This window comes from Barbus barbus, assembly GCF_936440315.1.
Source record: "Barbus barbus genome assembly, chromosome: 29".
In the NCBI taxonomy this organism is placed as follows: Eukaryota; Metazoa; Chordata; class Actinopteri; order Cypriniformes; family Cyprinidae; genus Barbus; species Barbus barbus.
The window spans coordinates 14046294-14162729 of record NC_136757.1 but is presented as its reverse complement, the minus strand read 5'-3'; the positions used below and the strand labels follow the sequence as shown (position 1 = coordinate 14162729).

The following is a 116436-nucleotide window of genomic DNA, read 5'->3' as shown; positions in this document are numbered from 1 at the left end:
TTTGCTTATTTACTAAACACTAAATCTGAATGAACTGATACACTAGAGTGAATCTGACTTCGAGGCTGCATCTGAAATCAAATACTTCTTTATTTAGTAGTTCACCTGCATATGTGGATGAGCTCATAGTGGAGAATTTCCCCAAATGAATCGGAGAGGAAAACAGGACGCCCAGAAAGTCAAAACTTGCATCCCATTACTTCTCCTGATCAAAATCTAACCACATGTTACTGCAAAACCATTATTTTATTTTTTTACAATGTATAGGCTGAAAACAGTAAGTTTGTCCGAATTCATAGTATTCATTAAACATACCCTTACCAAAAAAGTAGTATACTTCAAGTTTATTTTATTAAGTATACTTAAGTAAAGTTCAAGTATATTTTTAAGTATACTTTATTTAGTAAGTATACAAATATTAGTGTAGTATACATGGAAGTGTACTATTTCAGTACTCCTTGAGACTAAATTGGCCCACTCTAGTATATAAAAGTATACTTTTAAGCATACTTTAAGTATAACAGTAGTAAACTTTGAGTACACAACTAGGTTTACATCGATTTTTTTAACTTGTACTATAGTTATACTAAAAGTGAACTTATAGGTATACTGACAGTATACTAATTAAATACTTGTAGTAGCATTTTTAGTACACTTTGTAGTATAATCTCAGTAAACTACTAGTTTAGTAGTTTTATACTGCATGTATACTCGTAAGTTTTCTTTAAGTGAACTTTAGTTTACATCATACTTTAAGTATACTACTATGTCATTTAAGTATTAATTTGTATATATTTTGTTATATGAATATCTGAACATACAAAGCATCAAAAGAAAGAACAGGGTATCTGCTTGTAAACAAAAATATTTTATTCTAGCTTCATGCATTTTTTTTTAAAGACTTCAAATCTTTATCAATCTAGCTATATTTACAGGTACATCTCAAAAAATTTGAATATCCTGAAAAAGGTCAATATTTTTTGTCACTCATTTCAGAAAGTGAAACCCATATTTTATATAGATTCATTACACATAGAGTGAAATATTTCAAGCCTTTATTTCTTGAAATTTTGATGATTATGGCTTACAGATAAATAAAACCCAAAATTCAGTCTCTCAGAAAATTAGAATATTACATAAAATCAATAAAAAAATGTATATTTTAAACAGAAATGTCAGGCTTCTGAAAAGTATGTTCATTTCTATGCACTCAATACTTGGTAAGGGCTCCTTTTGCATGAATTACTGAATTAATGGGGCTATGGCACTGCTCAGGTGTAATGGAAGCCCAGGTTGCTTTGATAGCAGCCTTCAGGTCATCTGCATTGTTGGGTCTGGTGTATCTCATCTTCCTCTTGACAATACCCCATAGATTCTCAATGGTGTTCAGGTCAGGCGAGTTTGCTGGCCAATCAAGCACAGTAACACCATGGTCATTGAACCAGCTTTTGGTACCTTTGGCAGTGTGGGCAGGTGCCAAGTCCTGCTGGAAAATGAAATCAGTATCTCCATAAAGCTTGTCAGCAGAAGGAAGCATGAAGGGCTCTAAAATTTCCTGGTAGATGCTGCGTTGACTGTGGACTTCAGAAAACACAGTGGACCAACAGCAGCAGATGACATGGCAGCCCAAATCATCACCGACTGTGGAAACTTCACACTGGACTTCAAGCAACATGGATTCTGTGCCTCTCCACTCTTCCTCCAGACTCTGGGACCTTGATTTCCAAATGAAATGCAAAATTTACTTTCATCTGAAAAGAGGACTTTGGACCACTGAGCAACAGTCCAGTTCTTTTTATCCACAGCCCAGGTAAGACGCTTCTGACATTGTCTCTGGTTCAGAAGTGGCTTGGTAGCCCTTTTCCTGAAGACGTCTGAGCGTGGTGACTCTTGATGCACTGACTCCAGCTTCAGTCCACTCCTTGTGAAGCTCTCCCAAGTGTTTGAATTAGCTTTGCTTAACAGTATTCTCAAGCTTGCGGTCATCCCTGTTGCTTGTGCACCTTTTCCTACCCAAATTCTTCCTTCCAGGCAACTTTGCATTTAATATGCTTTGATACAGCACTCTGTAAACAGCCACACGTTTCAGTAATGACCCTCTGTGACTTACCCTCTTTGTGGAGGGCGTCAATGTTCGTCTTCTGGATCATTGCCAAGTCAGCAGTCTTCTCCATTATTGTGGTTTCAAAGAACAAGAGATACCCAGAATTTATACTGTAGGGATGGTCATTAATTGAAACTCAAATGTAAATATTCTAATATTTTGAGATACTGATTTTTGACTTTCATGAGCTGTAAGCTCTAATCATCAAAATTAAAACAAAAAAACTTTTGAAATGTTTTACTTTACATGTAATGAATCTAAAATATATGAAAGTTTCACTTTTTGAAATAAGTTACAAGAAAAAATTAACTTTTTCATGATATTAATTCGTTTTTGTTTTTTTTATTATAATTTTTTTTAGATGTAGCCTACCTGTAGGCTACATATTTGGCATTATCTAAAATGTCAAACATTTATAGAATATGCAAATTTCTGAATTAATAAGACCAGGTGGAAATTACATTTGGAAGTTATCCAAATCTCACAGAATTAAATCGTTTTCTACAATCTATTTGAGTGTCCCAGAGCTTAGTTGATTCGCTCTTTACAGAAGCAAAAGAGTTAAAAGTCACGTGGTGAGACCGGGCAATATTGTCACTCCGGCCCATAAGAAAAAAAACACGGTGTATTGAGGAAAGAGAACAAAGAAATCATTGCATATAAATAAGTGCAGCCTCCGCAGCAGCAGTCGTCCACAGGCATCGCGCGAGCTTGCGCTACAACCTTCTCAGGCACTTCCACTTCCAGCAGCGGAGCTCCAGGATACAGGAGGAGGATGCGGGTCTCCGGGCTTCTGTCAGGCGCTTTTGCTCTGCATGTGCTCCTGACCGCGACATGCATGCCTTTGCATGAGGGACGAGGATTCATGAAGCACAGAGAGCCTCCGGTGAGTTTATTAATGCACACATTTGATGCATCGATGCATGGAAACAAGATTCTAGCTCTTGTAAACCAACCGGTGGGCTGCTGTTTAGTATAAGTGGTTATTTTACATTTAGCTGCTCTAATGTTGTAAAGAAAAGTTTAAAGTTTGAGTTTTACTTTAAAATGTTTAATAAAATGCCTTTTATTTTATTTTCATGCTACATGGCAAATACAAGTAGATCAGCATGAACAAAGTACAATTTGTTGAGTTTTGTCTTGCTACGATTATTGGCACCAGACACAGTTACTGGATCATCATCATCATCATAATTAATTAAAAATTGTAAAAAAGCGTCTGAAGCTTCTACAATTAGATGCCATAACCTGTCAGTTTCATCTGGGTTTCATCACTTTTTATGATTCAAGTTTAATGATGCTTACCAGAGCATCTCATTTAACTGTTTAACTACCACTAAATGCTCGTGATAAATGTATTTTTCATTAAAAATATACTTACAGGCTTACTGTTTTCTTTAAGGTTTTCTGTTTATGCCCTATATTTGAAGTGTTTGTTTGCTTATTAAAATGACCTAACCAACCTGTCATCACATTTTTGTGATCTGAAGAATGGATTAATTTGTGTTTATGATGACTCAAGTGTAAAACTTATATATAATGTTGTCAGTTTGTTCTCTCAGCGATGACAAAAGAGCGAGGGATTGTGCAGGCATGGGCAAGTTTGTCTTTTCTGTGCCATCTGGAGGGACACACACTCCCTCTCTCCCTCTCACACACAGATGCATAGCCTACTGTAGAGAGAATTTAGGGAATGTGATACTCTGCTCACAGAAACCACACTGTAACATTGGCAAAGGAGGAGGCTGTAGGGCACTCAGTTCATTCATACCATTTATGTGAGGTTAATATATGCAGCTTAATATTTACACCACTTGAGTCATGTCATTTTCAATTAACTTTAGTTAAGGTTGAATGCCTGAAAATGGGAAGCATAAAAAATGCATAAAAGTTGTCAATACAGTGATTAAGCATTATTTGCTAGTTTATTGTATTAGTGGAGCCACAAGAAAACATCAAAATGATTGGGAAATATTGTGAATTAAAAAAGAAAAGACTGTGGTTAATACACTCCTGTACTGGGACTGTGCTTTATAAGGCTCTGTAGGTGCTTATGTAATATTGTTATGTAACGTTTTTTTGTGAAAATAAATTTGTCAGCTGTAATTTGGTGTAATGTTTATAATATTGAGTTTAATAAAACTTCTGTAAAAAATACAAGTAGGCTATATATGATCAAATTAAGCAAATGTAAGCGCTTAAGATATTGTGTATAACAGAAACATAACAGATGCTTATCTGTTTAGGCTAATCATGAGATTGTCTCTTTCAAGTCATTGCACGTATCATACCTTATCTTAAGACTTCATAGGAAATTGTTTACTTTCACCATATGTGTTTACATCATGCCCATAAATAAAGAAAAGGTTTGTCTGGTCTGGCTTATATGCTTCTTTTTAATGACTTTTGCTAGGTACACAGGTACACTGAATAGCATAGCGGAAGCCAAACTTACATAATTACACTAAAAAACTGCTAGAGGTTTCATATTAGCTTTAAAACTTGAAGTTTCTGTAACACGACCTCTGAAGTATGAGTGAATTCACCTGCAACCCAAACAGCGTTTCCATCCAAACAACAGTCTAGCAACAGTCTAGTTTTAGAGTCTAGCAGTTCAAGGTTATTGGGTCGGGTGATTCACTCACCTTAACTGGTTGGGAAATGCCCCTGCTAAGATTTTGACAGGGTCATTCAAGGAAAGCGTGATCAATTTCATGACTTCCTGGATGTGTCAGTGCAGGAATGTATGTGTGTGGGAGAGGGAAGAAATGGGTTTATGTGAATAAGCCAAGTGCCAAAGTCCTTCAAGCATTGATCCAAACTTGAAACATTTACTATTGCTGGTAGACAGAGGACTTGAGCTGCTGGGGATAACGTTTAACATGAGCACTGGTGCATACACTGTATCTGGGAGCTTATCACTGAAAGCTTACATGAAAGTCTCCTTCAGTCCTGCACTGGACCACTCATCACTCCCAAGTCAGCTGCAGATTCTAGGGGATTTACCTGTGAATATTTGTTCAAATGGTAATCCTTTAAAGCTTCCTTTATCTTGTCATGAAGAGTTGTGATATGTTGGTGTAAGGATTAGCTTTAGTTTTTTCTCTCCCTGTCTGATGTCTGTAAACCAGATTGGACAGTGACCCAGATCTTTGATCCTGCTCTCTACCCATCCATGTTTTTTTAGGGTCAGAAGACTCATTTAAACACTTGATAAATGTTGAAAGAGGAGGGGTCGACAACTATCATGGTAAATCAAACAATATTCTAACATGTCCTTTTACTTTAAGTACTAAGCCTAGTTTATCATTTAATGGAGACCTTTACTCAGTTGGTCATGAAATAATCTTGCTTTATGAGTTATGATTTAGTTGTGTGTTTCTTAATATTGATATGTGTAATTTTTGGGGTACTCGTCACCAGACTGAGAAAAGTAATGATTGTTAAACTCAAAATAACAGCATTTGTGACAAAGGTGATTACCTGAAAAAAAAAAAACTTTATGAAAATGCGTACAAATAGCACGCCAAAATAAAAATGAAAACTTGTGGTACTGATACGCAAAAATTGACGTGTTTGTCATATAATACGCAGTTTTCGCGTGCATATGATACGCAGTTTTCGCATACATATGATATGCATCTACCCCACAACCCTAACCCTACCCATCGATATACCAAAGAAAATCCATTTTTTGCGTATCAATACCACGAGTTTTCATTTTTATTTGGCATACTATTTATACGCACATTCATGAGATCAGGTAGCAGTAGTGTATACTTATAAAAAGCATAAATCAAGGTTACAGTTAAGGACTTAAAAAGTTGTTAAAAGCAGAAATGTGAAGTTTAAAATTTTATAATTACATTATTTTTTCTTTTAAAAACTGTGTATTTTTTGCACAGTGTATTTCTCTTAATTTTAAGGTCATATTAGGGTTTACACCATTACATTTGTCATGAACTAAATTTGAAAAAATAGTTATAAACTTACATAATAAAGGTTAGTGATTTTATTGAATGAAAACACATATGTAGTGTGCATTTTGTGACTATACTGTTAAAACAGTAGCTGCATCTGAATATGCGTACTTCCTTATTATATAGTATATAAAACAGAATGTGAAAAGAGTAGTATGTCCAGATTTATAGTTTTCATGAAACAGTTGGTGAAAAAAGTACCCAGTTGACCTACTATGTCAGCGAGAATGTGATTTTGGATGCAGCCAGTGAGTATTTTGATGTATTATGTATTGGCCTCAATCACATCCAGTGTAAGTGCTTCACTGTAACCCATATATATATATATATATATATTTTAAATGTAGAAATGAATTTTTATTGTAATCAACATTATGCCACAATTGCTGCCAATTGAGCATAACTCATACTGAGCCCAGAATATTCCTTGATGTAATAATAAAAATGTTTGGATAGCTCAACAGAACTACAGTTTACATGTTTTTAAAAATCAACCCGCAAACTGGTTTGTTGGTTGTTACACATCTGTACTGGCGTATGGATATAGGTGAAAGTATTCTACAAAGTTAAGCCTTAAATCACTGTTTTGTTACTGAAAATGGCTTGTACTCTCAGTTGAGTTTGTTGAAAGCGAGGATAAAAATCTTAACAATTCATCCGTTATGCAACACGAGTACCTGACATTTTTTACAACATAATGGTCCCATATTCACACAATATCACTCTTTCTTGTCAATCTTGCCAAACAAAGGCCACTGTTTCTCAACAGTTCAGATATCATTAGCCTGAACTCAGTGAATCTGGATCTCTGCTGGTGTTTTTACTGTTGGACAGAGTTCTGGAGAACAGCACATAGGGGCAAACACAGCTCTTAGATGCACCATGCCAGGACCTCTTATCAGGATTTCCTCTGTGGGAGCTGAAAGCATGTGTTAACACGAGAGAGAGGCGGGGGGACGTGGGAGCTCTAGGCTGGGACAGGCAGTGTTGTATGAGAGTGAGGATCAAGTACAGACCCAACTGGTGAATTTAACCACACATGAAAGGAGACAGCAGCATTTATAACTTGGCTTTGTCTGGGGAACTTATCTGAAACATAAATTATGTCAAACAACAGGCAAAACTCTGACTCAGAATATTTCCAGCATTAAAAAAAATGAATCAGAAAGCATTGTTGGCTAGCTTTCAAACTCACAGAGACAAGTTTTTCTCTCCCTGTCTGATGTCAGTGAACCTATTAAGCACTGACCCAGAATTTTGATAGCACTTCAGGTTTGATAGGGTCAGACGGTTCATTTAAACAGCACTGATAAAAGTGGACAGCTACATTCTCACACTTATTTCAAAATTCACTCTGATCTTGCGTCCAGTATCAGCAGAAAAACCCATAGCATTCCTTTCCACATCATGCCACTACCTCTAGGCTTTTTATCAGTGCCTTGATTTCTATTTTGTGTATTGCAATTTTGTTGCTTTAATCTCCTCAGACGTTTAATGAAATAAACTGCTTAAACTTTGGGGATTGCGTTTTGGCAGAACATCAAGACACGTTGGGCAATGCTTTCTCTATAGATTATTACACACACAAGTAAGAAATAGCAACCTATTGTGTTGACTTCATTCCCCCCTGCATTGTATCGCCAAATGTGTCCTAACTTGCCCTCCATTTTTTAGAAGTGGGTCAAATATATGCTTTGAACTGGAGTTCTTGAAACTTGCATTGTATGAACAATGCAGAAAGCACCTCATCTTTGTGTGTGCCAGAAGTGGAATGTGTGTGTTATTCCAGGGTATGGCAGATCTCGCCCACTCATGGGTCAGGAGTCACGGTGCAGTTGGATGTTATGATGATATAAACACCTCAGAAAAGAAATTTAATCAAGCATCCGGTTTGAATTTCATTAAAATTTATATCCAGATTGGTTAATGAAATTAGATTTAGTTGTACAGTGTAAGTGCTCATATTGATGTTTCATGAGCTGTACGAGGAGCATGATTTTAATTTCTGCATTGAAATAGTTTTATGGCATAAAATACTAAAATATCAGGTTGATACAGCTGTCCTGATATTGTAATGAAAAAAAAAACATTTTAATTCCTGAAAAAAATCTTAGTTGCAGTTTGGCAAAAATCTTTTATTTTTAATTATAAATAATTTAATATTTTATTAATATTTTAAGAACCTACATTGACTGTGTCATTGCTTATTCATATTTAAAACACTAAATCAAAATAATGTGGTGCACCAACAAGCAGAAACATGATGTGGGAAGAAAAAAAAAACATGATGTTGAAAGAAATTATGCCTTCTAGGTCAATATGTCTGTTAAAGGGATAGTTCGCCCAAAAATGAAGACTCTGTCATTAATTACTCACCCTCATGTCGTTCCAAAATATAAGCACTTTGATCATATTCGGAACACAAATTAAGATATTTTTGATGAAATCCGAGAACTTCCTGTGCACAAATAGTATTCGCGTAGCTTCATAAAATTAACGTTGAACCGCTGATGTCAGATGGACTGTTTTAACGATGTCCTTACTACCTTTCTGGGCCTTGAATGTGTCAGTTGCGTTGCTTTCTATGCAGGGTCAGAAAGCTCTCGGATTTCATCAAAAATATATTTCAATTTGTATATTAATATTAAATGTATTTATTTATTTATTGATATCAATTTGTGTTTCAAAGATGAACAAAGGTCCTATGGGTTTGAAATGACATGAGGGCGAGTAATTAATGGCAGAATTTTCATTTTTGGGTGAACTATCCCTTTAAAATTTTAGATAATTAGAGGATTCAAGACTAAAATGTCATGTGGTGCAACTCCCCCCAAAAAACGTAATGATTTGTAAATTAATTATTTATCATATTTGTAAAAACAAAAATTTTACCTTGAAAAAATAATTCAAACTTAATGCGTTAATAATGATTAAGGTGTGTTCACTGACATTCAAAATGTTATCAAAATGTTTTTTGCTTTATGATACAATAATATATTGTAACTGTAAACATAAATTTTGTTGAAAAAGCTATAAATGTTTTGCAAAACCACATGACACCAACATAAATACAAAGAGTACAATTCTAATAACTTGGCTTATGTGTTTTGAACTAAATGTTTTCTTTTGTTTATCTATGAACTTGAACTGTCTAAGTACACATGTTGGAAATCAGCAATGCATGCTGGTAGAAAGTTTTACTCAGAGACCAGGGCACATTCCACAGTTCCTGCTGGGCATTGTCTCCAATATAGCAGCTCTGCCTCACGCATGAGAAGTCACCGCTGTGCTGCCATCCCTGGGAGAGAGACACGGGGTCACTGAGGGGAAAATGTTTAGCCTGTTTGCTGTTTCTTTGCAAAAGTCCTAAACATTTTATAGTATGTTGTAAACCAGTCAAAAAAATAAAAACAAGGGCACCTTGTCAGAACTGTGAATACATTAAGATAACTTTCAAATATGCATATCACTATATAACAGCTCATTGTAATTCTTCAAATCCTAACATATTTAGCTTTTTGAACTAAATGTTGATTTCATGTAAATGAAGTATTTAGACATTTTTCTGTTATAGTGGGTAAAAGGTGAGCACTGTAAATGAAAGACGAAACATTCTGAAGTTTAAAGCATCTATAAATGCTCATAATTCTGCCTGAAAACGCCACAACGTTGCCCACGGCATTTTTCTCTGTCTTTAACGCCCATGTTAATGAACAGCCATTTCCTCCAAAGAATGTTTAGGGACACTAAGCAGTCCATCCGCAATCATATCCCACAGTAAGTAAACAGCATCAACTAGGGAAGAGCATGATTTTGCTTCTTGTATCAGATTAGGGCGGTTTGACTTGTTTGTTTTTATTTAATGTTCATTAACGTGCAAGATGTTTATTATCATAAACCGTGACCTTTCCAAACGGGTACATTATGTTTTTTTAATCTAATGTCAGTTTATGATGTTTGAGACAAATAGACTTTCATTAAATAAATGTCATTAACAATTTCTGGCAATTTATTTTAATATACAGTACACTATATTGTTAAAATTTTTGGGGTCATTTAGGATTGTCTTTGAAAGATGTCTCTCATGCTCACCAAGGCAGCATTTATTTGATCAAAAATATATCGTAAAAACAATAATATTTTGTAATATTATTACAATTTAAAACAACTGTTTTCTATTTTAAAGTATTTTAAAATGTGATTTATTTCTGTGATGGCAAAGCTGAATTTTCATCAGTCATAATGGTGTAGTTATGCTAACTAGCTAACCAATATTAGCATGAGTATTTCTTTAGGAAATTAGCGTCGATTGTTGCAATTTATTTCATGTGTGTCTTCTGTCTTTCCATCGCAGGGTTTGTCACAGATTCCTCATTCCCTCTCTGAAAAGAGGAGAGACAGGGTCCCTTACCCTCAGGACACATTCAAACCTCAATCACTGCCAAAAGATGAGCCACAGCTCAACACCCAACTCAGGAACAGCTCCGGGGGTGCAGGTCCACCGCGCTGTGGCGTCCCAGACTACCCCGACCAGAGAGAGGTGCATCTCAGCAGGCACCCCCGACAGAAACGCTTTGTGATTTTTGGAGGACGCTGGCCAAAAACTGACCTCACTTACAAGTAAGGTGTACAAGGAGAACAAGATCATCCATTTTAATTCTAAGTAATATATCCACCATTTTCCTAACGAGCCTATTGCATTTTAAATTATGGGAGGCGCTTCCAGTTTGGGGAAGTTTCACTCAAAAAGACTTAAAGAAGTTATTTCAAATCATTAAATTGTGCAACAAATAATCCGTATTTGTCAGTTTGACTGAATGAGTTTAGAAATTTTCCCCATGTTCAATTTTATGCTTGGTATTTTAATATGACATAATACAGTATTGTTTGTTGTCTGTTCTCGTGATTACATTTTCAAGAATAATTAATTAGAATCTAATTTTTCTCTCCAAATACACATCTCTTTCCAGGTTTGATATAATAATATAATACATTATAGTTATATTAGCTAATAAATAAATATGTAACCAAGCAAAATAAAAATAAGTAACTGAAGGTGTCTAATTAAAATGGTTTATTTCCACTTGAAATTATTATATAGTATAGGCTATAATTAATTAATAATAACAAAAATAACAATATATAATATAATCATATAATATAAAAAATAAAGCATATAATAACAATAAAATCATTTAGCTTTTAATAATCCTGGATTTGTATGCTATGAAAATTGCTGGCAAATTGTTTTAATTCCTTTATGAATAAAAGGGTCTGGTAAATGCTTAAATGTACATGTGTAATAATAATAATAATAATAATAATTGTTATTATTTAAATAATAAAAATTATTATTGTTATCTGTTATATTATACAGCGGGTAAAATAAGTATTGAACGCGTCACCATTGACTTGAAAGTTTCACCAGATGTCGGTAACAACCCAAGTAATGCATACATACAAAGAAAACAAAACAAATAAGTTCAGAAATTAAGTGTAATATGTGTAATAAGTGTGTAATAAAATGTGTAATAAAATGCAATGACACAGGGATAAAGTACTGAACACATGAAGAAAGGGAGGTGCAAAAAGGCATGGAAAGCCAAGACACCAGCTGAAATCTATCAGTAATTAGAAAGCAATCCTGCCCCTAGTCACTGGAATTAATATTAGCTGGTTCAGTCCCAACACCTACAGTACCAGGATTATGAAGATGAAACAAGGTGGAATTAGAAAAATAAATTAAAGCTGCTAGAATGGCCCAGCCAAACACCTGACTTGATTCCAATAGAAAATAAGAACTAAAGATCAGAGTTCATAGAAGAGGCCCACAGAAATTTCAAGATTTGAAGACTCTGTGGAAGAATTTATTTTATTTGTATGTATGCATTACTTGGGTTATTACCGACATCTGGTGAAAATTCCATATCAACAGCACCTTTAGAAATATATATACTGAGAAAAATGGTGATGTGTTCAATACTTATTTTACCCGCTGTATATCGATTATTATAATCACAGCTATTACACTGAGTTGGCTAACAAATAAGTTCTTTAACAGCATTTTTCATTTGCTGCCATTTTGTTTTTTTTAATTAAAACAAGCTCAAGAGCTTTTCAGCGGCACAGAGCCTGTTTGTTTTCATCGTAACAAAAGGGTCATTTTTGTCCTTATTCAATATCTGAATAAACGATAATGTTTGTGTGCTGATAGCACTTTCTATCTCTGTTCTGATCGTGCTTATAGCAGGCAGTTTATGTGGAGGAATGCGGGGGCTTTATAGTCAGACCTATGAGGGAGAAAAGGGCCGTCCCTGAGAGAGTAGTAATCAGCCACATTTGTACAGGAATCTATTCACAGGCAGCACAGTGTGAATGCATCCGGTTGAAGATTTTCTTTCTGTGGTCTTGTTGCACTCGATTGTTCTTTGTGTAACATTATCATGGCTGAATAGTACAAAGGCATGCGTTGTAGATTAGAATGGGGGAATTATAAAATAAACGAGATGTTTACATTTTTTGGCAGAAAGTTTGTGTGTGTGTGTGTGTGTGTATATATGTATATATATTAATTAATATTAAACAAATCATGTACTTAACACTGTACTTTGTGAAGTATTACCTTGGCATTCATTTACAGAAAACTAGTTTACGCTGATGTGAAGGTGTTTCTACACAACGACTGAGGGATTTACAGCAAATCTGACATCTTTCTCTCTTGTCAGCATCATAATCAATCTCACTATATTTTGTTTTTCTTTTGGAAAGTCATTGAAACATTATTTTGTTTTTTCCCAATGCAATTAAAGCAAATGGGAAAGCGAAAAGTATATTTATTGTAGTTTCCATTCACTACTAAAGAAGTGTAGTCAACTATGACAAGTTCTGAGTTTGACTTCTGAGAACCTCGGAAATGTGAAAAGGATCCATTTCACAAGCATTAGAAATAGTATCAAAAATCCTAAGCTTGAGAGGCTGAATCGAGACACATTCCTTAACACAGACAGGTGTGTGAGCCCTCTGATAAAGCTTGGCTTCCTTTATTAAAATGTGCATTTCTAAATAATTTCTGATGCAAGTAGAAACAGCTTCTTAAGTTCCTCTTAACTTGAGCTATGTGGATTATTACTGCTGTTAAACCTAAATATTTGAAGAATGCTTCATTGGGTGCTCACCTTTGTGCAAATGAATATAATAAAAGGTTAATCATGCCCAAACTGTGAGTGAAGATCCAGAACAGTCTGATACTTGTCTGAGGTTATATGATCCCTGCGGGGTGAGTTCTGCTCCTGTCAGAGAACTGGGTCATGAAGCTACACACATAATACCACTGAAATAACAGTTTAGTTATGCTCATAAGACAACAATTCAGAGCACATTATGAGATCATGTGACATGCTCACCAGACAGATGCCTATGGTGATGAATAATAAAGATGAATGACTGGTGGTCTCTGATGTGGGTTTGTGTCGGTTGGTGGTCCAGCAGTGAAAGGCCAGTGGTCTGTAACACAATGTGTGTATGCAAACGTGATCATGTGTGTTTTGTTGATAAACTTTGAGTATGACTGGCCATGTGTGTTCAGAATCCAGCGCTTCCCGTGGCAGATGAATGAGGATAAAGTGAGGCGGGTTTTACGGGAAGCTCTCACGATTTGGAGTGACGTCACGCCCCTCAACTTTACTGAGGTCATCAACCAAGATGTCGACATAGTCATTGACTTCGCAAGGTAACAAAACAAATCATGTTTCAATATGCCTAGGTGTAGCAGAGTGAAGCAGTTTAAAAGTGCATTAAGTCATTTTTGCTTTTGGTCAACTGATATGACAGTAGTTTGGTGAATTTCGTAATGACACCTGAGTGCCATGCAAAATCATATTCTCAGTAATAGTTGTTTCTGAAATACCCTCTTCACAGGTATATTTGTCATCTTTGATTAATTTATCCTGCAAACAACTGTCCAATAATGCAAGCGTTACAAGATAAAGTGAGTACTAGTATAGTATGATTGTATAGTACAGTCCAGTATAGTAAAGTACAATGCAGCATAGTAAAGAATGGTACAATATAGTATAATACAGTAGAGTGCAATACAATATAATATACTACTGTATAATATATACTACAGTATGTTGGTATGATTTTTCTATGTTTTTGAAAAATGGCTCTTATGCTTACCAAGGCTGCATTTATTTGAAATACAAATACAGTGATATTTGAAAAATTATTAGTAACTGTTTTCTATTTGAATATATTTTAAAATGTAATTTATTCCTGTGATGGCAAAGCTGAAATTTGATCAGCCATTATTCCAGTCTTCAGTGTCAAATGATCCTTCAGAAATCATTCGAAAAATCTGATTTGGTGCTCAAGATGCATTTATTATATTATAAATGTTGAAAACAGTTGAGCTGCTTAATATTTTTGTGGAAACTCTGATACATTTTTTTCAGGTTTCTTTGTGAATAGAAAGAACAGCACTTTTTTTTAAATAGACCTTTTGTAAAATTACAAATAGTATCACTTTTGATCAGTGCATCCTTGTTTAATAAAAGGATTAATTAAAAAAAATCTTGCTGACTCTTTTGAGTGGTAGTCCAGTACAGTAAAGTAAAATATAGCAGCCACCATGTCCATGAGGGGTGACCACTTTTATCTAGAATTTTTTTTTTCTTGACCACTGATATAAAAAAAATGCTCTGTATCTCACATGAGTCTACATAATTTAACACAGAAATATTTTTATATTAATTTCATATTTTCATAATTATGTCTTTAGGTAAAAGACTAAACATAACATAAGTGAATAAATTAAAAATATATCACATATCAAATCATATCACATCTCATCCAATAGTTCTTAAGTCAGACTGTTTTCTGCTATATTAATACTGACAGAAAACAATTAACGCTGTATATTTAGTTTCAGTCATACATATAAATGGGGAATCTAGTGCTTTAACATAATTTCTTTTTTTTTATGCAATTGTCCTACTGTAATTCAAATATCCCAGATAGCACACGTACAGCATGCATGTCTGTGTTTCCCACATTAGTTACTGGCATGGTGATAATTTGCCTTTCGATGGCCCTGGTGGGATCCTGGCTCATGCTTTTTTCCCAAGAACACACCGGGAGGGAGACATTCATTTTGACTATGATGAGTCCTGGACAGTGGGCAATGACCTTGGTAAGTTGTAAAGATACAACTTACTGCTTCACTGCCTGCCACTCACTTGGAAAGCTGTAAATCTCTGGTACAGATATCATGCATTGTTGAGAACGAATCAGTGAATGTGTTATAAATTCTGTTTTCAAAAAATTATCTGGAAGATTTGGATACGGAAAGGTTTTTTTTCGGGTTTTTTTTTTTTTGTATCTCAATCTCAAACCCAGTTCACATCCATATAAGATTTGACAGATTAAACTGATTAGAGCGAGTCATATCTGTTTTTTATCAGATAAATGCATAACATCATACACACAAGTGTGTGTTATTTTGTAAGGCTGCTTAATGCACCTTTTGAGTTCACGGTGAGATGTCATCAAAGACATGAGCAGAGGCAAGATGTCTGGTTTTCCATCCTCTCAGTCTCATTCCACAGTGACAGCTACTCAGCTGTTGAATGAGAAAGCCTCCTGGCATTGCACTGACGCTTACATCATTACTACAGTAACCGATGTAGATGCACCAGATGTTGACCCCGTCTGAACAAACAGATCAGAACAAACCAACTGACAGGCATTCCTTAAGAGCAGACATAAAAGTCAACTCATATTTGTCTGAAAAAGGCTAATTTTAAATGTCATCCTACAGGAACTGATCTTCTTCAGGTGGCAGCACATGAGTTTGGTCATGTCCTGGGTCTACAGCATTCTCTGGAGCCTGGAGCCATAATGTCCCCATTTTACAGCTTCTCTTATCCTCTCCAGCTCAGTGAAGATGACAAGAAAGGGATTCAATACCTCTACGGCCCCCGGCCGCAAGCCCCGATCCAAATCTCTACAGAAACCAATGAGATTATCACCAGTGCAGTGAGTCCCTGAACATGTAAACACTGACAAAATGACACACAATGTTTATTACCACAAAAAAATTACAATTAAATGTTTAATTTTGTAATTTTTCAATTTAAGCAGTTTTTTCCCTCTTTTTTTTTTTAAGAAAACCAGAGGCAATTCATAATTTTTTTTTTGTGGTAATCATTATTAATGTTACAATTATATTACAATTGTATTGTGTTATAAATATTATTGTATTAAACACAAAATATTCCTAAAACATCACATATTAGTTTCTCTATGAATTCCCTTCATTCTCACTCTCGTTATCCCATCTCCTCTTGCTATCACTGTTTGTAGCCTGAGGCTTGTCACACAGACTTCGATGCTGTTTCTGTAATCCGTGGGGAATTGTTCTTCTTCAAGGCCAGCTATGCCTGGCGCATCAGGGAGGGCCGTCTGCAGGCAGGATACCCTGCCCTGGCCTCTCGACACTGGAGGGGCATTCCAGAGAAAATAGGCTCCGCCTATGAAGACAAAAAGGGCAATATCTGGTTCTTTGAAGGTGGGTGAGTTCAGCACCGGTGGCTGACTCCTGTGATTTGTGGTTGCAGGACAGGATCAGACAGGCCTGGTTATATACATATCTATGGTGATGGGTGGTGCGGTACTTCCCCTTGACCCATATCTAAAGCATCCTTCTTTGTGCCTTTAATGCAGGGCATGATTAAACACGAACATGCAGAACACATGCTACTAACAACAGATAAATACATGTGTTGTGCAGTGCAGTACCTAAACTACTGTACACTTATATATGGTTATTGTAGCTATGATGGTACTTGTGAATTTCAAAGAATGAAATGTACAATTTCAACATTGAAAATTTGGGTTAAACTTTACTCTGTGCATTTAGAACAGAAATAGCATCAGTTCAACTTCAGTGAGTTAAATATGTGGTATGTTGATTTAAATGTACTTTATCTTTTTACCACTAGAGGGAGCACATGTAGTGATAATAACTCAATACAATTTTAAAGACTTAAAAGGTGTTTGTGGATCCTTAAAAAGCATTACAACAGCTTAAATGAACTTTTCCATCATTTAAGTCCATAAATAGTCTTAACGTTGTGATCTGTGTACCAGTTTGGATTATTTACTGTCTTTCAGTGCTCTTTATACTGATTTATATGCAAAAACAATCTTTTTAAGCCATCTTAGAATACTGTATATCATTCAAAAGGCTGAAAAATATGTGAATTTCTATTTCATGCTGACTTTGAACATGCAGATAGACTAATATATACCATAAATTAATACAATGAACAAATGTTTAATATGGTGTAGTATTAAATTGTAAAATTTAAAATTACCATTATTTGCCTTTGTTTTGCCAGCGTGCAGTGAATTTGCAGATCGATAACAAATAATAGGCAAACGATGCTAAAAAATGGAATAAAGTGACAGTTATATTGAATTAAAATACTACATTAACACAGTCATATTTACTCTTTATGCAAATGTGCTTTTTCCTGTACTTACGTTCTCTGTTAGGTTCCAACTACTGGGTGTTTGATGCAGAACACAAGATAAAAGGACCAGACCCTCTGCAGACTATAGGCCTTCCTGTCAAGGACATTCAGGCTGCACTGCACTTAAAGGAGCACCACGGCCATCATACATACTTCTTCAAATCAGGAAACTACTGGCGTTTGGACTCTCAAGAGAACAGAGTGGACACGGCTTTCCCACGCAGCATCCAGCAGGACTGGTGGGGCATCCCTGACGAGATTGATGCCGCCTTCCAGGATACGCACGGTACTTCCAGCTCAGTATTTCTAATCGATTTTAGTGAATGTTAATATTAACATGAAAGAAATTAGGTTACATAAGTTAAGAAAGTTTGTTGAATCTGCGTTTTTTAATGAATTATTTGAGAGGCTGATTCAATGGACCATTCAAAAGTCACTTGCTTCTTTTCTGAATGTGACTAAGTGACTAATATTAAGAGATTTAAATTGATTTCCATTATAAGGTTCTTTTTTCAAACCTTATTAGATGTATGCATCACCTTTTATGCCAAATTCTTATATTTCATCAACAAATTCAATCAGAAGAATAAGACAAATCAGTGGTTATGAATCAAATGAAATCAGTATCAACAAAATCCTAAATCCAGGGGTGGCACTAATATTAAGAGACTTGTCTCCACCTACTGGCCGTTTTAGTTTATATTGAAATATTTTAGTTAATATTTAAAGTCAACTTTCAATAAAATGTTATATTTAAATATTTAAAAAGTTATTTAAAATAATTAATCTTATTATAATTATTGATGCAGTTGTAATTACAGTGTAAATGCATTTTTGACCTGCATTAAGCATTCTGCGTGAATACATCTAATTGCTACTTCAGATGCAAATATTGTGCCACCCCTGCAGTGCAACGATGGATTTTGTTGATACTGATTAAATTTGATTCATTTGTGTCTTATTTTTCTTATTGAGTTTATTGATCAAATATACAAATTTGACATAAAATGTAATTCATACATCTAATAAGGTTTGAAAAAATAACCTTACAGTAGAAATCAGTTTAAGGTGCTAAATATCCATTTAATGGAAAAGTCACTGCTGTGAACTGACCACCACACAGAATATAAAAAATAAGAAAAACTTTGTTAGTCAACAGGCCTAGTCCAGCCACGATACCAGCACAAAATACACTTGCCTTACTTATAATTATTGACAAAATCCCCCCCCAAATATTATTTTTGTCAGCATGTACATCTCAGAACAGTGTGTTTTTGGAATGTATATCTATTTCTATCTGAAGCTTAACATGAACATGTGTCCTGCTGCATCATTTTAAGTCACTCTGACCTAGAAAACAGTTTCTACAACATAGTAGGCCTAAATAGCTGACACTTTTTTTTTAGTGGATAAACACAGAATGTGTTTATGGGTCAAAGTGACTGAAAAAGATGGAGTAGGTCATGTTCACAAAGTCACTCAAGAATAGCATCCTAATAGCTTCCTTGAAAATCATATGATCTGTCACCGCTCTGCCAATTTTAATTGGTGAGTGTGACAGACCTCTGACAGAAGAGGGCGATATTTCAGCAGCAATAGTCAGTGACATTTGTTTTGAGTGAAGTGTGAGTTGTTTTGTTACACTAATTTTTCTGATTTATAATTATGTAGTTGTGCAGTATTCTGCAATATTAATACAGTGGTTTATTAATGCAAAGGGTTTCCCATTAATTCATTTTCTCGTGAATTGTTGTATACTTCACAGGCTTTGCCGTCTTCATCAGTCGTCGACAGTACTGGAAGTTTGACCCAGTTCAGCGTAAGGTTTTGGAAGGTTACCCACGCTACGTTGGTGCAGACTTCTTTGGATGTAGCATGCCATAAACCCTCAGGAAACTTTTCTGTCTCTTACAACAACTTTTCACACTCTGGTCTAAAGCACACAGTGTAAATTTCCCTACTTTTTCATGACGAGGAACTGTACTATGTAACCTAAATTCTTGTTCCCCAGTCATTTCTCTCCCTTTCACCTCAAAAATGTCTAATTAATCTAATTTCTTCTCAGGAAATCTTGCACATCTGAGCTTTATGAACCACGAGCAGCTATGTCTGTTGTTGTATTATCAAGCAACCAGTGTGTAAGGAGACACAAACACCCTGTTGTTAAGGTGCTAAACAAGGTGCTAAAACATTTGTCAGGGATCTTTGCACCAGTTGCAATGTCCGTAACTCTCAAAGTTTTTATGATTCGCTGCAAGTTGTACTGTAACTGTGCAGTTTGTATTGATTAATAACACAAGAAAAACTTATTTAGAGATTAGGTCTCTCGTTCAAAAAGTTTTTTCCTTTTGCATAGGGGAAGGATGTTTTTTTAAGATCACACAAACTCTTGACACATGAGCATTTGTTTATGATATTGAGACTGTATGAACAGACAAACTGGCACTCTTCAGTGCAGGACACTGACTATGTTTTAAATCTATTTTGTTTTGTTTTGTTTTGAATATATTACAATAGATTAGCTTGGCATATTTTTTCTTCACATGATCTGTGTATATTTTTTTCAAAATTTTCTCTAGTTTTTGTAGTTATACTACTTTCTTTGGCTTTTCATATTTACTGTGTAAATACTTTTTTAGAATGTGTGTTGTATTTTGGTACAATTAAAATATTCCCTAAATTCCTACATTTTCTGTGATCCACTCATTTATTCGTTCATTTGCAGTAAGAACTGCATTAAAAAAAAAAGAAAGAAAAAAAGTCATGGCCAACGATTTTTATAATATCTAATAATTCTTCTAATATCACCTATCAGATAACAGAAGATTAAAGAATATGCAATTAATTCAAAACTGAAAACGCAATTTAAATATTTATGATTTATACCATTTATAAAATAATTTAATCTGTTACTTTTACGCCAATATGACTTTCATGACGTCAGTGGAACCGTGCGATCTCATTGGTCCACGGAACAACAAGAGAATTTTGTTTATATCCACGTGGAGGTGCTGAAGCGCCACGCTCCGCCCCCAGTAAAACTCTTATATCCAAACGCAAACATTAAGAACCATTAAAAATAAACAGTCTAACTAAACAGTCTAACAGAAGCTAACACAAAGCGTGGACATGGACCTACTGAGGCTTAAAGCCCATCCACAGTGAACCGATCGATCGTTGGTCAGCGTCAATGTACTGAAATGTGTTGTGGGATAAGTGACCATACGGATACACAGTGAAAGTGTGCAGAAGAGTTTATTAATCCGCCGGAGAAAAATCATGGCAAACAGCGTCACTCAAGAGTACATGCAGATCCCAGCCGTCACGCGAGCATATACTACTGCGTGCGTCCTGACAACTGCAGCTGTGGTGAGTAAACCGGGCTACAGACAGTACACCTGATACTGCACTTACATTGCAAGATAAATATAGAATCGTCACATACTGAAGACTGTAAGTCAACCTGTCTTCACAATTGTTATTATCTTCCCCACATTCGACATTCAGTGTCAGTGTAAATGCTTAAAGAACCAACATAATTATGAAAAAATAATTTTGTTTATAAGTATATTTCAAATTGTAGAATTGACTTTAGTATATAATGTAAATAAATATTTATCTTTTGTTTATATTTTATATAATATTTTTTGTGCTGTATCTTTAACTGCAGTGTGACAAATAAATTTTTAAAACTGCAAATATTATAAACCGCTTCTTAGTTAATGAGGTCATAAAATGTTTTTACAAAATATTTGTATATGAAGGATAGCTTGTCACAGTCAACTACCCAGTAATCACACTTATTAAGAGTAATGAAACGTACAGGAACAGTCTAAAATAGGTTACATTTTCATGGTCATCAGAAAACATTCTTGTGACCTGCTTGATTTTTGTTTGTTTATTACAGCAATTGGAGTTCATCACACCGTTTCAACTCTATTTTAACCCTGACTTGATATTAAAGAAATACCAGGTTAGTACCCTATTATCATTGAAACGTTGTATTTATCACAACCACTTTATCAACCCTATTTATTCTTTTATTTTGATGTACATTTATGTCTTTGCAGGTATGGCGACTGATCACAAACTTCTTGTTTTTTGGACCTCTTGGATTCAGCTTCTTGTTCAATATGATTTTTCTGTATCCTTTTCTCTCTGTTGGCCGTCTGTGAAATGTTGAGGAAGTGTGCACACAAAAACACATTCACAGAGTTTCACAGTGTGTTTGCTTTGCATACGTATGCAGCTGTGCTGTTGGTCATCTGAGTTTATGCCCTTTACTGAGCAGATATCGTTACTGTCGAATGCTGGAGGAAGGCTCTTTCCGCGGTCGAACGGCAGATTTTGTCTATATGTTCCTGTTCGGTGGTGTTCTTATGACTGTATCCTTCAGCATCCACCACATTAACAACAACCATGAATGCATCTCTTCACCAAGCCATGTATCATAGTTTGAAGTGTCAATGTTTATTCAAAAGGAACATTTCATCCTTTCATGTTGTTTATTCAGTTTTTAGTTCTATTTCAGTCTTTTGTCTTTTTAATTTCTTTAACTGTAATGTCTATAGCTCTTTGGTCTATTTGCCAACCTGTTCTTTTTAGGACAGGCTTTTACTATAATGCTGGTTTATGTCTGGAGTAGAAGGAACCCTTATGTCCACATGAACTTCTTTGGCTTGCTCAACTTCCAGGCCCCATTCCTTCCCTGGGTGCTCATGGGATTTTCACTGTTACTGGGCAACTCCATTGTTATTGATCTCTTGGGTATGTTAACTTTTGTCCTGAAATGCTCATGACAAAAGAACTGACTTTTGCTATGATTTTGCATAAACATTACATAATGCAGTATTTGACAAATTGTGAAATGTTATTACAGTTTAAAATAACTGTATTCTCTTTGGATATATTTTTAAAATGTAATTTATTTCTGAGTTACAAAGCTGAATTTTTAACAGCCATTGCTCCAGTCTTTTAGTGTCACGTGATATTTCAGAAATCATTTGAATATGCTGATTTGGTGAATCAAGAAACATTTCTTATGATAAGAGTTTAAAAGTTCTACTGCTTAATATTTTTGTGGAAAGCATGATGTATTTATTTGCTTGATTATATTTTTTCAGAATTCTTTGATGATAAAAAAATCTGCATTTATTTAAAATAACTTACTGTCCCTTTTGATCCATTGATCAGTGTGTCCTTGCTGAATACATTTTTTTTCTTAAAAAAAAAGCAAGAAAGGTCATTAGTGTATGTATGTTTATGTGTATATATAGGGATCGGTGTAGGACACATCTATTACTTCCTGGAGGATGTATTTCCTAACCAGCCTGGAGGCAGAAAGCTTCTTGCCACTCCTGGAATTTTGTGAGTATGACTATAAATATTGAAATATTTTTATAATTTGCCTTCAACACAGAAAACTAAATCAGAAATAATTATTAATGTCTTGCAGTCGAATTTTGTTCGACACACCTCAAGAAGATCCGAATTACGCCCCTCTTCCGGAAGATCAGGGTGGGATATCCTGGAATGGACAAGGTGTAGAAGATGCTGACCAAGGTCAAAATGATGAGGATCTTCAAGGAGAAGAAAACTGAAAGTTTCAACACCACAAAGACAACAATAAATCTTGTCATGCTTTTAAAGTCCTCCTTGTTTTAGTTGGGGAAGTTTATGTCTGCATGTCAAGTTCTGACTGTAATGGAAGATACACCTTGATAAAGGGGTTTAGTATACAGTCCACTGTGGATCCAGGAAAGTTGGAGACTATGGCCACCTTAGTGCCTTTGTGTACAAAATAAATAGATCCAAATTTTGCATTCAGTGCCATGCACATCTCAAACAGTTTTCCTTTGTTATTTTGTTCTGAAGGAACAATGCCTTTCTGTTTTACTTCACACCACATGGTTTGAAACAATTGCTGTTTTCTCGAAAACTTCTATTTAATGAATATTACAAAGCAGTGGTGGCTGGCAGGATTGGAGTTGAAAGAGCCATTCAATCTCCCATACTATAGTCCATCATTTTAGAGGGGGTGTGAACTCCACAAGAGGGTATTTTCTTGGGTACAATACCGTGGCATATCTCTTTTTCCCACAACACAGTCAACGGCGAGGCAGGTGGACACATTCATAAATGTGCCGACTATCTGAAATGCCAAATTGAACTGCAGACTATGCATTTTCAAGCCGTTGGCCTTTTGTTAGCACCATTGCAAAAACCAAAAAGCTTTTAAGCAGCGAAACTGAAAGATGGATTGTCTGGAAGAATTTGTGCTCCACAAAAAGATAAAATTTCCTAAAAACCACATGAACACTTTTGTTTTTCTCTAGATATGAATACAAATACATTTGTTTGTCTGAAGGCTGATGAATGAAGTTTTCCTTTGTATTGTATTTGCCACTGGATTGTTTGTTGTATATTTCTGCTTTGCAAATAATAATATGTCTCATTTTTATACCCATATCTATAACACTCAAGTGACTAGTTTGCTAGTTCAGAACACAATACTGAGACTCTTATTTCTTAAGACACTTGGCCCATTGGGAATGTCCTTGCAAGTGCATTGCAAGTTTTGGGAACAAAAAGCATTCTAACAGATTTTCTTAATCTTAATTTTATTTAAAAGCACATTATGTTTACAAAATGGCATCTATACACAAACACAAAACAAGACAAATAAGGATACCATAAAATATTCTCAACATTTCAAGACAGAGACTGTCTGTCTCCAAGATGACAGATACTGGGTACAGGGGCAGGTCACGACACTGGAGACTGGAACAGATGCTGCTTTAGTTTATAGTATGTTACTCTGATCTGGAGGGACTGGATCTGGACTGGCCAGTGGAATGTCTCTATGTTTTTACGTCAGTAACGCTGGGTTGTAGCTCTATTGGTATTTGAATCTTCAGATTTTCATGGTTGTGGGAGGGGGCTGATATTTTCACCATGCTGGGGCCGTGTTTGCAAGTCGTCTCATTCGCCTGAAACAGAAAAAGTTTGATACGATGACTGAAATAGTCACAACACCTCCAACATCTCCAAATAAAAATCTGTACAAAGTATTAATATAATTGGTCTTATAGAAATAATAGTTTGTCACTGACATATGGCTTATCGCTCTAGTTGGTACACATCTGCTATTGGGCAGAATGGTATCTTAAGTAAGACAGTTAATTCTCTTACCTTGTGTTTCTGTCCTGGTCCCTGATCTTCTTCTCCATCTCAGCATCTGTCAGTGTTTCCAGTAGTGGACACCACTGGTCAGCATCACCTGTGTTCCGGATGGCAATCTCCACCGTGGGAAGAGGGTTCTCACTACAAAAAGACAAATTGTTTATTTGAGCCAGATTTTTTCTAGTAGTTACACAAAACTCAGCTAATTTTACATCTTCCTCCCAGAGGAAGGCCATGCCCATGTTGTGAACACTTTTCTATGGTCTTTAGCATATAAAAGTCAAACTCTAAAAATATATTTGTAACCATATGGGGACTATAAACATACAGCAATTTAATAATGCACTAACACTTCACTTTTTACCACATTTTATCTCTGAAAAAGCTTTAAAAGGATTTATATTCAGCCTGGACTGTGATAAAGTGTTCTTTAATAAAGGATTTGAGTGTGTGTGTGTGTGTGTGCGCACACAAGTCTGAACCTGAAGGCGTAGGTCCTCTGATGCCAGCTGAGCTGGCCGCGTATGCTGTATGCGATAGTGGTGACAAACTCTCCTCCCAAGCCCAGTTCAGAGCACAGCTTCAGAGCAAACTTTTCAGGAGAGTTCTCCTTCTCAGACATGTCCCATTCAAACTGGTCTACCAGCGATATGTTCCCAACATGGATGTTTAACTACAGAGATAAAAACAAGAGCAATCAAAAATCATGATAATCTATTTTTATTCAGCTGAAAAATAACAAAATGATACTACTATTTTCATGCATACCACCAGATGGTCAAATTAATTGAATAATAAGCTCTGATGTTTCAAGATAGGATTATTGATATCAAGGACAGAATGACGCATGTACCTTGATGATGACTCTCTGGTCCATCTGCTCATCCAGTATGCTGTCTGTGGGGTAGGACTCTATCTGCTGTCTGATGGCCGAGGCAATGGCTGGAACAAAGGTCAGTGGGCTCAAATCCAGATCGTCACAAAGGATTTCAGCAAACATCTCCGGAGTCATTAGCTTCTCTATCAGGTCAAGCAAAAAAAAGAGAGCTCAGGCTATTATGTAATGCGGAACAAAAAACATTTAAAAATAACTTCAATGGGTGCTGCTCAGGAAGTGTGTAGGGGAGTCTACCATTCATGTTCCATGTGAAAGCATCACGCAGCTTCTGCCCGTCAATCTCCATGTCCAGTCGGATGGGCACCAGGATCTCAGGCTGAGTGGCATTCTCATGGATGACCGCAGGGTCATGATCATCAAAGCTGTAATAGCACACATCCAGGGTGTAAAAAAAAACAAAATGAAACCAGTTAAATTATATACAGGGGTAGGACAAAACAATGTGATGCATAACTTGTGTAGACTACAGTATAAAAAAATTAATCTTTTTTTTTGTCTATATTCTGTAGGTTTAATATCAGTGTAGTATAAGTTCTCTTCAGCAGTGTTTAGTTCAAGCGCATAAGGCAAAATCATGTAAGTTCATTTAGCAGGAATGTCTTTAACCTTTATGTCCCAACTGTTTAATGTCTTAAAAACAATAGTCTTTACAATTATGACTGTGTACACAAAACATGGCAAGACTTCAGCAGTGAAAAAGAATAGTGGGCAAAAACCGAAAGTAAATGATAGGGACTGTCAAACATTAAGAAGAAGGATTGTGTACAAACACAGAACTATTGCAGTAAAAGTGACAGCAAACCTCAACATTCACCCTAAAGACCCTGTTTCCACAAAAAACTGAACACAAAGAGCTTCACAAAGTCAACATCCATGAAACAGCTACAATTGCTACAACTTTAATCACAGACAAACCAATGCAAAAAAAATATGGTGTCATGATTATCATGAAACCTGGACAGTTGGAGCACCAAGATAAACTGCTCTTGCCAGATAACTCACTGTGTGCGGTTTTTGGAGAGAAAAGTGAGAAGCAGATTCCCTCCTCCAAAATCTCTCAAGCAAATGGCAGATGTATTGATAGGCAACATTCAACTGGAGGCTATTCAAAAGTTGAATGAATCTATTCAAAAAAAGTTGGAAGCTCTATTAAAGAAATGTTGCCTATTTCCTCAGCTCTTCACACTATGTCAAACACTGTATATATGTGTGTGTGTGTGTGTGGGTGGACTGTCCCTTTAAGCAGACATTAAAACAAAATCATTACAGGAGTGAGTCTTTACATGTTTTCACATATGCTGTCAAAAACTGATGAATTTTACTCACTTTATAAACTGTGATGCTCAGCTCAATGTGAAATTGAAAGATTATAAAAATAAAAAAAAAAAAGAGAAAAATTTCACCAGAGCGGGAAAGTCCTTTTTTTGTCACGTCCCATTCGGTTGCGGTTAATGGTGGTGGAGCAAGGCACAGCGTCCAAGTGATGGGAACTGTTGGGAAGAGTGGGCACCCACTGACTGTTTCTCTTGGCTTTCTGCTCCCTGTAAAAAAAAAAAGTTAAATTAAAATGACCTGATAATAAACAGAAGGTTATCAATGGTGTGGATGCTAATGTAGTTATGGTTACTAGTGCTGACAACCGATTAATCGCATACAAAATAAACATTTTTGTTTGCATAAGATGTGTGTGTGTTCTGTGTATATTTATTATGTATATACAAATACACACACATACAGTATATATTTGGAAAATATTTACATGTATTTACATGAATATATTTATATTCATATAATTTATATTATAAATAAATATAATATATAAATATATATATATTTTAAATATATAAATGTAATATAATTCACTAGTGCCATCACAAAAATATTCACACTTCTTCGTGTGGCATCTTCCTATTAAAATATTTTAGTGAAAAACATATGTAGATGAATATTCAGGTTTATGTATCGATAAACTTGTCCAAAAATGGTTAAATATGATTCTTTATTTTGGACTGCTTGATGAAATTGAAAAAAAAAAAATAATAAATTAAAAAAATCACCCATAAATAGAGATATTTATATAAATATAATTTCTTGCAACAACAGAGGAAAGGAGAACCCCATCGAAAGAAGTTTACTTTCCCTAAATGTATTATTTAAATGACCTATATAATGCAACGAGACTATAATATTAATCAGTTATGAGAAATGCAATTGTTGTCATTTTTATTATGAATAACAATCCTCTTAATGAGCATGTTCAAACACAAAGCAAGTGTGAATGCATTTTCTTTATTAAAGGTGAGAAATGGTTTACCTGAGATAGGCTGGAGGTTCAGTGCTGATGGACACGGCCTTGTACTTCTCATCATGTCCCTCAAATATCTCCTCTACTTCCGAGGCCTTCAGCAGCGTCACACTGGTGGCTAAAGTGGTGTAACCGTGATCTAACACAAAACATTGCTTATACTGTAAGATAGAAAGTGCCACTTCCAGTTTACTTTAACCCTTTCAGGTCCTTAGACCTAGTATCAAATGTTTACAGTGAATCCCACACTTACCGTGAGATGATGCTACTATCTTCTTTCTCTCTTCTACTGTCGCTAGTCTTCGTGAGAGTGATGGGTAGCGCTTATATAAGGACCCTCTGAACATACGCAAGTAATTCCCCACCTAAAAACAGACATATCATGGAAAATGATATAGGACTGACTAAACAATTAGCCGTAGTTCTGCCAGTAACTGCACTCTTTATCTCTGGTAAACTCACATCGTGTAATAACACAGCTAACGTTACACCGCGAAAGATAGCCCTATACTTGATGTGCAAATCGCCGCCAGGATTGATTCTTTTCAATGAATCATAAATCAGTTAGAGATCTTATCCCAAATGACAACAATCTTAGCTAGCTAACTAATGTATTACCATTAACAGCAAAACAATATGCGGTTTATACAAACATAAATCCTCGTAAAAAAAAAAAGATTAGCGCGATAAATTGCACACCTCTGATCCAATCATGTAAAATTCTCCATCCTCTTCCAGTTGGAATTTAATAGGTTTCTGTCCGTATGTTTTGCTTAACGCCATGTTGAACGTTAGCGCGACCCGTTCCGTTGAACAAACATGCGTATTAGCGAAGCGCCGGAAGTGGCTAGAAGGGATACCGCTACAGGCGGAAGTGACGCAAGTCTTGCAAAATCTCGCGGCGAAATGCCAAACGGTTGTTGTCAAAGATTCCCCTCAAAGGGGTGTTTTGATCGTAAACTTAGGGGGTTCGAGGAGGACACGGTGACAAAGTTCATCGTTTGGACGAAAGACAAGGCTTTTGGAGTGGACGGTGAGTTTTTGTAGCGCTGAAATGACAAGATTTAAATCAGGATTTATTTGGTGTAACTTATTTCCCAAAGCTAGATATTGCGCTGAGAAAACCTATTTAAGTTACTACCGTAGTTAACTTACTTTTACAGACCCTAAACCCGTATCCAAAAAAATTAAGTGGAGACTCCAATATGTTCCATTTGACGGGATACCCTTCATGGTGGTGGGGAGGAGGGTCTACTCCTGTCACCAAGGGGTAGACAAGCACAAACACGAAAAACTGACAAGACAACTACAACTGGTATGTCAATAAACAGTTACCTTGCATGCACTTTGCCTCACACATGTGACCCTGGACCACAAAACCAGCCATAAGGGTCTTTTTTTTTTTAACTGAGATGTATAAATGACATAAAAGCTGAATAAATAAGCTTTCCATTGATGTATGGATTGTTAGGATAGGACCATATTTGGCCGAGATACAACTATTTGAAAATCTGGAATCTGAGGGTGCAAAAAAAAAAATCTAAATATTGAGAAAATCGCATTTAATTAAATGATCTTTACTTAATAACCTAATGGTTTTTGGCATAAAAGAAAAATCGATCATTTTGACCCATACAATGTATTGTTGGCTATTGCTACAAATATCCCGTGCTACTTTGTGGTCCAGGGTCATATCTCATATTATGTGGCGAGTCAGAAGTAGCTTATTGAAAAGCCTTGGTGCTAGGTTAATTCATATGCTAGTCTCTTTGACAAGTATGGGCACTAAATATCGACACAGATGAACTGTATATTGTGTATTGTCTTTAGCTTGATGACCACTCAGACCATTGTTATGAAGAAAGGCGACGTCTTCAAGACTCTAAGAAACTGGACTGCCCAGCCAGAATATATGTGGTTCATCTAATCAGATTCCCTGATTACAAGGTGTATATTTATATTTATTCAATGACTGAGCTAAGTATTTGACTATAAATGTTGTTACAACCGGCTCATTCTACTCCGTAACATAATTGAGGGAACCAGCAACAAAAAATTTTTACATTTCTTAAATTAAGTTTTAAAGCAAAATATAACTTTATATAAATATAACATAGTATGTAATGCAGTGTGTGTTGCGTGTGTAATGAATATATCAGTATGTTATATAGGTGAAGAAAAGTCACAGAGTGAGGGAGAAAGAAAGAAATGTGTCAGTATAAAGGGGAAATCAAAATAGGTATAGGTGCCTACAAGTAAGAAATTGAATTGGTATTATATGTTTTTTCAGATACCTGATGACATTCATAAACAGCGGAAGAAGACCGCTGGGCGTCTAAGATGTGCCTTAACAAAAAACCCATCAGCAGTGAAGCTTGAGGAGCAATATGTTGCCTGCTTCCCAAGGATCGAGGAGCACAAAAACCATCCTGTGTTAGGAGAGGTCAGCAATCATTTATTTTCAAGAGATCTTTTTACATGATGAATTACATTGTCAAAGAGTAGGGATGTCACGATTCACTCAACGCATGATTCAATTCATGATTTTGATTTCACGATTCGATTTTCTAACGATTTTGTTTTTTTTACAAAATGAGATTGAAGACATTATACAGTAAATGAAAAGTTGTCGTTTTATTAGGCTATTGCTGTTCTTTGTGAAACTGAAATATAACAAAACTAAATTGAAATTTTAAAACAAACCACCAAATCAAATAAGTTACACAAATAAATTTTCTCTTTCCATTTAAAATTAGAGGCAAGTTTGCAACCATTGCATTTTAATCATGATCCAAACAAAGATGCAGCATACATGCAGCATGAGCAGTTTTTAATCTAAATTAGACTGTATAATTTCGAAATTTGAAGCAAAAACAGAATGATCTGAATTTAGTATTGTGAAACTATACATAAAACATATCTGAACGAAACAGCAGACGAGCGGAATGAGATGCAAATTCACTCTCTGCCAGCAGGTGACGCTTATGAACAGCAATGAGCTAGTGTTTCTAGCTAGTGAGCTAGAGCTGCCTTATGAAATCTACTTTAACATGCATCGTTCAGAGGCAAGATGAAAAGAAAATGCAACTTAAACATTTTTTAAAGATAGTCAGTTCCCCTCAGAGATACAGTCATATAAACTCCTACTCCAATTGACCGTTTGCAAAGAGCTTGATTGACAGGTGATCTGACCAATCAGAACGCAGATATTTCTATCCACCATCTTGCCCGACAAACAAAACACAACAGGCACAGTAAACTAACGTTGGTTGTTAACATGAAAAATGTTGAAAAGGTGCTCGTATGGGACTTGCAACGCAGACAGCAGGTACCCAGACAGGCTGGGCAATGTACAGTTTCACCCATTCCCTAAACCTGCCAGAAATCTGGAGAAGTGTATGAAATGGATACGTTTGTGTGGACGGCCTTACCAGCAACTCCGTGTGGACAATCTGAGAAGTCATTCCACAGGCAAACACATCTATGTGTGTTCAAAGGTAACACAATTATACATACTGCACCTTTTTAACTGTGTAGCACAATCCTTGTTTTATTTTGTATGTTTTACAAGTTTATAACTGGAGAAATGCATTGTTAAAAGCCTTGGTTCCCCTTCAATTCCATCACTCTACATTGCTATGGGAAATACCCTTTCCTCGAATGCTACTGAAGTCTTATTGAATCACGCCAGTGAAATTGGCCAATGGCGTTCAAGCGTGCAAAATATGAACGGGAATCCACTCTGTATAAGGCAGTGCTTGTACATCATCCATTCAGAATCTTTTCCTTCAGCCAACCTTCTACGAGAAGCAAGAAGCCTATCAACAAGACTACTCACCGTGATCTACACGCTGCAGTGGACACGCTTTCCCTTCCCCTGCTGTGTTCCGGTGAGCTTCGGAAACAAGGATGACTCGCGATTGCCTCTCCTGTGCGGAGCCAATCGAGTCTTCTGATGGCCACGAATTGTGCGTCTTTTGCCTGGGTTGCACTCACGCAGAGGCGCCGCTTGGAGGGTCGGACTGCCCCCACTGCGGGGATATGAGTCTCCGGTAGAGGTCGACCGATTGATCGGCCGATTTTTGGCCTTTTTTATTTAATCGGCATCGGCCGATTGTGCTGCAAATTAGGCCGATTAATATACAGGCGCGTCTGCAAGCAATACGTGTTGCTGCCTCGTGTGGCAAGCAGATTGCCATTCCACTGGCACAACGGATAACCCTGTGATGTCCCCCTCTGCTTGCTAACTTTTTGAAGAGGGAACTACCTGGTAGGGCTGTGCGATTAATCGAAATCGAATCGCAATCACGATTTGAGACGTTGCAATTTGCTAATCGCAAAGCCTGCGATGTGGCTGCGATATTACTCTGATCCAGAGCATATGCACGACTGCCAGCCTTGAGGGACAGTCTTACTAACCAATAGAGTGAGCACACCTCCGTTCTCCCCAATCAGCACTGCTCTAGCCAACTGCGTATATGCCCACCATTTAAAAAGGGTCAGATCGAAAGTTAGGCAAATTAAAACAAAAGAAAACATATACGTATATATATATACGGGTGGTGATGGCGCAGTGGATAAGACACATGCCTTTGGTGTGAGAGACCCGGGTTCGAATCCACTGTGAGACACCAATGTGTCCCTGAGCAAGACACTTAACCCCTAGTTGCTCCAGAGGCGTGCGACCTCTGACATATATCGCAATTGTAAGTCGCTTTGGATAAAAGCGTCAGCTAAATGAATAAATGTAAATGTAAATGTACACACACACACATATATATATATATATATATATATATATACGTAAATCACGTAACGTAACCTCGGTTACGTAACGTAACCTCGTTTCCCCGAAATGAGGGAACGAGACATTGCTCTTATTGTTTTGTCACCTAGCTCAGGATCCTAGAATGCCAAGTTGCTTCAGTCAAAGATTCTTAATGGATGACGTACAAGCACTGCCTTATATAGAGTGGATTCCCGCTCATATTTCGCGCGCTTGAACGGCTTCAGTAGTATTCGAGGAAAGGGTATTTCCCATAGCAATGTCTCGTTCCCTCATTTCGGGGAACCGAGGTTACGTGAGTAACCGAGAGCGATATCTAACATTAGCAAACATTAACATTAGAAAACCTAAAGCAGTTTTCTTGACATTTCTGCCATCTGTCCTGTCCTGTGCTGTATGAATTTACTTTTAAGATACTTAATGTACTTGTCAGACTGTACGAACATGATGATCATGTCACACTATGGGATTTCAGTTGTCATTAATGTCAGACTGTACGATAGTCAAGACGAGTTGAAAACGGGTGTGCGCAAGAAAACTTGTCCAGAGTTTTACATTATCAACCCATACACGTCCAGTGACTGCGAACTGCATTGCACGCGGGACCGAAATGTTAGCTATCATGAAAAGTATATCACTGCGGCAATACCGGCGTATTTAAGAAGAATAGTGTATGCAGCTCTACACACCCACATGAAAACAGCGGCGCAACCCGTGTTTATATAGAAAAGGCAACATATCAGATGAATTCCGTGAGCGGAGGACGGGATCGCCGGAGTTTATGGCTGATAGAATAATTCTCTAGTATTAATTCGGCTCATAGCTTGTCTTGAAAAACGGAGGCAGTTTGACATTCATCGTAGGGGTAGTCACACTACAGGACTGTGTGCCAAATCTTCTGACATTGCCAGAATTTCATCGGAGGTGAAATTTGATCGCAACAGCCATTAATCGGCTGTCGGTGAACATGTCAAACCAGCGATCAAAGACTACAGATTTTAGCCTAGGATTATAGGAGTCTTTTAGTTTTTTCAAAATTTTTCTCAGATGACCATATCGTGGCCAAAATCGCACAGTGTGAGCCAGGCTTTAGACGTAATTTAGGATGACTAACGTTAAGTCCATTCCTCTGTCATTAAACTACAGCACTCCGTTGACGGCCGGCCGACACCTGCTCACTCTGATCCTCTGCCAGAATTAACATATGACCATAGTAACCTTACACCTGAGAGACGGCCGCCAAAGTTGCGAACAGTGTCAGTGCCGCCAAAGAAAAGACTTCGAGTTGACAGCAAGCCGGACAATGCCGAAAACATCAGGTGTTTCTCTATAAAGAAAAAGCAAATAACAACAACAAAGCAATATTTTTAATTCTATATACATTTGACATTACAAATTACAATTACTTGTCATATAACCTGCTAAGCATATTATTTTGTTAATATTGAATGTATATATTATATTTACAGGTGTGATCTACAAGGTGTTTCCATGGATATTACAGGAGAGATGACAACAGAATCATTCATGGAGTATACCACTACAGAGGAGAGCACTATGGTCACTAAAATGGGTATGTGTTTTGTTTTTTGTTACAATGATCTCTCTAACTGCACAGGGCTGGTGGGAAATACTCAAAAAAGAACCAGTCTAGTTTAGTTTTAATTTTTAATTTCTGCATCAAAGTGAATGCGTTCCAGATGGTTATCATTATCACACTTAACCAAAAAAAAATATCACACCATGGCATCCCAGTTACCCCATCTGTCCTATAACTTGGTAAAAGTACTCATGATTACATTTGAGACTGTAGCAGTCATTACTGTTCTTCCGGAGGTATCGACAACCTGTGTAGCTGTATTGGTCTGGGCACTTTACTTATAAAAGTCCATAGTTTTTGTCGTAGCTGCGCTGAAGGACTTTCCTGTCAGAAGATGTACCTAAATGGGCGGCACTGGGATTGATGACAAAGCCACATCTGTAGACTTGGTTTCCTGTGACTTCTGTGTATTGGGCTGCAACAACTGGCTCAAGCTCCAGGCCTCTCTTCATTGCTTTGGTTTGCAGTGTCTTCTTGCTCAGCATGCTGGTGGCAAGCTGCTCATAGTCTGCTTTCCTGGAGTATACTCTCTTGAAAGAGGATAAAGTAAGACGAGGAGAGCGGACACAGTGCCAGATGTTGTTGATGCTCTGTTGTCTGGTTTCTTTCTTCAGTGCCTCAGATTCAGAATTTGAGACCATCATGGCATTGTAGAATTCCATCTGCTCTTTTGTTAGGACTGTAAAAAAAGTGCTTGGTTATGGTGGCCAAGGGAAAAATGGAAAATCATCAGTAGGGTTTGATAGGGAGGATCTTGGCCAAGTGTTGTCCAATAATGGGAGCTACACCCACACAAGAAAATAAAAAAATATTACAATGTTTTTAAGTTATTTAAATTGTGTTTATGTCCTGTTAATAAAACACTAGTTAATAATTTCATTCTTATGTTTACAGAGTGCACAGATGACCAACTCCAGATAAAAGAAACACAAGAGGAACTGGAAAGACTGAAGACTCTTCTTGCTCAAAAAGAAGAAGAAAATGACTTGCTAAGGGACAAAATACAAACTCATCAGGCTCGTTACCCACTAACACCAGAGACTATAAATAACAGCAGTGTCCCTAACTATTTCAAATACTGCACTGGGTTCACTTACGATGAATTTAACAATTTGTGCAGATTTTTCAGACTACCAGATAATGAAACAGTCCCACAAACACACATCCTCTTGAAATATGATCAATTGAACAGGCACATCCGCCATATGCCTTTCCATGAACAATTTCTACTTGTACTTATGAAACTAAAACAAAACTTCGACCTGAAAGAGCTAGCTTTCAAATTTAAAATTGATGTGCAAACTGTTAATAATTTATTCAGTTCTTGGATTGACTTCATGTATGACAGGCTAGGTAATCTGTCTGTTTGGCCACACAGGGACATCATCACAGAAAACATGCCCGATAACTACAAAGCAGGGTTTCCAACAACTTTTGCAATTCTTGATTGCACAGAGCTAAAGATAGAGAAACCCAGCTCACTGTTAGTACAAAGTCAGACTTATTCTAACTACAAGTCTACTAACACACTTAAGTCTTTGATAGCCTGTGATCCTCGTGGCTCCATTATGTTTGCATCTACACTTTATACAGGATCAATTTCTGACCAAGAGCTATTTAGACAGTGCAAAATCAAAGATTTACTGAAAGGTCTGCTTCAGTGTGGCTATCTTAAGAGAGGTGATGGGCTCATGGTGGATAAGGGATTTCTCATTGAGAAAGATGTGAAGGAGCTTGGCCTTAAACTAAACATTCCTCCGTTTGCAAAGTCAAATCTTCAAATGCCAGTTCCAGATGTTCAGATAACAAAAAAAATAGACAAACACACAGTGCATATAGAAAGAGCAACAGCCAGAGTCAAAAATTTTAAGATAGTATCTGGTAGGATCCCTAATTCCACGTTAGGCAATATAAATCAGATATGGTTTGTGGTGTGTATGTTGTCTAATTTTCAGCAACACATCATTCAGGCATAGGCTGCTGAAGAAAGCACTAAGGGACAGCAAAGTGCTCCAGTTAACTTGTGGCCATGATTTCTCTCTCCCTGTCACACAAGTTATTATAATGAATTTGCATTCTGTATCCAATTTGTAACCTTTCAAATTATTGTTATATTGTGAATGTTTTATTTTGTAATAAACTGTGGCTGGCAGCAAATGATAATAAATCTTAATCTGTATCAAGTTTTCATCTGTATCACTGCTTTACCTGGTAGCTCAAACTACTTCCAAGAGGGTACTTTTCCTGACCTACTGCTACATGTATTGGTGGCCTGTTTGCTATGTATTTCATAGGTGTCCCTGTCAATCCTCTCATTGATTCCAAATCCTCAATTGTCACTTCAGACAAAGCTCTGCAAAATACAAAATTTACGTCTACTGGTTATAAAAATCCAGATTACTGGTACTCCAACGCTACAGTAAATTACATGGTTTATCATATTTGATATTTCTATCCTTATTTATAAAGCATGAAAAACAACTCACCTGCTATTACTGTAGTGACAGAAGATGGGTTTCCATTTCTGGTTTGCCTTCACCACCACAACAGCGGTTACGGGCAGCGGTTTTATTTTTCTCCCTCTTGGTTTATGCCACTGTTGTGGCATGCTTGTGTGGGACTGGGCTGAGATGCTGCTAATATTTTGGGCTTTACAGAGGTCCAGGGTATAGATAAGACCAATGACGTGGGCCCAGAAACCTGTGGAACTAACCAGACATTAGGGGTGCACATAGTTTTTCAGCCTGGTTCTCATAAGAGAACCTGGAGATATGTTTTGGTCCTCACACTGTGACCCACTAAACATTAACTATAAAAATAAATTGATAATAGTGATAATATTATTGCACTTTATTTATTTAGTTTTAAATAAAGTAAACAAAATAAAGTGTGATAATACTATTATATTTTAAAATAATAAGGGAGTATTAAATACAAATACAATTATTTTATAGTAAACTTAAAATAAAATGCTAATATTTACTTTTTTTATATACATATGAAATTTCATCATTTTCAAACTTAATCTTAGCAAGTAATTATATGCGCTGCCTTGTCAGTTTTCAGTGTTCAGTTTGATTAGAAAGCTTGGTTTATTACAGTTTGTCGATCTAAAACGATGATTGTGCATTAACAGCTGTCAACCATGTCCTACGCAAATGCGCGGTCTGAACTTATTTACACAGCGCATTTTTTTTATTTTGGTCACGCATGGGCACCCCTTACAGCACGTTTAGGCTAATAATGTTACCGTAGTTAGCTATTGCTAGCTAGGATGACTGACTGAATGTGACGTTATAAATGCACACTGCTTTTGCTTTTTAATGATTGTAATAGTGAATAAAGATATATGTACCCAACTTTACAGGAACAGTGTTGCTCCTATGTTGTTATACTCAGTCTCAATCGCCAGGTAAAGTAGTTCAGTTTTACCCTGTCATATAGCTTCAATCTTTATTTTGTTTTAGTTCTGTCAAATGATTAATCGCATTCAAAATACAAGTTTTTGTTTACATAGTATGAGTGCCTACTGTGTGTATTTATTATGTATATATAAATACACACATATGCATGGATATATTTAAGAAAAATGTTATAAATATATTTGTACATTTTATGAAATATATGCATTTAAATACATGTCAATATTTTTCAAATGTATACATGCATGTGTGTGTATTTATATATACATAAATATACACAGTACGCACATTATGTAAACAAATTTATTTTGGATGCGATTAATCGTGATTAATTGTTTGACAGCACTAATTTTATTTCATTTAGAGTCACATTCACATCCTATATCCCTCGAATGCATATTGCAGACCTTTCTGTCTGCAATCAACATTTTTCCAGAAGTTATTGATTATTTACATGGAGGGACTTTGTGAACGGTCAATTGTATCGTGATTTGTTTAGGATCTCAACCAATTTGAATCTTCACATATTTGTACAGATTTTCAACCGGCTTGCAGTTAATCGTTACATCCCTATCAAAGAGTTACAACCATTCTCTAAAGGAAATATGATATTATTGGTCACTTTAGGTTCGTGAGCCAGTGGACACTAGCAGCACCCCTCCCAGTGACAGCATCATTCCTCATAAAGACACCACCAATACAAAGAAAAGGCAAAGGTGTGAGAGCTTACTGCGGGAAATTTCAGATCTCACTTACCATCTACAGGATGAGCCATTTCTGGACTCCTTGACTGTTCGACTGAATGACCTTTTGGAGGATGTGAGGTGTCATACCCCTCACGATGACACCCTTCCCCTGTCTTACACACCTCCATCCAAAAAAATTAGATACCTCAAAACCCTCAGCATAATCCCCAAAAAACATCCATCCTCTGGAAAGTTTGGCAATCGTGCTGAAGCAATGAAAGCAAGCTTAAAGCCTTAAATGCAGATGTAATGTAGTTTTTTGCTTGTTGCATTGGGTTAAATATTTGCATGACATTCTTTAGTGTTTATTATTGTTCCTTGTAGTGTTCTTATTGTATTAAATGACCACAAAATAATAATTACAAAATGTGTTTTTCCGATTGTGGACGCTGATTGCCTGAGACCTTCTTCTCCTCAGTTCTCCTCCTAATTTTAAAGCGTTAATTCAACAATATCTAAAAACAGCTTTATGTTTCAAAAATAAGAACTGTGAGAGACAGAATATAAAAACAAATTCCAGAAAATCGCATTGTATGATTTTTGAATAATTAACTTCCATTTTATTGCATGAAATAAGTATTTGATCACCTACCAACCAGCAAGAATTCTGGCTCTCACAGACTTGTTAGTTTGTCTTTAAGAAGCCCTCCTATCCTCCACTCATTACCTGTATTAATTGCACCTGTTTATACTCGTTACCTGTATAAAAGACACCTGTTCACACACTCAATCAATCAGACTCCAACCTCTCCACTATGGGCAAGACCAAAGAGCTGTCTAAGGACACTAGGGACAAAATTGTAGACCTGCACAAGGCTGGGACGGGCTACAGGACAATAGGCAAACAGCTTGGTGAGAAGGCAACAACTGTTGGTGCAATTATTAGAAAATGGAAGAAATTCAAGATGACTGTCAATCTCCCTCGGACTGGGGCTCCATGCAAGATCTCACCTCGTGGAGTATCAATGATCCTGAGAAAGGTGAGGGATCAGCCTATAACTACACGGGAGGACCTGGTCAATGACCTGAAGAGAGCTGGGACCACAGTCTCAACGGTTACCATTAGTAACACACTACACCGTCATGGATTAAAATCCTGAAGCGCGCAAGGTTCCCCTGCTCAAGCCAGCACATGTCCAGGCCCGTCTGAAGTTTGCCAAAGACCATCTGGATGATCCAGAGGAAGCATGGGAGAAGGTCATGTGGTCAGATGAGACCAAAATAGAACTTTTTGGTATAAACTCCACTCGCCGTGTTTGGAGGAAGAAGGATGAGTACAATCCCAAGAACACCATCCCAACCGTGAAGCATGGGGGTGGAAACATCATGCTTTGGGGGTGCTTTTCTGCAAAGGGGACAGGACGACTGCACCGTATTGAGGGGAGGATGGATGGGGCCATGTATCACAAGATTTTGGGCAACAAACTCCTTCCCTCAGTAAGAGCATTGAAGATGGGTCGTGGCTGGGTCTTCCAGCATGACAATGACCCCAAACACACAGCAAGGGCAACTAAGGAGTGGCTCCGTAAGAAGCATTTCAAGGTCCTGGAGTGGCCTAGTCAGTCTCCAGACCTGAACCCAATAGAAAATCTTTGGAGGGAGCTGAAACTCTGTGTTGTCCAGCGACAGCCCCAAAACCTGAAAGATCTGGAGAAGACCTGTATGGAGGAGTGGGCCAAAATCCCTGCTGCAGTGTGTGTGCACCTGGTCAAGAACTACAGGAAGCGTCTGACCTCTGTAATTGTAAACACAGGTTTATGTAATAAATATTAAGTTCTATTTTTCTATTGTATGAAATATTTATTTCATGCAATAAAATGGAAATTATTCAAAAATCATACAGTGCAATTTTTATGGATTATTTTTTATATTCTGTCTCTCACAGTTGAGGTGTACCTACGATGAAAATTACAGATCTCTCCATTCTTTGTAAGTGGGAAATCTTGAAAAATCGGCAGTGTATCAAATACTTATTTGCCCCACTGTATATGTTATTTTATTTTTTTGTTTATGCACATTTTACTTATCCTAATGTTTACCCTGGCTGTATTTGTAATATTAGTAAAATATGAAAAATGGATTTATAAACATTTATCACTTTAACATTTAATTTAAATGAATTAATACCCATGTTTATTTATAAATAATACCTGTTTTAATGTTTATTACTGATGCCATATTTGGTTGTCTGACATTTTCTATAGTTGAGGGATCTAAAGTTCAAAGGGAAAGTGTTTACAGCAACATGTGGCTTGTGTAAGTGAAATAAAAAAACACTTCAGCGTCACGTTCTGGGGTCTCGGCGCCCTCCACATTTATTTGTAAGTTCTTTAAAAATGTAGTGCTTGTCTGTAGATACAAAGGTGCATTTATTAATTTTCACAACAATAAAATTATAAATAAAACAATTACAAACTTATAAATAAAAATGGGGCAATGGCACAAACTGGAATTCAACATTCAAACTTGGACATTAACATTCAGAGTTAGATTCAGACATACAAAAGGGTAAAAAAGGGACAAAAACAAATACAAAATGAAGTCTGGATATGGCACATGTGTTGAATGACAAGCTGCAGGCAGGAGAATTTCACTTCACGGTTGTAGTTTCCTGACAGCATGTTTGTCAAGAAGACATTTTAAACAGTGAAATCACCATTGTTATATAATTTTCTCTATGCATTTTGATCATTTCATAAATCATAAATTACGCACAATCTATATTTTTATTCCAGTTCAGCTGTATAGTTGGCATAGAAGCAGAAAAATTCACAAATGCTTGGTGTATTTCTTTCATTGTATTACAATATAAATTCCTCTATATCATTTCTCTCAAATGAAACCGCACACACACGAACATTCACCTCTGGCTGAGTAAACACATCTGAAATCTCTCCTGATAGGAACATCTCCTCAAATTTTCTTATCATATTAGATCACATGGTAAGAAAGCACTCATGGATTTAATTCACAATGCAAAAAGGCTTAACAGGGTGAAGCCACTCACAGTGTTTGGTACAAAAAAGCCTTTCTGTAGAGTTACAGTGTTATAATGTGAATCACAGAGAGAGGCCAGCTGCAAATAAAAGAGAACGGCTTTGGCATTGATATATTTCTTAGACTTAGATAGCAACATTTGCATTTTATATACACTAATTAGCACAAGTAATATTATTTATGCTTATTTAATAACCATAAATAACAGTGTAAATCCTGCAACCCAGACCGGTCATCTCCTCATGCTCAAATGTGACTTTAACCAAGTCACTTAGCAGTCAAAAGAGAATCTTTCAGTCTCGAGTGATCCGATTATTGCCTGAAAGGTTAGTTTCAATTTGTAATCAGTTACAGGAAAACAGGCAAGCTAAACTGGCGGCGGCAGCAACAATCAAAACAAACATTGTAAAAGAACAAAAAGCAACAAAAGTCTATACAATTGACATTGTTTTACTGTACATGTAATACTGTAGCTATACCGTGAGACTGTGATAGCAAATTTTGCTATTGAGTCCGAAGGGAGAGTCCGTTTGAGGATGAATCAATAGAAAATCCACTTTGAATTTGAAAAGGACCAAGGACTACTCTCACTTCTCTCCTGCTTTCGGGAGCTTTCTAAAGTGCTTGAAATGTCTTTGTTTAGTGTGCTCATGTGTGAACGACTGCATCTGGTAAATGCTTCTCACACACAGTGTGCCTCTAATGTGCAGTCTTAAGGCAAACCTTGTAAGAACCACAGTGGTCCTCCTGTGCCTGTCGCATAGTCCGTAGGGACAGGAAACACAGGAACAGCTTCCTGCAAGAAACGAGCAGCTCAATAATGAAATAAATCCATTAGATAAAAGATCCAGATAACACTGTCAGGGTTAATAAAGTGACTCTTGGTAATGTCCAACAGCTTCAGGCTTGCCGGACTCGGCAGAGCGCTTTCAGAAGAAGCCCTTGGGTATTTTGAACCCTTTCTGCTTCACACGTGGTAGAGTCAGGCTCGGCGAGCTCTTCGAGCGGCAGGTTTTGGGGGTGCCACGCTTTCGCAACATGAAGTCATAGTTGGCAGATGAGTTCATGGCGTAGAAAACGTTTCCGTTATCTGGGATTTTAAGTTCTGTGGAGGAAAAAAATGAAGGTTAGAAATATCAACAAGCCCAACCTTGGAATTTAAAATACTGTCAAACTTAGAACTGGAGTTTTGCAGCTTTTAGTCCACGTGTGTTAGGTTTAAGACTATTTCAATTGTAATGCACTCTAAAAAGGCCACTAAACATTTATCTGATATATATACACATTTGAAATTACAGGCTTTATTTTTCCTGGAAATTGGACAAAAATGGATATCTAAAAAAATGTTTTTTTCCTGACTAATACAAACTAGCAAGATTTTGGCAGACTGTTAAAAGCTATTGGTGATATATATATATATATATATATATAAAAAAAGGTAGGGATGCACTGATAATACAATTTCGGCCGAAACTGAATGACCAATAATTATTTTCATTTACATTCATATGGCCGATAACTGATTAATACTGGATATTAAAATGTCCTGTATTAATTGGATATTAATTGGTCTACACAAGAAAATTTACAGTCTCACAACATTATAATGTACAGTATAAAAAATGGATATTAATTTGTATAGTGTTTATAATAATTGGTTAAAAATTAAATAAAGAGAGCGTTATATGATGGCAATTTAAATATTTCCACTATTGTTACAAACATTAAACATCCAAAAAAAAAAGCATCAGATACTGATAAATTAAAAAAAAAAAAAAAAAATCTCCAGTAACTGATTATGTACCAATATATTCCTAAAAAGAACAAGCTCTTTGATATTTCCAGAAACTTCCTGTTTCAGGGTTTTACCTTTATGCTTAGAGACCCTCTGTAACAGCTCATAGTCTTCTGACTTGTCATTGTCCAGGTTGTGCTTGGCCATGGCTTTCCTAATGACACCTGGGGTTTTGTCCTGACTAGTGACCTGCAAAACACAATCATCAAGATTAATTTTCCTACTACCTCACCATCCTTTCTTTATTATATATCTCTGTCTATCTCCCATAATGTCTCTCACTCACCAGGATGCTCTTATACATGTTGCCGTTGTCCGTGTCAAGGCTGACTCTGATGATGCAGCAGTCGTTCACCTGCTGGTTGTACAGCAGCAGGGAGAGAGACGAGTAGTCAGAGACACCCGAGACTGACCGTTTGTGAAAATGGAAAGACTGCCCTGTGGAGGTGGAGACTGAGGATGAAGAAGAGGAGGTGGAGCTGCTGCAGCCAGACTCCAAACCCAAGCCTGATCCAGACGCCTCCAAAGATGAAGGAGTGGACGACTCCCAAAGCTGGAAAATACAGAAATGAATGAATATGTTTAAAGCTCATAAAAGCAAGCATTATATTTAAATTTAAATGACAAACATGCTCAAGAAAATGCAAATACCTTGGAAGAGGAATCAGAAGCAAGCTCCCCTGTATCAGAAGTTGAAGTAGAATGTTTCACAGTTGGTGTGGATGTCTGGAGAAAGATTCAGTAGTCAGGTTAATACAGAGTCACAATGTATATTAAGGAAAAAAAAAAAAAATATATATATATATATATATGTATATGTATGTGGTTGGTATAAAACGATTATATTTTGTCTAATAAATTAAAAATAAAACATATACATATATATAAAAAACTGTCCCATTCAACCGATTTATGAATAAGAACAGAAAATGACCGCTCCACTTTACTTTATTGTCCAATGAAATTTGAACTTGAGCCAGATCATGATTGGTTAGTGTATTATACGTGACAAACGGGCATTGATGAATTATGTAATATTCTAAAATATATAATATATGGATTTGTAATTAAATCGACACACTAGCTTTGATCATTGATGTTTTTTTTTAAATATTGTTTGATTTATTTTTTCCTTCCGTGACCCACTCACTGAAAGAACCATATTTGAGAGCCTAGGTTTCTGAACAGACTGTGGTATCAGTCAAGCAAAACGCACGCGGCACGCATAGCAACGCCTCAGATTGACAGATAAACTTTTGAGCGATTAGTTACCGTTTTGTACACATTGTCATGTTACTTATAATTCAAATTAATTTAGTTTTATTGACTACAATATGTTTGCTAATTGTCTGAGAGGCGCACTTTTGAATAATTTTGAAAAAGGGCAGGGGTTTGAGCCCCCAAAGCCCCCCCTTCTGCACGTGCCTGGTAAATAAACAACATGGCCTTACTCTTTGAATGCCTGTTTCTGGGGAGTTGAGCAGACTGAGACTCGTCTCCTCTGCGTCTGAGCCGCTGGATCCCGCTGAGGTGAGGCTGAGGGAATCTGCTCCGTCTTTGAAGCTGTCTTTGAACTGGCTTAAGCGCGGCTGCTCAAAGGACTTGGAGTGTGACGTCCCTGCGCTGCTGTAACCCGACTCCTCGCTTATGCGTTTGATGATGCCCCCGTTCTTTTTGCACACTGACTCAGATGGCGGCTCGATATCACAGGACATAGAGTAGCTGAAATAGAAAAGACACAGTAGATAAATACATCAAATATCTTACATTATTATCTCCAGCATATCTCTCTCAAATCATTTGTTTTCATAAACTCTGTATTTAATTTAGTCTTTCTCACCTCTCAGTCTCTGTAAGTCTCTCCACCCTCTTGAACCATTCAATGAAGCGCTGGTTTTTGATGAAGTTGTAATAATTGCATGTCAGTTGCAGCAACTTGATCTGAGCAATCACTTCAAATTCCTAAACAAAAACAATGCACTTCATTTATTTACTTTTATTCATTTTGTTTACTTATGTATTTTTTTTTATTAAAAGTGTTCCTCTTAAGGCCAAGAATGATAATAACTATATGTGACCCTGGATCACAAAACCAGTCATAAGGGCAATTTTTTTTTTAATTAAGATTTATAAATCACCATTTCCATTGATGTATGGTTTGTTAGGATAGGACAATATTTGGCTGAGATATAACTATTTGAAAATCTGGAATTTGAGGGTGGAAAAAAAAATCCAAATATTGATAAAATTACCTTTAAATTTGTCCAAATTAAGTTCTTAGCAATGCATATTACTGATCAAAAATTACTTTTTGATATATTTATGGTAGGAAATGTACAAAATATCTTCACGGAACATGATCTTTACTTAATGTCCTAATGATTTTTGGCATAAAAGAAAAATCGATAATTTTGACCCACACAATGTATTGTTGGCTATTGCTACAAATATACCCGTACTACTTAAGACTGGTTTTGTGGTCTGGAGTCACATATTTGCACCCACACCAACAGGCAATAACATTCTGTTTATTATAAGTGTGCGCAGTGATGTCATGTGCTACGTTTAATCTGTGAGATCATTAAACTGGGGTGGATTCTGATTGGCTGTCAATGTTTTGTTGTTTATTAACTGGATTATTTTTTTTTTAAATACATTCCATTGTTTCTCATGTATTGTTTCTCACCTTCCTTCTCTTCTCAAAGTTGATCAGCCCAACCTGAAAAAATATATATATATATTTTGCGAGAACTAAAATAATATTTCATAATTACTAAAAATATTACATAGCTCCACTGAACTCTCACCTCAAGATGGTCTTTCATAGCAGTATCCAACATGACAAGATCAGTCAGAAAAGTGCCAAGGTATGGAATAGTTCCTTGTACAACACCCTAAACAACAGGAAGAAGAAGAAAGCCACTAAATAAATAAATAAACACAGTTTACAATTCCATTCAGGACGGTTTCTTGCGACACCTGTAAATGGAATATCTGACCTGTTTTGAGCATAAGAGGGCACTATTGTTCGATAAATATCAAGTTCAACTGACATTGTGTGACATTTATTCCTGTGCATACCATGTCTCTTTGCTGCTGGTGTCTTCTCTGTGCTCCTTTGTGGTTAATCTCAACGATGGCAGATTTGGAAGTGCCCTCCTGTGGAGACATCAGTTTCAAATCATCATTTTGGGTCTCAAAAGGGAAAGCATTTACATTGACGCAATATTAGCAGCGGTATAACCTGAAGGCAGATAAGCCTGGCAAAGTGGAATCTTAAGACTGCACTGTCGTGATATACCATGACGCAGAATGAACGTGGAGTTTGACTGTATGGTGTTTAGTGATAGAGCCAGCCAACATCCTGGGGAAGCCCTTAGGTGTTAAGGCGGGCCTTTATCTGGCCGTACATGAGGCCTATGACCTCATCCAAGGAATTCCCTCATAATGAACGGCAGCAAATGTTAAGTTCTCGGCCCCAGCACACATTCCAAGGATGCTTTCCGATGTTCTGCTCTAGTTTGCTCTCTAATGTTGAATGTATGTAAAGGAAAGCTTTAGTCGTGCTTTGTTTCCCTCTATCGCGGGACAGCTATGTTGAAGGCAAGTTTCGGAAGTCACTTCTGCGGTGAAGATTTCTAGATTTCATCAATACAACTGAACCTATTTTTAATTCTCAAACTTTGTAAGTCACATCTGTGTGTCAAGGAATGTCAGGTTACCACAACAAGATTTATCTGAATCAATTTCACTAAACAAAACATTGCAACATTTCAGTGTTTTTGTCTTTTTGCTGTTGTTTCGTTTTGTTAAAACAAGATCAATTTACTAGATTATAAGTGAAGTTGTGCAAGACTGACATGTAGACTACGGTTCAAACGTTTGTAAGATTTTGAAGTCTCTTTTGCTGACCAAGGTTGCATTTATGTGATCAAAAATACAGTAAAAACGGAAATATTGAGAATTGTTATTACAATTTAAAAGAATAATTTCTGTTTTAATTCATTCCTGTGACGGCAAAAACAGCCGTCAGTGTCACATGATCTTTCAGAAATCATTTTAATGTGCTGAAACATTTATTATTATTATCATCATTGCTAAAAATGCTTAATATTTTTGTTGAAAACCTGATACTTTTTTTCAGGGAAACATTTTGTTACATTATATATGTCTTTACTGTCACTTTTGATGAATTTAATGCATCTTTACTAAATAAAAGTATTATTTACTTAAAGTATTACTTATTTTGTTGCATAAACAAAGGTAATATGGTATAAAAAAAAATAGTATATGGTGTAAATATTCTCATATATTCTCTGAAAACGAGTCTTATCTTCCACAACATACATGTATGACTAACTGCAGAGCTGAGGACAAAATGACTGCGCAAAATTCACTCTGTTCAAAGTTGCATAATGCTTTTAACACTAATGGATTCTTTTCAAGACGTCTATCAAATGCAGAAGCATGCCAACTAGTGAAAAGTGCAACAAAGGCACTTGACGCTGTACTCAAGAAAACTCAGCAGGCCATAGAAAGCAAGACGTTGAGCCAGCAGGCTGCACATACTATGCAATTGAATACGGCTTTTCTGTTTACCCTGTGGATGCTATAGAAACATGGTTTTTCAGGCAATGAAAAGACTGGTAAGTCACTAAACTTTCCTGTGGATGACACTGACATAACCACATCCTGTCTTCCCCCAACAACATACAGTGAACGTTGGTGGCTTATAGTGCACTTTTAGAAATTTGAAAAATGCTGGGTGTTTGATCATGTGACTTACACGTGACTAGATTTTTGAAATAGAAACATTTCCTAGTTCAGTCATCAAGATATCACTGAATGTATTGTTATGATCCTTAAAAAACAAAAAAACTACATTCCATATACTATTAATAATTATAATGATGTTTGAGGGTCAAACTGACCCTAATTGGTTTTAATATAATTAACCAAAAATTACACTATGAAAAATAGTAAACAGATCAAAACAGAATTATATTGTAACAAGTGTGACTGTTTAGTTTATTGCTGTTATTATTTATTGCTGATCTATTAATTTCAGGGTGTAATTTCACCCAATTGGTACAGCAGTGTGTGTGAGAACTTTTGGGAACAATTGTGAGCAAAACACACGCAGAACCCTTTTACTCACCTTAATGAGAAGCTCTCTGCTGAGGGAATAATTATTGTCATCTGAGAAAATTTCAGACAACTCCTGGAAAGTGCGGTAGCTTTCCCTGGAAGCAGAAGAAAATTGGTAGAGTCACAAACTGCTACATCTACGTGAAATCCAAATACTGTAATTAACCAGCATTAAAACTTTTCTGCTCCACTATCACCAAAATAAAACAAGAGTTTCATAAAGAATATTGAGCTTTAACTAAAGGTTTGTATGATTGAACATATAAGCAGGTAGCACAAAGAATGCTACTATTAATCAGTGGCTAATGCTAATGCTAAAGTATTATCCTTGACTCTGGCTAATCATTACTGACAAAAATCCATTCAAACTCTTACCGGGACACATCATCCCAGGTCCTCCTCAGTCTGTGGATGGCATTACTCTGCAAGGCGGACAGGATGGCTTTCAGAGAAGAGAAGCTCTTCAGGATACGGCATTTCTGATGTCAAGACAAACAAAAAGATGTTCAAGAACTATAACATTTATGGACTGCTTGAGAATAAAATTATGCCTTATACAAAGTCTTGTGTTCCTATAATAAAGCAAAACTATTGGCCCATGCCAATGCAAAACTTGCTGCCATTATTCTAAGTTGCCTTGGGTGTTTTTAGAGAATTTATATGTGGTAGCTAGGTGCTTTCAGAGTGTTGTAATGTGGTCACTACGGCATTCCTAGGTTTAGAAATTAAAATTGTGTTTCACCATTTGAGTTGCTTCTTCGATATAATTTTGGCATCCCTTTTTGAGATGCACCCCCATGCAGTGGATACCCCATTTTTGTAACCCAAGCTCACTGAAAAAATGTCAGAAAAGCCATCTAGCTGGCTATGTGATGAAAATGTCGAAATGTATTAGTTTACAAATTATGTCCTATGGTAAAATAGTAACATAACATAGTACTGTGCAATGGAACTGAGTGAAAATAAGTCTAAGAAGCTAGTGAAATGTGAAATGAAAGATTTTGGAGTTTTGCAAAAATGTAGGTAAAGGTTTTTCCAAACCTATTGCATTTTGTGCCTCTGACTATATTCCATGACAAAAAAAAAAACAGTTAAAATGGTGCCTCACCCTGGCCACTTCTATCCAGTGTTCAATGCGCTTCGCTCTTTGAAAGGGTCTGAGAGACCTGTTATCCAGGCAGGTGGCAATCACACAGTTGGTCACACTGTTGAACTGAGCAACAGTGGCACGAATGGTGGGTGCTAGATGCTCTTTGCCCTTCTTATCTCGCTGGGACCATATGCCACCTAAACAATGGTATGGAACAACCCTCTTAAACAGCTCCTGTAAAAAAACAATAAGTTCAATTGCATTCACCTGTTTAATTCGATTTGAAACTTTAGAATGTTTTGCAGGACAACTTTATTTACATTTATGGCATGCAATGACTTAAGTAAATCATTTTCTCAGGTTTAATTCTCTCAGCTGACCTTTATTTTTAAATGCTACAAATCTACCAAAACTTGCTGACTAGCATATACTTTGTGCATAAACAGGCCCCATAAAGCAACATGGGATCAAACAGCTTATATAAAGGTTATGGAACAGGAGTGTCTTTATGGTCTCTCCAGTTTGCCTACTCTTTTGCAACCCACTATAACCAGCTAAGATCCTCAACCATTAGATTGCTTAAACTTTTGCCATTAGGAAAGACTGACAATTTCTTGATCTCTTACCGCATCCATCACTGTTAACTGCTCAGCAACTAGGGCAGGACTGAAGGACATGAAGTGTGAGGGAGAAAATTCATCATCCAAGCTGCTCTCCTCTGGTGTGGCAAAGGGGCAGGTGCACAGATCACCTGCAAAGAAGATGCAAGCTGTCAAACAATCACTTTGGAAGACTACTTTTCAGTTGTTTAGCCTTTAATATGAGATTCACTGGGTTACTTCATCATTAGTACCTTCCAGCTCAACCTCGATGTGTTGCCGATGCTGGAAGTGTTCCAGCAGGTTATGGGCTCGTCTCTTGAGGTCTGATCCAGAGAAGTTAATTTGCAAGTAGGATATGAGGCTCTGCAGGCATTCGTGGTCAGGAGGGCTCCAGAAATCCTCAGAATACTGATCCAGCCATGCACCAAGGATAGATGAGACAGTACTGCCATGCACATGAAAATAAGAATGCATCAATATTAAAATTCTGTGCGATACCAATAAGCCAATAATTATTTTAAGTCATGATTAGGTGGTATATCATATACCAATATACAGTATAACCAATATTAACAAAACAAATAATATATCTGCTATGGTAATTACAAACTCTCTTTAACAGCAGCTAAATTAATTGGGTTCAGTTGAACAAAGGAAATATTTACTTTTTAAGCTCTGTGAGGTCCTCTGAGGAGACTTTTGGCTTGCCTGAGACTGGCTGATCATGCAGTTTGGCATACCTTACATAAATAAGAATTAATTTTAAGTAACATTATAGTGAATGAATTTATATTTCCAAAAGTACTCTGGGTTGATGGCCTGTTTACCTGTTAAGCAGCAGGTCCAGCACTTGTTTGGTGGTGGCGAAAGCTCGGTAGGTACAGAGGAAAATAGTGACATATGTATAGTCCTTTCCTCTGAAAGCCGAAACCATGTACTCCACTAGTTTCTCCAGTGTGCCAGCCTTAATGGTCCGACCCTTGCAGGTCTCGTACAAACTGAGGGCAGAGTCTGTCTCTACACCCAGCCATCGCTGCCCCTTACTAGCCGTCTGGTGGAGCTGCACCTTTCGGAGTGTGATGGTATAGATGGCTCCGTCTTCTACCTCCTCTCCGATCTCCTGAACTGAGCTCTACAAATAAAGAAAAGGGTTGAGTATTCTTGGTGTTATATTCATTGCATAACATTTTTAAATATAAAATTTTGTTGTCATTATGCAAAAATATTTCATTGGCGAATGTGACTAACCAATCAGAATCAAGTATTCCAGAGCGTCATGTAAGAATAAGTCAATACAGAAGTACATTCTACCATTCAGTCGCACACAGAGCGTCTTATAATAACTAATGGCAGCAAAGATGACATTATTTTTCAAGTGCTATTTTTCTCACTGCATTTATTTGGTGAATTTACAAGGTCATACAGTTCTAGCACAGCAGGGGCTTTAAGGGTGAGTTGGGGATTACTGCTCATTTCCTTAATCCACACACAGCCTTAACACTAAGCGCACAAAACCAAGATTGTGGCTCTTTATCAGCCACTGTCACATGGCTAACCCAGCCCTTTAAGTCCTCATCTTAAAGGTGCATTTAGCAGCTTTCGCTGGCCAGTACGACAGTGGTTTTAGACACCTATTGAAATGGATGAAGCATGATGCAAACATATGGGTCACCTGTATGACTGATTTATTCTGCAAACAAATGGTCTAAAATGTTCATTTGAGTCTAAATTCACTCTCTGACCAACAAAGTTTGACATAAATGATTATGAAAACTAAAAATATATATGTACGCTTTAATTCAGTATGGATCTCATGTATAATGCTAAGTTGAGAAAGTTTGTAGTCAGTAATTTGCAACTAACTCAAGTACTGTACCTGACGTCATTATGGAAAGTAAGAGGGAACTCCCAGGGAACTGTGGGAAGTGACCGTAAGCTTTGCCTTAGGCAGTGAGCCAATCGTGTGAGGGTGTATCCTGTGTAAGTGTGGGTGTGAGTCAGTGCATGGTCATTAGAACAGCCTTCTCTACAGGAGATGACTGCTTAAACAGATAACCCAACCCCAGGACTCTGTCCAGGAGTAGCTATGGTAACAAACACATAAACACGCATGCCACATAATAGTTCTGTCAAATATCGTTGCTGTGGTATTGTGGAAGTGCATCAATGGGCAAAAAAAGGAACAACGCTCCTTTTGGTTTCAGATACGTTACACAAACCTGTAAAACACACAAGATGTACATGCGAGACAATTTGCCTCTGATGATTACAAACAACGATGGATATCTCAGAGTATTTCGGCAATTTATATTATATTATATTCAAAGATGAAGTAAATGAATAAATAAATCAAAGTGGACATAGATATATTATCAATCCATCCAAGACAGTAGGCAGGGAAACACCCTGGATGGGTGGCCATTATATTATATTTAAAGATGGATTTGGTGTAAATGAAGTGATGAAGTAAATGAAGAAAGACATGAATAAAAGGGGAAGTAAACCATCTCACATCTATATTATATTATATTTAAAGATGGACTTGGTGTAAGTAAATGAAGACATGAATAAAAGGGGTTAGTAAACCACCTCACATCTATATTATATTATATGACAACATTATATTATATGAGATTATCTTGGTGCAAGTAAATACAGAAAAGGGGAAGTAGACCACCTCAGCAAAACAATAAAGCAAAACAAAAAGTGAATTCACACACACTTTGGAAAGCCCCTCTGACTTAGGTTGAAACGTCTGGGCAATAGTAGGATCAACCACACCAGCCTGAAAAAAAGGGAGGCCTGACACAATACCAGAGCACTGTAAAGGTCCGTCTTTGACATTTGATGTTTCAAAACAGAAACAGAACCTACACTCAGCTGTACTTTCTAAGGGAAAATCCACCCTTCAACTACAGACAGAGAGAGAAAGCCTGAGAAATGTTTATATGGTGAAAGAATATTGTTTACCACTAATCGCAGGTTTGCATTTTACCAAAATACATTTGCTTAAAATGCTATTGTATGAGGTGATCACAGTCACAAAAAAGCCTGACAGAATGCATTTACTCTGCTGTGTGAACCCCTCGACTGCCTCTGATCCACTAAAGCCACAGGGTTTCCTGTGAAAAGACAAAGAGTGCTGAAAAGTTACTGCGTAACAGCTTCCTAGACAGCTGCATCCTTCACAAACAATGTTAAGAAAACACAAAAACAATGCAGAATTCCTCCTGTCAAAATCAGTGAGGAGTTAAAAGATGTTAAAGGACAAAGCCCTATTACGTGTTCTCTTTAACTTATTCACATCAAGAAAAACAAGATTACATTAAAAATAGATATCAACAGGCTGTGTTTTTGGCAGCATTGTTTATCATGACATGGCATAACTATATTCACACAATACATTTTATTCAGTTTTAGTTTAAGTTAAAACTAGTTCAATTTTAAAAATGCATCTTTTTGAATGCAAAACTAGCTAGGAAAGTGTTGTGTGAATGTGCTAATCATGGCGTGAAATGCTGAAAAACAGCAAAAGGTGATCAAAGGTGTAAAAATGAAAAAAAAGTGCATAATGCAAGAACATGTCCTGCACGAACTGCTTTGCTGTTGTAAAAATATGAAGTGAGAAAATAAATAGATGAGGTCAGAAGAAAGGAATTTGAAGCAGCAGTGATCACTATGCTTGTCCTCCTGCTGATCATTAATAAGCCTGGCTTCAAAAGGCTAACATTCATTCATATTTTTATTATGTGTCATAACAATGTCTAAATACCTCAGCACGTTTGTTTTTATTGCCTAAGCTGGGCAGGACACATAGCTGTGACAAATATTGTCTCTGGGAATGATCTCGTAATACAATATTTATAAATGCCTTGAACAGATAACAGCTTAAGTCACTGTAAGCTCTGACCAAATCTCCTTTATGTTAGTAATGGTCAGGAGCAAAATAATGCTTATTTGTGCCATGAGGGTTATGGATTGGTATTATGGTTCATATGTTCTCTCAAGATTCACAGTCCTGTACGAGTTATTAACCTAGAGAGAGACTGGATACGCAGAGCGAAGCTGCAGTCTGTGTATTTTGGCACTGCTCAATAGGTTTTTCAGCAGACTCGGTTACACCACATTAAACCTCAGCACAGAGTGATGGCCAGATTCACTGCTGCAAACATCTATGGAAAAAAGGCAAAGAAATGTGAAAAGGTGATTTCTCTTCTTACCCGCCTTATTCTGGAAGTTTTCAACCTTTCCTTTTTTATCACCTGCTGACAACTTCTGACTTCGAACCATGGTTTATTGTGTTTAAAGTATGAGACTGAAACAAATAACGTGACAGATGGCATACAAATGCGATGCAGTTTGGAATATCAAAACTCCATAAAACTCCAAATCACTAAGATTTTTTAAAAGAAATGAATGTTTCTTGGCATAGAATTTACTGTCAAGAGACTGTAAAGATAAGTGAGTGAGTGAAGTGACATACTGCCAAGTATGGTGACCCATACTCGGAATTCTTGCTCTGCATTTAACCCATCCAACGTGCACACACACAGCAGTGAACACACACACACCGTGAACACACACCCGGAGCAGTGGGCAGACATTTATGCTGCGGCGCCCGGGGAGCAGTTGGGGGTTCGGTGCCTTGCTCAAGGGCACCTCAGTCGTAAGATTATTACATTGTTACAAAAAAGTGTATTTCAAATGAATGCTGTTCTTTTTATCAAAGAATTCTGAAAACAAAAAAGTGTCAATTTTCACAATATAATGATTGCTGAAGGATCATGTGACACTAAAGAGTGGATTAATTCAAATTTGCCATCACAAAAATAAGTGACATTTTTAAATATCTTACAAGAGAAAAACATTACTTTATATTGTAAATCGTTCATTTAAAATGTATTTCGCATCAACTTTCACCAAAACAATGGGAAAAAACATCACTGAGCTAATTATAATCATTAACCTCTGATGAGCTTTTATTTATCGATTGCACACTGTTACTATTTTCCATTTGATAAATGGCATTATCAGTATTTTTTCTGGCTTGGATGTTGTTAATAATAACTGGATGCTTTTTTGCCTGTGTTTTGATTGTGCCAAGGTCTTTGTGAAATCTGTTCAAGCACTTCAGAATGAGATTAGCAGAGCTAAGGAAGGAATTCTCCAATATAAGCCTTGGAAAAAGATTTACCCGACTCTGCCGGAGTGCAGCTCAGAACTGCTGAGTGCGGTTGCTGTCTGGCTCCGGTATATCGCAGATGAAGATATAAGGAATGTATGGTATTATTCTGAGAGCAGATCATTTCTGCACATTGCAGAAATGTATTTGTCTACATTCTATATGAAAAACAACATATGTAAACAAAATTTATATTTTTGCTTCTGTTTTTTGTTTGGAACATGAAAGGTGATTTGTTTAAAAAGTCCTGCCACTTTTTTTCATATAACGAATAAAAGAATTTTCATTTTTGGTGAACCAAAATTTGGCAGACCATTTATTTCAAGTGATTTGTATTTATATTTTACGCCTTGTACAATTGTTTAATTACATCAATGCGCACCTACTTATTCCTGCAACTTTCCCCTTTCCTGCCTCTCACATCCTTATTTTCTCTTCATTGTCATCCTACTATTCCTCCCTCTCATCCCTCTCTTTCCATTCAAGAGATCTTTCACGACAAAAGCATCTCTGTATGTGTCAATGTAACCCCTGTCTGTTCTCCTCATTATACAAAGCTCGGCTCTGCTGGCCCCATTATGACGTTCCGAATTCAATCTATCACACAAAGGCCTCTTTAAGAAAAATGCAGAATTTGTAAACACTTAAACAAACACAGGAGAACAATGACAAAATGTATTAAAGTGAAAACCATGTGACAAAAGTGCCAGTCAATTCTATGACCACTGTTCACTGGTAAACAATCAAAGAACCTTTACAATCGTGAAGATTGGATCAGTACATTTTCTGGGGGGTTTTTTTGAAAGAAATTTTAAATTGTAATAATATCTCACAACAATTGTTTTTACTGTATTTTTGATCAAGTAAATGCAGCCTTGGTGTCTTCTTTCAAAAACATAAAAAAAATCTCACTGACCCTTTTGATCAGCAGTATATGTTGTATATTATTTTCTTTAAAGGCTGACAGTATCTTGGACCATATTTAAAAATCTAAAACACATGACGGACATCTTGGATATATGCCTCAGGAGCAATTTTCTATAAGTATCGAAGTCTATATACCTGAATACAGAAAGTCTAAATTTTTCAACCAGTCAAGATTATAACAAAATATGAAAACAATTAGTTTCCCAGAATTGCTCCAAATGGTAATCAAGCCAGTCAAGCTAAATGCAGGCATATTTTAGAGTAAACAAACTATCAATCACTCTTTCAAGTTGATCGTAACAATTTCTCCCACTCATTTTTCGACAAGCGGTCAGTTTTTGACAATAACAGCATTAAAGTGCTCTTACACTGGATCCTTTATGGCAGCGGTTACGTTAAGAGATTAGCTGATCTATGTACTGAGCTTGTAATGATCCATTATACAAGGGTACTTTTACATCTGGCTGATTTGGTTTAGATCTTCAGGGCTGATGTAACCAATTCTGTGCTTTTGCCAAGCTATCGGCTGCCTTGAATCACTATAAAAGCAGAGATAAGTGCTTGCAGTGCCATTTTTTACAACCCATGCCATAATGAAAGAGGTTGAGAGAGACCGAGATAAGAGAGATAGATTTACAGCAAAGTTACTCCATCCATCACTCATGGTTACCCTAGAGCCAGTTTTTTGGATGTCTGTAAGTAGATGAGTCAAACATTTTTACAATAAAAGGGAAAAAAAATTTGATTTCTGTAATGAGGAAGGAAAACAAACAGCACCCACAAAGGAGAAGGACTCTAGTGGATGGAATGGGAGATTTAACCATCACTAATTGTGTAATGAGAGCAGATTAGATTTAGTCCGGTGAAGGTTAGCAGCTGGTGACACACTGGAACCTTCTTTTTGCGCGGAGTAAAGCTTCAGCGTCGTAAACAAGTTTTGGTGTGAATTGCTGTTTAAGTCACAACAATGTGCTGTTGCCATTGAAATGCAAGATAAAGAGAGGACATGTTGTTCACAAACCACAGTCAGATATCACAGGTTTAGCGTAACAGTCTAGAAACCATAGAAAAATGTGTGACTGCCATGGTGATAAAATAACCAAGAAAACCATTTTGTTCAGGAGAGCTTAAGAAGTCACAAATAGGAAATCAATAATGAATGTCTTTCATCAGAACTGACAAGTAAGTGCGTTGTCATGTATTACATAAGAGGTTCTCAAATATAATCATTCATACTAAGCTAACATATCTGCACTGTTGTGTGCAATCTTATCATAAACAAACTATAGAAATAACAGAACATCAGTAACATTGGATTGTATTAACAGATCAGCAAAATTCCTTGATAATGAATACCATATTACAGCATTTCTTTCCAAGTCCTTAACTAAAGGCTGTGTTTTCATTTAATACCTGAAGGGGATGTGATTCTCATTTGACTGTTTTATTTCCATGGCCCTTTCTGAGGTCAATTAGAGAAAGGAAAGTTGGAGACGGAGTGAATAAGAGGAAAACAGTGTGCCAGTACTCTTGCCAAGATCATGGTGGAGTTTTGATTTACTTCATGTAGGCCAACGAGAACAAGAGATTTCTGTGCAATGCATTTATGCTGCCTTGTCGTACTTATCTTGGCAGTCTCAAGACATAAGACATATACAAGACAAAGATCATATAAAACCAGCAGAATTTGTAACTGAGGTGGCAGATGTGCAAACGTATTTGAAATAGTTTATAAACTGCAATTTTCTATAAAAGAGAGAAACACTGGCAAAGAACAACAAAAACACTCATGCCAGCACAACAATCTATAGCTGCAGAGAATATATGCTGAAATGAAAAACAGAGGAAGAAACCCAAAATTTATATATATAAAAAACTTGTATCATAAAAACATGTATTTCAAAGCAGAAATACACACAAAATGTAATTTCTAACTAAATAAAATAATATTTCTAAATAATACTGTCAGTTTTTAAATATATGTATAATACTGTAGTATATTGTATCTATCTACACGCACACACCTTGTATCTCTCTCTCTCTCTCTCTCTCTCGCTCTTTCTATATACATACATACATACACACACACATTAATGGAAATAAGTTTGTTTAAATATATGTATTACTACCTCCAGGACAGGCAGGTCTGGATCCAAATGCGTAAAACTATTTAAGACCACCGGACATCCATCTCCGGGTGCGATCTCCAGCTTCACCCCATCCCAAATGTTTTTAATTTTCCATGTGCTGGACTCAAACAGCTCGTCCAGGGACGTGGGTTTGACACCTAGGGCGTCCGACTGCATCCCCATACTGTAGACCATTACTAAAAGACTGTCACCTCTGTTTACGATGTATTATTTTATAACAGACTCCATGTCCTGTCATCCAGACTTCTGCTGTAGCAACGAGTGATGGTCTGTATGAGTTTGGCTGAAGGGAATACCCTGAGGCGCTAGGCCACGCCCCTTGCGCGAATTCAGCCACCCGCCCTGAGCGCGCATGTGGCCCCGCCCCTCCCATGACTAAAATCGTGATGTCAAGTTCCGGGAAACTCTGTGAGCTACTAAAAATATCACTTTTAATCGCTTGATTATAACTTCATGTGCCAAAAATAAACGAATGCAATTGAAATGATTATGCTAACCTATTGTATGATTCATTAGTTTATGGCTTAAACATTAAAGGTATTTGTGAATAAAAAGGATTTGCTCAAATTAGCCTAATTAAAGTGACTCAATAATGAAACAACAACAACAACAATAATAATCAGTGCATTTAACATTTCTATTGTCTACCGATAGTTAAAAAAATAATACAAAATAGATTTCACATAGGTTAATTTTGACATTGTGAAAAAGCTTTGTGACACTATGAAGAATATCTAAACGAAACAATAAAAATACTTTCATTTTAAATGAAAGTATTTTCATGTAGGCCGGCTCATGTTAATACATTTTCTTCTTGATCCATCCTTTTTTGGGACAGCTGAACTGTATATGAACAGCCTAAATTGTAGGTTATTCATGTTTCAACCTCAAAATATTCGTTGAGCTACAAGCCTAGTTACCACAAAAAAACAAAAACAAAAAAACAGCATGATGCCATGGCCCTGGCATTAATTCATACTAATAGCGCCCTCTGTTGGTAAATACCGGTAACTCTAACTAGTAATTCTTCGAGGATGACTGCAACACTGACGCAAAGCTCCTAAGGATATTTAAAACCTCCAGAGGAATAGTGTTTTGCGAGAAAGAGCAGCAGCTGTCTGAGGCACCTGCTGGGGATGATGGTGTTTTCCCTGAGGTAACCATTATGATTACATCGTGAAATTTGACAAGACAGCTGTCTAAGTGAAGGAAAATGCTAAGTCTCTGTGCTGGAAGCTGTGAGCTGCACTGAAAACTTAAAGGTGCACTGAAATATTTTATTTATTTATTTTTGCAAATAATAAAATAAAATACTCTGATGAAATGATTTATCAGATTAAAGGGTTCGTTCACCAAAAAATTTAAATTATGTCATTAATTAGGCTGCTCACCCTCATGTCGAACCAAACCTTTTAAGACCTTCGTTCATCTTCAGAGCACATATCAAGATATTTTTTATGAAATCTTAAAGCTCTCTGACCCTGCATAGACAGCAACACAACTACCACGTTCAAGGCCCAGAAGGGTTTAAGGACATCATTAAAATAGTCCATATAACATCAGTGGTTCAACCATAATTCTATGAAACTACGAGAATATTTTTTGTGCGGCAAAATCAGAAATAAAGACTTTATTCAACAGTGCCTCATGGTACTCTCGTGAATGGGTGTTGAAGACTGACACGGAAGAGAAGAAATTTTAGAATAAAGTCTTAATTTTTGTTTTACATTGCAAATGCAGGGTCAGAAACCTGTCAGATTTCATAAAAAATACATTAATTTGTGTTCCTAAGATGAACGAAGGTTTTATGGGTGAGTAATTAATGACTGAATTTTCATTTTTGAGTGAACTATCCCTTAAAGAATCCTCAGATCAATCTTCTAGAAAAGCTATTCATTCTCATGGAGGAAGTCACTGTCATGTCATGACCATCCGTGTCATGCAGTTGTTTACTACAGATTATAGTTGCAACAATAATATGTATAGCCAGTGCTTGCGGCTCTTTACAAAGCATAAACATTACACCTCAATGAAACAAAGCAAACTATATAACACACTCAATATCCATAGAGCAACCGGGCCAATAGGTGTCAGTATAAAGTACAAAACTGCCAGTATTATTGGGATGAATAAGAGCCAGCTAAGTGTAAAAATGTTTGCACCTTAAACTCAATTTCTCTGCCATTACTTTTAACTATATTTAGGATTCACATAAGCTTTAAATGATGTACTGATGTTTCCTGTGACTACTTCCAATAATAGATTTGCAGCCATAATTCAAGGCAGCACAAACTGAACTGGATGTGAATAACCCTGGGATCTCTAGTTGAATTGAAACAGTTGTTAGTTATGCTCGGCTGCCATGCAGAGCGATCACACAGAGTTATTATACTGAAAGTTTTCTATGCATCAGATCTCTCGGGTTTGAAACACCATCCAAATAAATCTTGCAACAAGAACACAGAATACACATCAATGCACATCATATACTGTTTATTTATTCATGCGCTCTGTGAACTCTCAAACTGTGAGAGAGCTGGTGTCATATTAAATTGCATTTAAGGCATTTAGTACTTTTCTCAGTAAAAATGTCCTTAGAATTAACCAATAACTACATAACAGCATTTTCAGCTGTACTATTAATGTACAATACCATTCAAAAGTTTGGGGTGAGTAGTTTTTTTTTCTTTTTTTCTGCAAAGGTGCTTTAAATTGATCAAAAATGACAGCAAAACATCTATAACATTACAAAATATTTCTATTCCAAAGAAATGCTGTTCTTTTAAACTTCTATACATCAGATAATCCCAAAAAATGTGCCATGGTTCCTTAAAAATATTACACAGCACAGTGGATTTCAATACTGAAAATAAGAAAAAAATATTGAGCAACAAAACAACATATACAAGTAATTTCTGAAGGATCATGTGAGACTGAAGACTGGGCTGCTGGAAATTCAGCTTTGCCATTTTCAAATATATTGAAATATTAAACATTTATTTTAAATAGAAATATTTCACAAATGACTGTTTTTAACACATTTATATGGACCTAAATGTCCATGCAATATTTTTCTTTAACAGAAATAATGACCCATGCCACCAAAAATTTGGGATTGCTGTAACATGTATACTTAGGCTATCTCTGCCGCAGCTGGAGCTCAATTGCACAACCACTATTTGCGCTGCTCTCTGCTGAGATTGATAGATAACAGCTTGTTGTTCTCTTACAGCACCAGCATGGTTCATAAATCTTTGGAGAAGCTTCATTTGATCTCTTCTGTAATTTTGCCCAGGCATATGCAGTCAAAAACCAGATTATAAGATATTGAAGCCCCTTTCCAATTGACACTTAAACAGGGCTAAATAACTTTTCTATTATCCTTCCTACAATCCGGAATCAAGGCCATCAGAGTTCTCGCATAAGTGTTAGCAAACAATGTTCACCCTGAACCCAGTCTTCTCTCCTAACAAGCCTGTGTGATCCTGACAAAGGACACATGTACTTTGAGAGTACACAACTTCAAATAACAAATGTTATGAGCCTGAAACATTTTTATGCTTTTTCTGCATACTCATAATTTCAACCAGATACACAATTACACAGTGGTACCTTATCAAGGGAAAACAATTGATAATGTTTTATTAATTTTGAGATGCTTGCTTAAATATCAGTTCTGAGTGGTTAATTGGAATGTTTTGAAAATTTGACTACTTCATGTTGTTCTTTCTTTCGTTCTTTTCTTTACCATGTCAAACTAAAGAATGACCTAAGGTATGCACTTCTCAGGCTTTGGAAAGCACCTGAAAGATACTAACCGAGCCCAGATTTGTTTAAAATGAGCAGGAAGCAGCTTGTCACTCATTGGTATCCATTCACACCCACACACAAACACTACCGCCTTAAGGACATTTCAAACTGTAGTCTGTACCGACACATTTCCTTATAATAATAGCCCACTATCTTAAGAAGAAATGACAAAACATTCATTTTATCTACATTAATCTAAATTAAACTAAATCTGGTAAGATGAACTAGACAGACTGTTAGAGGAAATAAATGGTTATTACCTGTTTTCTTTCCTCTAAACCCTCCAAATCACAGTACGAAGCTTCATTCACGTACACACAACCCAAGCCGCACCAGCGTATCAGTTGAACAAGTTGATCAAACCTGTCTTTCCAACACATCACCTTCTCAATTGAGACTTTTTACCGTCAACTGCAAGAGATCCTCAATCTTGTGACAGATATGAAGCACAAAATTCTCCTTCGCCATTCGCTGACCCCAAAACACTGGCCCTGTCCGACACGTGTGGACTCAAACAGCTGTATCAATACGCAGGTAACACAACTCTGACTCTCTCACTGAACACTACAACGCTTGCTGAGGTTTCTGTCATAAGCTCTTCTATTAACACCCTCAAGGTTACTCTGAAATCATTTGTAATGGCTATGATGCACAGGCTGCTCTGGGAATTCAGTAGAATTCCCACACAAAATGAAATTGCAAGTGAATCAAACAAACCTAAAAACCTGTGTGACAACTTCCTGTTCCAACAAGCATTCAAACCATGTGAAAGAGTATTTTCTGGTGTGTCATTGTAAAAAATTATTTTGTTATAATTTTACCTTTCAGTATCCTTTAATACTAGCTCCACCAAAGCATGTTCTTTTACCCAGTTACAAAAACTCCTTAATTTCAATTTATTTTTACTACAAAACTGTTAATTTTTAATGTAGTCTGATTTCACACGGGTATTAAAAACATTTTTTCTTTTTATCAGTTCTTGGAAATAAAGTTAAACAAAGTCAAGGTACCAGACTGATCAGAAATAGTGAAATAATACGAAATAATCACTGGATCTGACACAGTTTGTCAGGTCTTTGAAGGCTATATTTAGAGTTTCTGTTTTTTTAGGTATATCAGGAAAACTAGATTTCCATTTTGTAAATGAAATAGTCTATGTACTTTACTCAGTCATTAACCTCTTATTCAGAGTCTCTCTGTTTTTCTGTTTGTTTTCTGTACAAATCTTTCACAGACACTGCCATGCCATTAGTTAAATGGCCAGTTCTTGGCTAGAATAAGCTGCAGTATGGACTGTCAAAGGTCTAGACGAAACCTGACCCTCAAACACAGACCACACACACAGGTGGATATTGATGTTCAAGAGGCCAGACCTTGTAAATGCATGTCTATGTGGCTTAAAACAATGATGTTGCTATAACAGGCCAGTGTGGAACACTTCTCTGGAGTGCAATCCAAGCAAAAACAACAGTTTTAAGTATATTGCAAGTCACCAAACTTCTTTTCAAAAATAGGTCAAGAACTTAATTCACTCTGACCCAACATAGTATGTAAACCTCAGATTCTTTTTCACACTGAGAGCTCATATACTTTCCTTTCTTGAGTGCCACAGAAACACCATTCTGTGGCTCAATTTATAACCCTGCTGTATTCTCTGGAGCTCCATTACGATTCTAAGACGCTTTGACACGCAGAACTTGGCATTTAAAAGTGCTTTCTCCTCACCACTGAGGCCAAATAAGAAACTATATCAAAAGCTCTGTCCAGTCGCGAATGAGTACAGACAGTTAATGGCTGAGACATGGATACAAGTGAATCTGATACCACTGTCACCAAACATCGCTGCTGAAAAGATTATGATCATTAAAAAAAAAAAAAGTGTTGTGCCATGCCTACTGATGTGAATGAATCTTTAGTGAGTTTATTAAGATCTGAAATCAATGGAGATCAATTTAAGGTGTTCACTGAGACACAAACTATGACTTTGTTAAGAATTGGTCAATGACATACAGTATAAGAGTGTCCATGATAATGAAAAGGAAACAATCTTTTAAAAATCTAGCTCAAAACAAGTAAGTCATGTTAAAAACCTTTAAAAAAGTATACTATTTTATACTGAATTACTTCAATAACAAAAGCAATATTTCCCTTACACTTTGAGTGTACACATCTAAATTATTATTTCTAAAAGTAATAACTCAGTTTTTTTTTTTTTTTTTACAAAAGTCATGGCATATTAATTAAAAAATATCATGATAAAATATATTTTACACATTTAAAAAAATATTTTTTTTTCTAAGAGATTATAATAAAAGATGCCAAACTACTTATTAATGATTTATTTTCAAGAATTAAAGAGGTATTTACAGTCGTATCACCCTGATATACAGTATACACACACACACACATATATATATATATATATATATATGAATATATGAATGAATTAAACATGCTCATCCTACATGGTCACTGCAGTATGAAGTGCATTTTAACACATTTTAATTAAATTAATATATGTGGACAAACATGAGCATCATGTCATTAACCCAGTTTCTTTTTCTGACACTTCATTTATTCAAACAAATCCAAAACAAAACCCACACGGCCAAGAGTGGATCACATACATTTCAAGATGACTCATAAAACTTGAAGCAGTTGCAGTGCAGTACTGAAGTGGACCATATAATATGCGATATAGAAGGGCTCAGTAACCTAGACGCATACACCTGCAGAAGTGCTGACACATAAAAACACCTGCCACTTAGCAAAAGTAACATCATCCTTGAACATCTCTGGCCGAAATGTGCCACAGAAAAAAAAAAAAACAGCCAGGGGCAGCATAGCAACAACATCCTGTTCAGCATGCCAAAAGTAGAGCTCACTATTGAGCGCAAGGCATTCACAACTAACTCCAGACGCCGTAATCGATTAGTTGTAACCCGTTTCATGACCAAGAACAGCAAGAACTGACATCCTTTCACCATGAAAACACCACATCACTTAAAGTCCTCATTGGCTCTAATCCAGCATGCATGAAAACAGCAGAATCCAGCCAAAGGGTGAGCACATACTTGTACTAAATGAAAACACACACACACACACACCAACTCGCACCAGGTGAATCAGAACGAAACAACTGCAGTCTCTCTTACCAGATCATCCAGGATGGAGACAGGGAAATCAAACATGCACATCTTCACAGGCTGAGCCAGGGCTTTATGCAGGCTGAACAGAGATTTGGGCTCCATCTTACTCGATGGAGAGAGTGCAGGCTGCTGTCCAGGCGCCTGCTTCATATTAGGGGAATGCTGCTCCCCCTTGTCTGCTCTCTCATTGATACACAACTCCCTCCCTCCCTCCCTCTCTCTCTCTCTCTCTCCCTTCCAAGAGTGAGTTCACAGGCGCTCTCTCTTTCGCACACAAAAACTACTCGCCTCTCTCTGTGTATTTCTCCTCACTAGTTACACTCAGCACAAACAGGAACTTGCTGCAGCTGTCACTAACACTCAGCTGTCATCTACTTCTCTCGCATCAGGAGACGGTAAGAAATCTGAACGACTCGACCTCCTCCCAGCGCTTCCTTTTGCACATTGTCTCGCTGTCTAACAATCTCCTAACCATGTAAACACCCACACCCATACATGCGACGTAGGTATGCAGGTAGATCTTGCTTTAAAATGCAGCGTCTCTGCAGAACAGTGTCTCTCTCCCTCCCTCTTAAGACATCGCATTCAGTCCACGGCTGTCGCTCACACTCCTCATAAAGATATAGACGAGTTTGGCCAGGTGTTTTCTGCGTTCTGCTGTGCTTTTCCCCTGACGTGCCCCTTAGAGACCCTGTGTTTGTGTATCTGAGAGTGCTTCGGCAGTGGAAAAGTGCTTTCTGGCTCATGTGCTCTGTGCATTTTGTTTGAGCAACAAACAAAGTGCCCAGAGTGTGTTCTCGCTCGTGTGACCAGTCTGCCCAGTGACCTGTGCAGCTGAGAGTCTGGGTCTGGATCCTACAAAACACACACACACACACACACACATATAAATGGCCGACATGCACTCAGATCCATTAAAGAGTTGAAAAAAATTGCAATGCCCTATCATTAAATCTAGATCACGAAGCTTTTCGACCACAAACAGCTGTCCTATGCTAAAACAGCCTTAACCATAACAGTATATGAGATATTTGTCTTGTACTCTGCGCGAGTTAACGGATGCAAACAAATACATACATCCGTCATGCAACAGGATAAAAAAAAAAGCATAAACCCGGATAGCACACAGTTCGATATCGGAGGGTTGCATGTGATGATTATCTAACGGCAGGCATAGTTGAGGACCACGGGGAGGTGGCACTCTATTATGAAAGCACAGACTGTGGGAACTGTTTTGAAATGCAGAGGATATCCTACGCAGCCATAGAGAGATGTGGTTGCCATGGAGACAGCAAACGCTCAACCTTTGAAAAGAGATGCCTAGAGGAACTGCAATAAAGTCCACAGAGACAACTGTATTTGCACAAGAGCACCATATCTCACCACAAAGACGTGTGCACAAAAGCAGTTTCTATATCAAATCGGTCTCAGATTTGTGCACTACAGTTGCATTCATTTAGCACTCACTTAGAATACGCACTAACATGTCTTGACTGCATTCATGTCATTCCATTCACGTCCAGACATGTGCAAGTTTTCTTGTGAACACATGGATTGTTGAAACACTACTTCTCAAGTATGATGGCTTTAACAGTTCAAACTTCAAACACAGACCAAGGAGATGTAAAACGTAATACAACAATTTTATAGAGTATTTGAAAGGATAGTTGAACAATATTAGAATTCTATACTATTTTATCTTAATAAATGCTACAAGTGAATTTAGGCATCACAGCATTATAATTTACAGTATGAAAAATAGATATTCATTTTGAGATTTGATAAAGATTATATTGTTAATACAGAGTATTTGGATTATTAGCATTAAAATTAACTTGTGATAGATGACAGTAAATGTAATCTAAACAAAAAAAGAGCAAGCATAATTAAATATCTGTTTAAATGTGATTTTTAAAGAAATTAATACTTTTATTCAGCAAGGATGCAATAGTGTTTGCTTGAACTGTATAGTCATCAAAGAATCAAAAACCTTATTTAAATTGTAATATTATTATTTTTATTGCGTTTTTGATCATATAAATCATATTGTGCATCTCTAATTTATATCATGCAATGTGATGCTTGCATTGCAAATAATTTAAAATTTACATTTTATTGTAGAAGAGACTTTGAAGCATTTAGCTTCAGTTGAAGTGAACCTAATATTTTATTTTTGTTTAATGCATTATTTCATTTCCGCACAAAAATGATTGAGATCGTAAAACAATTGCTGAACCCCCTGCAGAACAGTTGCGTTCCACCTGTTAAGGAGCCCTGCTTTTATAAACACTCTCTAACTAAGAACTGCGTGTTGTAGAATAAGAGGTAATAGAAAGGCAGGGAAGGAAGCACAGCTTCTGTCTGAACACACACACAGAGATCCAACTCCACACAAAGACAGGACAGGGTGGTGTTGGAGAGGAACTGTTGGAGCCGTTCACTTTAATGTTCCACTCGGCCTCAGGACACTGGCAATGGAATCATGAAGAAACGTTACACGTAGATGGTAAACTTCTCTCTCAAGATAAAATTTTCCATGGGCTGTACCTCAACAACCACATGTTGAAGCAGACTATTTTAACAGCATGAAGACAGCTACTGTACTGTTAAGAATGGTTCTATTAAAATATGTATCTAGACATTCAAAATGTTTTTAGTCATAAGTTATGCAAGATGAATCTGTTATGTGGTATTAAAGTAATATATGCCATTGGCAATAGCTGTTACTATTAGACCTCTAACTGGAAGACCAATGACACATGTGGTGACAGATACAAATCCTATTGCCAAAGAGGATGCCACAAACATTCTGCATCCTCTTTATTGTGCAATGACTCGTCGATTATAACATGCTGTAAACAACTGTCTGCACATTCTTAAACGCTTTTCCTTTGTTTAAAACATCAGTTAAACAATTCTGAGTTCCATTTTCCTGACAGATAATTTTCCTTTTGCCAGTTACCATATCAGTACAGAACACACAAATGTTAAAATTGTTACTAGGCCTCCTGCTGGTGACCCACTGTGAAACGGTTTAGTCCAAAGGGTCAAAGTTTGGCTGGTTAGCTTGGCCCAGTTAGTCCAGACTGTTAGATGCTGTAACTAAATCATCCAGCTTAAGAGCATGCATTGATGTTATATATATCTAATATTTAATTATATTGTTGTAGAGGTTTTCTCTGTGTCCGAATCTGGCTAACAGGGTTCTTAAAATCATGAAATGGATATTTTAACTCTGTTTTCATGTTACAAGATAATTGCTAGTAAACTTAATTATAAATTAATAAAAGGTATTAAAATGTATAAATTAACTTAAACTTAAGGGGGTGAAACAATATACGTTACATATTTAGAGAGTTTTAATCTGGTTTTATGACTTTTTTCCATTTCTTTAAGGATAAAAATGACATTTTCAAATAATTTTAAATGACGCAAAACTTGGAGCAACTTTAACAATTAAATGAAACTAACCTATAATCAAGGGTTTGAAGCAACTGCTTTTAAGATGAATGGGAATGCTAACAGATAGAGACCTCCTTGGCCCAACATGTCCTTGTTTTGTTCTATAAATATTATCCCTAATAATAACATTTAATTTAGTCTGCTATGCAGGTATTTTTGAACAAACAAACAAATAAATAAATAAATCTAGAATAGGGTGTCTTGTCACTCACCAGTTAAGTTCAAAAACAGATGAAAATGTTTATGGTCAATTGATACTACACAGCGAAATTAAAGTAGGTCGGCATAAGATGCCCAGATGTTGCTGACGAGTTCGATGGTAGTACTCGAATATTTCTTTTATCTCCTTATTTTAATAGTAGGACACGTGACCTGTTATTTTTCTCCGCGCTGCTAGGATCACGTGGTAGAGATTATTGAAGCATATTTTTAAATTGTATTTCAAATATTTTAATATGTAAAAGCTATTATATATTATAAAAACTATTATACTAATATACTTTTGTAAAGAAAATATTTTAATGCGGAATTCGGTTTTTGAGCCCCTCGCGCCCCCTGGAGGGAGTAAATTATCTTGTAGTATTTGTTTCATTGCGCTTGCCGTAGACTTGTGGGAGTTATGTAAAATCATGATGGCGGCGGCCTGTGCGAGAACGCTCAGTAAGGTCGCCCGGTTAGTTTTAGACACGCCGACATGCCGTGTAACAAACACCGCAGCATTAGTGCCGAGAATCTCCATGAATCTCCTGCAAGGAAGGTCTTACGGTACCGGCGGAGCGGGATTTAGACCCGGAACGCTGCTCGCTGCGCCGGTGCGTGGCAGTGGGAGAGTGCTGGGATGCGCCTTCTTGCTCGGTGGTGGTTTCGGCTTGTACCAGACCGTCAAACTCACGCTTCAGCGTCACCTTGCAGAGGAAAAATCAAATGTATATATATACAGTTTTGGATGAGAGTGTTGAAATGTGCCCTTAGTTTTGCGGTTGTTTGCTCACCGTGGTTTTATTAACTTGTTTTGAACAGGCACCTGAGCTGGGAACAGATCTGAAGTTGACTCTGTATCAGTATAAGACCTGTCCGTTTTGCAGCAAGGTGCGAACCTTCCTAGATTATCATGGTCTGCCATATGAAATTGTGGAGGTCAATCCCGTTATGCGACAGGAGATCAAGTGGTCCACTTACAGAAAAGTTCCCATCCTGATGGTGAACGGGACAGTGGTATGTCGCTCGTTTCTGATGATGATCGATATCATCTTTCTGATATATGATGCTTCAGCTCATCAAGTCCCTCTCTGTTATATCTCAACAGCAACTCAAAGATTCTTCTGTAATAATTAGTCTTTTGAAGACATATCTGGTCAGCAGGTGAGTATCTTCTACTTGATGATCTTTTATATGAATGTTCACGTTCAAATTTATTTGTGGTTTTAATGACTTTATTTGTAGCATAAACATTTGGTATGTTTGTGTATAGTCATTTAGAAATTACTATACCCCCCCCCCCCCCCCCCCCCCCCAAAAGTATAATTATTCTTCAGAAAGCAGAATGAAAAGTGACAACAAACAATGTTCTGTTCACAGTATTGATTGGAAATTGACAATTTGATGTTTTCCTGAAGTTGGAGGGGGATTGATGGAGAGTGAACTTGAGCACTGTGTTCAGTTTTGTAATAGTTGCTTTGCTTTAGGCAAATAAATGTAAATATAAATGCAAATTTTAATTGATTGTTTGTTCACTGCTTCCTTTAGGGAAAAAACAATATCTGAGATTCTCACTTGTTATCCTGAGATGAAGGCAAAAAATGACAGTGGAAAAGATGTGATAGAGTTTGGCAATAAGTACTGGGTCATGGTGCAAGAGACAGACGCTGATCGTCTATATCCTGGAAAAGACACCAGAAAGTAAAGCAAATCAGTTATGTCTGAAAGTGATTGCTTTATTATCCTTTTTTAAATTGAATTTACATAGTCAAACATAATTATTGTATTAACAATTTTTGCCCAGAGAGGAGATTAAATGGCGGAAATGGGCAGATGAGTGGCTGGTGCACCTAATTTCCCCAAATGTTTACCGAACGCCGACTGAAGCCCTTGCATCCTTTGACTACATAGTGCGAGAAGGCAAATTTGGCACATTTGAGGGATTCTTTGCTAAGTATTTTGGAGCTGCTGCCATGTGGATCATTTCAAAGAGATTGAAAAATAGGTATGTTTTCAAGCATTTTAAATGATACATAATAAAGATATTTGTCAAAAATGTTTTGATGATAAAGTTTAACCTCATCATACTACACAGACACCAGCTGCAAGATGATGTAAGACAGGATCTCTACAAGGCTGTCAATGATTGGGTGGCAGCCATTGGAAAAAAGAAGAAATTTATGGGAGGCGATCAACCCAACCTTGCAGATCTGGTATGTGTTTCTCTCTCAGTCTAAAATTATACATAAATACTGTTGTGAAGTTTGGGTCTGTAAGATTTTAATTTTTTTTATGTTGATGGAAAAAGTCTCTTTTAGTTACAAAAGCTTAATTTATTTGATCTAAAATACTGTAAAAATAGTAATTGTTAAATATTACAATTACATTTTTTTTTCAATTTTAATATATTTTAAAATGTAATTTATACTTTTGACGACAAAGCTGATTTTCAGCAGCCAGTGTTGAAAAAATTGTACTGCCTAATATTTTTATGATCAGTAATATATAAATTAAAGTTAAAGGAACAGCACTTATTTGAAATAGAAATGTTTTGTAACATTAAAAAGTCTTTACTGTCACTTTTGGTCAATTTAATGCACACTTGCTAAATAAAAGTATTTTATTTACACTTTTTTTGGACCCCAAACTTTTGAATGGTAGTGTTTATTTTTGCTTGAGAGATGTGAATTAGATTATTTCTGCTTCTTCATTACTAACATATTTATTTATCTCTGGTCTGATGGTAAAAAACTTCTTACACCGTGTGTTTTCAACACAGGCCGTGTTTGGTGTTCTGAGGGTTATGGAGGGCCTTCAGGCATTTGATGATATGATGGAACATACCAAGGTGAAGAACTGGTATCGACGTATGCAGAAGGCCACACAACGGGAGTCATAAAATCAAAGCTGCTGTCATCTTTCAACTTGAAGCCCTTGATACCACAGCACAACTTCTCAGTATCCGAAAAAACAAGCTTGATGCCATCTAATGGTAGTCTACTGGTTTTGCAAATTTTAAAAGACTAAGTTTTGTCCAGCAATTAATCTGGCTTCCTTCCTTCCTTTGCTCGGACTGTAATCACGGAGCTAAGAATTTAATTTGAACAGATTTGTAAAAAACACTCAGAATGCTGCACCCCCCCCCCCCCCCATAATTTGTTTTGCAACTAAACTGGATTTCTGTGTATCTCTCATAATGCTTCTTTTACTTTAAGCAAAGTGCAATCTAAAGCAAATGCTATTTAAAGTAAAACAACCTCATATGATATATAGACATTGTGAATGGGTTTTAGAGGGATTGTTTTGAAATCATCCGTTTTTTACATCTCTGTGAACTAGATTGAATCTTGAAAGTAGGTTACCCACAAATGTATAATCTGGTAATTTATTCAATTTTTCAGCAAATGACGGTTAATTTATTTTTCCATACGTTACTCTTTCTTGTTTTGTAATACTGAAGTGCTGCCACTCTCATCATGTGGTATTTAGGTTACCTAAGCAGGTGAGCTCAGCCCTGATAGAGCCCTGTAGATGCGTTTGTCTACCTCAGTTTGCATTACTGTTCTCTGGTTCATAAGTGTCCAATCTGAAGTTGCAGTGACTTTAAAATCTGTGGTTTACTGAATGTTCATATTAATGGGTTTCAACCTTGGGTTCTCAAGGGGTTTAATTTAAAATGTGGTTTTACTGAGTAATGGTTATGTGAAAGTTGCTTTGGACATTTGGGGTGTCCATTTAACCAAGAACATTTGCCTATGCATCATATTTTGATTCGACAAAAGTGATACATTTTTGTCAATGAAATAAAGTAAAAATCTCAAGCAGATGGTTATCAGCTAACGTTAGTCATGTTTTTCTCGAAATAATAAAGCGAACGCATGTTAGATAAGACTCTCCTACAAATTAAAATATACACTGATCATTCTAATGTCACCAGAACAGATTGTGAATAAAATGGCAATTTATGTATGAGAAAATTTCATGGACAAAGGTTGGAATAGGAGGCACATAGCAACGCGTCGTTGGTATGGAAACCTAATCAGCTTCAGTTCATTGGGCGTTAAACACACTTCTCAAATCTTTGTCGCTGAAGTTTCGAACCAGCCAATCAGAAGCAAAACAGACTGTAGAAGGCGGGGTTTAGAGCGTCAGACGCGTCTCTGATTGGCGGCTATTGTTGTCCATGCGAAAGTCTACCGGGTGCTGCAAACAACATCACACAGGGGACGCAACGTTGCATACTTGTTTTAAGGTTAGTGGTATTTTTATTCATATCACATTAATCGTTTAAAGTACATAAATAAGTTTTCATCGATCAGGATTATTTAACTGGTCGAATAAATATGCAGTGTATAAACTGAGAAAAGACTAGTAGCACAAACATAGACTTGACTGAGAACTAATAGTCTTTTTGTTTAAAAGATAGATTATTAACACATCTGTTTTATGATACACGTCTGGTGAACTTTTTCATATTCTTAAGACAAATAAAGATCGCCCTACTGAATTGAAAGGATGAAAACACGGTCGTCCTCTCCGCCCGTCCATGTTCATGTCCCAGACTCAACATCTGTGCATGTCCACCTAAAGAAGAGTCCACAGAGAAGCCAGGTCAGAATGGATGCCGTTTACCATTCCAGTTTAAATCGATCTCGTTTGATTTACCGAGACAGTGAAATCATTCATCACAACTCTGATGTTCAGCAGGGGAAAGTGAGCAGTTTACGATCCACTGCCAGTGTAAAGGTCCGAGCTCCCTGGGTTCCTCCTGGAAAGGCTTCAAGACGAAGAGAATACAAATGGGAGGTTTGTTTACGCCTATTCTACCTTACTTGCCAGCACATATCATCTATAATGAGTCATTTTTTTTAATTGAGACTCTGAATGACTGTACTTTTTTTCCATCAGGGGGCTACACGCTGCTTAGAGATCACCCCGGGACGGGCCACTGACCCTTCTTCACCTCCTCTGCAGCTCACTGACCTGTCCAGTGAAGAGGACGATGCGAGAGGAGTAATCGGCAAATATGAGAGAAAAATTGAAAGTCTAATGTCAGAGGTTGACTGTATAAAAAGTGAGGTATGGGTTGTACATAATCATGACTGTAAGATGGATTCACAATTCGTCATACAACATTGTGGATTTGAATGTCTAAATGTTCACAGGTAAAGTTAAGGCAGGCAGAGGACCACTTAAAGCACCAGTCACAGCAGTTGAGCGCCTGTCGGCGTTTGATTGATCAGCATGAGGAAAGACTTGAAGAAGCCAGTAAGGACTTGAGGAGGTCAAAGCGCGAGAATGCTGATCTGCGTAGCACTGAGTCTGGACATATGAGGTATAGTTATTTCTGACACATTAGCTTCTTTTTAGGGTTGCTGTGACCAAATGCTTAAAATGTGGGAATTGTGTGGATAGATCAGAAACAGGACCTCCACACCAGGACATAGAAACTTTGCTGAGGAAACTTGTGGAAGCTGAGATAGACGGCCAGGCTGTAGCCAAACAAGTGACAGCACTGAGGGAAACTGTGGGCAAACTTAAGAAGGTTAGCAAAACTCCAAACTTTTCAGTTACCTCTGAAATCATTTCTCTTGAATAATAAAAAAAAACATCACTTTGTGCATTCAGGACAAAAAACAGTCAAAGACGCACTCTGATAAGTTGGATCATCAACATGAGCTACTAGAGCAAAAGTTGGACACGTTTGTGGAGACAAACCGCACTCTCAGACAGCTTTTGAGGGAACAGCATGGACGGGAGGTACAGAAACTTCCTGACTAAATTTGTCTCATTTAGGTTGGCTGTTGGTTCTGCAGTATTTTTTATATGCACTTTTTTTTTTTAAACAAAAAATGTCTGTTTTGTCTGTCCTTTTCACCACAGACAGATGCACTGAGGTTGTCTGATGAAAGGGACATGCTAATGAGAAAACTCGCTGAATCTGAGGCTGAGAAAAGGGTTTGTAATCTAACTCCAAACTCTCTCTATGTATATTTATGTATATATAACAATGTTGCGAGCTTGATGCACATACATTTTATTCAGTGAAGACTTGTTTTACAAAAACTGTCTATTTGTAAAAATAAATGCTGAACTTTTTTTTTTATTTCAGGGTTTCTAGAAAAACATTATGCAGCATAATATTGATAATAATTAAAAATGTTTCTCAGGGACCAAATCAGCATATTAGAATAATTTATGAAGGATCGTGTGACGCTGAAGATTCAGCTTTACCATCACAGGAAAAAATTAAGTTTTAGAATGCATTAAAAAAAAAAAGAAATTATTTTAACCATTTATTTATTTTAAATGGTTATAATATTTTACTTTTTCTTTTAGAAGCTTGAGACTAAACTCAACAACAGGGAAAGAGAGGCCAATCAGATGACTGAGAATTTGGAAAATGAAAAGGTAATAATGATATCTGACTGATTCCCTTATTTTTTATTCATTTGCATAATATTCTTCTGTGGCATGTTTTAATACCTCTTCTGCATTTCTAAATATTTGCATCAGATTTGCTCTAGTTTTGTAGGAAGTGTTTTTAAGAATGTGTTTTGTGATGGTCATCACAGGATCATCTGAGGACTGCAGGAGAGCTGTCAAAGGTTCTTGAATCCACCCGCAGTCGCTTGCAGAATCAGCTGCACAACAAAGAAGCCGAAAATAACCGGCTGGAGGCTCAGATTCAAGTAAGCCTACTTTTACCTTAGTCATGGTTTTCATTGACACAAAGTGGTACATCATGTAAGTCTGTACTGTACTGTGACACAGAGTCTGGAAGAGACACTGCAGCATCAGCAGGAGGAGGTGCAAGGCCTGCTGGAGCAGATGAGAGAGCTGAAGCAGCATTGTGAAGGAGACAAAGACGTCCACAAACAGGTCTTGGAGGACCAGAGGAAACAGGCTGAACAAAGTGTGAATAAAGCTGCACATCTCTCTGCTCAACTCCTGGACAAGGTATTGTACAGAAGACCAATACATGAACTGTACTACAGGGTTTCATAAAAGACCTTCATGGTTTAGAAAGTGCTAATTAATGAAATAATTCTCCAAATGACCTTTATTTTAATATGGCACTGCTGGCTCATTTATTCACTTGACTGGACACTCTCTCACATTTTACAGTTTGTTTGAAAGAGATTTTTATGCAGTTGGCCAGTATGAGCCATGCAGGGAAAACTCTGACTGATGTGTTTGTGTCATCTCCTCAGGAGGCTCAGTTAGCAGAGGCTCTCTCCACTGCTGAGGAGCTTCGGCAGCGTTACTCCAAACAGAATGGAGAGAAAAGCCAGCTGGAGTTGGAGATCACCACCTTAAATAAGTCAGTGACTCTGTTCACTGAAGCTCAGTCTAGTCTTCACGCCCATAATTTATTATTTTTAGTCTGAGTTATGGATTATGCTCTGAGTAATTTAGGGTGCTTGGGCCTATACATCAGTAAGATCTGAGGTTTTGAAATTCTCTTTCAATTTAATTCCCAATCAATTCTTTTGTAAAAAAGAAAAAACGGTCTGTGCTACTGGGTGAATCTCACAAACCCTGCTAAGGCAATGTCCCGGTTAACGATTTCATTTCAAAATCTCAGATTTTTTTTTTTTTTTTGCGTAAAGTAAATAAAACCGGCATTTCTGACCATTAAGATTTGCATTGTTTTGTGGTAAACATATTTTTCTACCCAGTTCTCTTTACCACCATAAGCATTGTACTTAATCTATATTATCTTTATTATCTTTTTCTTTACTTCATTCATTTTCTTATTAGCATAATAAATTACTTTATACCATATGTACAATGTAATTTTTACCATATTACATTAAAATACATTGAAACAATGATCTTTAAAATGATCATTTTTATTAGAATTTAAAATAACTGTATAATATAATTTATTCCTGTCTATCTATCTATCTATCTATCTATCTATCTATCTATCTATCTATCTATCTATCTATCTATCTATCTATCTATCTATCTATCTATCTATCTATCTATCAAAAGTTTTTGAACAGTAAGATTTTTAATGCTTTTTTTTTTTTTAGGTCGCTGCTTCTGTTCACCAAGACTGCATTTATTTAATCCAAAGTACAACAAAAACAGTTAACTTTTGAAATATTTTTACTATTTAAAATAACTTTTCTATTTGAATATATTTTAAAATCTAATTTATTCCTGGGATTTCAAAGCTGAATTTTTTGCATCATTACTCCAGTCACATGATCACATGAGTAGAATTTTTTCAGCTTTTTTGATGAATAGAAATTTATTATTAAATTTATAGCATTTATCTGAAATAGAAATCTTTTGTAACATTATAAATGTCTTTATCATCACATTTGATCAATTGAAAGCATTCTTGCTAAATAAAAGTATTAATTTCTATAATTTCCTTACAAAAAAATTAAATAAAAAATATATATGTATATATACACTGAGTTTTTTTTTGACAAGGTTCCTGATGTTTACCCAATTGTCATATTTAGCGGAGCTCACAATGGAAGGTGATTGTAGACTTTTCTCTTTGCAGTCGCCTCATTGAGTTGAGTGAACAGCTGTGCAGTTGTGAGGAGAAGTCCTGCGCAGAGAGAGAGGGGCTTCTCGGCCGTCTCAACTTCCTCACCTCAGAGAACACGGCTACCAAACTGGAAAACCAGAGACTCAAGGCAGAAAATCTAATAAAATCTTGTCTAGATTTAGACTTTTCTTATTCATCCAAAACCATTTATGCTCTGATTTAGATGTTTGTGCATTATCTTGCATGTCTCCTCTTTTAGAGCACTCTGTCAGCTGCAGAGGACAGACTGTCTTTGTCTCAGTCGGAGGTGCAGCAGCTGAAGATTTCTTTCAGAGACTTTGAGAGTCTGGTAGAGGGTTACAAGAATCAGGTGCTTTTAACATACCACCCTCACAGCTCTAGTACTAGTACAGAGTACAGAGTCTAGTACACTAACACTTCGTAATTTTTGCAGTTGCAAAAGACACGTTTGGAGTCAGAGGAGTACACTTTGAGGCTGGAGATGGTAGAGAAGGAAGCACAGAGTGACCGCGAGGAGATGGAAAGAGAGGTGGAACAGAGCCGCAAGCAGCTCCATGCTCGGCTGAAGGAAATGGAGCTGCTGCGTGAAGCTCTGAAGCGCTTGGAGAACGAGCTCAGGGAGGCCAGAGAGAACATGCACATCCAGGACAGGAGAAGCACGGAGCAGAACAGCACTCTGTCTGAGCTCAGAATCAAGGTGATCATGCGTGTTTATTCATGTTTATTCATACAATGAAATCAGAAGGCTTTTTAATTTCATGATGTATTTTCTTGTTTGTATGCAGATGGAGCAGCAGAGTTGTAAAATAGAGAATCTCCAGGAGAAGAACTTATTTCTACTTGAAGAAAACATGCAGTTGAAACGCTCCATGGAAGGCACTGAAAGGTCTCCTGCACATCTGCTGTTATAATATAATATAATATTTAAATATGAAATCAGATGATGAATTATTCATATTTTAGTTCCATTCTCCTCTATTAAATATATACCAAAATAAATTAAACAAATGAACTCTTCCTGTAATTTATTTTATATTACATAATATATTTGAAAAATAATCAACATTATAATTTATATTACAATTTTCACCTTCTCTAATAAATACACCAAAATATATTGATATTGTTATCATTATTATTATTATTGTTTTATGCTCTCCTGTCACTGGCTAGAAAGCATCACATTTTAATTGTATTTATTTATGTAATACTTATTTAAATTTGATATATAACTTTCCTTCTAAACAGGAAATGTCCACAGAAAATACTAATAAATTAATAACATTTAATTGGGTCTTTAACATAAACACTCAATTGACACAAAGAGCTGAAGTTAAATGCAGTCAAACCAAAAATTATTCAGACACCAGAAATAATTTTTTTATATTTTTTACTGTGTGTTGCATTACACTATTGCTTATGTGAGTATAGCAAAATAAAGTAAACTGAGACATAACCAAAAATTCTTCATACAGTGGACTACCAGAAAAATTTATAAAAATTTGGGACTAAAAATTATTCAGACACTTTGACCTGATCGTTTTTTGCTTAAGTGTTTTTTCTTTAATTGCGATTGACAAAATTAAGCATTTCTTGGTAATCGGTTGACCTAAATTGTTATCCAAGTGTGTGCTTTCATTTAACATCTGAATCATTATTGGTTGACTAATTCATTACATGTCTTTCTATCAAAGTAATCTGACATTGTCAAGATGAGTTTGTTCTGACTCAGTTTAACTCTTGAGTTCTTGTCATATTTTATTACCATTTTCTAAACTATAGTGAATAAACTGTGATTAATGTGAGACATGTTGAAGGTGTCTGAATAAATTTTGGTTCGACTGTACTTGTTAAATTTCCCAACAGTATTTCAGCCTTGTCACATTTCTGTATCATTCTCTCTTCTTGGTTCACACAGGAAGATGGAGGACATGAGCACTCAGAACAGGGATCTGCTTCAGGTTGTTGCTAAGCGTGAAGAGGCCATCCACAACACACAGCTACGTCTGGAGGAGAGGAGCCGAGAGTGTGACTCTCTCTACAGACAGCTGGAGCAGGCCAGGGAGGAGATGCAGAGACAGGTCACAGTCCACAGCAATTTGTTTTTGATGCTACAGATGTTGCATCTGTGTGAGGTTAGAGTTTACATGAGTCTCTGTTGACAGGTGGAGCAGAGCCTGGAGCGTGTGCTTTCCAAGGAACGCTCAGCTCAGTCTAAAATGCTGGATTTGGAGAGTCAGCTGAGCCTGGCTAAAAATGAGCTGGGTCAGCTGCGCCGCAGCAAAGAGGATGTAAGTGTTCGCTGGCAGACTATGAGCTCTGAAACTTTCCATTGCACAATACTTAAGCTCTACGAAAACAAAAAATCATCAAATGATTATACTGTAAAATTCTGTTAATAGTAAGAGTAAATCAGTTTGAGCTGTGGTTCAGTCTGGCAAAAAAATCCAACATGACCAAAACGTATGGTGTGCCTAAAGGGACATGGCGATGGGTGAAAAAAAGTGGGAGAAAAAAAAAAAGTCATTTGTCATTTCAATGCTTTCTGCGTTTGCCCTAAGAAACTTTGCTGAAAATGTTTCCGTTCTCTAGCAAGAGTTTTGTGTTCCCCTGAGAAACTGTGAGCGAACACAAAGCTGGTGATGGACATAAAATGAAGTGGGAGGAGGAAAAATCACATCAATGCATTTGCGAGTATTTCCCTCTTGAAATTTTGGAAAATCATGGGCAGTTAAATTATCGTCAGCGCCAATAGCCTCATGGTTAGTGCATCGACATAAAGTGCAACTGCGCTCACGGCAACCCGAGTTCGATTCCCGTCTCAAGGTCCTTTGCCGAACCCAACCCCCTATTCTCCCAGTGTCTCTCTCTAGTGTCCTATCTATAAAAAAAGCCCATGCAAAAAAACAATTCTCAAATATTTAAGCAGCTAGATATCAATCTTTGAAGACTGAAACAAGCAAATGCCACTGTGATAACATTGCTTTATTATTGAGAGAAATGTCACCAATGAGTATAATTACAAAAACTTGGTATTTGATATACAGATGGAAATTCAAGCCCATCAATCTCTACAAAATTCTAAAAATCATTATCCAGTAAACATGAACCACTTGAAAGGTCATTAAAAGTCAAAAACTGAGCCGAGTCAGTGATTTATGGGAATCAGCAAAATGCTGCTGTTTTGCTTGTTTTAATCTGCCATTTACCTTGCATGTCAAATAATCATAGCTGCACTTGCATTAAAACCTTTTTTAGAAGCAGTTTGGGTTTAATTTTTCAGATGGAGAAGCGATTTCAGTGCAAACTTCAGGACATGAAGAACCAAGTGGAGCAAGTGAACAGCGCCAACCGCAGCCTGCAGAACTACGTCCACTACCTTAAGGCTTCATACACCAATGTGTTTGGAGACTCTGCTTTAACAAGCTCACTAAATCCCCATATCTAAACCCTGACCATGAATGAGCCATTTCTTTCTTTAATGCAGTTATTCTTAGACTTTAAATGACCCTGATGATTTCTTCTAATGATCTTTTAATAAAAGTGCAACACAATCTCTCCAATGTACATGTTTCTTTATTTAAATCATAATGAATTAAACGGTCACAATATTCCTCAAAAATATATATAAAAACAAACTGCTTTCACATGACAGTATAGCTGTTCATTATAACTAATCTGGAATTAATCACTGTCACTTTCTCCCTCACTGTCTGCTTCCTTAATGTCCATGCTGAACTTGTATTCCTGGTCGCAGCCCATGTAGGCATCACTCATGAAGTACAGTGTGTAGTTGTGCACACCAACAACAGGTGCCACAAAGTCAAGTTTCACCTGAGGGATGAAAACAGAGTCCATGTCATTAACAATTCTCACAAGTCCTCTTTTTTTAATACTAAACAGGAATAACACGCTACTGCCTTGGGCATTAAAGCAGGACTGACCTTGGCCTTCTGTTGAAGAGTTAGTCTCTTGATTGAGATGAGACTGTTCGATTTGGGGTCTCCAATAACAACCCACCAGCCTTCTTCACGTTTCTGCACAAAACAAACAAAATGTCATGAAGTAATGCTGCATTTCTATAAAATAACATCTCTCTGAAACAGTTGATCTTGTTGTAAGATTGGGGTCATGAAGTTTTTTGTTTTACAGAAATTAACTTTGCTAAAGACAGATTAAATTGAGTCATAATGAAGACTTTGATTATTTTTTAATACATCTATTTAAAATAAATGCTTTGAACTTTCTATTCATCAAAGGATTTTGAAAAAAAATGAATCAGTTTCCACAATAATAAGCAGCACAACTGTTGTACATTAATAATGATAATATTGTGTCTTGAGCTGCAAACCAGCATATTAGAATGATTTCTGAAGGATCATGTGACACTGAAAACTGGAGTAATGGCTGCTGAAAATTCATACATTTTAAAATATATTTAAACAGAAAATATTTATTTTAAGTTGCAGTAATATTTCATGATAGGTTTTGTCAATAGAAACTCACCTGAGGGAACAGAGGAGCAATGACAGGACCTGTAACTTCCTCTTCTCGCTCCAACTGCACTTGGACAACCACTGGACTCCCACTGAGAGCACAAGAAGATCAATTAATACATTCAGCAAAGTGATTAATGGTATAAATGATTACTGTGCACCCACACAAGTTTACACATTTTCAACTGAAGCCTTTTGCATTCTGAGTTCAGTTGGTACCTCTTGATGTTGTCTTTGTCAGCCACTTCGTATGACAACTCAATGTTGGGATAGCGGTTACAGAATCGTGCCACATCTGCCATTTGTATATCTGTAAGCTGCAGAAGACCAGTGCGGTCCTCGTCTTCCATCTCCATGATGTCGAAGATGCTCTCCACACCCTATACACATCAACAAAACGGAGATAAGACAGACAGCCAAAAGATGATGTTCAGAGTTTAGATGTTCCCCAACCCATTCAGACCCAGTTCTCACCTTGTCCGTGCAGCGCTTGATGTGTTCAGAAGTGAAGTGGGGTAGCTGTTTGAGGTACGAGTCTTTGGACCACATGGCTTGTGTGACCATCTGAGCCAGCTCCATGGCAGCCAGCGCCGGACTCAACCAGCCGTTACTGGAGAGCACATCCACACACGCCTGGATCAGCCGCACAGCCTGAAAACACGGGGAAGAGAAGAGAAGAAAGACTGAGGAAACATTTAATTTGAAAATTAAGATTTTTAATAAAGAAAATAAAAGCTGTTATATAGTCATTTGATTAAATCTTTTCATTTATACACGTCAAAAGCTGAAGCTTTTTTTTTTTTTTTTAAGAGTCTCTTGTGCTCACAAATGTTTTTCAACAACATATAAACTATTATTTGACAGGTAGTGCATGAAATAAATTTAAATATATAAACGGTGGCCAAAATTATTAGAACACTTGGCATATTGAAGAGGTTTCAGCTGTTTTTGTTAAATTGCCATTACAATACCCATAAAACGAACTACTTCTGGAACGACCTGCGACGGAAGGAATCTGCTGGAACATTGAAAATGATGGACTGGCCCTTTAAAGTCCAGACCCCAACCCCATCAAGAAAATTTGGGGCGAGTTGCAAAATAAACGACAGATCTATTGTACATTCTAAGGAAAGCCTTTGGCTTGAGTTGCAGAAGGCATGAGATAACATAAGTATTGAAGTTCTCAGGAAATATATTAACACTGTGCCAGAGAGATGTGCTGCTGTAATTGCTGCAAAAGGTGGACATACTAAATATTAAAGTTAAAAGTGGATAAACACTTTTAACTTCACACAGACTCACTTCATCTGATATTTGTTGTGCTCAGAGCAACCATCTGCATGTTTCATGAACATTATGAAATGAAATCATGATTGAGGCATAAAAAGGTCAATATTTTCAGATCTGTCAGGTGTTTTTGGCCACCACTGTACATACAAAAAAAAAAAAAAAGTCGCCTTTAATTCTGAATTAAAATTTGTATGCACTGAGGCCACTAAAAATCCTTTTAGTTGAGCTGCAAAAGAGGCTCACCTTGCTGAGGATCTCCTCGGTATCTGACTGGAGCTCAGCGCTCAGCTGCATGCGGGACAGATGAGCCTGGAGCAGCAGGTTGGTCTTCACATGCGGGTCGTTGAACTTGGGGTTGTTCAGTTTGTGAGGAACTTTCTGAGCCAGCTGAAAAAGTCAAGAGTTGTTAAACAGAGAACTCTGATGCAGTCTGTTTGTTCAAGAGATCATATTATACCAAATCAAAAAAGGAAAGTGCGCTTTTACTTACCTGCCGAAGCAGGATGTCTTCATGGTGCCTGATGGGAATGTTTTTATACTCCGCAGCATTAGAGATGATCTCGATGAGGCCACGGATCTTTGTCTTGGCGTTCAGGGACATACTAAACAGCTCTGGAGAGAGGACACAGACAACAGTTGCAACAGATGAGACAGATATGCCAAGACAATCAAGAAGCACGTTTGATGCTTAGTGCACACACACACACACCGTGAACACACACCCGGAGCAGTGGGCAGCTATTTATGCTGCGGCGCCCGGGGAGCAGTTGGGGGTTCGGTGCCTTGCTCAAGGGCACCTCAGTCGTGGTATTGAGGGTGGAGAGAGCGCTGGACATTCACTTCCCTACCTACAATCCCTGCCGGCCCGAGACTCGAACCCGCAACCTTTGGATTATGAGTCCGACTCTCTAACCATTAGGCCATGACTTCCCCAATTGTGTTTGAAGTCGGTATGAAATGGAAATTTACTAATGGATAGTGTCCACCCTACATCCTTTTTCGATAATCCATTACACTTGGATGTATGTCACAATAAAGGAGAAAAGATCTGTCGCTACTTGTTTCATCGTGACTTCAATAAAGTGTGTTAAACAAAGAGAGTCCTCACCAATGGTGGTGTAGTTTATGTAGTAATAGGCTGCGATCATGCCCAGATTCAGAGGTGCCACATCCATCTCATCCTCGATGCTGATGCACTTGGACTGCTCCAGATCTTGCAAGGTATTTTCCACCACCTCAGACAGATGATCTGACAAGTGGCGATGAGACATGCCTGTAAAACAAAGAGATTTTAGTCTCTGATGCATTAAATAAATGCTACAATTGAACTGTTGCTTCATTATTTTTCACATGCATTCCTGTTGCAACAAAATTTTGTAGAATAAGATCTAGATTTTGAATGTTGAGCCATTTGTCCTGCTTTAGTGAACATTGTGGGTATTTGAAGGATTGTGGTTCCTCACCCTGCAGGTTGTAGTAGTTGGGGTTTTGGGTCATGCGGCGATACAGGAACGTCCATGTCATGTAGTCTACAGCATCCTGTTTGTTCTCCACCGTCTTGGTGACGATCTCAGCATTGAAATGGTCGTGAAGACAGTGGTCCAGGTGAGACTCCACAGGCAGAGGCTCGTAGAGGAACTTCTTGAAGAAGTCCTAAAGAACAAGGATGTTCAAAGTTATGAAGAGGGAACCAACAATGGTGATATTAAGTCAAGAAAATGTGTAGATTAGAGTAAGGTTTACCTTTTTTGACCCTTGACACATGATGACACAGCGACCCTCGTCGTCCTGGAGAGGACGGTTAGCCTTTCCAACCATCTGGAGCACATCATAGATTGGGTAGTCCACATATCTAATTGGAGAAAGACATTGAGCAATACACACGCAAAGAGTAAATACTGATGATGACATTAATCATTTGAGCCCACAAAGGATGAGAAAATACTTACGCATGGATTTTCCCGTTATAGTACTGCGTGTCCATGACAATCACCAGGTGGGCAGAAATATTGGTGCCCCAGCAGAGAGAGCGAGATGCCACCATCACCTGAATGGCACCTGGCATAAGAGAGCAGAAGGGGGCAACACTTTTTAGCTCAAACACACCTTAATCAAAAGTTCAATTAACCTCATAATTCATTCAAAAATTACATATGATATTAGCATTCCTGGGTCCATTTGAACCTGGTGGAATGTAAGCTTAGAAACAGTTATAACTTGTGTATTTTTTAACTAAAACCATACTTTATGGGATTAATAACTTCATTAATGAGTGAATGAGCAAATTTTCAATTTTGAATGTTTTATTACTGTATCTACCCAGTTTAAAAAAAAATTAAATGTCAAATTATACATGAACTACAGCAAAACCAGCAAAGTGTTTGCCCTGCCATTATCTTAGGAGGGCGGCCCGACGACTATTTAAATATGACTTCTGCCTGTCTCTGTGTTAATGTATGGTGCAGACACGCGGTTTTGTTTACTAGGCTACTCATACAGAAGCACGCGTTAGGCTTACAGTGATATTAACGTCTGCTGTCTCACTGAATGAGGACATAAATACATGAACAACAACTCCAGAACTGCTCTGAGAATCACTTCATGAGAATTTGACCGTTTCATTTGAGTAAAACTATCCTCATATCATGTACACAGAAATGTAAAGGTATTCACGGCAACCCATCAAAATAAAAGTTCAGGTTTCAATTGTAGACATTGCGGCAGAAATATATTCCTATTGTTCAGTAGAATGTAAGAATTAACCTACTAAAATGATTAAAACCTCATTTTTATGTGTCTTACCAGAGGTGAAGAGATGCTCCACAATCCTGCGCTCTGTAGGTGAAAGGCCCTCGTGAAGGTACCCCACCCCATTAGAGAGGGTCTCTTTCAGTGTACCATCAGAGAGATTCTCCATGAATGGAACCAGGTCCTTCTCTGTTGAGTGCAGGAACCTTCAGGAATAAAAATAAGGATCGCGGTTAGCTGCCTAATGTCACTCAGTATAAAAAGTGTCTAATATATGTGATACAGATCTTCTCCAAGCACCTTTGTGGGACCACATCTGCAGCACAGAAGGTTAGGATATCAATAGCAGTGAGACGAGTCTGTCGTCTTGATGGCACAAACACCAGCACTGGCTTGGATGGGGAATGTTTCATTATGGCGTGATACACTGGTTTAGCCATGGACAGCAGACGAGTCTGTGTGTGACTCACATTGAAGCCCTGAGGAGGGGGAAAAGCAGTGAGGAGGATTAAACAAAACTTCACAAAATGTAACAAGGTCAGGATTATGCCTAAACATGAAATTAAGTTACAGAGAGCTTCAGACCAACCTGGATGTGAAGCTCAAGAGGAACCGGCCTGACATTGGGGTGGAAGTTGAAGGTGGCCGTAGTGCTGCAGCCAAGCCAGTGGGCCACATCTTTAGCATTGGACAGAGAAGAGCTGAGGGCCACGATACGGATGGGCCGCTCGATCTGAGAAGAGATGTACCTCATCCTGGAGCAAATCACCTCCAACACAGGCTACAAGAGACAGAAAATTAGAAATAAACCTAAACAAATGATCTCTGGTGATTTAAAAGCTAATAATTATTGTTTATGAACTGGAATAAACAAACACTTACTCCATTGTCACCTCCAATGAGATGAGTCTCATCTACAATGAAGAGACTAACGTTCTGCACGTTCTTTCTCTGTTTCCAGCGGCGGGACAGGATGTCCCACTTGTCTGGGGTACTGACGATGATGTCACCTTTGCCCAGCAGCTTGAGGTCAGTGCTCGTCTCACCGGTGAGCAGGACAACCTTTTTATTCAAAGTCTCCTGAAACTTCTGGTGCCAGTCAATAAAGACCTGCACCAAAAAAATAGTGTCTCAATCATGACATTTAACTAATTTCACAGAATTTCTTGAAGTTTACATAAACGTTTACATTAAGACATTTTCCATAAAGGCAGATATTTATGGACTTACCTGTTCGGCCAGAGCCTCCATGGGTGTGATGTAGACACAGCGGCCCTCTGAGTTGTGTAAGAGCATCCTAAGAATGGCAAACTCAGCACATATGGTCTTCCCGCTGCCGGTGGGGGCACCAACAAAGACATTATCATCGCTGTTGTACAGCGCATTGAACACTGAGGAAAACAAGAATAGTTTCATTTAAAGTCTAATTAAAGTCTCAGTCCAATATATAGTGTGTTGTGGATAGTCTATAAAGGGAGGTACCTTGGGTCTGGATTGGGTTGAAAAAGGGAAAGTTCTGGTAGAGGCTCTCGAAAGCTGCGTTTCTCAGAGCGGACACGGGCAACGGCTGCAGGTCCAGCAGTTCAGTTGGGGGAGGATATTTCTCAGGCAGGATCAGGTGACGGAATGAAACAGGAAGTTGCGTCTCACATGCTAGAAGAGAGAAAAAAAAAAAATCTTCAGACTTCTCCAATACCTCTAATGCTTCATTATCCTTACAGATTTTGGTTACTACATCAACGCCATACTGAATTAGTATTTTAAATATTCAATATTGTAAACTTACACAGCCAACGGTCTGAAGCTATGCGAATGAAGTACTGTGGTGGCAGCGGCTCAAACACGGGAACAAAGAAAGTCACAAGATGCTCATCCTGAGCGTACTTGGCCTTCAGGAGGAAGTACTCATGATGAAGAACGACCTCACTGTCCACATCCTCCACTAAGATCCAGAAGGCCTCAGATGAGCTGTGTATCTAAAAGAAGCAGACATTTAGTTGCTAGTTCAATGTCAAAATTCTTAAATGAAAAAAATTGCTCTTTTTTTTAAATGTTGTATAAAATAATCATATAAAATGTTAAATAATCATTAATTTGTAATGATTTATTCTTGTAATAATAAAACTCATTATTATTATTATTAGTCATTTACTGATCTTTTATAAGACTGACCTTGTCATCCCACTGGAAATCTGGTGTGATGGTGAGCTCCACTTTCAGAGTGGAGCGTGTGATGGGCTGCAGATGAACTGCCAGGTCCAGCTTTGGGAACTGATGGACGTACTTATGAATGGTCTTCCCCATCTTTGGCATGCGGATCAACTCGCCTGAAAGAGTGATCATGAGACAATTACATAAAATGTCACTTTTATAGACACTGGCACATAAATACAAAACTTGACTAGCTCAATGTTTTCATATCCACTATTCACCAATTTCATTGTGGTTCAGATCATAGAGGCGCTCGAAGGGAAAGTTCTTCTTCTCAATCTTTTTGATGACCTCCTCTGGAAGCTTGCGGAACTGACGCAAGGGAGACATCGACTGCCACCTTGAAGGAAAAAAGCCAACAGCATGAACATCGCATTGGATGATAAATAATACATTGTACAAGTGGCAAAAACCAGCAGCATCATGACAGCTTACATCCTTTTGTCGATCATCTTGCAAAGGTTCAAAGTCTTGTCGGTGAGTTGGGCCCAGCCTCTGCTCAGGACAATCTCAAAGATGGCCCTCATCAGTCTGCCAGCGCTCTGTAGATTCAAACAGAAAATGAATATGGAAAATCTTTGCATATTATATGAGAATATTATTCTCTGATTTGGAAGAGATTCAACTGAAGGTTGTTCAATTAGGCCTTTACATAAGACAGGATAATGTCACTAACCTGCGTCACATAGACCATGTCAGCCATGAGAGCAAAGCCCTCCAGTTTGAGCTGAGAGATATATGCTTGCAGCAGCACATTAATCTGAGAAACAGATATAACACTCAATTTAAGAGAGAGACAATCAGTCAAAGACTGCATATCTGTATGTGACATAATACTCTAAAATGTATTTACCTTTGCACTGGGTTCTTCAATGCTTTCCTTCACTGGAATAGGGACTCTTTCAAGCAGTTTCTGAAGCTCCAGTTTTTCTTCCTGTCAATCAGAACATTACAACCATGTTGATTAGATCCTGACGGTAGAGTTTTGTTCCAATGTTTCAGCTGGTTTAATTAGACTAGGAACATACCTCTCTGACGGTGATGTTTCTGAACTCAGAGGAGAGCGAGAACACCCTGAAGAGCTCGATCTCACTCAGTGTAGGCTTCAGCAGCTGGTTGTAAGTCATTATGGACTCGTGGGTGATGTAGAAATGACTGGCAATGCGGCCCAGGTCTGTCACCTACAACAGGACAAATTAAATATCATTTAAACAACATCGGTTGCTGTCATTTAAAATTTAATCGATGTGTTTAGGTAGCAGTGCTGAAATCCATTATGCTGGGTTGGGTACTTCATGCTGGAACAATCTCAGAATTGATTGTGCATTTAAATAATCTAGACATTCCCAGAGCTGCTTAGAAAAGTAGGTTAATATGACAAATGGTGTGTACCTGAAAGTTGCCAGATCTCTTGTCATATTTGACCAAGTTGTTCTTCTCCAAGACAGTGGCTGCTGTGTGCACTAGGTCCAACCTGCGTCGCTCCAGCAGGGGGTCACTACTGCGGTCGTCATGGGAGACGCCATATAGAGTGGGGTTCCGCAACATCCGAACATAAAGGTATGTGTAACCCAGCCAATTTACAGCATCCTGAAAACAGTAACAAACAGAGCAACAGATGCTTACAGAGGAATACTAATAATAGGCATGTGCAATACTACATATTTACAATGTAATAAAAATAATATTTTTCAATATGCTTAAATGACGATATAAAAGCTACTTTTTTGATTTGTAAACCTATATAATGTGTAAAACTATATATTTTAAATTATATAAAATTCTATTATAAAAGTATTTTGAAATTAAATTGTCTTTATAACATTTAATATTAATTTCACAATATAATAATATATTTTGCATTTTAGAAACATGTCCCTCACATTATTACGTTTTTTAACCTAAATTAACCTAAACTTGCAAAATTTCATAATGGTTTACCAATAAACATATTAAAGCTAAAAAACAAAAAAATAGCCAACTAATGAACTTTCGCAAATACATTTAAACCTCACCTTGGCATTCTGCACATTGCCCAACACTACCTCTGCATTGAGCATGTCGGGTAGTTTGGCCACCATCTGGCTCTCGATGGGCAGCTGCTGATTGAGCAGGGACAGGTAATACTGCAGTTCTCCATGGGAAGTGATTAGAATACCCTCTCCCTTAGAGTCATACTGCGGCCTGCCAGCACGACCCAGCATCTGCGCCACAAAGGTTGAATGGAAGTCAAGTCATTAGTTGTGGTCCATTTAACTCACAGTACAAAATGTGTGTAGAAATACTACTGACCTGTAGGATATCCAGGGCTCCCAACTCTGTCCATCTGCCTTTCTCTGGGCTGTACACCTGTGTGCCTTTGATGATGACAGTGTGCGCTGGCAAGTTCACACCCCAGGCCAGAGTGGCTGTAGACACCAATACCTAGAAAACACATATTCATGGTTCAATGCTCTCAGTTTCAGAACAAGAAATAATCAAAAATGTTCTTGACAATGCTGAATGCTACAAACTAACCTGAATGTGACGGTCAGCAAACAGATCCTCTACCAGCGTTCTGTCCACTCTGGTCATTCCAGCATGATGAATAGCAAAACCATATGGCAATAGATCCTTCAGCTCCAGGTTCTGTCAACAAAGAAAACGAATGGTCAACAAAAACAGTATACAATAAATGTGTGTCCAGACCATGAAGCTGGGACTTTTAATAGTGCTAATTTCAGAGGAAAAAAAAAAAAAAATCTACAAAATAAATTTGGTGAAATGTTGGACATAATCACAGCTCGAACAATGGTGTGACTTTGGTTTGGGATTAAATATTTATCAAACAATAGCAGACAAGGGGAATCTTTGAAACTGGCTTGAAATTACTGCCATTATTTCGGTAATTAATTTATTATTAATTATTTAATAAAACAATTAATGAATTATAGTTAATTAGAATTTATTTTTGCAGTCATAAAAATCACTACAATTTATACATTTATATTACAAGTTAAAATTTATGCAATTATAATTTAGACTATAATAGTTTGTCATTCTATTTAGTAAAACTAAATTAGCCAAAACGAAAAAAAAAACCCAAAAAACTTATGCATATTTCTTTGCAAAATGAAATTTTCTGATTCGATGTACAGTATCTCACAGAAGTGAGTACACCCCTCACATTTTTGTAAATATTATGTTTTCATGTGACAACACTGAAGAAATGACACTTTGCTACAATGTAAAGTAGTGGGTGTACAGCTTGTATAACAGTGTAAATTTGCTGTCCCCTCAAAATAACTCAACACACAGCCATTAATGTCTAAACCGCTGGCCACAAAAGTGAAAATGTCCAAATTGGGCCCAAAGTGTCAATATTTTGTGTGGCCACCATTATTTTCCAGCACTGCCTTAACCAGGGTGCGAACTACGGGGGAGCTAGGGGAAGCTCGGCTCCCCTTAAGACATGGGCCTCTTTTGGGTTGCTCCTTATTTTTATATTGTAGACATCTATCGATTAGTGATGAAAAAAATTGCCGCGCTGGTGGAAACAACACAAGACCGTGCTGCCGCGACTGAGAGCAGCTCGATGGCGTTTAGTGTCCCGTAGCAGCAGCAGCAGGAGCGCAAGTGACTTCAGAGCAGCTGAATAGTTCTGCGTTCAAATGCATGCAATAGGCTAAAGCTTGCTGCAAAACCCCAGCAAACATAACCATGAATGTGTCTGCAGGAAATAGTAAGGAGATATTTGAATTATTTACTAATAAACAATGTTTTCTGAGTCTGTGTAGCAAGGATGAAGTTGCTGATCCTGACTCGCCGTCTCCTCATTAGACGCGCCTTTAGAGAGAAATGCATCTTTATTGATTATGATTAAGATTATAATAAGAGTTTTTGTTTTCAGTGATCATTTAAAGCTTTCTATAGATATATTTATCATGTCTGTGAGGCATGTATTCGCTCAGCTTCGGTTCATTTTTGTGAAGTGCTCCTGTTCAAGACGGCAGAAAGCGCATCATTTTGTTTTCTTTGTTTTATAAAAGAACTACCTTTTGTTGGTATTGTGAGTGCGCACAAATACAAGTAGACCCTTTACAGGTCCGAATGATGTATTACTCTTACCTTTGATCAGGCTATGATCAGCTCATGCAGCTGGCCGCTTGGTCGTTACTTTAAAAAACAAAAACTTATAGGCTATTTAACAAACAAAAATGCTCCAAACGTTTTTCTAAATTAACTTAATAAAAAAACGAAACAACATAATAATTTTGCCATTACACACAAAACGGAACTATTTTAATAGCCAAAACAGTAGTATAAACTGTTTTTGGAGAAGGGGGTTGCCGCCACACATGCTTGACACCATCTGAACCAAATAAGTTTATCTTGGTCTCATCAGACCACAGGACATGGTTCCAGTAATCCATGTCCTTAGTCTGCTTGTCTTCAGCAAACTGTTTGCGGGCTTTCTTGTGCATCATCTTTAGAAGAGGCTTCCTTCTGGGACGACAACCATGCAGACCAATTTGATGCAGTGTGCGGTGTATGATCTGAGCACTGACAGGCTGACCCCACACCCCTTCAACCTCTGCAGCAATGCTGGCAGCACTCATACGTATATTTCCCAAACACAACCTCTGGATATGACGCTGAACACGTGCACTCAACTTCTTTGGTCGATCATGGCGAGGCCTTTTCTGAGTGGAACCTGTCCTGTTAAACCGCTGTATGGTCTTGGCCACTGTGCTGCAGCTCAGTTTCAGGGTCTTGGCAATCTTATAGCCTACGCCATCTTTATGTAGAGCAACGATTCTTTTTTTCAGATCCTCAGAGAATTCTTTGCCATGAGGTGCCATGTTGAACTTCCAGTGACCAGTATGAGAGAGTGAGAGCGATAACCCCAAATTTAACACACCTGCTCCCCATTCACACCTGAGACCTTGTAACACTAACGAGTCACATGGCACCGGGGAGAGAAAATGGCTAATTGGGCCCAATTTGGACATTTTCACTTAGGGGTGTACTCACTTTTGTGGCCAGCGGTTTAGACATTAATGGCTGTGTGTTGAGTTATTTTGAGGGGAGAGCAAATTTACACTTATACAAGTTGTACACTCACTACTTTACATTGTAGCAAAGTGTCATTTCTTCAGTGTTGTCACATGAAAAGATATAATAAAATATTTACAATAATGTGAGGGGTGTACTCACTTCAGGTATAGATCAGTTTGAGGTTGTATCTGATAAACAGCACTTTTATGTTAGTTGCGAGCTAACCTTGCACTGCTCAGCTTCAGTCCTCAGGACCTCAGTGGAGGCTGAGCCTTCTCTCAGGAACAACCCCAGTGTGTCCTTCTCTAAACACATATCCCTGATCGCACGCGCCGTCTTTCCGGTCTCCTTTCTCGAGTGCACAAACACCAACACCTAGTAAAAAGGAAAATAAATGATCAAGAAACAGAAGGGTGACTGAACAAATAGTAGGACACATTTGATAAAGAACTATTTATTTAATTATTGTGTTCAGCTTCACCTGATTCTTTCCAGCATGTTCCATGATCTTCTCATACACTATCTCATTCATAATCTGGAAGCGCTTTATAGCCTTCTTCTCTGTAATTCCTACATAGGTTTGTTCCAGAGGTACGGGCCGGAAACTAAAAAAAAGGAAAACATCCAACATACATATTTTATTATGCCAAAAACTTATTCAGTGTTATCCACATTTCGTTGAAGAAGACTATTTCACCACAACAGTCTATTTCTCACCTGTTGTCAAAATAGAAGAGTCCCTTGGATGGATCCACACGAAGGCAGGTTGCCACATCATCATAATTGGGCAGTGTGGCACTGAGGCCGATGAGCCTCACATCTTCCTGTGTCAGCTCCACATTGCGGATGGTTCGAGCAATCAGGGACTCCAGAACGGGGCCACGGTCATCATGCAGCAAATGGATCTCATCCTATATGACAGAACATGTTAAATTGGAAAAACATGAAAGAAAAACTTTTAAAAAGGGAATCAGAGTCTTCTAGATTACTTACAATAATGATAAGGCGCACAAGCTGCGTATATGTGCGTTCTCCTCCTTTTCGGGTGATGATGTCCCATTTCTCTGGGGTGCACACGATAATCTGGGTGGCGTTTATTTCCTCTTTACACAGCTGATGGTCTCCAGTCAGCTCAGAAACAGTGATGCCATAACTAGCCAAGCGCTGCAGACAGAGCAACGAATGTTTTAGAGACAATACTTTCAATATGTAAATGTAATTCTATTACATTCTATAGCTAATCATTTGAAGAATACTAAATTACAGGAAATGATGAGGAAAAGCATAATGCAGTTTTTACCTTGCCAAAGCTGCCCACCATCTCCTGTACTAGTGAGCGCATGGGAGCGATGTAGATGATTTTAAAATCATCAACGTTGATGGTGCCATCCATGTTGATATGCTTTCCGATCTCTCTGAGCATTGCCATGAGAGCAACATTCGTTTTGCCAGCACCCTACAGGTCAAAGAAAAAACAAAAGCCTGAGTCTCCTTTAGGGTAAAAGTATTAAAGCTAGTTCAAGTTAAGGTCTATGGTGCATCATATTTGTCACATTGTGATTTTAATGGAGATGTTCATTTTAAGCCAGCGCCTGGACAGTTGCGCCTTAATCGGTAGACTAACCGTTGGAGCGCAAACCAGCAGGTTTTCATCAGTATCCATTGTGGTTTTGAAGAGTTTACTCTGTATGCGATTCAAGGTTTTGAATCCTTCGAATCCAGCTTGGGCATATTTGGGCAGCTTCTCAATAGCCACCAATGTCTGAGAGAGAAAATGAAGGGAATCCTTGTGAGAGACTAGTGAAATTACATAGATGCAATAAACCAATAATTCATAATACATTGGTATTTACACTAGTATTTAAAAGTTTGGGATCAGTGAAAAAAATATATATATTTTGAAAGAAATTAACACTTATTCAGCAATTATGCATTAAATTGATCAAAAGTGACATTATATTATATTTAAAATATTCAAATAAATGCTGTTCTTTCTAATTATCAAAGAATCCTGAAAAATGGATTACGGTTTTCACAAAATACTAAGCAGTACATCTGTTTTAACATTGATAAGAAATGTTTCTTGAGCAGCAAATTAGCATATTAGAATGATTTCTGAAGGATCATGTGACATTCAGACTGCAGTAATGGCTGTTGAAAATTCAACCAGAAATAAATAATTTATCCCCACTTGAAGAAAATGCATAACAAAATAGAGGAAAATACCTCATCATCACCAAAGGGTTTGGGTTTGAGAGCAGGCACATGGACCTCCTCGTAACCCTTTCTCTGTTTGCGGAAGGAGCCATCCGGCAGCTGACAACGCTTGTTGGCCATGAAGTGACTGCCCTGAGTGAAGGCCAGGTCTTCCAGATCTAATAGTTTCCTCGAGGTCACAGCCTAGAGATAAAGAACACAGCAAAAATATAAGACATATAATAATTTTTTTTTTAAATGTAGCTTTAAAAAAATGTCATTTACCTCTCCATGATCAATGTCCATAGACTCCAGATCATCCACACGAGACTTTCTTACTCTCTCCCTGCGAGATCGCTCCTCCTGTAAAGAAACAAAAGATCATTTGCTTACAAATGGTTGACCTTCTTTGAACAGCTCAAACTCTCTCAATTACCAGCTACATAAGGAGGGGAAGTTCTGACCCTGATGATGTCCTCTTTCTCAGTCTCCTGCAGCTGGTAAAGAACTTTGGAAAGATCCTGATCAGCTTCCATTTTGTTCATGATTTTCTCCTTTTCAGCCTCACTTTGGGCACTGGCCAACATGGTGCAGTACAGGACTGGATATGACAAGAAGAAAAGAACAATGCTTTTTAAAATCTTGTAAACTTTTAAACTGCTCACACTTCCAATATGGGAAACAATCTCAGAAATCACAGTCCTGACTATTGTGATCTACTTACTCATTCGCCTGTGCTGGCGGAGGACCTTAATGAAGTCAAATGTGTTGAAGCCCAAAAGCAGCACCAACTGGTTCTCACACTCTCGGTCATCACTGGCAGTCTAACCAAAGATAGGAATGAATCAGCCACAAAGAAGGACATACACATACAAATCTCTCAGTCTCCAAAGAATTGAGAAATCCCTACCTTAAGGATTTCCAAGACCTCATCTGCTTTCTTCTGAGAAACTATAGCATCATTGTAAAAGCGGCTGAGCTGTCGCTGAAGCCAGAAGGCATCAATGTCTCGGGGGTGAAGATCCTTCTTTTTGGTCATCATCACATCGCCTGTGTTTCCCAGCTAAAGAGACAAGAACGTGTTAGGCTGGATTTTTGACTCTGTCAGTGGTTCTCAAGCATTTTCAACTCCAAATCCCTCCTTTGTTGAAGACAAAATTCTAAGACCCTCTTATGTAAGATAATATGTGACCCTGGACCACAAAACCAGTTATAAGGGTCCATTTTTTTAAATTGAGTTTTATTCATCAATTGATAAATAAGCTTTCCACTGGTCTATGGTTTATTAGGATAGGACAATATTTGGCTAAGATACAACTATTTGAAAATATTAAATCTGAGGGTGCAAAAAAAACTAACTAATAACTAAATATTGAGAAAATCGCCTTTAACGTTGTCCAAATAAAGCTCTTAGCAATGCATATTACTAATCAAAGATTAAGTTTTGATATATTTACGGTAGGAAATTTACAAAATATCTTAATGAAACATGATCTTTACTTAATATCCTTAAGATTTTTGGCATAAAAGAAAAATCGATAATTTTGACCCATACAATGAATTTTTGGCTATTTCTACATATATACCTGTGCTATTTATGACTGGTTTTGTGGTCCAGGGTCACATATTGTCTCTATAGCACTTCAGCTGTAATAAATTAAACTCAAAATATGAGATCAGATTCATGTTTTACATTTTAATAAAACAAATTTAATAAAATAAATTAAAACTAAATTAAAATAAATCGACTTAAAAAAATTTTTAAATAATTGAGGCTACCCTGGAATTTGGCCCTAATAGGTCCCGGACTCCTGGTTAAGAACAACTGCTCTATGACCAGGTGTGCAGAAACACGTGGGACATGTGACTTACATTAGCAGTCAGGGTGCTGCTCTCATCTGCCTCCTCTCCCTCGCTGTCATCAGAGCCTTCATCCCGAACCTCTCCGTACTGGTCCTCGTCGCCCTCCTACACATAAACAAATACATGCTGGTGTCACCTCAAGAACTAAAAACACCACAATCAGAGCACCAACAACCAGCATGTAGAAGCTCACCTCCTCATCAGACTCAAACTGCACATTGACTCCATAGGTTTCATCAATGTTATCATCTGCAAAAGAGAAGAGAGGTGTGACCTAGCTGAACATCATGATGAGAAGAGTTCGGACTCAGATTGGACCTAAATTATTTACCCATGTTTTGAAGCTCTTTGTCTCCACCATAGTCAGAGATCTTCTTGCCCAGGTTGACCAGGACGTGGTAGCGTGTGTCGTCAGTAGGCCCCAGCAACTGCTCCACCTCCCTCCTCCTCTCTTTGTCTCTCATCTTGTCATTCTTCAGCACAGCCAACACCTCGTCTGCAGCTCCACAAAGGATATCCCTTGGCTTAAAGGAGAGAAAAAGAGCAGCAATTTATGATGTGATACTTTTACCTAATTGAATCCACTGTTCACATGCCTATAAACATCACCCCACATTTATCAGACAATTTATTCCTGTGATGCAAAGCTGAATTTTAAGCAGCCGTTCCTCTAGAATCAGAATGAGCTTTATTGGCCAAGTATGTTTACACTTACGAGGAATTTGTTATAGTGACAGAAGCTCCACAGTGCAACAGAAAGACAGCAACAGGACAGGACACAGATAATAAAGAATAATACAAATATCCATATAGGCAATGTACAAAACAGCAAAAACACAATATTGAATATAGACAATTATGTTGTACAGGTCTGATATGTGCAAATTTGAAATTAAAAAAATTTGATAAATAAAAAAGTAAGCAAGTGTGGTGAATAAATAATAGAGTTGTGTGTTCCGCGTTTTATTGTCAAGTGTTCATGAGATGGATTGCCTGAGGCAAGAAACTGTTTCTGTGTCTGGTCGTTTTGGTTCTCAGAGCTCTGTAGCGTCGACCAGTTCAAAGAGGGAGTGTGCTGGATGTGAGTGTCACAGTCTTCAGTCACATAAACCTTCAGAAATCAATCTAATGTGCTTCTTTGGTACTCAAAAAAAAACATTCCTTATTAATATCAATGTCAAAAACAGCTGCGCTGATGAACATTTTGTGGAAAGTGATAGTTTAACGGTTATTTGATGAATAGAAAGTTCCAAAGAACAGCATTTATTTGAAACAATTCTTTTGTAACATTCTAAACTGTCACTTCAATTAATGTGTCCTTAATGAAATAAAAGTAAAAACTTAGTGATACCAAACTTTTGCACAACAATTTAAATAGCACTATAATTTAGTAAAACTTTTAAATACAATCTTAGCAAATCTAGCAAAGTGTCTCAATATCAGAATGAGCTTTATTGGCCAAGTATGTTTACACATACAAGGAATTTTTTGTAGTGACAGAAGCTCCACAGTGCAACAGAAAAACAGCAACAGGACAGGACACAGATAATAAAAGAATAATATACAAATACAAATCTCTAAGAGAATATCCATTTTTCATATTGTATATTCCAACGAGTTATTGTAATGAAATTTTTTATTTTTGGTGCATCATTTTAATTTATTTCTAGACAAAACAGTGTAGACTTTTTATATTGGCAGATGATTTGATTGGTTATCACCCCCGACATGAAAATGGTGAATCTCTAGTAAATCCCACAGTAGTTCAGTTTAAAAATGATTAACATATCACATGTAAACAGGTGCAGTGATCTTACCTGATCTCCAAGGGCTGCCTGAATAAAGCTGAGGAGAATTTCATACGTTTCTCTTGTCTCTTTGGTCTTGGGCTTGTATACGATGCCCACCATCTCATCAATCCCCTCAGACAGCAGAGTAAAGCCCTTCATCTTGTTTATGTCATGTCTGTCTTCGTCTCTCTTTCTTCTCCTGCATCATACAATGAAAAAAAAAAATGTATAACGATTCAAAGACTATGACACAATGAATGAATGAATGAACGCACGCAATTAAACAATATGCTTTTCTGATCAGACTCACTTTGCTCTCCTCTCCTCCAGCATCTGAGGTTTGGTTCTCTGACTCCTGTCTCCCATTTTTGTTCCCTCCAGTTTGCCGACAAGAGACAGCACCTCGCCGGTGGGCTCATCTCTGCGGGTGCGGTCGATCAGAGATCTGTCCGCTTGCAACACCAAGTTGGAGTTCTGTGGAGAAAACACAAACACTCACGACCGGTTCAACACCTGTTTCAAATCCCAGTGAACTGCCTACCTAGGCGGCATTTGTAAACATCACAAGCCCGATCGTGCTTTATGTGCTTACGTTCTGCTAAAAGACTACTTAATTTAAAATTAAATTACACATTTACTACAAATGTGTTGTCCAAAAATGCTATCTAGTTAGTTAGGCAGCTCAGTTGGTTTTTAAAACACAGCCAGTGTTTACAAGCACGCGCACACCAAAACACACCGCTTCAGCGCGCTAAATAAGATTTAGCTTCATCATAACATATCAAATTCTTTAAAAAAGGACATTACAAATCTTATAAGACTCTTACCGCTTTGTATTCATACTGCAAACTACGTGCAGTAACATCCGCCATGACTTCTTATGACTGTAAATGCGCTCAAAATGAAAATCTTCTTTATCAACCAGCACAACCTGTGCTAGCGGAGAGACAGACGGCTAAATAAACTACACAGCACTCATCTATGTTCCTAGTTTGACAAAAACTAGCTTAGTGTGCACAAATTACGTGCACACCACAATATTAACACACTTTAAACCACAATATTAACACACAATAAAGTTAATTCGCTTTTCTTTATCTCCGAAACGACAACATATGTCTGAAACACGCACGACGGTTTCAAAACGCAGTTTGATGTTATTTCCGCTTCCGGGTTCGCAGGCTCCTCAGTGCAGTGCGTGAAAAATGCTGCCTCCTCTGGAAAGGAATGGCATTTATTTGAGACGCTTGCGTGTAACAGATTGTTGAAAACAAGGCAACTTTATAAACCTGTCTGAGGTAATAAAAACGTGAAACGATATCAATATCCACAGATCATCCCACAACTGACCAGAGCTGGAGCAAATTTGAATTAAAGAATGGAAAAAATAAGCATTTTTGTAAATGATAAACTAGGGTGACCATACTTTACTTTTCCAAAAAGAGGACAGTAGGGGGCAGGGCTTCGACTAACAGTATATGTGGCGATATTATATATGTGATAGTATATTGTTTGCTTATTTAGTTTTTTATATTAAATAAAAAGAAAACAAGTAGATATAATAGAAAAAGAACAGGGAAGGCTAGTGTTAGAAAGTCATTATTTATAATAAATAAAAAGTAAATAAGTAAAAAGAATAGAGAATGCTAGTATTAGAGCCTCCTTTTTGTTTATAAATAAAACAAGTAGTTTTTTTTTAAAAAGCCGATAAAATTAGAATTATAATTAGAATAGAGAGTGCTAGAGTTAGAGGGTCAAATGAAGATGAAAGAGATGTTTTCAGCTGTTTCTTGAAAATATTAAGGACTCAGCTGCTTGGATTGAGTTGGACAGGTCATTCCACCAGGAGGGAACATTTAATGTATAAATCCATGAAAGTTTTATCATAGGTAGAATGCAAAATGTTTCAATACAAGCATTTGTATTGAAATGTAATTTATGCAATATTTCAAACCTTTAACCCACTTGGGAAAAATCAACCAATGGCAACAGTTTAAAAGTAGCTCAATTCTGTGGGGAAAAAAATTTCCCCCTTTCCTAAAATATTTCAGTTTGATTTTAATTGAGTTGTACAGATTATAGTTTACATCAAAGGTGGAAAAAGTTCTGAAATGATTTATCTTGGTCTCATTTTTTTACACCACATGAAACCTGCCATTTTAACAGGGGTGTGTAGACTTTTTATATCCACTGTATGTAAAGTATATATATATATATATATATATATATATATATATATATATGGTGTTAAGTATATCAAAGGGCATGTAGAAGACTGCAAGTTTTCATTCATTGAAATGTACTTGGACCCTTTCAAAAGTTTTTTCAGCAATCTCATACAACAGTAGAGGAATACATAAGTTACGGTTTGGGTTAACATTAATCTACTGCCATTATTTGGTTTACAGTAATTTCACATATCCAGTAATTTCTTATTTCAACATTTATCAGGGAATTTCAATACTGTATTGAAAACAGGTCACACACAGCTTTAGATAAAAAAGCATATTTTATAAGGTTTTGTAAAAACTGTGGTTTATTTACAGGTGGAAATAAAAATGCAAATGTCAGCAGAAGCATGATTTATTTAAAATGTCATGCAAGTATATATATATATATATATATATATATATATATATATATATATATATATATATATATATATATATATATATATATATTGTTTTATAAATATAAAATACTGCCTTGCAGCTCAGAGTATAAATTTTCATTGCCAAAAATTGAAACAGAATTTTAGTCTAATCTAACAATATTTTTCTTTACAAAAATATGTGAGGCCACAAAACTAAATAAATTGTTATAGTCATATCTCACACATTTTATAGCTACAAAATTATTACCTAACACTATTAAGCATCTTAAACATGTACAAAAAAATCACAGAGTATGAGTGTGATGTGCAAACACAGTCTTTGATTTGCTATGTACAGTACATATGATGGGACAGGACAAAGGGGCATTCCATAGTTGAGGCCCAAAAGTGAAAGTATTTAAAAGGAGTAAATGGTTTAACAAAACATTAGGTCAGAGGCAATATAACATAATAGAAGAGCGCCATTATAGCAGAACTGATGAGACCAGAAATCGGCACGGTCACAAACCAAGCGATAAAGATATTCCGGAACAGATGCCAATCAACGGCCTTCCTGGAGCGGAGCCAGCCAACTGACACCACTGATCCAACCTATTCATGAACACACAAACAAAGAAGATAATAGAATTGGGCATTTGTTAATACGCATTTTAACTTTATGGAATAATCTAGTAGTTAGTAACCCACCTTGCAATGAGTGGTGCTGACTGGGAGTCCGATGTTGGAAGCGACAACCACAGTTATAGCAGAGGCGAGCTCAATGCTAAATCCGCTGTGAGACAGACATGATGATTATAATAAGCTCTATAAGTATCTTTAAACACAGCAAAGGACTGTTGCAAAAAGTACTGTGGCATTGTCAAAATGTCATAATACTAAAGACAAGACAAATCTTCTTTACTGCTGTGGTGCTTAAGGGAATTTCCATGAGACAAGGAGTGTTGTTAAACTGTTTGTTTACACTGCAAAGTCAACAGAGATAAGAAAGTGGGAACCGGCCCTTAAGCCTCATGAGAACTGCGATGATAAATCTGAACTATAAAGCCTGATCCCACAAATAAGCGCTCTTATCAGTTTCTGCTTAAAGGAGGTACGAAACGTCAGAGTATTAGCAGCTTATTACCTGGAGGGAGTGATGGGAGTCAGGTCTTTGCCCATGGTTTGTATGACCCGCCGACCCCAAATCCAGAGCCCTGTACAGATACCCACTCCTCCATACAGGAGCAACCAAATTGGTGTGGGAGCAGTGGGTGCTACAGAAGCGCTGTCATAGATCAGCCAGAGTGCAACGAGAGGGCCAATCGCATTACTGTAAGAGATGAATGATGGGTAATGCTATCATTTGGAGATGAGCACTGTTGTCGTTATAAAACAATGTGGAAATAGGGTAGAAATGCAAGATATACACTACCGTGTAAACTTTAAGGGTTGGTAAGAAACCCTTTTTTATGTTTTTGAAAGAAAACATAAAACATTGGTTATATTCACCAATGCTACATTTATTTGATAAATATACAGTAAAAACAGTAATATTGTGAAACATCACAATTTAAAATAAGTGTTTATCTTAATATATTTTAAAATGTAATTTATTTCTGTGATGCAAAGCTGAATTTTTTTAGCAGCCAGTTTTCAATGGCACAAATTATTCTAAAAATGCTGATTTGATGCTCAAGAAAAAATAAAATAAAATTATTATAAATTTTGAAAACAGTTCCACTGCCTAATATTTTTGTGGAAACAGTATTACGTTTTTACAGGAATTCTTAGATGAACAGAAAGTTCAGAAGAGCAGCAAATGTTTGAAATAGAAATCTTTTGTAACATTATAAATATATTTATGGTGACTTTTGATTAATTTAATGCATCCTGACTGATTAATAATATTACATTCTTTAAAAAGTGTATCTGACCCATATCAGTTTTCTGTATTTCTACATTTAGAGTAGTTTTACACTAAAAATGTATTGACAAATCTATACATGATAATGCTGTAACATTTACATTTACTTGTAGTTCATTTTCATTTTAAATTATTTTGGACAAGATATGATTTTTTTTTATTATGTCTCTCATACCTAACGTCATTTCCCCCATGCGCAAATGATCCAAAGCAGGCAGTGAGAATCTGCAGGAACTGGAAGAGCGTGGACACCTCTGGCTTGTCTATCTCAAGCTCATCTATTTCCTCTTCCAGTGAGTCTCCTCTGATGGTCTCGTCCCCCACCTCCACTGCCAGAGCTCCGTCTCCTGCAGCAACTTCTCCATCAGCCACCGCATTACAGTAACTGTTATAGCTGTCGTACCGTGAACGCCTTTTCTCTCCATCCAGTCCAGTCCGGCTTCCCTCACCCTCCTTCAACGACCCGTGTATTCCGTAGATGGCCATGGTGTAAGAAGTATAACTGTTGTTGCGGCGGATGGGTTTGTCTCCGGTCTCTCCCATGCATTCGCCCACCTTGGCCAGGTGAAGTTTGTGAAGTAGATCCTTGTAGATTCCAGAATCTTTGTGTACGGTGTGAAACTGGCTTCCGTTCAAGTCTGGGACAGCAATTCCAGCACTGCCATTTAAAGCTACAATGGATGACCAAAATTGTAGATTCGAGAATTAGTAATTTAGTCAAAAGAGAATCAGTTCATTAAAACACATACAGTTAATTTAATTTATTTATCATTTCAAGAGGCTGCTGACCGTGAGTGCAATCCAAATCTTTGGTGTCAAAATCTTTGCTGTCCAGGTCGGTTTCTGCTGAACCTCCGATGTCAAAGGCCACCTTGTTGCTGTCAGCAGGGGGTGTCTGTGGAACAGGAGAGTAGCTTCGAGGTGGTTCAGGGTGGGCCATGAGGCCGTTTGAGGATGGTTTCTTCTCAATCAGCTGTGTCCCACTAGTGTCGGCAATCTTCTGACCTGAAAATGGTGGAAATAATTACAGAAATAAGTATATTAACAGGACAGATCCAAATGCATGCAAAGTCAATGTGCTAGTTTATTAGAAACATTTACAAATATATTTTATTGCATCATTGTGCCATGGGCATGGGCTAATTTGGTGTCCAAGAAACATTTCTACTTATTATCAATGTTGCTTAATATTTTTCTAGAAACCAGTTTTTTCAGGATACTTTTATAAATAGAGAGTTCATAAGAACATCATTTACTTGAAATAATAATCTTTTGTAACCTATTAAACATCTTTACTGTAATTATTTTTTATCTATTTAATACATCTTTACTGAATAAAACTTTTGAATGTTAAAGTATGCACTGATAATGTAAGTTTCAATTACATTGCAAAGAACCACCCAGAATTCCATGCTTTGGACATTTTAAAATTAATACTGAAGTAAAAAGGGTATTTAATTAAATATTTACTTTTTATCTTCTTCTTTAACTGTGGACAGACAATGAACCAGACCACCGCAGAAGTAAGCAGGGCACAGCCCAGTGAGATCAGCAGAGTACCCCACCATGGTATACTATCAAATCCCAACACTGTAGAATATAGAGAAGATGAAAACTTAACATGTTTTAGTGATAAACAGTGCAATATATTCTGCATTTTTCATATAAATTCCTCCGGAAAAGATATTGGAAATTAGAATTAGCATACTGCAACTTAAAACTTGGTTCAAAAGCGAAACTGTGTGAATACTCAACCCTAAATACAAATAATCTTTTTAAAAAGGGGATCAAGCATTTGTTAATGAAAGAAAGAAACTTGTGGATGAGTTGTGACAGCATGACAATGATAGCATGTTCTCCCTCCAGAATTAAGTCTGTTGTAAGGCAATGTATTGACAAAACACTGCAGTGAGATAAGCAAACGGTTATACAATTTTCTGTTTAAAATGTGGGTGAAATGGGAGGCTATACAGAGAAAGCTTCTTTTTTATCATAATAACTTATGGCTAAGTTAATTTTCAGTTCCTTTGAAAGAACAGAACCACTAACGATATCGAACATGGTCATGTGCATGGCTCAATAGATAACCAGGAAGAGGGCGGTCCTGTGGTCCGCTGATTAGTACACAAATTCAACTCACAATTGGTTCACAGTGGCTTTTTTTTATCTTCAGTACATCATGATCCCACTGAAGTTTGCTTTTTTTGTACAGATTGTTGGACTTGGGCCAAAATTATATTTCATAATTTTATTATTACATCAACAAACTGTACAGACAGTTACACATTTTCAAATAGCTATAATCATTAGCAATACTGAGTACTGTGTTTAACCCATCAGCCTTTGTATGCGTTTGTGAATGTGAAAGTAAATTAACAGTGTGTTAATGATAAATGAGGGACGGGTCCTGTATGCATACATGTGATCATGACATGACATGTGATCATATTTTGGGGACAAAATGTTCCTCAAAAGGCTAAATCTGACATAACCTCCTTTTAGTTGCATTTAGAGACATAGGAAAATCAATTCATAAATATTCATACATAAAGAAAATACTGATCTAAATGTCTTAAAGGACATATTTCTTTAAAAATTCTAATTCAATATAAAAAAAATAAAATAAAAATCATTGCTTTAGAAAAAAAAAAACTTACTTGGTGCTCCAGTAAACATAATGGAGAACAGATTGATTCCCATAGTAACAGCATAGAAAACTGGTAATGCTCTTAAACCATTGGGCACTGGATCCTCCTGGAGCACATGGAAATATTGCCATTTAGCATATGGTAAAAAGCACATGTTCTTTCTTTATTGACAACAACAAAAAAATAAAAAGTACCAAAACAGACACTAGCACATTATGTTACAGATGAGCTCTGTTTGATTTTTTACCTTATTCAAGATGAACTTTTGGACAAAATAGAAGAGAATAGCAGACATGATGCCGGAGAGAAGAGGTGAAAGAAACCAAGAGGCAACTGGAACACATATATCAACAGGTTACACAAATAAACATAATGTAACATCTAAACAGTGATGTTCTCTCTTATCTTACAACTGTATGGCCCAGAATTTCTCAGGGCTGCACGCCGAGTATCAACAAACACCCAACAAGTCACCAGGAGTAAGCATGTGACTATGTTTCCTGTCTGTATAGTCCAACATGTTCTGTACTATAAATAGATCTCATGTGAAAAAAATAATAAAACTAAGAAATCTGCATTAAATCACGCTGGTGGTTTTTTCGCTTACTATTTCTGGGGTCACATGGGGAAATATTCTCTTTCCATTAACTGACTCATTCTTCAGGAAAAAATAATATAATCTGACTAAGCACGCTTATACGCAAAAATCTCAAAAATACTCAGTTTCACATACCAATGCGAAGCAATTCCAGCCATTTGACCCCCTGATGACCTCTAGCAACCATGGAAAAGCCGATTGTGGCGCCCACAATGCAGTGTGTTCCAGAGATGGGGAGTTTCAAGAATGAAGCTACGAGCTGCCAAACAGCAGATCCTGTAACAACACAAAAACAAACATACTGGAAGCTTTTGACGTGACCAACACAAGTCACGATAACGTGATAAAGTTCCACCTAGGTGACATGCTCGCAATTTACTGGATTCAGCTGAATTTTTGGGGTGAACTATCACTTTAAATCAAGTATGTACTCACCAAACATGGCGCTGATGGAGCCAGCCATCAGCACAGCCTCTGAGCCGTTGTACATGTGAACATCGATGATACCCGAACGGATGGTCTCACTGACTTTGGCCCCCAAAAGAATGGCACCCACTGTCTCAAAGATGGTGGCCAGGATGCAGGCCTGGCGCAAAGTCACTACCCCAGAACCCACTGCTGTACCGAAGGAATTGGCTACATCGTTGGCACCCACAGAGAACGCCAGGATAAAAGCGATGACGAAGCCCAGCACCAGCAGCCAGAGAACACCAGACATGTTTGTCGGTGAGGCTGCTGTTAGCATTGTAACAGTTGCTAGGGATGCTAGTGTAGTGGATTCCATTGCTGGAGAGTAACTGCACTTCTGGACTATTGTGAATCAAACTGGGTTTGATTATTGAGGTATTTCTTCTTAATAAATAAATAAATATCCAAAGTAATTAGAAGAGAAGTTAAAAATCGAAGTCTACACCCTGTCTATCTCTACAAACTAAAATGACAGTAGCATAAAGTAAAAAGCAACTGTTAGCTACATATACTAATAAGGGTAAAGTCTTTGCATTGGCTTTGGGTGGCTACACAGACAGAGACATCCATTGTGGACTAGATCTTAGTAGTGATCGACGGTACATTCTGGAAACGAAAGAGAGATTTGGATGAATTAGAGACTTTAAGATCTGACTATAAAAAAAGCACAAAACAGAAACACACAATTAAAGTAAACCACACTGCTTTTATATGGCTTGATTTAGATATTTTTAAGGGGAGGGATGGTATAGAGTCCGATTTGTGGGTCAAAATAGCCTAACCTAGTACACAACTATAAGAAACAAATAATATCTACAAATGTTTGGAATATTTTAAAGGGATCCTCCACCCAAAAACGAAAAATCTGTCACATTTATTCATTTATTTTTACTGATTTACTCACCTTCATGTTGTTCCAAACTTGGATGACTTCCTTCAATGTGGAACGGAGAAGAAGATATTTTAAAGAATGTTGCTAGTTTCATTTCCCATATACTTCCACATGGGCTAAAAATACAATGGAAGTCAATGGGAACCAAAACTGTTTGGCTACCAACATTCTTCAAAAATCTTCTTTTTTTTTTTTTCCACAAAAGAAAAAAATGCAAACAGTTTTGGAACAACATTATGGTAAATGATGTCAGAATTTTTGTTTTTAAGACTGAAACCTGTTTTAAACTTATGCAAAACAAAATACAATATGATAATTATATAATTTACATTTCCAGCAACATCTTACTATTATGTAGTAGTTCTTCCACCTCAATCATGTGGCTAGTGTGGTTAACCAACAAAGACAGTGTGGTGCTAAAGAAAATGATGATGATTTTAGGCCCAGTTTCACAAACGGGGCTTAGCTTAAACCAGGATTAGGCCTTAGATAAATTAAAATATTTAAGCAACCTTTACAAAAATGCCTTGCAAGAAAACATTAAGGTGTGCATCTTGACACAGAACAATGACATTTAAGATATGTCAGAGCAAGATATTTTCAGTTGAGACAGCACAAACATGCATTTTAGTCTGGGACTAGCTTAAGCCTTGTCTGTGAAAGCGGGGGTATATGTATTACATTATTTATAAGAATTTTATTACTTTTTTATTTTTTTATCTGGTGGCACAGCATATTATTTATCTACCATAAAAATAATGTTGGTTTTTCCAAAAAACTTATGAAGAGACATCAAGCTCTACTGTGTGCCAGTGTAAGTAGTCAAGTAAGGAATTTCCAAAACAAAGTGCCATATTCATTTGGAAAAAAGAGGCTTAATAATGCTTCATTAAGCATGCTATTTGATTATGTGCCTGGAAATACTTTTTATATTTTGATGGAAACTTTGTAGCACAGACTATAACATAAGTGCCTTCAGATTTCAGAGGATCAAGGGAGATTCAGAATATAAAAATGTACAAACTTCAGCTTCATATGAACACTTGAGCACATGCTTCTTAGAGAAGTAGATGAATGACTTGTTGAATTACTTATGCTACGAAAACCGTTGTTTTTGACTTTGCACAGAAGACCTGTTTTATGATGTTCCCTTGCCACATTTACATGCAGAAGAATACTCTATATAATTAGAATTAGTTAATTTTCCAATTATTTAAGTGTCAGGTGATGATTACATATTGTGTGATATTACACATGATGGCCTGCATTTCTAAGTAAAGTCTCAAGACCAACATTATACAGTTCATCAGGCTCTTGTGAGCTGACATGAATGAAAATTAATGATTTATTAAATTACAAACATCCTATCAACTTTGCCCTGAAGTTAAAATACACCATTGAATAAATAGTGCTGGACCCTTTTGCAACCCAACGCAAACTGTCAGATAAAACCTAAAAGAAACTAAACGGAGTACTCACCAAATGCGTTGAATGACTTCTGCTTGATCGGCTGTGTTATCAATAAAATGATTGATAACCGAACACTCAGTTCCTGTGTAAAACACACAAGTTAAATATGAGCCTGAAAGCTTTCTTAGCCTTTAACTCCACAACTCTACTCACTGTAGCTCAGTCCTGTCTGTTATATATAATTACTAGAGAAGGAGGGGAGAGTGAAGAGAACCACTCCTCCAGAGGATCATGAGACTTCTGTGAAAGGCAAAGACTTAATGGTTAACCAGAAGTTTGCACCAAATAACCAGTTGTACTAAATATTTCGTCATGTGTGCCCTAATGTAGACACATGTGGCTCTGTGTTAGTTTTCTTAATGAAACATGATCATATACTTATGCATAATATTACAGCAATGGGCTGTGAAATAAATATTACATAACTTTGTGTTTTACAAGAGCTAATTCACAGACGCCTCTTAATATAGCAGGTCTGGAAAGCCAAAGTTGTAACAAAAAATATATATTTTCAAAAGCATTTAGATGGCCATAAAAATATAATAAATGTACAATTAAAAAAAGATCACAATAATTATGAAATATTAGTCTCATTGCTGTATATATATGTGACCCTGCCTGTGAAAATCCAGCTAAAGTAATTTTGTTTGATGATTTACTATTTTCTGCATAAAATCATCCTTCATAAGGTAAAGAACATTCTGTGAAAATATAACCTTGATATCTTTAATATTGACTGAGTAAGACCATGTCAGACATTGAAATAATATTTAAATTAATGGTTGAAATCAAACTTTGATGCTTATCTCATAAACAGATTTTGAGACTTTAGCCTGGATTTCACAGACAGGGTCACAAATTACACCTAATTGTTCTTATTAACATGCCCTCATTCATTATAACAAATAGCTTAGATAATGGAAAACCATTTTAAACTCAAAACAGGATGAATCTTTACACAATTACCAATCTCTAATCAGTTATTAGTTCACAACATTTATGAACATGTCTTTTTCCATTATCAGTCACTAATGAACATCCGTTTTTTCCCCCATGACACATATCTACCGTCAGCAACTTTGCCAGGACCGAAATGCTATGATGGACACTGGACTGCTGACATCTTTATGTAATTATTTAACGTTTTAAAGAGATGGATGATATCTTTGATACGGAAAATGCCTTCACAGCTCAAATAAGGAGAGAGACAGATATTTTTGGATCAAACTTGGAACTCCATTTGGGCAGGATGGGGGGGCCTGGACTGATGGACTGTCAACACATAATGTCATGAAGATTATTTCCAAGTCAGTGACCCACAATCTACACGTCACTTTCGGCTGTACTTCTTAAAGAGGTAATTATCGCTATTGCAGTACTTAATATTGGTTGCCGTCTCTTTTGAAACAGAATTTAAATGTGACAAACCAGGGGAAAGTATAACTTAATTAAATTATGGCTATTAATAGTGCTGGGTAGATTACTTACAAATTGTAGTCTGTTACTGGTTCCAAATTACATGACAAAAATTTTAGTTAGTAATACATTACATTAAACATTTCAGGTAATCAGACTTTTAGATTACTTGTGACCTAACTCATTTATTATATTGATTTACATAGGATACACTTGTACCATATTTATATAAAAATAGGAAGAGAAAGAAAATATTCAATTTGTTTTTAGTAGAACATGAAGTGCATTAAACATCATTTATATCAAGGTTTCCCAAACTGGGGTCTGTGAAGGAACTGCAGGGGGTTTTACAGTTTAATGAAAAGCTAATCATTTAATTTTAAAAATTATGTTTGTTTATTATGTGCATATAGGAATATTAATCCTGGAACTTGTGAGTTATTTCATTACTGAATGAAAACTTTTGACAAAAGTAATTAGATTATAGAAATGTAAAATTAAAATAAATCTCTTTAAAATGACAAAAAAAAAAAAGAAGTGTATATATATATATATATATATAAATAATACCTGGGTTACACTTTAAGGTGTCCTTCTTCCAGTGTAATTATACATTTAAGAGTAATATTAATTAACTGTACTTACTGGTTAAGGTTAGAATTAGAGTTACTTACATGTAATTATGCATAATTAATTGTAATTATAATAGTAAATACATGTAACAAGATACCTTAAAATAAAGTGCTACCTACACTTGTTTACCTGCATGTTGTCATGGTGCACACAATGTGGAGGAACGAGGAACACGAGACGAGGAGTAAACTCAAATTAAACAGTCTCTCTTTAATACAATCCATCAGGACAAGACAAGGCAGGGCTGACACACAGAAACTCCGGGAGTAACGAGTAGTCCAGATGAAAACTAACTGAACAGACAGGAACTAAATACACAGGATGAAACTAGATAAATAATAAAAGGACAGGGACAAGGGGAACACCTCCAGGGCGGAACAGACAGTACAGGGCGCCATGGCGGATCAGAGAGCTTAGGAGACCATGGTGGATCAAGGAGCTCAGGAGGCCATGGCGGAGCTGGGAGCTCTGGAGGCCATGGCATGCAGTCTTTATGGCCGTGGCCTCATCCCGGCCACTACAGCCGGAACCCTACTACCCCCCCCAAATAAAATCCTTGGGGAAAACTACGGGGTTCAATAGGGGTTCAGGAGCCCTCTCTGGGCTGAACAATGAATCAGGAGCCCTACGTGGGCTATCCACAGGAACTGGAGCCCTCCGTGGGCTATCCACAGGAACAGGCTAGGCTCGGAAACTGAGGCCCATACTGGGCATGACGGAAGCACCACAGCCCTCCTTGGTCTGAAGTTAGAGTCAGGGGCCCTCACAGGGTAGACTCAGGAACCGCTTCCATATCAGCAATAAGTGAAGCAGACGAGTCTCCTTGGACAAGACAAGACCGGATAAATTAAAACTGTTCCTGTGGACAATACTTCTGGGGACATGAAATTGACATGGTCAGGGGCTGGAGTCTGCACTGGACTCTTAGTCAGGGGCTGGAGCCTACACTGGACTCGTGGTCAGGGGCTAGGAATGGCACTCCTGGCTGTGATTAGGGAACTGGATCCACAGGGCCTGGGAACGGCACTCCTGGCCGAAACTGGGGAAATGGATCCACGGGAACTGAAGTGAGCTGCAGCCGGCAGGCTTGACGTCGTAGCGGCCAATGGTCTTGACGTCGTAGTGGCTGGCGGGCTTTAGGGAGCGGCAGCCGGCGGCTTGACATCAAAACGACCGGCAGGCTTGAGGGAGCCGTAGCCGGCGGGCTTGAGCGAGCGGCGGCCCGCAAACTTGACTGACGAGCGGTCGGCGGGCTTGGGATAGCCACAGCCGGCGGGCTGGACAGATGAACGGCTGGCAGACTTGACTGATGAGCAGCCGACAAACTTGACTGAGAATCGACCGGCAGGCTTGAGTGAGCCGCGGTCAGCTGGCTTAACTTCATAGCGGCCGGCGAACTTGACTGACGAGCGGCCTGCAACGCACGGGAAACACAAACAGGAACCAACAAAAAAAAAACTTTCAAAAGACAGAAAATAAAACAGTGAAAAAAAGATGCCGCTCACTCTATGTTTAGGTCTGGTCTTCTGTCACGGTGCACACAACGGGGAGGAACACGAGACGAGGAGTAAGCTCAAATTAAACGGTCTTTAATACAATCCATCAGGGCAAGACAAGGCAGGGCTGACACACAGAAACTCCGGGAGTAACGAGTAAACCAAACGAAAACTAACTGAACAGACAGGAACTAAATACACAGGATGAAACTAGACAATTAATAAAACACAGCTGGACAAGAATGAACTAATCAAACTAAACAAGGACAGGAAAATGACAAAATAAGGAAACATGAACAAACATGGGGAAAACGAAACCAAAACAGACCATAACTGTGACATGTCATGTGACCATAAGAATAATATGTAATCATGTAATCAATAAAAAAAACTAATATAATCTAATTACAAGTACTTATTTTTTGTAATCTGATTACACAAATCAGATTACATGTAATCAGTTACTACCCAGCACTAGCTGGCTATTAAATATCATCGTTTAAAGTGGAAGCACGTCTCACCCCTTTCTTTTGATACATGGCTAAAAGAAGTGTTTACTTGCATTAAATTGGAAAAAATTAGACTGTCACTCACTGGTTCTTTACAGACCTTTGACAAGGTGTGGTGCCCCTTTTTAGATTATCTGCTGGCCAACTCTCCTGATACTTAAACTGAGCATTAATATACAAATATATTTATTTATAATATACAAATATATATATTTTTAATTTATTGATTTATTTACATTTTTCCTTTTTACCTCTGTCTTTTTTTCAGTCTTTTTTTCTCTTCTTTTTCCCCCATGGGACGTTTTTGTTGAGGGAGGGAATTGTTTATTGGGGTAGTATTAGTAATAACATAGAATGATAATTGTATCAAATTAATGTTGTAATTTGTTGAGTTAATGTTCCATGCAGAAAATCTAATAAAGAAATTTGAAATAAATTTAAGTAGTGCTGTCAAATGATTAATCACGATGTTTACATTACATGTTTGTGTTTACATAATATATATGTGTGTGCTGTGTATATTTATTACAAACATATACATAAATACAAACACATGCATGCATATATTTATGAAAAATTTTATGTTTATATATTAAATATTTAGATATAATATAAAATATATAAATGTATATGCATGTAAATATTTCCAAAATATGCTGTATGTGAGTGTATGTATACATAATAAATATACACAGTACACATACATATATTATGTAAACAAAAATTTAGTGCTTTGTTTGACAGCACTAAATTTAAGTTATCTTTCTAGCAATATAACAATGTTCAGTCAATCATAAAGACAAAACTACAACTCAAAATGTTTATTATGCCAATTTGCTACTCAATAAAAGTGAGAAATACATATTTCTTTCCAGTATTCTTTGATGAATAGAAAGTTAAAAACAGCATTTGTTGTAAACATATATATATTTTTTGTAACCCCGAACATTTGAACAATGTATAAAAATGTACATATAAGCATCATGTTGTCTTTGCATTTCATGTTGGTTCAATCACAGGAGAGTGAGGAATTTTCCCTACAGGACTTTTTTGTTTCCACACAAACCCTGACCTCAGTCGAGACCACAGGCAGCTCCATGTGAAATTCAGAAGGTTTTGGATCAAGGCCAGACCAAAATGAAATGAGCCTGTTGTTGTATTTGTCTGAAATGGCAGGTTTGTCACTCTTCCTTTTAATTCAGACAATGGCAAATGTTGCTTAACATTTAACCTGACAGTTAGTCTTGTGAAATCAGCCTTGACATTTTGAACTTACTCCTACAAAGCAGTTTTCAAACATAATTTGCCCCGGGTTTTACAAAACAGGTAACCTGCTCATTTTAACTCTCTCTGGGAATATACAGTAAAATGAAAAGCGATTTTCATCCTCTCAGGCACACAGTGGCAACTCTGTTTTTCCCCAAACAGCGCGCTTAATACTTCTGTATTTAAACTCGATACGTAGGAAAACAGGAAAGGAATCTTCAGACTAAATAGTTTGGTTTTGCCGCGCGTCTCACCCACTTGTGTCTGCAGGCTGCTCAGACGCTCCACTAATAGGTTAGCAGTCTGGCACAGAGCAGGAAGATGCTAAAATAAGCTGTTTTCTTCCTGCTCTGTTGAATGCTGCTGAACTGGGTGACATAGATCTCTGAAGCCCAGTCTGCTCTGCACCAATCCCGAGACAGATTTCCCCTCACACATAAAATAGATATATAGGTCACTGGATAAAAATGCAAAAGAATGTGCCACTATATGTAAAACGCTGTGCTTAAGAAATAAATGTGCAGCTCAGTGAATCATGACAGAATATTGCTTGTAAAAGGTAAAAGGAAATATATATATATATATAAATAAATTATATATATATATATATATATATATATACATAACATAAACAAACATTGAATGGGAGGCACTACACAATGCATGATGGGAGGATGAAAATTTGAGAACATCTGAGAGAAAACCGGTTTAGAATTTGATACATGATAGGTAATAATCCAAGCATAATAACAGATATCCTAAAGAAATAAATGCACTAATGATAATGTACTGTAAACTGTTTACAATCTTTTTTTTTAAACCAATGATTACGAGGTTTACAGGTGGTGTTTTAGAGAACCTCTATGTAAATACAATGATACATGTTTGCAGTTCAGTGTCAAATCACAGACTGACAGTTCAAACATTTACTGAAATATGTCTGGTAAAACGCTATGGTCTCATGTATTTGTGAATTTAAAATATAACATTTTTACGCATGGGTGTTGAAAAAGTTTTAATATGGTTCATTTTTTAATGTAATAAAACATGAACTAAAATATATATATTTTTAGAAATAAGTATTTTAAAATATAATAATAAAAATATTATAAAAACTTGAAATATGGTTTCCATATTGTTCCATATTTTTCACCAACTTTCTTCAGTGGCTTTTACCATTTTTTTAAAAACAGCAATAATCATTAGAACACTTGTCTGCCTGCTGGGGACAAATTGCTTAAGATATATTGCTTAAATTGCTTGTTTCATTTGTTTCATTTACAATATTA

At 37.1% G+C, this 116436-nt stretch overlaps 9 protein-coding genes across 17 annotated transcripts; 5 read left to right on the top strand and 4 right to left on the bottom strand.

Annotated features, from left to right (window-relative positions):
* The first annotated feature begins 2761 nt into the window (after positions 1 to 2761).
* Positions 2762 to 20356, top strand: LOC306849908 (stromelysin-3-like). Its single transcript, XM_079385288.1, has 8 exons — positions 2762 to 2990; positions 10439 to 10704; positions 13670 to 13813; positions 15141 to 15274; positions 15902 to 16119; positions 16447 to 16651; positions 17641 to 17904; positions 19384 to 20356. The coding sequence occupies exons 1-8, from the start codon at positions 2880 to 2882 to the stop codon at positions 19500 to 19502; spliced, it is 1461 nt and encodes a 486-aa protein (XP_079241414.1). The 5' UTR covers positions 2762 to 2879; the 3' UTR covers positions 19503 to 20356.
* Positions 20357 to 20579: 223 nt separating this feature from the next.
* Positions 20580 to 24083, top strand: LOC306849375 (derlin-2-like). 2 transcript variants are annotated; one of them, XM_079384339.1, is made up of 7 exons: positions 20580 to 20987; positions 21526 to 21591; positions 21689 to 21762; positions 21910 to 22003; positions 22190 to 22385; positions 22895 to 22985; positions 23074 to 24083. In XM_079384339.1, exons 1-7 carry the CDS (start codon positions 20898 to 20900, stop codon positions 23216 to 23218), a joined length of 756 nt encoding a protein of 251 aa, XP_079240465.1. In that variant the 5' UTR covers positions 20580 to 20897; the 3' UTR covers positions 23219 to 24083. The 2 variants fall into 2 exon arrangements, with proteins under 2 accessions (XP_079240465.1, XP_079240464.1); XM_079384338.1 differs by having other exon boundaries at positions 20609 to 20987; positions 21910 to 22063; positions 23074 to 23460.
* A 145-nt stretch (positions 24084 to 24228) lies between these two features.
* Positions 24229 to 28852, bottom strand: LOC306849490 (SWI/SNF-related matrix-associated actin-dependent regulator of chromatin subfamily B member 1-A). 2 transcript variants are annotated; one of them, XM_079384557.1, is made up of 9 exons: positions 28703 to 28852; positions 28257 to 28368; positions 28013 to 28142; positions 27102 to 27239; positions 25933 to 26060; positions 25654 to 25820; positions 25283 to 25473; positions 24810 to 24941; positions 24229 to 24607 (listed from the first exon to the last, which is right to left on the bottom strand). In XM_079384557.1, exons 1-9 carry the CDS (start codon positions 28784 to 28786, stop codon positions 24568 to 24570), a joined length of 1122 nt encoding a protein of 373 aa, XP_079240683.1. In that variant the 5' UTR covers positions 28787 to 28852; the 3' UTR covers positions 24229 to 24567. The 2 variants fall into 2 exon arrangements, with proteins under 2 accessions (XP_079240683.1, XP_079240684.1); XM_079384558.1 differs by having other exon boundaries at positions 28013 to 28121; positions 28703 to 28825.
* A 12-nt stretch (positions 28853 to 28864) lies between these two features.
* LOC306849488 (uncharacterized protein) lies at positions 28865 to 40843 on the top strand. 3 transcript variants are annotated; one of them, XM_079384552.1, is made up of 7 exons: positions 28865 to 29036; positions 29167 to 29318; positions 29834 to 29950; positions 30294 to 30446; positions 33936 to 34108; positions 34259 to 34362; positions 35284 to 36575. In XM_079384552.1, exons 1-7 carry the CDS (start codon positions 28910 to 28912, stop codon positions 36363 to 36365), a joined length of 1908 nt encoding a protein of 635 aa, XP_079240678.1. In that variant the 5' UTR covers positions 28865 to 28909; the 3' UTR covers positions 36366 to 36575. The 3 variants fall into 3 exon arrangements, with proteins under 3 accessions (XP_079240678.1, XP_079240680.1, XP_079240679.1); XM_079384554.1 differs by lacking the exons at positions 33936 to 34108; positions 34259 to 34362; positions 35284 to 36575 and adding an exon at positions 38439 to 40843 and having other exon boundaries at positions 28868 to 29036; XM_079384553.1 differs by lacking the exons at positions 28865 to 29036; positions 29167 to 29318; positions 29834 to 29950; positions 30294 to 30446 and adding an exon at positions 31211 to 31500.
* On the bottom strand, positions 40574 to 69261 carry LOC306849487 (ral guanine nucleotide dissociation stimulator-like). 4 transcript variants are annotated; one of them, XM_079384551.1, is made up of 17 exons: positions 69082 to 69261; positions 51017 to 51321; positions 50855 to 50929; positions 50441 to 50634; positions 50214 to 50338; positions 49606 to 49821; positions 48873 to 48976; positions 48508 to 48592; positions 46431 to 46508; positions 46157 to 46243; positions 46036 to 46068; positions 45190 to 45311; positions 44801 to 45071; positions 44001 to 44075; positions 43636 to 43902; positions 43424 to 43538; positions 40574 to 42659 (listed from the first exon to the last, which is right to left on the bottom strand). In XM_079384551.1, the coding sequence occupies exons 2-17, from the start codon at positions 51121 to 51123 to the stop codon at positions 42484 to 42486; spliced, it is 2130 nt and encodes a 709-aa protein (XP_079240677.1). In that variant the 5' UTR covers positions 51124 to 51321; positions 69082 to 69261; the 3' UTR covers positions 40574 to 42483. The 4 variants fall into 4 exon arrangements, with proteins under 4 accessions (XP_079240677.1, XP_079240675.1, XP_079240676.1 ...); XM_079384549.1 differs by lacking the exon at positions 69082 to 69261 and adding an exon at positions 65414 to 65565; XM_079384550.1 differs by lacking the exon at positions 69082 to 69261 and adding an exon at positions 62519 to 62962.
* On the top strand, positions 65630 to 72905 carry LOC306849489 (prostaglandin E synthase 2). 2 transcript variants are annotated; one of them, XM_079384556.1, is made up of 7 exons: positions 65630 to 65802; positions 69890 to 70084; positions 70176 to 70231; positions 70616 to 70768; positions 70872 to 71072; positions 71163 to 71280; positions 71847 to 72905. In XM_079384556.1, exons 2-7 carry the CDS (start codon positions 70019 to 70021, stop codon positions 71964 to 71966), a joined length of 714 nt encoding a protein of 237 aa, XP_079240682.1. In that variant the 5' UTR covers positions 65630 to 65802; positions 69890 to 70018; the 3' UTR covers positions 71967 to 72905. The 2 variants fall into 2 exon arrangements, with proteins under 2 accessions (XP_079240682.1, XP_079240681.1); XM_079384555.1 differs by lacking the exon at positions 65630 to 65802 and adding an exon at positions 69466 to 69795.
* Positions 72906 to 73252: 347 nt separating this feature from the next.
* Positions 73253 to 81161, top strand: odf2b (outer dense fiber of sperm tails 2b). Its single transcript, XM_079384408.1, has 19 exons — positions 73253 to 73319; positions 73551 to 73678; positions 73772 to 73873; positions 73976 to 74146; positions 74233 to 74402; positions 74483 to 74612; positions 74696 to 74827; positions 74951 to 75025; positions 75407 to 75478; positions 75643 to 75759; positions 75842 to 76027; positions 76282 to 76391; positions 77595 to 77730; positions 77842 to 77952; positions 78037 to 78300; positions 78389 to 78489; positions 79522 to 79684; positions 79769 to 79894; positions 80887 to 81161. Exons 2-19 carry the CDS (start codon positions 73583 to 73585, stop codon positions 81049 to 81051), a joined length of 2427 nt encoding a protein of 808 aa, XP_079240534.1. The 5' UTR covers positions 73253 to 73319; positions 73551 to 73582; the 3' UTR covers positions 81052 to 81161.
* Positions 80569 to 100398, bottom strand: LOC306849412 (U5 small nuclear ribonucleoprotein 200 kDa helicase). Its single transcript, XM_079384407.1, has 45 exons — positions 100062 to 100398; positions 99545 to 99708; positions 99262 to 99433; positions 97776 to 97968; positions 97638 to 97693; positions 97454 to 97549; positions 96492 to 96644; positions 96306 to 96405; positions 96046 to 96182; positions 95867 to 95944; positions 95612 to 95785; positions 95010 to 95147; positions 94686 to 94841; positions 94379 to 94549; positions 94103 to 94296; positions 93867 to 93990; positions 93611 to 93760; positions 90866 to 90976; positions 90641 to 90772; positions 90364 to 90552; positions 89741 to 89938; positions 89377 to 89529; positions 89202 to 89282; positions 89025 to 89108; positions 88784 to 88890; positions 88570 to 88688; positions 88310 to 88464; positions 87924 to 88113; positions 87620 to 87790; positions 87368 to 87528; positions 87020 to 87247; positions 86727 to 86918; positions 86438 to 86616; positions 86192 to 86343; positions 85339 to 85447; positions 85133 to 85241; positions 84853 to 85042; positions 84498 to 84662; positions 83880 to 84001; positions 83633 to 83776; positions 82574 to 82750; positions 82319 to 82479; positions 82110 to 82191; positions 81548 to 81640; positions 80569 to 81437 (listed from the first exon to the last, which is right to left on the bottom strand). The coding sequence occupies exons 1-45, from the start codon at positions 100104 to 100106 to the stop codon at positions 81288 to 81290; spliced, it is 6405 nt and encodes a 2134-aa protein (XP_079240533.1). The 5' UTR covers positions 100107 to 100398; the 3' UTR covers positions 80569 to 81287.
* Positions 100399 to 102140: 1742 nt separating this feature from the next.
* LOC306849748 (sodium-dependent phosphate transporter 1-A-like) lies at positions 102141 to 109974 on the bottom strand. Its single transcript, XM_079385027.1, has 11 exons — positions 109837 to 109974; positions 107433 to 108071; positions 107133 to 107273; positions 106647 to 106732; positions 106409 to 106505; positions 105222 to 105341; positions 104541 to 104756; positions 103927 to 104422; positions 102972 to 103157; positions 102536 to 102620; positions 102141 to 102439 (listed from the first exon to the last, which is right to left on the bottom strand). The coding sequence occupies exons 2-11, from the start codon at positions 107779 to 107781 to the stop codon at positions 102275 to 102277; spliced, it is 1941 nt and encodes a 646-aa protein (XP_079241153.1). The 5' UTR covers positions 107782 to 108071; positions 109837 to 109974; the 3' UTR covers positions 102141 to 102274.
* Positions 109975 to 116436: the final 6462 nt, after the last annotated feature.

What these genes read in the sequence shown, in the direction of transcription:
- LOC306849490 (XM_079384557.1), bottom strand. Translation starts at nt 28,786, where the DNA reads ATGGCGTTAAGCAAAACATACGGACAGAAACCTATTAAATTCCAACTG. An exon ending in TTTACATGATTGGATCAGAG is followed by an intron (nt 28,369 to 28,702) that starts GTGTGCAATTTA and finishes GTCTGTTTTTAG; the next exon opens with GTGGGGAATTACTTGCGTAT. An exon ending in GAACCTCCAGCCTATCTCAG is followed by an intron (nt 27,240 to 28,012) that starts GTAAACCATTTC and finishes TTTTTTTTACAG; the next exon opens with GGAGCAGAAAGCCAAGAGAA.
- LOC306849412 (XM_079384407.1), bottom strand. Translation starts at nt 100,106, where the DNA reads ATGGCGGATGTTACTGCACGTAGTTTGCAGTATGAATACAAAGCG. An exon ending in ATTTCCAGTGGGATGACAAG is followed by an intron (nt 88,114 to 88,309) that starts GTCAGTCTTATA and finishes TGCTTCTTTTAG; the next exon opens with ATACACAGCTCATCTGAGGC. An exon ending in CAACCCAATCCAGACCCAAG is followed by an intron (nt 87,529 to 87,619) that starts GTACCTCCCTTT and finishes TGTTTTCCTCAG; the next exon opens with TGTTCAATGCGCTGTACAAC.
- LOC306849489 (XM_079384555.1), top strand. Translation starts at nt 69,499, where the DNA reads ATGATGGCGGCGGCCTGTGCGAGAACGCTCAGTAAGGTCGCCCGGTTA. An exon ending in AAGACATATCTGGTCAGCAG is followed by an intron (nt 70,232 to 70,615) that starts GTGAGTATCTTC and finishes TGCTTCCTTTAG; the next exon opens with GGAAAAAACAATATCTGAGA. An exon ending in AACCCAACCTTGCAGATCTG is followed by an intron (nt 71,281 to 71,846) that starts GTATGTGTTTCT and finishes TTTTCAACACAG; the next exon opens with GCCGTGTTTGGTGTTCTGAG.
- LOC306849908 (XM_079385288.1), top strand. Translation starts at nt 2,880, where the DNA reads ATGCGGGTCTCCGGGCTTCTGTCAGGCGCTTTTGCTCTGCATGTGCTC. An exon ending in TGAAGCACAGAGAGCCTCCG is followed by an intron (nt 2,991 to 10,438) that starts GTGAGTTTATTA and finishes TTTCCATCGCAG; the next exon opens with GGTTTGTCACAGATTCCTCA. An exon ending in AAAACTGACCTCACTTACAA is followed by an intron (nt 10,705 to 13,669) that starts GTAAGGTGTACA and finishes ATGTGTGTTCAG; the next exon opens with AATCCAGCGCTTCCCGTGGC.
- LOC306849748 (XM_079385027.1), bottom strand. Translation starts at nt 107,781, where the DNA reads ATGGAATCCACTACACTAGCATCCCTAGCAACTGTTACAATGCTAACA. An exon ending in TATGTTTACTGGAGCACCAA is followed by an intron (nt 105,342 to 106,408) that starts GTAAGTTTTTTT and finishes TATATTCTACAG; the next exon opens with TGTTGGGATTTGATAGTATA. An exon ending in ACTCCCATCACTCCCTCCAG is followed by an intron (nt 102,621 to 102,971) that starts GTAATAAGCTGC and finishes TCTGTCTCACAG; the next exon opens with CGGATTTAGCATTGAGCTCG.
- odf2b (XM_079384408.1), top strand. Translation starts at nt 73,583, where the DNA reads ATGAAAACACGGTCGTCCTCTCCGCCCGTCCATGTTCATGTCCCAGAC. An exon ending in CTGCTCAACTCCTGGACAAG is followed by an intron (nt 76,028 to 76,281) that starts GTATTGTACAGA and finishes TCATCTCCTCAG; the next exon opens with GAGGCTCAGTTAGCAGAGGC. An exon ending in TCCATGGAAGGCACTGAAAG is followed by an intron (nt 78,490 to 79,521) that starts GTCTCCTGCACA and finishes TGGTTCACACAG; the next exon opens with GAAGATGGAGGACATGAGCA.
- LOC306849375 (XM_079384338.1), top strand. Translation starts at nt 20,898, where the DNA reads ATGGCAAACAGCGTCACTCAAGAGTACATGCAGATCCCAGCCGTCACG. An exon ending in TCCTGACAACTGCAGCTGTG is followed by an intron (nt 20,988 to 21,525) that starts GTGAGTAAACCG and finishes TGTTTATTACAG; the next exon opens with CAATTGGAGTTCATCACACC. An exon ending in TGATATTAAAGAAATACCAG is followed by an intron (nt 21,592 to 21,688) that starts GTTAGTACCCTA and finishes ATGTCTTTGCAG; the next exon opens with GTATGGCGACTGATCACAAA.
- LOC306849488 (XM_079384552.1), top strand. Translation starts at nt 28,910, where the DNA reads ATGCCAAACGGTTGTTGTCAAAGATTCCCCTCAAAGGGGTGTTTTGAT. An exon ending in TGACAAGACAACTACAACTG is followed by an intron (nt 29,319 to 29,833) that starts GTATGTCAATAA and finishes TATTGTCTTTAG; the next exon opens with CTTGATGACCACTCAGACCA. An exon ending in GACAATGCCGAAAACATCAG is followed by an intron (nt 34,109 to 34,258) that starts GTGTTTCTCTAT and finishes TTATATTTACAG; the next exon opens with GTGTGATCTACAAGGTGTTT.
- LOC306849487 (XM_079384548.1), bottom strand. Translation starts at nt 58,622, where the DNA reads ATGGTCTACAGTATGGGGATGCAGTCGGACGCCCTAGGTGTCAAACCC. An exon ending in CTGGACCTGCTGCTTAACAG is followed by an intron (nt 50,930 to 51,016) that starts GTAAACAGGCCA and finishes TATTTATGTAAG; the next exon opens with GTATGCCAAACTGCATGATC. An exon ending in GAGGGTCTCTAAGCATAAAG is followed by an intron (nt 42,660 to 43,423) that starts GTAAAACCCTGA and finishes TTTCCTCCACAG; the next exon opens with AACTTAAAATCCCAGATAAC.